The following is a 144179-nucleotide window of genomic DNA, read 5'->3' as shown; positions in this document are numbered from 1 at the left end:
TAATAATCCTGCCACATCAGCGCCCACAAAACAGTGTGCTGGTAATCTGCCAAAGTGGGAAAAATGCCCCTTCCACCACCATGGAGCCTGCAAGGATATGCAATGTATAAGCTATAACAAGAAAGGGCAAATTGACTGATACTACAGAACCCCAATGCATCAGACCAACCAACCTACTAATGTTGGAGTGAGTCAAGCATGTTATGGGTGTGGAGAAACGGGTCACTACAAAAGAAACTGCCCAAAGGCCAACAACAAGAAAACAAGTGGGACGGGAAGAGTCCTAGAAATAGGACATGAGGAGGCAGTGAAGGATCCTGCAGTGGTTACTGGTATGTTTCTCCTTAGCAACACTTATGCATGCATTTTATTTGATAGTGGGACAGAAAGAAACTTTGTGAGTAATAAGTTTAAACCCCTGCTCAACCAAAATACTCAAACATTATACGAAGCATTTACTGTTGAAATGGCTAATGAGAAAATAGAAACAACAAACGGCGTATTCATAGAGTGCACGTTAACCTTAAATAACCACTCCTTTCAAATCGATTTAATGCTAGTTACCATCAGGAGTTTTGAGGTGATCATTGGCAAGGATTGGTTAAGCGCACATGTGTTGATATTATGTGATACGAGAAGTCTGTTCGCCTTCACTTACCCAACAATGGAACCCTGGTTATATATGTCGACAAACCCGGTGCAAACCTTCGCCTCATCTCATGTATCAAGGAACAAAAGTGTTTAAAAAATAAGAATTGCGCCTTCTTAGCTCATATGGTTGATAAGAAGAAAGAGGAAAAGAACATCAAGGACATCCCGGAAGTGTGCAATTTTCCCGACGTGTTTCTTGAAGACCTTTTGGGGACACATCCTGAACGAAATGCTGAATTTAGAATCGACTTGATACCCTTAGCCACACCAATTGACAAGTCACCGTATAGATTAGTGCCTGCGGAGATGTAAGAGCTTTCTAGTCAATTGCTTGAATTACTGGACAAGGGCTTTATAAGGCGAAGCTTCTCTCCTTGGGAAGCTTCGGTCTTATTCGTAAAGAAGAAAGATGGGTCATTTTGCATGTGTATTGATTGCCACGAACTCAACAAGCTCACCATGAAGAATCAATACCCTTTTCCATGGATCGATGATCTATTTGACCAGTTACAAGGAGCAAGTTACTTCTTAAAGATAGATTTAAGGTTCGGGTACCACCAACTATGGAACCGAGAAGAAGATATCCCTAAGACAACCTTCCGAACCCGCTACGTTCATCATTAGTTCGTAGTAATGCCCTTTGGTTTATGAAATGCGCTCGCGACATTTATGGACCTGATGAACCGAGTCTATCGACCCTATCTTGACAAATTTGTGATTGTTTTTATCCATGATATACTCGTCTATTCACGAAGTAAAGAAGAACACAGTCAACATTTGCGACAGGTTCTATAAACATTAAAGGCGGAGAAGTTGTATGCAATGTTCTCCAGATGCGAGTTTTGGATTTGAAGGGTGGATTTTTTGGGTCATGTGGTTAGTGAAGAGGGAATACACATGGACCCCTCCAAGGTCAAAGCAATTGAGGGTTAGGCAACTCAAATAACTCCAATATAGATCAGACAATTCTTAGGCCTAGCTGGGTACTACAGGGGGTTCATACATAATTTCTCTAAGATCACTAAGTTGCTCACCGACTTAACTCAGAAAGGTGTACCCTTCATCTGGGAGAAGAAACAAGAGGCTGCTTTCCAAACATTGTAACAAGCTCTATGCAGCGTCCCTATCTTGACTCTCCTAGAAGGAACATAAGACTTTGTGGTTTATTGTGACACATCTAATCAGGGATTTGGTTGTGTACTCATGCAGTGCGGAAAAGTTACAGCCTACGCGTCATTACATCTAAAGAACCACGAGGTGAACTATATCCCGTATGATTTGGAGCTGGCAGCAGTCATGTTCGCACTAAAAATCTAGAGGCACTACCTCTACGGTATAAAGTACACCATCTATGTGGATCATAAAAGCGTCGAGCACATTGTAAAGCATAAAGAACTAAATATAACGAAGCGATGATGGGTTGAGTTGTTGAACAATTATGAATGCGAGATCCGTTACCGTCCGGGAAAAGCCAACGTCGTGGCAGATTCTCTAAGCCAAAAAGAATACTCGAGTCACTGATTAAGAATGCTGACAATGACCATCCATTCCCATTTGTCTTCGCTAATCAAAGAGGCTCAACTAGAAGTCTTGAAGCTAGAAAACATTGCAAATGAAGCCATGGGTGGGATAGACAAGAACCTTACGATAAAAAACGATGGAGCCTACTACCTCATGCAACAGATCTAGATGGGTTCAGAGAAATGTCATGAATGAAGAAAACAAAACAAGGTACTCCATCCATCCAGGTTCGAATAAAATGTACCTGGATGTCAAACAACATTATTGGTGGCCAAATATGAAACCTGAAATTGATACCTACGTAAGCAAGTGCCTGACTTGCTCCAAAGTTAAGGTAGAGTACCAGAAGCCCTAAGGTCTGCTACAACAACCAGAACTACCTGAGTGGAAGTGGGAATGTAGAACAATGAATTTCATAACGAAGTTGCCCAAGACAGCGGGCAGACATGACACTATTTGGGTAATCATCGACGAGTTGACCAAATCCACCCATTCCTGCCAATAAAGGAAACAGATAAAATGGAGAAGTTAACTAGGACCTATATAAAAGAGACCGTGAGATTACATGGTGTGTTGGTATCTATTATCTCTGATAGGGATAGAAGATTAACCTCTCGATTTTGGTAGTCACTTCAGAGGTCGTTGGGAACTCAGCTTGATATGAGTACTGCTTACCATCCCTAAACAGATAGACAGAGTGAGATGTCACACCCCCGAACCATCAGAACGGATGATGGAAACGTCCGGGGGTGGGTGACGTCATGTGTAGTATCACTATAATCGTATCATAGCAATCAAGGTAAACACAACCATTACATTACAATATGAAAATTTACATCTATTTGAAAACATAGTTTGTACATAACAATATATAATAAAAGTAAAAGATGCCACTCTATCATGCTACGTCTTCTCCAAAAGCTGGCGAAGGTACCTGTCTATTGTTTCCCTGAGAATACAAGTGGTTTTGAAAACGTATCAGCATAAAGCTGGTGAGTTCAAAAGCATGTCTTTGTATTGGAAACTAGTCACTGAATTTGTACAAATTATTTCTTTTCATTATAAGTAAATATCGTTTATATTGAAACCCTGGTCAATCACTAGTAAGTAAGATGTGTTACGCTTGAAAACCCTAGCTACCACTAGTAAGTGATATATGTTCTGTTCGAAAACCTTGGCTTCCTCCAGTATGAAAACATGCTTTGTTTGAAAATGTTGGCTATCACCCGTATTTAAGGTAGTTTTATTCGAAAACCCTGGCTACCGTCAGTAAGTAAGCTAGGTTCTGTTCAAAAACCCTAGCTACCGCCAGTAAGTAAGGTACGTTCTGTTTGAAAACCATGGCCACCACCAGTAAGTAAGGTAAGTTCTGTTCGAAAACCCTGGCCACCACCAGTAAGTAAAGTAGTTTTATTACTTAAAATAAAACCAAAGGTTGTGTCCTTGGAATACCCTCTAGTAAGAAGTAGGTAGTTTTATTAATTAAAATAAAACTATTGAAGAAGGAAAATTCCATAAACAAAGGTTAGTTGATACTATTGTGAGTCGTATAACCATACTAATATGACCGGTGACCTCCTTGACATTTCTTCAGGCGTCGTACGATTACAAAATTTGTCACCGCTGGCATATTTTCCTACCTGTAGCTAACAGTTCAAGTGTGGGATTGTCAGTCCAGAATAGATCTATTCACAAATTTCACGCTCTCCCTCCGGGAGACTCTGGTTATACTAAAGGTGATGATTTACTGGTACCTCGAAGGGCATAACGAAGAGAGGTTTCACAATCATGTATTAACTAGTTTGCGCGTTCTTCTATTGTTCTCTTGTTCGAAATCATTTGTATACGGTGTAGAGTATAAATAATTATACGCAAAATAATTATTTAGTAAGATACTCTTGTTATCTGAATGTAATATGGATAAACTAAATCTATCATAGTTTATATGTTTGACTTTGTATGTAGTTTGGATCTGTAAAAACGATAATGAAATCCCCAAACTATACCTATTATAGTTGGACTAGTTTGTTATGTTCATATATTGTTTTGAAAACTATGAAATTATGTTTAGAAAGCGTCCCTTATGCTCCACATATTACAAAAGGAATAAATTATCTAAAAGTTTGATGTAAAACCGTGGTAATTGCATGAGTTTTTTTTTTTTTTTTAATTTGTGAAAACCTTTATGTTTGGCTTGTATCCCCCCTGAAAACATTATAAAAACTTATAAAAGTGTAGGGATATGAACTCACAGTTTGTTGGTAGCGAAGAATTGAACCAAAAGATCCTTGAGTCGACGCACGTGGCACCAAACAGAATCCTAATATCAATAACCACATATACCTATCTAAATTAGCGATTTCGTTAGATAGAGTGTTAGATAAACACTTGGTTTCGGTTAAGGAATGTTACCAGGACTTGGTTGAATCGGGGAAAACAAGCTTTTCCCCACGAAAGAGCTGTTTACGGTCGTGAATGGAGTTTACGGCCGAGAATAGGGTTTACGACCGTAAACAGGGTTTACGGCTGTGAACTAGGTTTGCGGCTTTTGAATATATGGGGAATTACAGTCGTAAACTCAAGAATAAGGTTTCTTGTTTTTGACGAAAAAGTTTTCCAGATGTTCCCAAACAGCCCCAAATGACGATTTCCAGTGTTTCTCAGGTGAAAGAAGGGATATATGGTGTTTACGGTCGAGAGGTTTAAAGAGAGAGAAAGTGGGTGTCTCAAGCCAAGAAGGTAAAATCAGGGTAGGGGTCCTATATTTATAGGCCAGGGGTATGGTTGGTGGTGGGGTCCACTTGACACCGACCTTAAATAGGTTTGCGGTTGTACACGAGTTTACGGCCATATACTCGTCTTGGCCGTGAACTAGTTGATTTTTTAGTAATTGAAGGTTTTTAACGTGATTTTTGGTTTTCCGACTCGTATGTAATTATAACTATAACCTTAGTTAATTTACTTAACCCAAGAAGTTGACGGAAAATTCAAATAAAAAATAAATTTTATTAACTGAGGTGAGTCAAAATAACGAGAGAAATTTCGGGTTGTCACATCATCCCTTGTTAGAGGGAATTTCGTCCCGAAAGTCGAGCATAGAATACAAATCACGGATTTGGAACGAGATACGGATACTTCTGTTTCATATGATCTTTGTGCTTCCAAGTGAATTTGGGTCCCCGCTTGGCATTCCAACGAACCTTCGCTATCGGGATGTGACTTTGTTTCATTCGTTAGATCTCCCTATCCATGATTTCGACCGCTTCTTCCATGAAGTTCAGGCTCTCGTTGATTTCAATCTCATCGAGAGGGATCATAAGGGTTTCATCGGATAAACACTTTTTAAGATTTTAGACGTGGAAGACTGGATGGATGTTGCTAAGCCCTTGTAGACGAAGTTTGTACACTACATGACCGATCCTAGCGAGGATCTCGAAGGGTCCTATGTATCTTGGGTTTAGCTTTCCATGCTTTCCAAAGCATATCATGCCCTTCCAGGGTGAGACCTTCAATAAAAAACGGTCTCCAATCGTTCTCTGATTCGTATGATCTTTTCTGTGGTTTTACGAATGATTTCTAGGTGAGTGAGAGTGCTATCAGGGACTTGTCCCTTGGCTAGTTGCGTGCCACCCACTTCAGCCCAACACAGAGGTGAAGTATACTTACGGCCATAGAGGGCTTCAAAAGGTGCAACCTTGATGCTAGTATGATAATTGTTGTTGTAAGAGAATTCAACCAAGGGAAAATGGGTGTCCCCAACTTACCGAAGTCGATGACACATGCTATCAACATGTCTTCCAAGGTCTAGATGGTTCTCTCACTCTACCCATCTGTCTGAGGATGGTAAGTTGTACTCATCTACAGCTTAGTTCCAAGAGATTTTTGTAGGGACTGCGAAACACTCAAGGTGAACCTACTATCTCGATCTGAGATAATGGATACAGGCACACCATGTAGTCGAACTATTTATTGGATGTAGATTCATGTAAGTCTTTCCATTTTAAAAGTTTCTTTGATTGGTAAGAAGTGAGCGGATTTTAACAGTCGATCGACTATTACCCAGATGGTGTCATACCCACTCGGAGATTTGAGTAATTTGGTGATAAAATCCATAGTAATCCTCTCCCACTTCCACTAAGGTATTTCTGGCTACTACAACAAACTTGAGGGCTTCTGATGTTCAACCTTCACCTTGGCGCAATTTAGGCACTTGCCCACGAAGGTAGCGATCTTTGCTTTCATGTTTGGCCACCAATACAGTTTCTTGAGATCAAGGTACATCTTATCCGAACCTGGGTGAATGGAGTATCTAGTCTTGTGAGCTTCGTTCATGACAACCTCTCTGCAACCACCAAACTTTCGGTTCCAGATCCGATCCATAAAATAATAGACTCATTCTCCCTTGATCTCTAGGTTCTTTTCTATTCCTCTCAAGGTTTCACCGGGCACATTTTGTGGTTTTAAGGCTTCTAGCTGAGCCTCTCTAATTTTTACGGATAATTGGGAATGGATGGTCATTGTTAGTGCCTTCACTCTACGACCTGAGCATTCTTTTCGGGTAATGGCATCCGCCACCACATTGGCCTTGACGGGATGGTAGCATATTTCACACTCATAATCATTGTGTAGCTCTACCCATCGCCGTTGTCTCATGTTCAACTCCTTCTGGTCGAAGATGTGGTGCAGGCTTTTATTGTCAGTGAAGATTGTGCACTTGGTTCCGTAGAGATAATGTCTCCATATCTTCAATGCAAAGACCACTGCTCCTAACTCTAGGTTGTGAGTTGTATAATTAACTTCGTGTGCTTTCCACTATCCTGAGGCATAAGCAACAACTCTTCCTCGTTGCATGAGCATACAGCCTAAGCCCTGATTAGATGCATCACAAGAGACAACGAAGTCCTCCATTCCTTTGGGCAGAGATAGGATAGGTGAGCTACATGGGCCCGCATCAATGTTTGGAATGCAGTGCCTTGCTTTTCACTCCAACAAACGGGTACTCCTTTCTGAGTTAGAGTGGATAAAGGTTTGGCAATTCTGGATAAATCTGTGATAATAGCCCGCGAGACCCAAGAATTAATGGATTTCTGTGGGCGTCTTTGGTGCGGACCAGATCTGTATCGCTTTAATTTTGGAAGGGTCCACGTGTATGCCTTCCTCGCTTACCATGTGACTTAGAAAGGTTACTTTCGAATCCAGAATTCGCAGTTGGAAAATTTCACATATATTTTCTCCACCCTTAGAGTCTCCAACACTAACCTCAAGTGTTGTCTGTGTTCTTCCTCACTTCTGGAATAGACAAGTATATCATCGATGAACGTGATTATGAACTTGTCTAGGAAAGAACAGCACACCCGATTCATCAGGTCCATGAATACCGTCGGTGTGTTACTTAGACCGAAGGGCATTACTACGAACTCGTAGTGACCATATCGAGTCCAAAATGCTGTCTTAGGAACATCACTCTCGTGGAATCGTAGCTGACGGTACCCTGACCTTAGGTCTATTTTCGAGAAGTAGCTGGCTCCTTGAAGTTGATCGAAGAGGTCGTCGATTTGAGGAAGAGGGTAACGGTTTTTAACAGTGAGTTTGTTTAGTTCGCGGTAGTCAATGCACATCCGAAAAGATTCATTCATCTTTTTCACAAATAAGACCGGGGCTCCCCAGGGTGAGGATCTTGGTCTGATAAATCCTTTCCTGAGCAGCTCATTGAGCTCACTGGATAACTCCTAGATTTCTATTGGCACTAAGCGGTATGGGGATTTAGCTACGAGGGTAGCTCCGGGGATTAAGTCGATGAAAAACTCGAGTTGGCGCTCGGTAGGTGTTTCAGGAAGCTCTTCTATAAAGACATCATGAAAGTTGTAGACTTTTGGGATGCTCTCGAGGTCCTTAACTTCTCGTTTCTCATTAATAACATGGGCTAGGAATGCGTGACACTCCTTTCGTAGAAGTTTCTGGGCTTTGATGTACGAAATAACATGGAGGTTTGAACTGAGTTTATCACCATAAATCATAAGGGCTTCGCCAGAGGGAAGATTGAGACATATAGCTTTTTTGTAACAAAGGAAATCAATGCAATTGGGGCTCAACTAATCCATACCGATGATGACATCGAAACTCTTTATGGAGACCGACATAAGATTGAATGGAAAAGAATAATCGTTTAGGGTAAGGGTACAACCGATCAATATGTTGTTAATGCTCTCTTTCTCACCGTTAGCCATCTCAATGGTAAATGTTTCGATTAAAGGTTGGGGTTCATGTTTGAGAAGATGCTTGAATGCATGACTAACAAAACTTCTCTATGCACTAGAATCGAAAACAATGCATGCATAATAGTTGTCGAGGAGGAATGTACCCGTAACAACGGTAGGGTCAGCAACTGCCACCTATTTCTCCATCGTTAGTACACTCCACGTGTTGCCAGTTGTTGTTGCCTTGGGGCAGTTTCTCCTGTAATGCCCGACTTCCCTACAGCCTTAAAAGGCTTGTCCAACACCTACTGCAGAGCCCTGATTGGTTGGTTGGATTGCTGTTCTGCAGCCTCGAGCCATGTGACCCTTCTTGCCACAGTTGCTGCAGAGCATTTCATGACATGGTCTGGGGATGCGGTGATGGTAACTGCACTTGTTGCACCAAGGGAGGGTACCAGTATATCAACTGGTAGGTGCTTGAGTTGTAGGAGCAGTGGTAGGAGTAGTAGCAGCAGGAACTACCGTTGTTTATTGTTTCTTGGAGGGCTCTTGCAGAGACTGGCCCTTTCGCTGCTTCCAGAACTTTCTCTTGTTGCCACTTACCTTAGCTGGTTCAGGAGCGGATGTCGCTTTATCAAGATCAACTCCGTGATCTATAAGAGTCTGCGCCAGGCACTTTCCGCTGTCAAAACTGATTGACCTAGCAGCCAAGACATTTCCTTGAGTTAGGGGAATCAATCCCCAAATGTATCTCTCTATCATCTTGCTTTACGGGTTGACCGTTCCTAGGAAAAGAAGTGCTAGGTCTTCAAACCTAGAAGTGTAGGCAACAATGTTGGAACACTTCATCTTTAAGTTCCATAGCTCGTGTTCCTATTTCTGCATCTTGCCCCATAGGCAGTACTCAACAAGCATAAGCTCCTTCAAGCTCTCCCAACCCATAGCATTCGGTACTAGCAAGGTTAGGGATTTGACCCCACTATTCCACCAGGTTAGTGCTCTGTCTGTGATGGTGCAAGCAACGAACTTCACCTTGTTGGTTTCAAAACATGCACAGATCTCGAAGACAGATTCAATCTTCTCGATCCATCGAGTTAAGGCAATGATACCTCCATTGCCATCAAAGGATCTGGGCTTGGTGTTCATAAAGTCCTTGTAGTAACACTCCTTCGGGTGTCCCTGACCACCTTCCAGATTAAGAGGATGTGCACAATTTACCAACCCACTAGAGACACCAGAATTGATATGTGAGATTGCGGCAGCCACAACGGTAGTAACAGCTGCCTGAAACATGGCGGGATCGAACTGAGGAGGTGGTGGAGCCGGATCTGTCGGAGGATTGTTGTTCTTTTCGTTGGGTCTTTTCTTCGGAGGCATCTTTTTCTATATCAGGAAGAAGAAGATAATAAGTCCCCTAGAATTTCGAATTGAGAGATATGAAAAAGGTATATCTCTATATGATAGATAAAGTGTGCTACTAAGTGAATAATAAGGAAAAATTACTAATACAAGTAAACTATCGCTAAGAAAGAATGTGTAGCAACACTTGGAAAATATCTTTACAATGTATTTGGCCCTGACTAAAATACTCTTATAGTATTTTAAGTTATCTATTTTGTTCTATTGATATCTTGTTGTAGGATTTATTGGTAAGTTTTAGGCCTGTTGCAACACCACAGTCACTCCCAAGCACATGTTGCTCCTGTCTCGAATGAATATAGTTGATCAGGCTATATTGACCCTAGAAATGATTACATCACTGCCCAGGTTTAACCGCAGCATCCAACATCCAAATACGTTTGTTTTGTTTTACTTACGACATTGTTTTTCTAGTATATAGGCATACTTGTATACTTCTTAAAAAAATACTTATCTTTTAAAAGTATACTTTTAGTTCAGAGAACTTCAACCCCTTAGTGTTTATAGTTGTATACCATGTAAGGTTCGGTATACCTTGTTCACTATAAACAATAGCTCTGATACCAATCTGTCACACCCCCAAACCATCAGAACGGATGGCGAAAACGTCTGGGGGCGGGTGACGTCATGTGTAGTATCAAAACAATCGTATCATAGTAATCAACGTAAACACAACCATTCCATTACAGTAGGAAAATTTACATTTGTTTGAAAACATAGTTTGTACATAACAATATATAACATAAGTAAAAGGAGCCACTCTATCGTGCTCTATCTTCTCTAAAAGTTGGCGAATGTATCTGTCTATCGTTGCCCTGAGAATACAAGCGGTTTTGAAAACATATCATCATAAAGCTGGTGAGTTCATAAGCATGTTTTTGTATTGGAAACTAGTCACTGGATTTGTACAAATGATTTCTTTTCATTATAAGTAAATATCATTTATATCAAAACCCTGGTGAATCACCAATAAGTAAGATGTGTTACGTTTGAAAACCCTGGCTACTGCCAGTAAGTGATGTATGTTCTGTTCGAAAACCATGGCCTCTGCTAGTATGAAAATATGTTCCGTTTGAAAATCTTGGCTACCGCCAGTATATAAAGTCGTTTTGTTCGAAAACCCTGGCTACAGTCAGTAAGTAAGGTACGTTCTATTCGAAAACCCTAGCTACCACTAGTAAGTAAGGTATGTTCTGTTCGAAAACCCTAGCCACCGCCGGTAAGTAAGGTACGTTCTGTTCGAAAACCATGGCCACCACTAGTAAGTAAAGTAGTTTTATTACATAAAATAAAACCCAAGGTTGTGTCCCTGGAATACCCTCCACTAAAAAGTAGGTAGTTTTATTAATTAAAATAAAACTATAGAAGAAGGAAAATCTCATAAACAATGGTTAGTTTATACTATTGTGAGTCATATAACCATACTAATATGACCGGTAACCTCCTTGACGTTTCTTTAGGCGTCGTACGATTACAAAATTTTTCACCCCAGGCATGTCAGCCTAACTGTAGCTAACAATTCAGGTGTAGGATTGTCGTTTCCGAATAGATCTATTCACAAATTTCATGCTCTCCCTCCAGGAGACTCTGGTTATACTAAAGGTGAGGATTTACTGGTACCCCGAAGGGCATAATGAAGAGAGGTCTCACAATCCTGTATTAGCTGGTTTACGAGTTGTTATGTTGTTCTCGAGTTTGAAATCATTTGTATACATTGTAGAGTATAAATAATTATACGCAAAATAATTATTTAGTAAGATACTCTTGTTATCTGAATATAATATGGATAAACTAAATCCGTCATAGTTTATATGTTTGACTTTGTACGTAGTTTGAATTGGTAAAACCGGTAATGAAAACCCTAAACTATACCTATTATAGTTGGACTGGTTTGTTACGTTCATGTATTGTTTTGAAAACTATGCAATTATGTTTAGAAAGCATCCCTTATGCTCCGTATATTACAATAGGGACAAGTTATCTAAAATTTTGATGTAAAACCGCTGTAACTGAATGAGTTTTTTTTTTTTTTTTTTTTAATTTGTGAAAACCTTTATGTTTGGCTTGTATCCCCCCCCCCCCCCCCCATGAAAACATTATAACAACTTATAAAAGCATAGGGATATGAACTCACAGTTTGTTGGTCGCGAAGAATTGAACCAAAAGATCCTTGAGTCAACACATGTGGCACTAAACGAAATCCTAATATCAATAAATACATATAAGTATCTAAATTAGCGATTTCGTTAAATAAAGTGTTAGATAAACACTTGGTTTCGGTTAAGAAATGTTACAGGGACTTGGTTGATTCGAGGAAAATAGGCTTTTCCCCACGAAAGAGCTGTTTACGGTCGTGAATGGAGTTTACGGCCGTGAACTAGGTTTACAGCTTTTGAAGATCTGGGGGATTACGGCCGTAAACTCAAGAACAAGGTTGCTTGTTTTTGACGAAAAAGTGTTCCAGATGTCCCCAAACACCCCCAAATGATGATTTGCGACGTTTTTCGGGTAACAAAAGGGCTTTTTGGTGTTTACGGTCAAGAGGTTTAGAGAGAGAAAGTGGGTGTTTTCGGCCAAGAAGGTTCAAATGACGGTAGGGGTCTTGTATTTATAGGCTGGGGGTATGGTCGGTGGTGGGGTCCAACTGACACCAATGGTAAACAGGTTTATGGTCATACACGAGTTTACAGCTGTAAATTCGTCTTGGCCGTGAACTCGTTGATTTTCAAGGAATTGAAGGTTTTTAGCGTGATTTTTGGTTTTTCGACTCGTATGTAATTATAACTATAGCCTTTCTTAATTTACTTAACCCAAGAAGTTTACAGAAAATTTAAATAAAAATTAAATTTTATTAACTGAGGTGAGTTAAAATGACAAGAGAAATGTCGGGTTGTCACATGACAGGACCATCCAAACACTGCAAGATATGCTAAGGGCCTATGTGATAGAATTTGGCAAGGCGTGGGATACCCACTTGCCACTGGTCGAATTCACATATAACAATAGCTATCACACAAGCATCAAGGTCGCTCCCTTTGAGGCTCTCTACAGACGTAAATGCATAGCACCTCTTAGTTAGTCTGATGTGGGGGATACACAACTGGAAAAAGGGCAGGTACCAAAAAGCACACTCACCGAGATCAAGATTATCGGGGAAACAACTGAGAATATCATTCAGATTTGGGGATGACTAAAGGCGTCCAGAGATCAGCAAAAGAGCTACGCAGATAGACGACGGAAGCCCCTGGAATTTCAAGTCTGTGACCGCGTATTGCTAAAGGTCTTTCCCTGGAAATGGATTATACGCTTTGGAAGGAGGGGAAAATTGAATACAAGATACATCAGACCATTCGATATCCTTGCCAGAATCGGTCCGGTGGATTACAAGCTGCATCTATCGCCTGCTCTTAACACTGTATACCCTATTTTCCATGTGTCTAATCGGAAGAAATGCCTATCTGATGAAACTCTAGTTGTCCCGCTTGATGAGATTGAGGTAAATGAAAATCTACATTTCTTCGAGGAACCCATAGAGATAATGGATAGGGAGATGAAACAAACAAAACAAAGCCGCATTCCAACTGTGAAGGATTGATGATGTGCCAAACTGGGACCTGAGTTCACCTGGGAACGCAAAGAACGAATGAAACAAAAGTATCCACATGTCTTTCCAAGTTCTTGAGGACCCACACTAGAACAAATTTCAAGAAGAATTTCCCTCTAACGGGGGGATGATTTCACAACTAGCAAAATTTTGGTCGAGAGTGTATTCATGTACAAAGAATCCCTCTATGTAATCTTGTTGCGTTAGATTATTGGAATTTAAAAATGACAATGCTATATGAATTTACATATGCGCCTAAACATAATAAAGACTTAGAAGACAAAAAAATAGAGCAAATGAATCATACAAGAATCGAATATGGATATTGACTTTAGAATTATCGGCCTAAATACCCCTTGATCGAAAACCCATATAAATGGATCATACTGAATCTGAAAACCCACACCACAAGGACCAAAAAGCCTAAGGATGGGTATTTTTGGCCACCCTAAAACCAAAAAACCCTCTCTTAAATTAAATAAATAGGTGTTGGGTGCTAAAACCAAGTGTTGACTAAGCAACTGCCACATCATTGCTTTACATTACATTACTCTCCACACTTCCACACCATGCATGCTTCTAACCAACAAGTATCCATGCATGGCACGCTAATAACCAACAACCCTCCACATATGACATTATATTGCCCACCAAACAACTATGAAGCATGACACCCTCTCCATTTAAGGGGTAATCGGCCGAGAGACACCCACACACACAAAAAAAACACTTCCACTCATTTTACTCTCCCATTTCTCTCATATATCCTCTACAAAAATGTGTGCATCTTCAAGGGATGTTTTACTTCAACAAAAAATTCTACTAAATTGGTAAGCATTTTGTGTGTTTCTTGTATTTATAAACATCTTCAAGTTAAAAACTCCACGTTTACACACACTTTCGTGGGTTATGTCCTTAAAGCACTTGCAATTTCAAGAATCTCTTTAACCTTGTGCAAGGCTACGATCGATATTACTTCACTTTCTTTCCTACCACACAAAAAATAACCGAGGAGAGCTTCATACCCCCATGTTTTTGTGTTTTTCATGCTTTTCGGGGGGGGGGGGGGGGGGAGGTGGAATACAAGTCAAGTTTTGTTTACCCAAAGGATATTTGCATGTACAAACTTGTTTATGGTATAATTTGTGCATATAATGTTGAAAGTGTCGTACATATACACATAAAAATCGTGTTTTATAAGGTCCTCATAAGCCTAGATGCGTTTGTCCATTGGACATTTGCAAGAACTATGATCATATGTTGAATAGGAAACAATTTCTTGTATAAAATGGTGGATATCATTTGTTAATCACATAAAAATCATGACATAAGTTATTATCAATAATTTTATTACACAAAAATCAAGCTTAAAAGTTGATATAGCCAAAGATAACAATAACACATATTTGTACAAGTCTAAATATGTATGATCTTTAGATAACTACATGGCTTACTTATATATATATATATATACATACATACATATATATATATATATATATATATATATATATATATATACACACACATATATATATATATATATACATATATATATATATATGTATATATATATATATATATATTAAAGATTTTAATATTATAAACAAAAGTTGTGGACATCATATGGTTTTATAAAACTCGTGATCCAATAAAGTTGACCAAATTAAACTATTTTGGTGTTACAAATTTTTAACCGGTAAAACATGAAAAGTGCAACTAAAAATTCTCGAATTTTTTTACTAAAAATAAACTTTTTATAGTAAAAATGGTCATAATTATCGTCGCCACTATATTTATGGAGTCAAACAGAATAATATTATGTTGTTCTTACATTATATGTTACCACTAGACATATTTACTTTTGTCTATTTATATAAACTATTATAAATAGTTTACACAAAATGGTATACAAAACAAATTGATGATAATATAGTTTGTGTGTCATAAGACACAAGTTATAAAATGTATGTCATGAAACTAATAAAACGCGTTTCATAAAATAATTATCATAAATTCTTAAATAGTGAAATTATTTCGTTATACAATAAATGTGAGTTGTAGTTCGTGTAAATCCGTTAATGCTCTAGTGAGACATACACTTCACCGTAACGAACTAGCGTACATTTTAAGTCCTGTATTATAAGCAGTGTCTCCTGAAACCAGAGTGAGGTAGCTGTGTATAGATCTATATGGGGATTGACAACTCCGCACCTAAGTTGTTCGCTACAGCTACACGGGGCCAGTCTAGGGTGACAAATATCTTACCTATTCTGATGCCTGAAAAACATTGTACAGGCATTACAGTCAGATCAAGCATGGTTATAATAACTCACTTAGGGATTAACAATACTATCTTGGTTACCAGGAAGCTTACACTTCACCGGTTTATATTAAATATTAAGCTGTATACTACACTTCAATACACGATCGCATACATTTTTGTGTCATAGGTTTAAGACTACAGTTTTCATACATCAGAAAATGTTGGATTTTCTGGTAACATACACTTTACATTTACAAATAAGAGAAACAAAGGACATGCATGCATATATTATCAGTTTTTGCTGTAAGACCTACAACTCATTTTTTTAGAAGATATAGGATATTCTAGAGAGATACAAACCTTTTTTAAAGAAGATACAAATCTTTTCATACTAATATGCTTATAAACATACCAACATTCAATTCTAACGTTTTTCAAAATCACTTGTATTCTTAGGGAACAAGTGACAGGTAATCAACTCTTTTGAGATCAAGTGATACAGCACCATGGAATTTACCTTTCTGTCGTTTTTTTTAACTTATGAATAAATACATTATGTAGACCATGTAAGTTTGTAATCTTAATGAATGCTGATTGGTTGCTATATTTCAGTTATATTCAATTGTTATGATACTGTACATTGATGTCATCTGCCCCTAGACATTTCCGCCTTCCTGGTTCGGGGCGTGACAAATGAATGTTAATGCAAGTTTAGATCCATTTGAATTACTTCATTTATGGACTATTGTAAGTTTAAAGTTCATATTAAACTCTTTAGTTCTTTAGATCTCTTCATTTGTGGTTTTTGGCACTTTTAGCCCATTTTACAGGTGATCTTGGAGTTGATTGGACTTCAATATCTTTTTATCAGTTTCGAATCCATTTTAGACCTCATAGATTAGGAAAGTTATGCTTTGTTTCCTTCCTTTTTAACCATGGAAGTTATATTGGTCCTTAAGGTCATTTTAGTATTCAAAGGGTGAGTTTTCAAGGTGGAATAGTTTTTGGCATCGGATAAGTGGTTAAAATTACCTTATAAATAAATCCATTCGAGAGAGGGAATCGTGTGGTAAGAAAAGTTTAAAGAAAGGATAGCTTCTAATTGTGTTTAGTTCTAAAAAATGAGTTAAAAAAGGGCTTAGGTTTTTCTAATTTCCAAAAATGAGAAAAGAAATAACTGAGGGTAAAAAAATAAAGCCTCGGAATTAGAAAAGTGAAAATGTGTAGGCTCAGATTGGATAAAGGGAAAATTAAGGCTAAGGAAAAGTGGTAGAATATGAGTGGGGTGAATAGGTAATCTCATAAATAAAGGGATTAGTGGCTAGCCAAAATTATAGGGCTACTTTGAATGCTTCTTGATTGCTAACATGAATTAGAACAGAGAAAGGAAAGGTTCTCGGGTGGCAGAACCTTGGGAAAGTAAAGGCAAGAAATTAAAAAGAGTGTGTATTCTTTTGAGATGGGACCTGGATAGAGATTTTCCAAATAGGATATGGAGCCGTGAAGTACATGCATAATGCAAAGGGTTGGTTCCAACTAGGTCTCTCCCAAACATATACAAGATTTCATGCCCAATTTGATGTAACGTCCCGTCTATGGTATGTTGTTTTTATATTATTTAATTAGAAGTTTGTAGAGGGACTCGGCGAGTCTATTGCCCGACTCGTCGAGTTGAGACGGGATCTTGAGCAGCATTTAGATCGGCGACTCGGCGAGTCCATATTCGGGACTCAGCGAGTCCGCCTGCCAGGTATAAACCCTAAATCCCCGGGTTTGCACCCTATTTAAACCATCTTATGAGCCCCAGACTCGTCTCCTTCACCCTCAGAGCATCATTTAGCAAACCCTAATCATTCCGTTGAGTAGTTGAGCATTTCTTGTGTGAATCTTGAAGTTTTGAAGAGAAGAAGGAGGCTAGATCCAAAGGAGAAGAAGAAGATCCAGGGTCTTGCACCCATTTTAGAGATTATTGAGGTAATAATCGGATTCCTTCTGTTTCTATGATTGATTCTCCTTTATAAGCATATTTATCCCATTTTATCCATTCCTTAGCTTGTTCATAGTAGAGAGATCACATTAGATTGATTAGCCTTCGGATCTAGCCATGTTTCAGTTCCAAAAACATAGATCTATCACCTTTATGGAGCCATTTTGCATGATAGCCCTAGATCTACTCTTCTAAGTGGCTTTTTAGCCTTTATATCCTTTTTCATGCATGTGTACACGTAAAGTTGGAAACTTTACGTGGTAAACCAGCCTTAGAAACTCAGATCTATAAATTGTACGCAGTGGTTTTGAGCAGAATCGAGTTTTTAGTAACTGTATGCATGTGACTCGGCGAGTGGTTCTTCGGACTCGGCGAGTCGAGTCGCGAGTCCCCGATCTTTCCCCTTTGAGTGATTCTGAGTGGGGACCAGTGAGTAGTAGAATGGACTCAGTGAGTCGGAGGTTAGACTCAGTAATGGAGGGACTCGACGAGTTGTTCATACAACTCGGCGAGTCTAAGACAATCTTCTTAGATTCAAGAACAACTCGTCGAGTTGTTCATACAACTCGGCGACTCGGATGCAGATAGCCTGAGTTTTAGAATCGAATGGGAACTCATCAAGTTTATGCCATACTCGACGAGTAGCAGTGAGCAGGGTTGAGAAATGAGAGTAGGGACTCGGCGAGTTGGCGACCCAACTCGGCGAGTCAGGTCAACTGTAAGTTGACTTTGACCAGGAGAGTTGACATTGACCAGGAGAGTTGACTTTAGCCAGGGGTAAAAGAGTCATTTTACCCCAATGCAGTTATTAGTATTTGATTGAGTGTATTTGTGGAATTGTAGCCGGGGAGATACCGGAGCAGCAGCAGATAGCTTCCAGAGCCATACACTCAGCACCCAGATCACGAGGTGAGCTTCCTTCCAGTAGGAACAGGTCTAAGGCCACAATGCCAGCCGGTTTAGTTAGTAGTAGTTTCCGGACTTCGGTCCGATATAGATTTTAGTATGTTTGATGCCTTCGTGGCTCAGACAGGATTTTATGTGTTATGTTTTCCGGGTTATAGCCCGATGCAGTATGTAGTTTACGTGTTTCTGCTAATTAATATGTTTATGTTATGCTATGTTCGGCAGTTCCAGACTTCGGTCTGATGCAGTTAGTTTCGGACTTCGGTCCGATGCAGTTAGTTCCGGACTTCGGTCCGATGCAGAGGGCAAGGCCCTGGTTAGTTCCGGACTTCGGTCCGATGCAGTGGGCAAGGCCCAGTATGTGTTTATATGTATTGTATGGTATGTGGTAGTTTGGGGGAACTCACTAAGCTTCGTGCTTACAGTTTCAGTTTTGGTTTCAGGTACTTCCACAAGCAAAGGGAAGAGCTCGGGTTGATGGCATCGCATACACCACAACTTCAATTGTCCTGGAAAATGTTTTTAGTTTTTCATAAATGTGATTTGATACAGTTTCTTCATAACACTTTGCTACTGTTTTGAGATATTGACGTACGAGTTTTATTTTATGATATTATCATAGTGTTTTTAATAATTGTTAAACAAAAATTTTTGGCTCGTATTTTGGGATGTTTCAAGTTGGTATCAGAGCCTTGGTTTGAGGGATTCGGATACACTTTCGGGTGTGTCTGAACTCAAACTAAGGAAACGGTAAAGATTTTCAAAAGAAAAATGTTTTTGAAAATGATTTTAAAAAAAAAGAACTTAGAAAGAAGAAGAGTTTTTATAAAAGGAAAATGGTGTGGCGTATGTGATCAACCGAGCTCAAGTAAGTACTCCCAAATTACCCATACAAGTTACGTTATGTTTGTCAGTTTTAGTTTCAGTAGAACAACATGCTAGAATAGGACTAAGGATCTAGGAGGATGCCTTATGTGCCTGCTTTATGTGTTTCAACTTTACAAGATTTGCATGCTAGTATTGAGTAGACAGTAGTAGGATAGCTTGTTTAGGTTATGCCTGATAGTATGAGCTTTGCATTGTATGCTAGTACAGTATCTCGTTATGAGAATAGATTTGCTTGAGTAATTTCCTGTATCCGAATGCTGCTTGCTTCGTGCTTTGAGGTACTCTGATTGATGAGAGTTAGCCATTAGGTGAATACGTCACATCACATGTGATCAGGGTTGAATAATCTCAGAGTGTTGGATTTGGCCCTATTGCGCAGCTCTTGTTTGAGTCTAACCATTGTAGGGACGAGTATTTTACTTGAAGGATTATATGAGCCTCATCACATGTGATGGTATTCAACTGATGATTAATTAGTATTACAAGGAGGCCTTCAGCAGCTGAGGACTGGTTTGAATGGAGTCAGAGATTTCCCTAGGGCAAGCCTAGGATGACAGTAGCAGAGATCAGTAGTAGTAGAAGTGACTTGGTGGAGTCAAGGCAGTTCTTGGGGAATGTACGGATAGATGTGGAAGGTAGTATGGGCCCGTACTACTGAAAGCAGAGGATCCGTACTCGAATCAAGGAAGGCTGAGACAAGACCAGGAAACTAGTATTGGTATCAATGATCTTTTGAGATATTTCAGTTTTCTGATGTTGCTATGATTTGTTTCAGAATGGTAGTTTTGCGTTTGAGGCCAGCAGTCGGCAGTTCAAGTGCCGGAGGGGGATCAGGATCAGGCCCGGAGGCCGGGCAGTTGGATGAGCAGACCAGAGAGTTTCTTTCTTCTGAGATTACTCGTATCATACTGGAGCAGACTCCTGTGATCTTCGGTTCGATCAAGGAGGGTATTCTAGAGCTGATGGATGAGAGATTGGGCACCTTCTATGCTGAGGTGGCGGCCATGATTGGGTCGCGCACACTTATGTTCAGGGAGTTCAGGGCATGTGAAGCTCCATATTACCAAGGGGCACGGGACCCCATAGTGAGTACTAGATTGTTGGCGGATGTGGCCAACGCTTTCCGCACGAGTAGGTGTCTCAAGGGGGACAAGGTTAGATTAGCGTCCTGTCTTCTGAAGGACAGGGCACAGGATTGGTGGGAAGAGGTCGAACATACCATTGGAGATGTTGCAGTGCTAGATGCCATGACCTGGGCTGATTTCTCCACCAGGTTCAGGGCGGAGTTTGCACCGGTTATTGAGGTGCAGCAGTTAGCCAGAGAGTTTCAGGACCTCACCCAGACTACAGAGACCGTGGCGGAGATCACCGCCAAATTTAGGGAGAGGGCTCTTTTCGTTCCTCAGTATGCACCCGATGAGGAAATGAAGAAGGCCCGTTATCATGAAATGCTGCGGAGCAATATCTGCCAGTTTGTGAACCGGTCCAGCTGTAAAACGTTGGATGACATGATTGCTAGGGCTCGGGAGAGGGACATTGACCTTCAGATGGAGAAGAAGAGGAAACTGAATCAAATAATACTGTCGCAAAAATAATACTGTCGCAAAAATAATACTCGGCGAGTCAGGTCAACTGTAAGTTGACTTTGACCAGGAGAGTTGACTTTGACCAGGAGAGTTGACTTTAGCCAGGGGTAAAATAGTCATTTTACCCCAATACAGTTATTAGTATTTGATTGAGTGTATTTTTGGAATTGTAGCTAGGGAGATACCGGAGCAGCAGCAGATAGCTTCCAGAGCCATACACTCAGCAGCCAGATCACGAGGTGAGTTTCCTTCCAGTAGGAACGTGTCTAAGGCCACAATGCCGACCCGTTTAGCTAGTAGTAGTTTCCGGACTTCAGTCCGATACATATTTTAGTATGTTTGATGCCTTCGTGGCTCAGACAGGATTTTATGTGTTATGTGTTCCAGGTTACAGCCCGATGCAGTATGCAGTTTACGTATTTCTGCTAATTGATATGTTTATGCTGTGCTATGTTCAGCAGTTCCAGACTTCGGTCCGATGCATTTAGTTCCGGACTTCGATCCGATGCAGTTAGTTCCGGACATCGGTCCGATGCAGGAGGCAAGGCTTCGGTAGTTTCGGACTTTGGTCCGATGTAGATGGCAAGTCCCTGGTTAGTTCCGGACTTTGGTCCGATGCAGTTTCCGGACTTTGGTCTGATGCAGTGGGCAAGGCCCAGTATGTGTTTATATGTATTGTATGGTATGTGGTAGTTTGGGGGAACTCACTAAGCTTCGTGCTTACTGTTTTAGTTTTGGTTTCAGGTACTTCCGCAAGCAAAGGGAAGAGCTCGGGTTGATGGCATCACATACACCACAGCTTCAGTTGTCCTGGGAAATGTTTTTAGTTTTTCATAAATGTGATTTGATACAGTTTTGATATAGTTTCTTCATAACACTTTGCTACTGTTTTGAGATATTGACGTACGAGTTTTATTTTATGATATTATCATAGTGTTTTTACTAATTGTTAAACAAAATTTTTTTGTCTCGTATTTTGGGATGTTTCATTTGATGTTTTCATGTCACCTTCACCATCATTTTTTGATACTTCTACCTGAATGTGCATACGAATAGATAAACGACATCCTCTCTTCGATATTAACCAATTGTAGAACCACCAATACCATTTTCACTCTCCTACATATTTTGATATATGCTCTAGTCACATGATCTCGTTATCCCATAAAAAATATTTGTGTCTTTTTAATACATTACAATCGGATTGGATAACAAAGACCAAACACACTCTTTTAAGAACAAGTTCATCTTCTTCACACCATAAATAAAATATTTTGATGAATTCAAGTAAACAACAAGTGTTGATGAACACTGATAACTTAATCTTTATTTTTGGTTTCAAGACATCCAATAATAATAATAATAACTCACCATAAAAAAACTTATAGAGCGAAATTGGTAAATTATTCAATAAACAAGAAAATATTCAAGATAATAAGCCCACCGGAATATTACCTTACATATTCATGAGTGATTCTCTAATATCAATTGATAAGATTGCCTAGTGTGAAATATGGATATACAAGAATATATACAGTAAAATTGATAAATATGTGAGTCGACTAATATTGTATGGGTAAAGAGACATAAAATATACATTAAAGAACTGTCATGGCTAGGGATAATATCTCATTCACACACTCTATAACTAATGTGTACATGGAGCACACATAAATAAATGGCCCACCTTCACTTTATATACAAGTAAAGGGAATATGCTCTGCAAACATGAGGATATTCCAACCTAACTATCACTCAACAATGTAGATAATTTCCTACTTCAACATGATATGTCCTCTAGATTCGTTATGTGAATATATGATTTTTACGGCACATCAAATACTGAATACCTATGTGAATTCATTTTTCCATCCCTCTGTTCTAGATCCTTTTTAACCATTTTACACTAAAAATCACTATTTATTCTAGATCATTTTTAACATGATAAATGTGAAAAAAAAAACAGTAGGGTTCCACTCCCGAAAGAGCGGGTGATGGTCAAAGGTTAGCATCATGGGCTAGTATCTTTATCAAAATTGACATCAAAAAGCTTCATAGGCTAGTTTTGTTAGAGTTTCTAGGCTTCACCTTAAAGAAAAAACTTTTTCTCTTTTATGATTAATAGTTATCCCTTGAATTTATGTAGCCTACTACACATGCAATTTGGCAATATCAATAAAATCTCTCTCTTCCCCTTTCTGTAACACCATGTTCTGAATCATTTCCTAATCAGGAGTCGTGACCCGAAGATCAGTTATCATAAGGCTTTAGGCCTTGGGGAGGGATAGATTTATGCCCATTTGGGTGTGGATAATGTAGAATGGGTGATCTGGGTGTTCAGTTTGCGTTTTGAAGCCCAATGGTATAACCATAAAATGTTAGTTTCGGTCTTTTATGAATTTTAGATTTAACTTCGGAATGTTTTAAGAAAAGACTGAGTTCATAAAAGTGTATAGCTTCTTATTACCTTCCAGTGGATATAAGGATCATCGAAATTGGACTTCTAATGAAGAAGTTATGGCCTTCGGAAGTTTGGTCATATCAGAGCTACGCTTAGTATGTTTGGCATACATAGGAGTATGATGGGCATACTTGCCAGATGGAGAACATATGCCCTCTTAAGTATGTTGGGCATGTCAGGAGTATGCAGGCATACTCCAGTCAGGTGCAAAATCTAATTTTGGGTCTTGGACCATATTTAATGGCCTTAGCACAACTCCAAACCCTCCTACCTTTAGCCTCCATCACATTAAACCCTAGATACGAAACCAAGGCCTCTATTGGTGTTATTTTTGATTTCTTGGGGTGATTTTCATGTGTTTTGGTGCTCATTTAAGAAGAAGGTTCTTCTTTAAGGAGTGTTGGATTGCATGAATCTTATGTATCTAGTCTTTGTGCATCTTGATCTATCTTCTGGAGGTATAAAGCTTCAAACTTTATGGTTCTTTAGTGTAGATCTTGTTATGGGAATGTTTATACGAATGTTTGGTCCCATGATTGTGGTTCTTATGAGTAGAAGCAACTCCAGGACCTTTGATCCTTATTTTTATCTTTGTTGAGGCTGTCAAGTCATAAAAATGTTATCTTGTGGGTTTGGATGGAGCATGATTTAATTGGGGATTACCTTATAGATATAGATGCATAAAAACAAGGATTGGGTCCCATTAAGTCATGCAAAGAAGTAAATTTGCCAGCTTTACGTGTTAAAACATCATTTAGGGTAAGGTCTAAGATTTGGACTTAGTAGCAAAGCTGTTTAACCACTTAATGGAAAGTTGGTCTTGCTGTGGAGTACGCTGGGTGTACCCAAATCGTACGTCGTGTGTACTGGCCAAAGATGGCTTATGGTGGACATATGTCTGGGTACGTCGGGCGTACTCAGAAGCTTTGACTATTGTTGACTTGTATGATTAGGTCCATATTTTGCCTATTATGGTTTAGGGCATTGTTGGGATAATAGTCTTTCTAACTTTTGGCTATTGTTAAGTTTTAGGCCTTCTTTGATTTTGGCCCATACTAGGATTTGGGCCTCATTTTGGAATTTGAGCCATATTGGACTTTTGAAGCCATTAGGTGGGGCAATGGTTATTAAGACAAGTGAGGAAATGGTGAAATGGTCTTTTACCCTTGGAGTTAAACAAATGAATCAGATTCCTAGTTATGGTTTATGGACCAATTATTATTTGGGGTTTTATTTGAATAATTAGCATAGGGATTATCTGGATTAGTAGTCTGAGCATTTATCTGATTTTTAGCAGTTTGAGGTGAGTTTCCTTAATTGTATTATTGGGTTGAAGGCACTAATGTTGTACCACTAGTTTATGTTTGTGGTATGATGATTTTCTTTGAGATAATTATATGTTATGCTTATGTTTGGTTGATGTCTCTATGACTCCCTTGTTATGATATTATATGGTAGTGGTAGCGGTTAAATAGACATGATACCAGTTAAAAGAGACTGAAGGGTTGAAATATACCACTTACCAGTTGAAAGAGACTAAAGGAGTTGAAATAAACTCATAACCATTTGAAAGAGATTGAATGGATTGAAATATACCTAGTACCGGTTAAAAGAGATTGTAGGGTTAAAAGTACCCAAATATGCTTGGCTGTTATGCATATATCGTATGGGGTATTTTGGGGAACTCACTAAGCTTTGTGCTTATGGTGTTTATGGTTATGATTTCAGTTACTTTTGGTTTGAAAACGAAAGGGCTCGGTTTGATCATAGTGCATCCACCTATTTTTCCGCAATATTATGATTTTGTTATTATACTCTAATAACTATTTTCACTATGACATGTTTTAATAAATGATAAGGAAAAATGGTTTTTGTATATTGAATTTAAACGAAATTTTTACCTTATGAATTTTGGCATGTTACAAGTTGGTATCATAGCCTTGGTTTGATGGATTCTGCCATACTCTATGGTGTGTCTGAACTAAACTGAGGGCTTCGTAGATTTTTATAAAATAAAAGGCTTTATGAATGGATTTTCTAATAAAAGAAAAAGGGTGTGATGTGTGTAATCAGCCGAGCTCAAGTAAGTGATTTCCATAATATCCATACATGTTTGTTATGCTATCTGTCTTGAGAATTACATGCTAGATTAAGGCTAAGGATCTGCTCAAGATTTCATGAGTCAGAGAGATGCCTTTATATGCCTTATTGTTTGAGCTTTTAGAGTTGCATGCTAGTATAAATTTTAGATGATTGGATGGATTGTCCTTATATGTATTGACTTGTAGCCTAGTTGGATTGGATATTATACTAGAATTCAAATCTCTCTTTGAAGGAAGTGAGCTTAAGATATCCTCTGTTTGGCTATGGCTTGGAGTGTTACTACACGAATGTTGATTTGTGCTTTTTGGGACTCTTGACGATGTGAGTAAGTATAAATTGAATTTGTTAAGTTACAGGTTGCATAGGTTAAATACTCTCAGTGTGAGGGATTTGATCCTACTACGCAACTCTCGTTTGAGTCTAATTATTGTATTGCTGAGTCCTTTACTTGAAGGATTATCTAAGCTTCGTTACATGTAATTGGATTCGGGATGATTCTCGAGGAAGGTATGGATAGCTGTGGAAGGTAGTATTGGGCCTGTACTACTGAAAGCATAGGATCAACACTCGAATCCAGGAGTTACGGAGAATCTAGGAAGCCTATGGATAAGGATTCTTTAGGTATGTTTTGATCATGTGTATGGTTGCTTTTCAGTATGGTGATGAGAACTCACGGAGGAGGATCTGATTCAGGATCAAGAGCTGGTGCTGAGCCAATGAATAAGTGGATACAGGAGTTCATCTCATCGAAGATCACCCGTGAAATTATAAAGCAGACTTCTGTGATGTTTGGTACCATCAAGAAAAGGATCACGGAACTATTGCGTGATCGTCTTGGGGTTTTAGGAGGAGATTGCAGTAGGATAGTAGGGGGATCATCGGGAGCTCAAGGCTTATGGAGCCCTAGAATCTTTTCGGGATGAGGATCCTATTGCTAGATCTTGTCATGAGGGATTGAAGGTGTATTATGCATCATCCCTTTCGTGGGATCGATCCCATTATTGGATTCCCACTGAGGTTTTGCTAGCGTTACAAGAGGAGTTACCCGGGATTATTGGTTGTGTCATGGGCCGACTAGTCTCTAGGTTTGAGAATCGGATCTCGGTCATTCAGGAATTTAGTGGGATGGTCGAGGTTACTTGGGAACATGAGCTTAGTTTGGAGAGGAAACTAAGGAAGAGGAAGCGAGCTCATGCTCCAAGTGTGCTTGAATCATCTGGGCAACTTGATGTTGGCATGCCTGGTGATAGAGATATGAGGGGCCATGACACTTGTGCTAAGGGTGGAGGAACCCATGAGCGTGTGCGCAGAAGCTCTAAATGTGGCAGGTATGGATGGAGTGGACACCTTTTCCAAGAATAAACCCTGGAAGTAGAAATGTGCCATCGTTGTCATCAGCATGGTTATATCATGGAAAATTATCCACGTTTAGTGGTTGGGGCGTCTCAGGTTCCATTGAAAGTGCTTATGCAGGAAAGTGGAGTAGGACCCTGAGACACTATGGGCATGTATCATATTCTTCTCTTTCACACTTTAATCTCAGTGACTGACTCGATTGATCTGAGTAAAGTGATTAACTACTCAATAATTTGAGTAATTCTAGAAACCTATTTAAGAAATTGACTTGAGTAAATTGAGTGTTTGATCTGAGTGATCTGAGTGGTTGTGAATATTTGAGTAAATTAATCACATTGTGTGTATCATCGAGATTAATGAGATTGAAATTGATTTGAGTCATTTGTGAATGAATGGTTATATTTGAAATATAATTTATAATAAGTTTTAATTGCAATGTGTCTAGTTTATATTTAATGATGATAATTGCTATGAGTATTTACACTTGTGACTTCAGGATGAGTCGTAAGTAAAGTGCCAAATGATTATTTAGGAAGACTAAGAGAAATTTTAGCTTGAGTTATGATAATGAGTTGAGATAAATATAAGATATGAGAAGAGTAATAGAGAAACAATTGAATATTAGTATTCAACAATTATGATTGATATGAGTTATTAATACTTATTGAGGAGATCGATTTTAATATTTGCGAAAAATAATAGTAATATGTATAAATTCGTAATTGTTCGGACGTTTTCCCCTAACAATTATAGTCGGTCACCATTGGGGAGTTACATGTAAGGAATATTAATTAAAGCTACACAAAGTGTGTGTGTGTGTGTCTATATATATATATATATGTATATATACATATATATATATATATATATATATATATATATATATATATATATATATATATATATATATATATATATATATATGAGAAAGTGTGTAAATTGTTTAAATTTACAAAAGACAAGAGGAAATGAGAGTTATATAATAATTCTATTTAGAGTCTGTAAAAGAGTAAAGAAACGAGATTCCTCAAATCAAGGAATTATTTTCAATTATTTGATATTGTGATATGTTTGAACAGCATGCTAGTGCTAGGCTAGGGATCTTCGGGAATTGCATGATAGAATTTCCTGATTATATGATGCCTGATAGCCTAGGGTTTCGTCTATATGTGATTGACATCATTGCTGCAGTTGTTTAGTGTATGCATCACAGTTAGACATAATTAAGATCGTATAGCCTGAGAATGTTCGATTTGGCCTTATGTTCTGTTCTTGTTTGATTGGGAGCTTAGGGTGGAATTGGATATTCGAAACACTATAGGGCACATCGTTATGTATGGCTAGCATACACTAGTGCTATAGGGTTGGTTGAGGTTTCATGGATGGGTGGGTTGTGTGAGGCCGGGAGGCCAGTTATGTGATATTTAGCATTCCTTAAGGAGTGAGGATTAAGCGCTCGCTATGATTATGTATATTGCTAGGGCGTTGTGATGATACTTGAGACAAATATGGGTAGGTGTGGAAGGTAGTATGGGCCCGTACTATTGAAAGGATAGGACCCATACATGTAGCAAGGAAGTCACAACCGCTAGTGTTGGGTTTGGAAGTTGGTTCCCTGTCATTATATGGATTATCATAGATCTTTATGGTGAATTACCAGAATAGTGGTTACGATACGTCCTGAGACGGATCCGGGTCAGGATCGAGAGTTGACAGCCAGGATAAGTCAAGCGTTGTCAGAGGCTCATGTCAGTGAGATCATCTGGGAGGAGGTGATCGAGATTGTTTGGGGATAGTTTCCGGAGATGTGTGGGTCTATCAAGATCGCGATGATTGAGTATTCCGACGAGCGCTATACAGTTAGTGCCGAGACAATTACCGTGGCAGCTATAGGAGTTGTAACGACGGCAGGGGAAGGAGCTGGTCGAGCTTTCTAGTACTGGGACTTGTTACTAGGACATATTATGATGAGCAGTGGGCAGCGAGTGACAGCCGGAGGCTGATAAACTTTCTTGTTCACTGCTGCGTGGCTGACGTTGCTACTGACCCGGTCATTCCCCTTCTTCTCCTTCCTCCTGATGCATAACCACCACCACTAATGAGCGCTGTTGCCATCTCCGTTCCGACTGTCACCGTCAACCTCCTTCAAGATCGACAAAGGGCTGCGGTGGGTGTTTTTGCAGGTATGTGTGTGCATGGTTCTGTGAATGTCGACGCATGTATGCATTTTTAGGCTGGCTAGAAAACAATTGGAACCACCATGGCAGCCAACCATGGTGGCTGTTGGCTGGATGTTACTTCTCTGCCACCATATACCACCATCGGCCACCACAAGGGTTGTTGTGTGTGTGTGTGTAATCTTATTGTTGCGTGTATGTAGGTTAGTGTGTGTGTGTGTGTGTGTTTTTGAGATTTCATTGTAAGTTGTAATAGTGTAGGAATAATGAAAAAAGAAAGTCTAAACCACCACCGTGAGGTGGTGCCTGCCACCTCTCTCCGCCACCGGCCGCCGTATCGGGTGGTGGTGTACCTCGTTTGCATTTTTGGACTCGTTTGGGGGATGCTTGGTCAAAGTGGGCCCAATGAAGCCCTAATTGGCCCAAAGAAACCCTAATTTACCTAATAAAACACTAATAGGCCCAATGTGACCTAAAAGCCCAACCAATGGACTAGTGAACTAGTATTAGGTTACAAAACCTAAGGGCACAAAACCCTAACTTGTGGAAATTGATCGGAACACGTACACGGTAATTATTTAGTAAACTTGAAATATTAAATAATAATCATTGGCAAAATTAACCTAAAAGCAATATTGGACTCAATGGATTAAGTCCTTGATAGAGTAAGTCCTTAATGGGTTAAGTAGGAACACTTAACCCTAATCATCATTTCATGTGAAAAACCCTAATTTTGGGATTTTGGGCTTGGACTTATCGGGACCCACATTTGGGCGAATGGAAAGGAAGTAAGTATTAAGCACGATTACATCATAATAATTATTTAGTAAAGTGAGGGACTAACTGGATTAAGTCCTTAATGGGTTGAGTGAGAAACACTTAACCCTAATTGTCATTTTCTGTGAAACCCTAATTTCACTTGGGTTTTGTGTTGGGCCTGTCCTTTGGGCTTTGGTAATTGGATTATTAATGGGCCATCCAAGATTAATCATATGGAATAGAATATGTTGATGAGCTTAGGGTAAGGCCCATATGAGGGTGTGGGCCCAATTTGGAAAATTGGGCCATATTGGGCTTTGGCCTATTATTTGACTTTTGGGCTTTTCTAGTGTGAATTGGACCTTGGGCTTGGAACCCAATTATTAATTGGGTATTGTTTGATGTGGATAGTTCAGGAATCTGTCAACCAGCAGCATGAGCTTCATCTGTCGGAATTCAGCAGTGACAGGTGAGTTATCCTCACTATACTAACGGGTCTAAGGCACCAAGGCTAGCCCATTGGATTTCATATCCTAGTAGTCATTGATATGTTGAGTTTAGTTAGCAATGTATGCCAGTTGATATGCTAGTCGGATAGATCTGTAGGACTGCCTGTGATACTGATTGATTACCTGTATGTGCATTTATATGCTATATATCAACATCTTATGGGGGATGGGTTAAGGTTGTACTGCTCCGTGCAGTAGCCAACAAACCCTAGAGTATTCCAGATATGAACTTAAGGCCCGATAGGCATTCCAGACTCATACTGAGGACTCGAGAGTATTCCAGATATGAGCTGAGAGTCCGGTAGGCATTCCAGAATCTTACTGAGGACTTGGGAGCATTCCAGATACAAGCTGAGGGCCCGGTAGGCATTCCAGGCTCGTACTAATGGCTTGATGGCATTCCAGATATGAGCTGAGGGCCCGGTAGGCATTCCAGACTCATACTAAGGGCTCGATGGCATTCCAGATACGAGCTGAGGGCCCGGTAGGCATTCCAGACTCGTATTGAGGGCCTAGGGGTGGTCTAGCTTGTAAAGCTGTGGACCCAGTGCATGTTGTTCTGTTTTGATTGATATGATATGTTAAAGTTGATATTGCTATGTGGACTGTATATGTATTTTTATTTTGGGGGTAACTCACTAAGTTTTCGGGCTTACAGTTTCAGTTTATTGTTTCAGGTGCATTAGAGGATCGTGGCAGAGAAAAGGCGTGATCGTACAACTCCTCACTTTTTGTGACTATGTTTCTGGGATACTCTGACATTCTACATTTTGAAAACAAATTTTTAATAACAAATGGTTTTTGGGTTGTTTAAAAAACTTTAAATTGGCTTGAATTTTTGGGTGTTACAAGTTGGTATCAGAGCCTTGGTTTGAGTGAATTGGAGGAACATTCGTGTGAATCCAGTCTCATATCAAGGAATTATTTTCAAAATGGTTTTCAAAATAAGTAAAGGAGGATGCAGGATGTACGATCAGCCGGAGCCAGTATGCAGACCCCAAAATACCATACAATTATTTGATATTGTGATATGTTAGAACAGCATGCTAGTGCTAGGCTAGGGATCTTCGGGAATTGCATGATAGGATTTCCTGATTATATGATGCCTGATAGCCTAGGGTTTCCTCTATATGAGATTGACATCATTGCTGCAGTTGTTTAGTGTATGCATCACAGTTATACATAATTAAGATCGTATAGCCTGAGAATGTTCGATTTGGCCTTATGTTCTGTTCTTGTTTGATTAGGAGCTTAGTGTGGAATTGGATATTCGAAACTCTATAGGGTACATCGTTATGTATGGCTAGCATACACTAGTGCTGCAGGGTTGGTGGAAGTTTCATGGATGGGTGGGTTGTGTGAGGCCGGGAGGCCAGTTATGTGATATTTAGCATTCCTTAAGGAGTGAGGACTAAGCGCTCGCTATGATTACGTATATTGCTAGGGCGTTGTGATGATACTTGAGACAAATATTGGTTGGTGTGGAAGGTAGTATGGGCCCGTACTATTCAAAGCATAGGACCCATACACGTAGCAAGGAAGTCACAGACCCTAGTGTTGGGTTTGGAAGTTGGTTCCCTGTCATTATATGGATTATCATAGATCTTTATGGTGAATTACCAGAATAGTGGTTACGATACGTCTTGAGACGGATCCGGGTCAGGATCAAGAGTTGACAGCCAGGATAAGCCAAGCGTTGTCAGAGGCTCATGTCAGTGAGATCATCCGGGAGGAGGTGATCGAGATTGTTTGGGGATAGTTTCTGGAGATGTGTGGGTCTATCAAGATTTCCATGATTGAGTATTCCGACGAGCGCTATACAGTTAGTACCGAGACGATTAGCGTGGCAGCTATAGGAGCTGTAACGACGGCAAGGGAAGGAGTTGGTCGAGCTTTCTAGTACCGGGACTTGTTACTGGGGCATATTCTGATGAGCAGAGGGCAGTAGCCATTTGTGATCAGGGAGATGTTATGTACTCATTACACTCAGCAGGTCGAGTAAGAGATGCTAGCACATGAGTTCTAGATGCTAGGCTTCGGGGGTTTTGCCTGAAGCCGAAATGTGAGTCGCGGGGACTCTGAAATGGATTGATAACTATGATCAGCTGGAGTTTTCCATATGGAAGAAGAATAGTTAATTGATAGATGGGAATGTTGTTTTATGAGGCAAGGATTTCGCCCTTTTAGTTTCTGAGCTCAAAGGAGTGAGCAGACTTAGGACCCCAGGATCAGGTTACGTTCCATCTCGGGATACTTAGTCGCATGGGTTGGCGACATTATTTCAGCGCTAGTAAGCACAGGTTGGTCGAGGTGGCATGGGAAATCTTATGAGGTGTGCGTGATTACAATTCCAACTTCTAGGAGTTAAGATTCGATTCACCTTGGATCTCTTGCATCGGACGGTAAGGATTGATTGTGCAATTCATTGCACTTCCGGGATTGGAGACTATGTCTTGGTAGTAGTTGTAGCCCGGTTTAGGACAGAGTTTGTTTCAGCTACTACAGTTCATTTGTGGGTGATCGAGCTGGTGAGTGAGTCAGGGTGTGAGACCCTGAATTATATGATTTCTAGAACCGAGAACGGGAAATTGTTAGAGCACTTTGGAAAGAAGGGTATTATATGGGAGGTCTACGGACAGGGTCCCACAGGATGATTATTTAAAATTGTCAGAATTCAGTGGTTTTAGTAACCGTTATTGATTGGCGGATGAAAGCGCGAAAGGAAGTAGCTCGTTGCTCAGGTATTAGTGAGAGTATTGGTCTTTTGGTCTTCAAGATTTGAGTCTGGGATCATTCAAGCATTAGGGATTGTTGGTTTCACGGGGGTTCAGAAAGTGTTCATCTAGTGGTTAGAAGCGTGTGATCATTTGAGGTTGGCTAGTAAAGGAGTACCAGTTGAAAAGGTCTGGTTGTCATCAGATCGATTGTTGGAAAGTGAAGGATCGGGAATTCTCGAATTTTCATGCAATGTGAAGGCTTAGTAAAATCTAACTGGGGGAGAGTTACCCCGGGATACAAAAGCGGGAGTGGTTTTGAAACTGGGATAAGTTTTTCCTCTTTGTCAGGAAGAAAAGCAGCCCAAGTGGTTGACGGTTTGAGAGCTATGTGAGTTGGGAGTTCGGTAAAACTCTCCATCATGTGTACCGCGTCTTCCTCATGCTTTTTAGGTCGAATGTGTATTCGACCGGTATGGAAAGTGTTGTAAGACTGCGGGGGTAGCCGTAGCATTCACTAACAACAGATAGTGCTAGAGTGATGTAAGTATGTGGGTGTAGCAATCACTTTTAGCGTTGGATTTGGTCACATCAGGATTTGACGCTTGGACCCGATCATTTAGATCCAGGAAAGGATTTCGTTCGGGAGTCGTGTAAGGCAACTATGTGGGAGTCCTTTAACTCCGCGACCAGGGCGGGACCCAGTATGTCAGATGTTTGGTGAACATATCGAGACAAGGGAGGTCTCGGTAGATTTTAGAAAGCATTCATGTGACAGCATACTGCTTCGGGCATATCAGTGTGCGGGTAGTTTCCGCTTTTGGGCAGTATTGGTAATTGTGTTGGGTTGCAAATACGGACAGAAAAATAGATTGCTTGGTTTAGGCTAAGTGACCTACCGTGATAATTGGGTATGTGATTTCAATTTTCACGTAAGGATCCCAAACCAGACAATATTGTTATACGTGTCAATGGGGGATGTTACAGATGATTCAGTATGAGAAGTCTGTCAGGAAGCCATATCATCTCGAGACTCCAGATTTCAGATTGATTAAATGTGATCATATTGTAAGGGATTCGTTTATCTCCAGGTTTTAGAGCCATGCAAGGGTTAGCTACGATTGCCTTGAAAAGGCTAGGGTTATGTTCATGACTGTAGCCAAGTAGTTCAAGTCGTTTGGTGTGTAAGGGATGATAAGAAACGATTTCGAGGACGAAATCAAATTTAAGTAGGGGAGAGTTGTAACATCCCGATTTTTAATGGAGTAATTAAATAGTAAAGTAGGAGTCCCGGGAAGTGATTTTATTATTATTGTATTTTATTATAGCCTAAAAATTGAACGATAATTGGAGGAGTGTTGGTTCGGGAAGCTAAATGTCAATATTTGGACCTCTGGGGGCTTAATATAAAATAAATATAGCAAGGAGGGACCATTTTTGTTGTTATGGGAAAGATTCAAAAGAATCCGGGTATAAAAACCATCGCTACTCTCTCTAAACCCTAACATTATTTCCAGCCGTCACCTTCCCCTTATACCTCCCTCTCATCTTCAATCGGCCACCATCTTCTATCTCTCAACTCCGGCGCCACCATCATGTCACTTGTCTAGTCCAACCGAGACCAACGAATCCAGCCGCCTTGATCGGAGAAGTTGAAGACCACCGGGGGAGGGGGCAGCGGGTGATCCTTCGTCGTTTTCGGCTTGCTTTTACCCCCAGTCGTCGCTGCACTTTCGTTGTTGGAGTCGGAGTTGCCAACGAGGACCGAGCATCGCTTCTTTGCCGCTGTTGGACTGTTCCGACGAGGTCAAGACCGCTCCAATCGCTCTTCTTCTATGTTGTTTAGATCTTGCTGATGCCCATTCATCTATCACTGGCACCGTCAACACCGTTGCCGCCTAGCCATGTTCTTCGTCGCCTCAGTGCTGCTACTGGAGTCGCCGTGGGCAGTGAGTGACCACCGGCGGTTGATGAACTTTCTTGTTCACTGCTGCGTGGCTGATGTTGCTGCTGACCCAACCATTCCCCTTCTTCTCCTTCCTGCCGATGCATAACCACTACCACTAATGATGTTGCTGATGTTTCCATCTCTGCTCCGACTGCCGTCGTCAACCTCCTTCAAGATCGACAAAGGGCTGCGGTGGGTGTTTTTGCATGTGTGTGTGTGCGTGGTTCTGTGAATGTCGACGTGTCTATGCATTTTTGGGCTGGCCGGAAAACAATTGGAACCACCATGGCAGCCAACCATGGTGGTTGTCGGCCGGATGTTACTTCTCTGCCACCATATACCACCATCAGCCATCACAAGGATGGCTGTGTGTGTAATCGTATTGTTGCGTGTGTATGTGTGTGTTTGAGATTTCATTGTAAGTTGTAATAGTGTAGGAATAATGAAAAAAGAATGTCTAAACCACCACCGTGAGGTGGTGGCTTCCACCACTCTCCACCACCGGCCGCCGTAAAGGGTGGCGGTGTGCCTCGTTTGCATTTTTGGACTCGTTTGGGGGATGCTTGGTCAAAGTGGGCCCAATGAAGCCCTAATGGGCCCAAAGAAACCCTAATTTACCTAATAAAACACTAATAGGCCCAATGTGACCTAAAAGCCCAACCAATGGACTAATGAACAAGTATTGGGTTAGAAAACCCTAAGGGCATAGAACCCTAACTTGTAGAAATTGACCGGAACACACAAATGGAAATTATTTAGTAAACTTGAAATATAAAATAATAATCATTGGAAAAATTAACCTAAAACCAATATTGGACTTAATGGATTAAGTCCTTGGTAGATTAAGTTCTTAATGGGTTAAGTAGGAACACTTAACCCTAATCATCATTTCATGTGAAAAACCCTAATTTTGGGATTTTGGGCATGGATTTATCGGGACCCACATTTGGGCCAATGGAATGGAAGTAAGTATTAAGCACAATTACATCATAAGACTTATTTATTAAAGTGAGGGACTAAATGGATTAAGTCCTTAATGGGTTAAGTGAGAAACACTTAACCCTAATTGTTATTTTATGTGAAATCCTAATTTCACTTAGGTTTTGTGTTGGGCCTTTCCTTTGGGCTTTGGTAATTGGATTATTAATGGACCATCCAAGAATAATCATATGGACTAGAATATGTTGATGAGCTTAGGGTAAGGCCCATATGAGGGTGTGGGCCCAATTTGGAAAATTGGGCCATATGTTGGGCTTTGGCCCATTACTAGACTTTTGGGCTTTTGTAGTGTGAGTTGGACCTTGGGCTTGGAACCCAATTATTAATTGGGTATTGTTTGATGTGGACAGTTCGGGAATCTGTTAACCAGCAGTAGGAGCTTCACTTGCGGGAATTCAGCAGTGACAGGTGAGTTATCCTCACTATACTAAGGGGTCTAAGGCACCAAGGCCAGACTATTAATATGCTAGTAATGTATGCCAGTTGTTATGCTAGTAGGGTAGATCTGTAGGACTACTTGTGATACTGATTGATTACCCTTATGTGCATTTATATGTTACATGTCGACATGTTATGTGGGATGGGTTGAGGTTGTACTACTCCGTGCGGTAGCGAACAAACCCTAGAGTATTCCATATATTAGCTGAGCGCCCGGTAGGTATTCCAGACTCATACTGAGGACTCAAGAGTGTTCCAGATATGATCTGAAGGCTTGGTAGGCATTCCAGACTCATACTGAGGACTCGGGAGCATACCAGATACGAGCTCAGGGCCCCGTAGGCATTCCAGACTCGTACTGAGGGCTCTATGGCATTCCAGATACGAGCTAAGCGCCCAATAGGCATTCCAGACTCGTACTGAGGGCCGAAGGGTGGTACAGCTTGTAAAGTTGTGGACCCAGTGCATGTTGTTCTGTTTTGATTGATATGTTATGTTAAACTTGATATTGCTATGTGGACTGTATATGTATTGGTATTTTGGGGGTAACTCACTAAGCTTTCGGGCTTACAATTTCAATTTATTTTTTCAGGTGCATCAGAGGATCGTGGCAGGCCAAGGGCGTGGTCGTACAACTCCTCACTTTTTATGACTATGTTTCTGGGATACTCCGATATTCTACATTTTGAAAACGAGTTTATAATAACTAATGGTTTTTGGGTTGTTTAAAAAGTTTTAAATTGGCTTGAATTTTTGGGTGTTACAAGTTGGTATCAAAGCCTTGGTTTGAGTGAATTGGAGGAACATTCGTGTGAATCCAGTCTCAAATCAAGGAAATATTTTCAAAATGGTTTTTAAATGGTTTTCAAAATAAGTAAAGGAGGATGCAGGGTGTACGATCAGCCGGAGCCAGTAAGTAGACCCCAAAATACCATATAGTTATTTGATATTGTGATATGTTTGAACAGCATGCTAGTGCTAGGCTAGGGATCTTCAGGAATTGCATGATAGAATTGCCTGATTATATGATGTCTGATAGCCTAGGGTTTCCTCTATATGAGATTGACATCATTGCTGCAGTTGTTTAGTGTATGCATCATAGTTGTACATAATTAAGATCGTATAGCCTGAGAATGTTCGATTTGGCCTTATGTTCTGTTCTTGTTTGATTGGGAGCTTAGGGTGGAATTGGATATTCGAAAGTCTATAGGGTACATCATTATGTAGATCTAGCATACACTAGTGCTGCAGGGTTGGTGGAAGTTTCATGGATGGGTGGGTTGTGTGAGGCCAGGAGGCCAGTTATGTGATATTTAGCATTCCTCAAGGAGTGAGGACTGAGCGCTCGCTATGATTACGTATATTGCTAGGCCGTTGTGATGACACTTGAGACAAATATGGGTAGGTGTGAAAGGTAGTATGGGCCCGTACTATTGAAAGCACAGGACCCATACACGTAGCAAGGAAGTTACAACCCCTAGTGTTGGGTTTGGCAGATGGTTCCCTGTCATTATATGGATTATCATAGATCATTATGGTGAATTACCAAAACGGTGGTTACAATACGAATTGAGACGGATCCGGGTCAGGATCGAGAGTTGACAGCCAGGATAGGCCAAGCATTGTCAGAGGTTCATGTCAGTGAGATCATCTGGGAGGAGGTGATCGAGATTGTTTGGGGACAGTTGCCAGAGATGTTTGGATCTATCAAGACCGCCATGATTGAGTATTCCGACGAGCGCTATACAGTTAGTGCCGAGATAATTGCTGTAGCAGCTATAGCAGCTGTAACGACGGCAGGGGAAGGAGCTGGTCGAGCTTTCTAGTACCGGGATTTGTTACTGGGACATATTCTGATGAGCAGAGGGCTGCATTTATTTGTGATCAGGGAGATGTTATGTACTCGTTACACTCAGCGTGTCGAGTCGGAGAGGCTAGCACATGAGTTCTAGATGTTAGGCTTCGGGGGTTTTGCCTGAGGCCGAAATGTGAGTAGAGGGGAGTCCGAAAAGGATTGATAATTATGATTAGCTGGAGTTTTGCATATGGAAGCAGAATAGTTTATTGATAGATGGGAATGTTGTTTTATGAGGCAAGTATTTCGCCCTTTTAGTTTCTGTGCTCAAAGGAGTGAGCAGACTTGGGACCCCAGGATCAGGTTACGTTCTATCTCGGGCTAGTTAGTCGCAGGGGTTAGCAACATTATTTTAGTGCTAGTAAGCGCAGGTGGGTCAATGTGGTATGGGAAATCTTATGAGGTGTGTGCGATTACCATTCCAACTTCTAGGAGTTAAGATCTGATTCACCTTGGATCTCTTGCATCGGACGGTAAGGATTGATTGTGCGATTCATTACACTTCCGGGATTGGAGACTATGTCTTGGTAGCAGTTGTAGCCCGGTTTACGGTAGAGGTAGTTTCAGCTACTGCAGTTCAGCTGTGGGCGATCGAGCTGGTGAGTGAGTCAGAGTGCGAGACCCTGAATGATATGATTTCTAGAACCGAGAACGGGAAATTGTTAGAGCACTTTGGAAAGAAGGGTATTATATGGGAGGTCTACAGACATGGTCCCACAGGATGATTATTCAAAATTGTCAGAATTCAATGGTTTTAGTAACCGTTATTGATTGGCGGATGAAAGCGCCAAAGGAAGTAGCTCGTTGCTCAGGTATTAGTGGGAGTATTGGTCTTTTGGTATTCAAGATTTGAGTGTGGGATCATTCAAGCATTAGGGGCTGTTGGTTTCACGGGGGTTCAGAAAGTGTTCATCTAGTGGTTAGAAGCGTGTGATCATTTGAGATTGGGTAGTAAAGGAGTACTAGTTGGAAAGGTCTGGTTGTCATCAGATCGATTGTTGGAAAGTGAAGGATCAGGAATTCTCGAATTTTTATGCAATGTGAAGGCTTAGTCAAATCTAAGTGGGGGAGAGTTACCCCAGGATACAGAACCGGGAGTGGTTTTGAAACTGGGATAAGTTCCGCCTCTTTGTCAGGAAGAAAGGCAGCCCAAGTGGTTGACGGTTTGAGAGGTGTGTGAGTTAGGAGTTCGGTAAAACTCTCCATCATGTGTACCGCGTCTTCCTCGTGCTTGATAGTAGAGCTTGGGGAATCAGGTTGGGATTCTAGCCATGAATTACGTTCAGTTATGTGTTAGGTCGAATGTGTATTCGACCGGTATGGAAAGTGTTGTAAGACTACGGGGGTAGCCGTAGCATTCACTAACAACAGATAGTTCTAAAGTGATGTAAGTCTGTGGTTGTAGCAATCACTTTTAGCGATGGATTTGGTGACGTCAGGATTTGACGCTTGGACCCGATCATTTAGATCAGAAGGTTATTAGAGACTGAGTGACATGATAACTACTGGCAACTAGTTCTAGGAAAGGGTTTCGTTCGGGAGTCATGTGAGGCAACTATGTGGGAGTCCTTTAACTCCGTGACCGGGCTGGGACCCAGTATGTTAGATGATTGGTGAACGTATCGAGACAAGGGAGGTCTCGGTAGATTTTAGAAAGCCTTCATGTGACAACATACTGCTTCAAGCATATCAGTGTGTGGGCAGTTTCCGCTTTTGGGCAGTATTGGTAATTATGTAGGGTTGCAAATACGGATGGAATAATAAATTGCTTAGGTTAGGCTAAGTGACCTACAGGGATAATTGGGTCTGTGATTTCAATTTTCACGTAGGGAGCCCGAACCGAACAATATTGTTATATGTGTCAGTGGGGGATGTTACAGATGATTCAGTATGAGTAGTCTGTCAGGAAGCCAGATCATCTCGAGACTCCAGATTTCAAATTGATTAAATGTGACCATATTGTAAGGGATTCGTTCATCTCCAGGTTTTAGAGCCATTCGAGGGTTAGCTACAATTGCCTTGAAAAGGCTAGGGTTATGTTCATGATTGTAGCCAAGTAGTTCAAGTTGTTTGGTGTGTAAGGGATGATAAGAAATGATTTCGAGGATGAAATCAAATTTAAGTGAGTGTAAGATCACGATGTGGCAAGGTGGAGATCATGACATACCGAGGTGGAGATCACAACACGATGTAGCGTTGAATATTTAGTAAATGATGTACTCTAAGTAGCGGTGACACAACGAGAGGTTCCCATGACATAGATTAAAAAATTAGTTACTATATGATGATTTATAATGGCGAATAATGAGGCGACGAGAAATTTATCATGAAGAGATATCTGATGAAGATGAGTTAAATTACTTTAAAATATATTTATAGAGTCAAGAGTGTATAGAAAAAGAGAGTATAAACCTAGAGTGATTCTATAGATTTTAATGTTGTAATGAAGAGTTCTGTATCAAAGATCTCAGTTTAAAAGAGATGATAGAGCATGAGATTAGATAGAGTATCATAGTGTGAGACAGAGTGATAGTATTACTCTTAAAACGAGATAATGTGATCAAGATTAATATTAAGAAAGAGATAAAGATGTAGAAAACTTTTGATAGAGATTTTCAGACTCATGGGAGAGAGGGATGTGAATGAGTTAGGATAGTGATAGAAAGAGGTGAAAAGAGAAGGAGAGAGAGAGAGAGACAGAGAGAGTGAGAGAGAGAGAAAGAGAGAGAGAGAGAAAGAAAGAAAGAGAGAGATAGAGAGAGATAGAAAGAGAGAGAGAGAGAGAGAGAGAGAGAGAGAGAGAAAGAGACAAAGAATATAGATGAAATAGGATTTGAGAAATGAAGACATTTACTCAAGATCATATGATTTACACTAAAATCTATGAGAGGTGATCAGATCTTACAAAATGATCATTTTGATTAAAATCATAGACATACATGATTATATCATGTACACGATTTGACATAGATGTAGATGATTTTACTTACATGTAGATGATATTTTATTATTGAGTCTTTGAGAGGTGACGAGGGCTAAACCTAATATGATATATATTATGATCGACTTGAGTTATTTATTTGAGTAAATGATATTGATCCAAGTAACTGATCCAAGTGGACAATATTAAATTGAGCGATTCAAGAAATTGATTTGAGTGAAAAATATAAATATGAGCGACTGATCCAAATAATTTGAGTGATTGATTTGATTAAACTAGGTGAGTGATCCTCGTGATTGATCAGAGAAACCAATGTTGATTAGAGTAGTTAATCAAAAGATTTGAGTGACTAATTTGAGAAATTAATTTTTGATGAGTGATTAATACCAATTAGAGTAATTAATATGAATGATCGATTTAAGCAATCTGAGTAATAAATTTGAATGATCAATTAATCGTTGACATAAGTAATATGAGGAAAAAATGGTTTGAACAATCTGAGTGATTAATTTGGATGAGTTTCTCATAATAAGATTCGAAGATATGAATTATAAAGTACCGATTTGCTAAGTGTCTAGTTTATATCCATTATGTGGAAGGCTTACTTGTCACACCCCCAAACTAAGTTGGCGGAAATGATCGGAGGTGGAGGACATCATGTGTAGTATCACAACAGTTGTATCATAGTAATCAAAGTATACACAACCATTAAAATATAATATGAATATTTACATATGTTTGTTTCAATGTTTATATACATCGAAAGTAGCAAAAATAAAAAGACGAGACTCCAAATGCTCCGTCTTGTTAAAAGCCGACGAGAGTACCTGTCTACTAATGCCCTGAGAATACAAGCAATTTTGCAAACATATTAGCATAAAGCTGGTGAGTTCATAAGAATGTTTTGTAGTGAAAAATTGTTAATGAATCTAAAAATGTATGCATGTTTCCCAAGAAAATCCAATATTTTCTAACATGTTTGTTTGTTACTATATGTATTGTAGGTTCTGTTTGAAAGCCCTGGTTATCACCAATATGTAGTGTATGTTCTGTTTGAAAACCCTGGTTACCACCACTATGTAGTGTATCTTTTGTTTGTAAACCCTGGTTACCACCAGTATGTATAGTAGTTTTATAACTTAAACTAAAAACCATGTATTGTATCCCTGGAAACCCTCCAGTCTCATGTGTAGTAGTTCTATTAATTAAAATAAAACTAGAAAATAATGAAATCCCATAAACAAAGGTTAGTTTATACTATTGTGAGTTCGTATAACCATGCTTGATATGACTGATGACATTAACGACATTTCTTCAGGCATCGTACGGTATGATATTTGTCACCCCGGATATGTTTGCCTAATTGTAGCTAACAGTTTAGGTGTGGGATTGTTAGTCCTGAATAGATCTATTTACAAATCTCACACTCTCCCTCCAGGAGACTCTGGCTATACTAAATGTTGAGGATTTAACCAGTACCCCAAAGGGTACAATGAAGAGATGTATCACAATCCTGTATTAACTAGTTTACGTGTTTGTTCTATATCGTGTTCTCGTAATTGAAACTGTTGTATACTTGGTAGAGTATTAATAATTATACTCAAATAATTATTTAGTGTTATACTCTTGTTATTTGAACGTAGTAATGAATACCATAAAACAAATCTATCATCGTTTATATGTTTGATCATGTAGGTAGTTCATATCGGTAAAACTGGTAATGAATTCCCCAAACTATACCTGTTATAGTTTGACTGAAATGTTATGTTCATGAATTGTTCTGTAACTATGCAATTATGTTTAGAAAATTTTCCTTATGCTCCGCATAATACAAAACGGATAAAATATCTATATATTTTACGAAAATCATTAGATTGTATCAATTGCATAAGTTTTAAACTGGTTGAAAACACTTATGTTTTAGTTCACAAAATTGTTTGAGTTTGGCTTGTATCCCCCCTGAAAACGTTTAAAAACCATAAAACCGTAGGGGTATGAACACACTATTAGTTAACGTCGACTGGAAACGAAGATCCTCGAGTTGTTGTACGTGGCAGTTAACGGAATCCTTATATCAAATAAATACATATATGTATTCAAATTAGCGATTTTGTTAGACAATGTGTTAGAAAAACACTTGCTTTTGGTTAAGGAATCTTACCGGGACTTGATTGAATCAAGGAAACGGGTTTTTCACCACCAAACAGGTGTGTACCACCGTAAAGTTTACGGTGGTGAACAAGGTTTACGGCCGTGAACTATCTTTCGAGGGGTTTACGGCCTTTGAAGGTTTTAAGTGTTAACTGTTGTAAACTCAAGAACAAGGGTTTTTTATTTCGAAAAAACGTGTTTCAGATGCTCCAAATAGACCCCAAATGTCGATTTTTGATGTTTTTCGGAAGATATAAGGTGTTTTTGGTGCTTACCGTCGGAAGTTCTAGAAAGAGAATGAGAGAGTTTTCGGCCTAGAAGTTTGAAATGAAGGTCGGGGTCCTATATTTATAGCTTGGGGTACTGTCGGCGATGGGGTCCACCTGACACCAACCATACAAGAGTTTACGGCCATAAACAGGTATATGGCCGTAAACAAGTGTACGGCCGAACACACACCTAGGCCGAAAACTGGTTTGTTTTCATGCGACTTTGGTTCCGAATCGTATATAATTTTAATTATATAAAGCATAATAATTCTTCCAAACTAAGGAGATTGAAGAAATTCCAATAAAATTCACATTTTATTAACAGAAATTGGTTATAGATAACGGAAAAAGTTTCGGGTTGTCACATCATCCCCCCGTTAGAGGGAATTTCGTCCTGAAATTTAGGAATGGAATACAATCATGGGCTCGGAAAGAGATGCGGATATTTCTGTTTCATCTGATCTTCGCGCTCCCAAGTGAATTCAGTTCCTCGCTTGGCATTCCAGCTAACCTTCACTATCGGTATGCGACTTTGTTTCGTTCGTTTGATCCCCCGATCCATGATTTCAACTGGTTCTTCCATGAAGTTAAGGTTCTCGTTAATTTCGATCTCGTCAAGGGGAATCACAAGGGTCTGGTCGAATAAACACTTTTTAAGGTTCGAGACGTGGAAGACGGGATTAATATTATTAAGTTATTGTGGTAAATGGAGTTTGTATGCTACGAGACCGATCCTAGCAAGGATCTCGAAGCACTACAAGAAAAATGACTTACAGTCACACCAAAAAAGTGTAACCATATGCGTATAGTAACATTTTATTTTTTCATTGAAAGTGTGACGGAAGGTGACGTCATCGTATGTGTCTTATGGTCACTTTAAAATGTAGTGGTCATATGACATGAAAACATGTGGCCGTATTATAAAAGCGTGGCAAATGTGTACGAAATTTTGTTCTTTAAATATCCAATATTGTAGCGTTAAATCGTCAACAGTCACATTTATTTAGTGTAGTTGTTTTCTTTTATATTGTCACACAGTTTAAATTTTATTAAGACTATTGTGTAAATTTTTTAAACATGTAATTACGGTGACTGTGACCGTGTTTGCTAAATGGCCACACGTAATTACTTCCATAAGTGGCAAAATGCTAATTATTAGTCACAAAAAACAATCAAATTGTGTGACTATAACTTATCGTATAGAGACACACAATTAAGTGAAATACAATATATGTATCATAAAGACACATATTTTGTTAAAATTAAGGACTATTCGGTATCGTATTAAGACTATTAGGTATATTTTAGACGCATATAATTACGGTGAACATGTCCATGTTCGGTAAATGGACACATATAATTAATGATGTAAGTGATGATTTGCTAGTGTTTAGTCTTAGCAACAATCAATTACGGTATTTATTTGCCACATAAATTCTTTTTCATGTTGTTATTTTTTAACTTAGTCACAAAAACTTTAGAATAAATATCATTTTAAATCACTTATAGTCTCATAATTCTTGGATATTATGGCTATAGGTAACCTTTTAGCGACACGTTAAAAAATGATGTAAAGTCACCATTGTATAATTTTAGAGACATTGAAAAACTATAAAACATGGCTAAATTATATTAAATCTACAACATGTTTTTTCTATATTTTAGACACATCAAAAGAATATAAATTAAAGTAACCAAAACCCGACAATATGAAACAATATCAAAATTCAGAATTCGATATTATTAATAATTGAAATGCAAATCCATACATTAAATTCGTAACTAAAATAACAAAAAAATAAAAATTGTATTAATTGCAAGTATTAAAATATGGAAAATAAAGCAAAAACATCATAAACAAAAAACTAGAAATAACTAGACATTCATCTTGGTCGTAATGCACTTTGTCTTCATGGTGTTGAGATGATATCATATTTAGTACCTATATCAACAACATTGAAACAAAAAATGAGTACATTAAAAACTTAGTAGAGTAGTTTATGAAGGAAGAAAAGTGTAAAACACAAAGTGTATTAGGAATTCCAGTTGCAGAATTAGTTTGAATTGTTATTTGGTTGTTTTTGCAATTGCCTATAAAGAGTGAACTCCCAAACAAAAAATCAGAAACTAGTAAAAAAAAAGATAACAACGAATTTGTGAAGTGATGACATACCGGTGTTAAGGATTCTTCTGTTGGTTCTTTGGTAGTTGAAATCATAACAACCCATGATGCGGTCTAATAGAACCAATGCAAATTTGTTGATAATAGCCTAAGAACCGTGTAAATCATCATAGCTCAAAACCTATAAATTCATTAGCTATTTTCACCAAGAACAAAGAAAACTGATATTTCAATATTTGTAGAGTACATACCCTTCATAGTATTTAAGTTTCATGGTAGAAACCCTTCATCGAAAGTAGATACATATTATAGGATTTGAGTTTCATAGTAGTTGGGCATACATGTCTTTCAATTAGTCTAGAGATAAGTACATATATCACATTGATAATTCCCATTTAAAATAATTAAAATATATATAATAAATGAACACAAATAGCTCATTCCATTAATGAATTTAAGAACAATTTAATAGCTCATGGTCCATTGTGCTTCCTTCCTGTTTGAAAAATCTTCCACTGGAAAACAGAAACAAAGATCAAAATATTTGTATACAACATATAAAACAGTGATTTAGTTCATTCAAGCATTGCTAATTAGTTTTGGCACATAAAAAAATAAACAAGGAATTATACTTGCCTAGTTCTATCACCTGTTGAAAAAAAATCTTGATAATTTACATACATAAGGTAAAAGTCAAAAGGCTAGCTTGGATTATCAAACAAATAAACATATGTATAAAGAATCTACATAAACAAATTAAGTAATTTATCACCCATAGCCAGTGAATTTGGTGGACCAAATATCAACAAAACATTTGATCCACAGAAATTTGGTAGAAATTTAATTTATTTTTATGTAGATACTTAATTTGGAGTGCCCATTGGCCAACGACTCACACAGACTAAAAATTGTATCTTCCTCCTCAATAGATATGTTTCCTCTTTTTGATTCCAACCCCACATAATCTGAGTGAAATCGTCCAAAAGCTGGTATGAAACTTGTAACAGTAAATAGATTGATATGGGAATTATGCTAATTCGTATAACCCAAACCTTATTCCCAAGTTCTTTAACAAAAAACAATGTTGTATTTATTCAATTATTGCATAGCATGCATCACAACTAGAATCAACATCGCTACCTGCATTTAACAGAAAACTTTCTTTAAATTAGGGCATACACATATCTACTTGCATTTAACAGAATAATTTCTTGAAAATAGGCATCTCTTGATATTACCTTCACCATCACACTCTTTTATAATCTAGGCTAGACAATATCAGTTCAGGCACCAAGTAAAACACGATTTTAGGAAGCAAAAAACTTACCGAAAGGGTGATGTCGGAAGAGTCGTGGTGGTGGCGGAGTGAAGGTGTTGGCCGCAGGAGGTTAAAGGAATGTCGATGGAAGCGGGAGACATTGCATTTTGTGTATGTCGATGGGTATTAGGGAAAATGGGGCAGGAGGGGTTTTTCATTAAGATACCGACTCAAGTGGTTGCACCGAAAGGATAATAGGAGTATATATACCTAGTGAGATCAACAAGGGGTTTTACTAAAATTTAGGTTTCAATAGGCGGGGAAAATCAAACTTTTCAAATTGATAATCAAAATATTTGAAAAAAATCAAACATTGGAAATTTTCAGTTAAACTGGAATTACTTTTCATCATACGCTTCACATACAATGCCATACGAAATTGTTATTTCATTTTCTTGCAAATACTATTATTTAATATGTGTTCAAATATTTGATTAATAGTACAAGTCATCAACGCACATGGAAAATACAAACTCACAGGTTAACCAAGGAGAACAATTATGCGAGCCCGCTAGACCCGCCTTGGACATAATGCTAACCCAATAGTATCATCCTAACCCATCGTTGATCACCGGCTTAATGACATAGTTCTCCCTTAAGGTGAATGGTGTAAGGGTGATATGTGATATGGGTAGGTTATGTGGGAATAAAGTGGGTAGGTAGTTCTCCCTTAGGGTGGATGGTGTAAATGTGATATGTGATATAGGTAGGTTATGTGGGCATAAAGTGGGTAGGTAGGATGGTGGTTGAAATTTAAAATTTATCTAAAACAATTAACATATTTAAAATATAAAAATAATTGATTAAACTCAAAATATATAAACTGAGAATTGGATTAAACTCAAAATAGACAACAACATGGGCTTATAGGAATATGGTTATAAGTATGGGTGTTTAGGGTATAGGTATGGGTATAAGTATAAAGGCGGGATAAGATCTAGTCAACTTTGTGAGTCAGGTGAGTCTTAATAAATAAGCCATAAGTGTTATTCTAGAATACATGTGCCTTAAATTATATACCCTACAACCCTAAACCTTAAGCCATATGTCATAAGTCGTAAGTCATAAGCCATAAGTTATAGCCTTGTAGTCATACATGCTAAACCATAAGCAATATGCCTTGAGCCCTAATCCGTAATGTTTTAACCATAACACATAATCCCTAAGCCCTAAGACCTAATCCCTAAGGTCTATTTCCTAAATCGTAAGCCATGTGTCATAAGCTCTAAGTAGTACACCATAATCCTTAAGCACACAAGCCTTAAGCAATAAGTCAAACATCATCTACTCAAACATGTACATACCTAAACTACACCTACACACCCAACAGTATGACAACCACCCTAATTGTAAAGTGACATCCATACCCTACATACCCCACCCACCCTCAACCTTACATCACCCATCCCTACTATCATAACTACCCATTTCTACGTAAAAACCCATATATATACCCTACCCTATCTAAAATCCATATATTCTCCCTTCCATACCTAAACCCACATCTACCTACATATACACCCACACCCACCTACCTATATACCATCTACATATACCGACCTAGGCATGTCCACCTAAACCTAAACCTACATCCATACACCCAACATACACCCCTATTTTATATACCATACACCATCCCTACCACCACAACCATCCAACCCCACCTACAAACATATACCAACACCCTACCATATCCCAAATCGCCCAATCCACCTACCTCATCCCACTCACACCCTACAATCTTACCCCCACATCCACCCTTATATCCATTATGACCCACCCTTACCCATACCTACAATCACCCACCTCATCACACTCCCACTTACGCCCTTACACCTATCAACACCTATAATTACACCTTCCATTAATGTTTTTATTAATTAGTTGCAAATTGTTGAAATCCAATACAAGTATTTTTTTTTTTGGTTAACTTTTTTATAATTACATATTTATATTTGTATATTTCGAGTCTTCCCTTCACGGTGTTGTATTTTGTTTAAAACCACAAAAGATCAAGTCATCCCTGTAACAATAAAATACTTATATTAACAAAAAATATTAAACGCAAAATAGAATTAAAGATTTATATCTTATTTTAGATTTTCTACTTATATCTTATTTATTTTTTTCAACATAATAACTTTATTTTTTTTTCACTTAGACTTCCAACCAATTTTTCACTAAAAACAAAAATTCCCAACAAATTTCCCCCCAAAAATCCAAACCCTCTCTGAGTGTGTCCCTCGTTCCCTCTCTCCTTCATCTCTTTCTTCATCGATCTACTCCATCACATTGTCTTTCGTCTGCCAATTAACACGATCGCCAGTAATCAGTTTCTGTATCACTCTACTCCATTGCATTTTGAAGATGATGCTTGGTACACAAATCGACGTCTCTACCTTCATGTATGTGTGTTCGTCTGCAATTTGATTCCACCGTCGTGTCTATGTTTGTTCATCTGCAATCGTTTTGTTTTTAGGGTTCAATTTAGCAAGGGTTTGGTGTTCTTGTTTACTCACATTACAACTAAAGATGAATCCTAGACAAAAGGTTAAAATCAAGGCTATTGATCAAGAAAAGTGAAAATTATTTTTTGTGAAGAGATGTGACTATTGAATTGAAGAGTGTGTTGATGATAAGAGGAACCATTCATTCGGTTGATCAATATCTCAATATCAAGAAAATTTCCCTTACATGGTACGATTCTCAATTTTTCATTATTTTTTTGTTTTTCGTTTTAGGTTGAGTCTTATAATGATCTTAGTAGGTTATGTAAAATTGGATCATTAGTGTTTCCTTCTAGTGCCTGGTGGTCAAAGACTCATAGATGATTTTAGATTTTGATTGAATATGATATGTAATAAACTTCATATCAACTACTTTGAGTTCGAATTAAGCACCTCAAGATCCATTATATTTAGTAAACATAAATACCATAGTAAGATCCATTATTAGTTTACCTTTCTAATTTCCTAAATTTTTATTATACTGTAGACTTTAGTCAGGAATTATTTCATTAAAGGATCAATGATAAGATATGTGCAGTTACCATCAGAGGGTATTGACATCGAGCCAATCCATGATGACACTAGATGAAAAGCTCATCTGGGTTAGAAATATCAAATACGTTGACAAATAAAAATGTGAGGTCACTACATTAATCTCTACTAGCAAGGGGCTGACGTATTTATTGTCTTATTTTGTGAAGAAGGCCAACACCCTTGTTAGTTGTCTTATAAGTTGTGATTACCTGTACCATTGGACGCCATCACCCTTTCTAAAGTATTAATAATTTTAATTTATTTTGATCTTGCTTTACCGTTTCAAGAGCATGATTGGATGTGGTTATGAAATTCTAAAGTGAGGAGTAAAATGGTTAAAATAAAATAAGTGATTATCTCAAATTAATAACAAGAGAAAACATGGAGTGGGGTCCACGCATATAAGGTGTTAGGACCTTTTGTAATCTGCGCAGTACAAGTCCAAATTAAGGTGTTAGGGCCTTTTTGGTCATTTTGACAATTTAAGGGTTTTTTGGCTTTTTGGTCTAAATCAACATTTCGGTCATTTCGACCTTTTTGGTCATTTTGACAAACTAAATTAGTATTTACGATATTTGACACTAGACATTATAGATACAAAGTTTAGCTTTTGGTTCCGTTTGATCATTTTGCTCATTTTGATCATGTTGGTCAAAATGACCAAATGGACAATTTGCCCATTTTAATCAGATTAATAAACAGATAGATTTTTGGTCATTTTAAACTTCGCAATATTGGTACAAAGTTTCCCATTGAGATTGGTTTTGTCATTTTGACCATTTAGGTAAATTTTTGGCATGTTATTGTCAGTAGGTTAATCAAAATTGTCAAAAAGTTTTTCATTTGAAACATTGCTTTATGGGTATGAAGTTTCGCAATTTGATCGTTTTGGTCATTTTGACCCTTTAGGTCTATACTTGGCATGCTAGTCAAAATGACCATTGTGGTCATTTTGCTTGGTTTGATTAGGTAAGCAGGGAAAAAAATCTCAGTTGCCATTTACCATTTCATGGTTTTTCTCATTTCTCATTTTGTCTTAAATTACTAATTTGCCCTTGACCTTTTACATGTTTTCAAATCCCTGACAATCTCATTCCACTCCTTTCAGCCACTCAAAGTTCATGCATTAAAACTCATAATTTTCATTTTGTGTTTAATGATTGGAAACCCAAAGTTAGTTGCCTAAAGGAGAAAAAAAGTTGCTTGGAAGTTTGCTCAGAATTGCAGGCTAGTAGCTTTCGGTTCTCCCTCAGAAAAATTGTCCATTGGTCGATGAAGGTCTTGACAGATGCATGCAATACTTTGTGTTTCACTCTTGAGTGTTCAAAAAAAGGACAGTTACTTCAATAAAAGTTAAGAATATGTTGCTTGGAATTTTGTTTGGAAGTTTGCATCAGTATGAATGCTAGTAACTACTCCGTATGGTGTTTCGGCCCCAAATTGACAATATTACCCTTATTATTTTTCTTAGTGTAAAAAAATGGTGTTTAGATATAATTATAAGATTTTAGTATATGTTAATATCCTTTTAACTGTATTGTTTCAACACAACGCTGCCAATTCATATTTAATACAATTTATCTACTTAGTCATTCAATTTTTCATTGTTTTTTTAATTAAGTGATCAAAAGTCGAAAAGGGGTATTTAAAGTTGAATGCTATTGTTGGTATTTTCTATATAGAGTTGTTTTGGGTTGGATTTTCAGCTCTACAATGAAATATAATAAGAAAAATTGGATTATTTTACTACAAAAGGGCAATATGGTCTTTTACATCTTTTAGGGTTCAAGATGTAGAAATTCGTACATACCGTAGTAACAATTTACATCCCCTTCAAGAGTGTATTTTGGTCGACTTAAAGGAGCCCTTCAGGTGTAACTTTAACCATTTATTTTGTACATGACATCACTCCAACTTTCATATGACCATAATAGATCAAAAAAGTCAAACTAATTTATAACCAAAATTCATTTGATGTAGATAATTCCAAGAGTCTTCAAATGAAAATTATTACATTTTTTTATTTTGCAAAAGTGTGTCCCCAAACTCTAATAATAAGTAATGTAGTTTGGGTTTGAATAAATGGCTCTATATACGTCACATGGTTGATTATTTAACAAATGGTATTTTGCTGAAGACTATTCTTTAAATTTATACACAAACTAGTACAGAACAAATGACCATTACATAATTATAGTCACGCATTCAATTACCATAGTATAATTATACTGATCAAACATTATATTTCTTCTAACTAGATTTACTTATAGATACACATAATAATTGTAAACATAACCAAATGCAACTTACACTCATAATATCAAAGATAAAAATGGTCAAATTTATGAGTCTTCCAAAAAGTCTAAAGTTATCATTTTTTGGATAATAACTTAACCAGGAAACAATTTCAGTTTTACAACAACAAATTTTCATTTTATAAAGACTATTCTTTAAACTTACAAATATAATAGTACAAACATAATGAACATTACATAATTATAGTAACATGTTCAATGAATGACCCCTAATTATACTGATAAGTCATTATTGTTATTTTATAACTATATTTACATATAGACACATATAATAGTTGTAATGATAACTAAATGCTACCTACACGCATAATATATGTTTCTTCTCAAAGCCAGTTCATCATATTTTGACACACATAATAAAAGGTACATGACCATAAATAACCAATACTAACTGGTTTTATTTTCTTGCGTTAACTAAGTACAACTAGTACAGAACCGCCCTACGGACACACAAATATTTAGTGTGACCATACGTATCACATTTTAGCTACTTTTTCTATTATGTGGATAAAATGGCATCTAGTTATAGGAACACATACAGTTGACTCATGTCACAATACGTTTATCTACTGTCTCTCATAAAAAAAACTATGACAATCTTAATCGATACATGTGGCTGATTGTGACCTATGGCCTCAGTGTTTGATTATGACTAATATTTGTCACATTTGGTATAATTAACTGTGGTTAAAATTTTTATATCTATATAATGGCCACACAAACTAATTTAAATGTATCCAAAAACAGTCTCTAATTTTTTTAGTGACCTTTGGCCACACTTTTTATTAAAAGTGTCACAGGCCGTTTTTCGGAAAGTGTGACCGTAGGTCTTTTTTTGTACTAGTGAAGGGTCTTATGTATCTCGGATTCAGCTTTCCACTCTTTCCAAAGCATATCATGCCTTTCCAGGGTGAGACCTTCAATAGAACATAGTCTCCAACCTCAAACTCCAAGGGTTTTTTTTCTCTTATCGGCGTAGCTCTTTTATCTATCTCTCAAAGCCGTTAGTCTTTCCCGGATTTGTACGATCTTTTGTGTGGTTTCACAGATGATTTTTGGACCTGTGAGAGTGCTATCGGGAAATTTCCCCTTGGCTAGTTGCATGTCGCCCACCTCAGCCCATCACAGAGGGGATCTGCACTTATGGCCATAAAGGACTTCAAACGGCGCAACCTTGATACTGGTGTGATAGCTATTATTGTAGGAGAACTCAACCAAGGGCAAATAGACATCCCACGACTTACCAAAATCAATTACACAATGTCATAATGGTCCTCTCACTCTGACCATCTGTCTAAAGATGGTAACTTGTGCTCATATTCAGCTTAGTTCCAAGAGCTTAATGCAGTGACTGCCAAAATCTCGAGATAAATCAGCTATCCTGATCGGAGATGATGGACATAGGCACTCAGTGCAGACGAACTATATCTTGGATGTAGATTTGTGTAAGTCTTTCCATCTTGAAAGTTTCTTTGATTGGAAGGAGGTGGGCGGATTTGGTCAATCGGTCGACAATTACCCATATGGTAACGTACCCACTCGAAGATTTGGGTAATTTAGTGATAAAATCCATAGTGATCCTCTCATACTTCCACTTAGGTATTTCCGGCTGCTGAAGCAAACCTAAGGGCTTTTGATACTCAACCTTCACCATGGCGCAAGTCAGACACTTGCCCACGAAGGTAGCAATCTCCGCTTTCATGTTTGGCCACCAATATAACTTCTTGAGATCTAGGTACATCTTATCTGAACCTGGGTGAACAGAGTATCTAGTCTTGTGAGCTTCGTTCATGGCAACCTGCCTGTAACCTCCAAACTTCGTGGTTCGGGTCCGGTCTATTAAATAATAGACTCCATCTCCCTTAATCTCTAAGTTCTTCTCCATACCTCTCAAGGCTTCATCTGACTTGCTCTCTGGTTTTAAGGCTTCCAACTAAGCCGCTTTGATTTGAGCGGATAAATGGGAATGGATAGTCATGGTCACTGCCTTCACCCTACGACCTGAGTACTCATTTTCGGCCGAGGGCATCTACTACCATATTGGCCTTGTCAGGATGGTAGTGTATTTCGCACTCATAATCACTGAGTAGTTCTACCTATCTCTGTTGCCTCTTGTTCAACTCTTTCTAGTCGAAAATGTGTTGTACGATCTTGTGATCAATAAACACAGTGCACTTGGTTTCGTAGAGATAATGTCTCCATATCTTCAATGCGAAGACCACTACTCCCAACTCCAAATCGTGAGTTATATAGTTGATTTCGTCTGCTTTTAGCAGCCTTGAGGCTTAAGAAATACCCTTTCTTCGCTGCATGAGCACAAAACCTAGGCTTTGATTGGATGCATCACAGTAGACAACAAAGTCCTCCATCCCTTTGGGGCAGAAAGAGGATCGTTGCGCTGCATAGGGCTTTCTTTAATGTTTCAAATGCAGTGTCTTACTTTCTCTCTCTCTCTCTCTCTCTCTCTCTCTCACCCCCCCCCCCCAACAAAAAGGTACACCTTTTTGGGTCTGGGTGGTTAGAGGCTTATCAATCCTAAAGAAATTCTGGATAAACCTACGATAGTAGCCAGTGAGGCCCAAGAATTAACGGATTTATGTGGGCGCCTTCGGTGCTGACCAATTCTCTATAGCTTTGATCTTGCAAGGGTCCACATCTATGCCTTCCTTTCTTACCACGTGACGAAGGAATGTTACTTTTCGAATCTAGAATTCGCACTTAGAGAATTTCGCATATAGCTTTTCCGCCCTTAGAGTCTCCAGCACTAGTCTCAAATGTTACCTATGATTTTCCATGCTTCAGGAGTAGACAAATATATCATCAATGAACACTATCACAAACTTGTCTAGGAAAGGGTGGCACACCCGATTCATCAAATCCACGAATACTGCTGGTGCGTTGGTTAGACCAAAGGGCATTACTAGAAACTCGTAGTGACCATATCGATTTTGAAAGACTGTCTTGGGGACGTCACCTTCATGGAATCGTAGTTGATGGTACCCTGATCTTAGGTCTATTTTCGAGAAGTTGCTGGCTCCTTGAAATTGATCGAATATGTCGTTGATTCGGGGAAGAGGATAACGATTTTTTACGGTAATCTTGTTCAATTCGCGATAATCAATGCACATCGGAAAAGATCCATCCTTGTTTTTCAAAAATAAGATTGGCGCTCCCTAAGGTGAGAAACTCGGTCTGATAAATCCTTTTTTGAGTAGCTCATTGAGCTGGCTGGAAAGCTCTTGCATTTCTACTGGCGCTAGGCGGTATGGGGATTTAGCTACGGGGATAGCACCAGGGATTAAGTCGATGTTGAACTCGACTTGGCGCTCAGGAGGAATTTTTGAATGCTCTTTGGGAAAGACATCAAGAAAGTTGCAGACTTCAGGGATCCTTTCAAGGTCTTTAACTTTAACGACATGGGCTAGGAATGCATGGCACTCCTTTCGCAGATACTTCTGGGCTTTGATGCATGAAATGATACGGAGGTTTGAGCTGAGTTTATCGCCATAAATCATGAGGACTTTTTCATAACAAAGGATATCAGCATGATTGGGGCTCAACTAATCCATGCCGACGATGACGTCGAAACTCTTTATGGAAACTGGCATAAGATCGATTGGAAAGGAATGGTCATTTAGGTAAATGATATAGGCGATGAAAACGTCGTTAGTGCTCTCTTTCTTAACGTTAGCCATTTCAACGGAGAATGTTTCGGTTAAGGGATGGGGTTTATGCTTGAGAATATGCTTGAATGCATGATTAACAAAACTCCTTTCCGAACCAGAATCGAAAAAAATGCATGCATAAGAGTTTCAAAGAAAGAACGTAGCTATAACAACAGTGAGATGAGCAACTGCCTCTTCCTAGCCCATTTCTAGCACTCTCCCCTTATTTGTAACAACCGGGTTTCTAGGTATATATTATTTTATTTAATTATTTTGAATTATGGGAAGGAACTCGGAGAGTTGATGTGTAGACTCGCCGAGTAGGGTCGCGACTATTCATCCTGATTTGCTTTGGACTCGACGAGTCCATGCTGTTTAATGAAACCCTAAATCCCCGGGTTTGGAGCCTATATAAGGGCACTTATAGCCACTCATTGCGGGTACCAATCCCTTGAGAAAACCCTAAGAGAGCCAAATTGTTCTAAGGAAGAAGAAGACACTTTTGATCCTTGTATCTTTGGTTTAGCAAGAAGGAAGTGCAAGAGCAAGACGGGAGGTGCGATTCTAGAAGTTCTAGGGATTCAGAGACTTCATTTTGGGGTAGTAGTTCGAACCTCCTTCAGTTTTTGTGTTGATCTATAGAGTTAGGGTTTTCTAACCCCTTTGGAGAGTGATTATGTGGAGCAAATGGTCCCTATTCGAGTTTGTGCCTTGGATCTGGACTCAAACAGGTCCAGAGACCTTAACCCTTGGAGCTTTATGGATAAGTTTGGGGTTATTGGACTTAGGTTTCTATTTTTGGGACTAAATTACCTTTTGATGCCTTGTTGTTGTTATACAAGCATCAAGTTTAGAGCTTTACGTGACATTCATGCTTGGGAAGGTCAGATCTTTGATTTAGGGAAACAGATCTGACCTCAGGAGGCCAGTAGACTTTGTACATGGTATGAACTCGCCGAGTTGTTCTTGAGACTCGACGAGTAGGGTTAGGGTTTCACGTAAATTGATCAGTTTGTAGACTTGCTGAGTTGGGGGATGACTGAGTGAGTCAGAAGGAAGTTGCGGACTGGAGTTCAAGGCGACACTCGCCGAGTTGTTCTTGAGACTCGGCGAGTTGAGTTGTGGTGGCCCCGCGATTCATGCCTAGTATGACTTGTCAAGCATACGGAGGGACTCGGCATGCCAATCAGGACAAAGTGTAAAGGACATGTGTGAACTCGCCGAGTCACCAGAGTGCACCCGGTGAGTAGGGTCAAAGTGTGACCATTGACTTTTAGGGTTTGGTCAATGGAGTACTTGTGTTGAGAAGAGGGTAAAATAGCCTTTTTCCCTCCTGAGAGTACCAAAGGCAGGTTGAGTCTAGTCTTGAGAATTATATTTATAAGAGTATTTATTTTATGTGAATAGGCGAAGCCTAGGCAGTATTCCTACCGAGTGACAGGTTTACCGAGATGCCTGAGGTGAGTTTTCTTAATATACTTTACCTAGTTGGTAACAGAGTTATGTGATAGAGCATTCTAGAGTTATGTGCCAGCGTAATTTCATGTTATTTGTGTGCTATGATTTATTGTGATATGTGTTATGTATGATTTAGAGTTACAGAGTTAGGACCTTTGGGTCCACAGAGTTAGGACTTTCGGGTCCACAGAGTTAGGGCCAGAGGGCCCATAGAGAGTTGGGGCTGGAGGGCCCCAATGAGACACATAGACCTGAGGGTGAACAGAGTTACAACCTTGAGTGGCTATTATGTGTTAGAGTGGTATTTTGGGGAACTCACTAAGCATTTCTGCTTACAGTGTTATGTGTTATGTGTTTCAGGTACCAGCGACGATCGTGGGAAGGCGCCGGCATGATCCGTACACACGCATACTGGAGTTTTATATATATATTTTGATCTTGGGTTTTGTATTGATACAATGTTGTTATAACGATTTGGTTATGTTTTCAAACGATATTTTATGGGTTACAAAAGTTAAAAAATGTTCAAATTTTTACGGTGTTATAAGTTGGTATCAGAGCCTTGGTTTGAGGCATTCAGATATATCTTCGAGCGTATCTGAACTCAAACTAGGGATTTGAGGAAACTTTTAATAGTAAAAATAAAAATAATATTTTTGAAAAAGAGTAAAAAGAGTTTTTGAGACAAACAGAGCAGAGCCGTGTGTACGATCAGCAAGCGCCCGAACGGTGATTTCCCAAAATACCCTCCTAATAAGTGATTATCAGATATGTTATGTATGCTATATGATGAGTAATGATATGCATGCTAGAGTAAACTAGGTATTCTTATTAGGACTAGAGTGGCCTGATATATGATGCCTTAGTCTAGGGGTTTTGCTGCTAGAGATGCTTAAGAGTGATTTAGATAGCAGCGAGGCGCTTATGAGAGAGTTTTGTTAGTGAGTAGAACATGATAAAAAGAGTAGAGTACTTGGGATTTGAGGCTCAAGGAGGAGGACTTGGGACGAATGCCAACGTGGTATGGATGGTAGTATTGGGCCCGTACTATTGAAGATACCGGGTTGGTACGCAGCCCAAGTAAGAACTCTTTGGGCACCAAGGAATGAGTAGGGTGGAGTTATCAAGTCTATTTATACTCAAAAAGGGTCTCTAATATTCTTTTGTTGTATTTCATAAGGAGACCATGGTTGGGATGCGCCACACACCAATGATCGGCAGTTCGAATGATGATGAGATCCGTAGGATCATTTAGGAGGAGGTGGCTGCGGCCATCAGGGCAGAGATACCAGAGATGTTTGGGTCTATCAGGACCACTCTAATGGAGACATTTGATGAGAGATACGCTGCTCTTTTTGAGGTTGCGGTTGCTGCAGCCACTGCAGCTATACTTGTGACTAGGCCGTAGGGTGGTGATGCGTTGCTATTCCGGGAGTTCAGCAACACAAAACCAATGGAGTTTGATGGGACCTAGGATCCGATCGGGGCGATGAGATGGATTTCTGAAATACAGGGGTGTTTCTTTACTTGCTTATCTACAGAGCATTTGAGAGTCCGATTCGCACTGAACCAGCTTCGCTTGGGAGCAACGGACTGGTGGAAGTTTGTGACTGCGCACTATACGCCTGCTGAGCTTGCTGCGGTGACATGGGACAGGTTCACCGCTATGTTTCGAGATGAGTACGTTCCCCAGGTGGAGAGGGAGCGTTTGGCCCAGGAGTTTCTGACCCTCAAGCAGTGTACTAAGTCAGTTACGATGATTACGAGGATGTTTCATGAGCGGGCAATGTTCTGCCCAGAGCACGTGTCCTCCAAGAAGGCACGCATGAGTCGATATTTAAGCATTCTGAGGAGGGATATATGTGAGTTTGTGGCGAACTCGACGTACCGGACATTTGCCGAGCTTTAGGCAAATGCCCGGAAGAGGGAGATAGAGTTGGAGACCCAAGCCAGGGAGGAGGCTGAGTCTCAAGGAAAGGATCGGCGGCCGGCTCAGTCTCAGCCAGCAGCCAAGCGGGTCAAATTCGCTGATTCGAGATCTGGGAACCAGAAGGGCCGCACTTGTGGCAAGTGCGGCAAGTGCCACGAGGGGATTTGCAGAGTAGGGTCTTGCTACAAGTGTGGCAAGGAGCGGTACATGGCCAAGGATTGCCCTAAGGGTTTTTCAGTCTATTTTCATTGCAACCAGACTGGACACCGGAAGGTAGAGTGTCCACAGTTACGGGGGTTAGCGCAGGGAGCATCTCCGAGATCAGCCCCTGCTGCGGTGAGAGCTTCCAAAGTTCAACCTTCGAAGGTTGAAGCACCGAAGGCACGTGGGAGAGCCTTCCAGTTGACTGCGGAGGAGGTCCACGCAGTGCCCGATGTCGTGGCCGGTATGTACTCTTTCATGTATTCTTTTACATTCTGTGATGATTGTGCTTATATTATGTTATGCGTATGTACCTTCCTTGTGAATTATGTACCTGCTTTAGTGTTATTTGACTCGGGTGCGAGTCGATCTTTTGTATCGTTGGCCTTTAGCCGACACATCAGTGCTAGTAGAGAGGCGATGAGTCGACCTCAGCTGAGAGTTTCCATAGCAGATGAGAGAGTGGTGTATGCCACCGAGGTGATACGTGGTTGTGTACTCGAGATTTTCGGGGTTGAGTTTCCGATAGATCTGGTCCCTATTGCAATAGGGGATGTCTGTGTCATCGTAGGCATGGATTGGTTGAGCAGATTTAGAGCAATCATCGACTGCGAGTGACAGCTGGTGACCATGCGAGACCCTAGTGGGGGAGTCCTTACGGTGTACTGCGAGGGTACACATTCCAACACAGCATTTTGCTCAGCCACCAGGGCGAGGTAGAGCCTTCAGCAGGGATGTAAGGGATTCATAGCATATGTTATGGATGCAAGGGCTGAGTCGGAGAGATCGAGGTCTGTGAGGGAGGTACCGATTGTGCGTGATTTTCCGGATGTATTTCCAGAGGAGATGTCCGACGTACCTCCTATGAGGCAGGTGGAGTTCAGTATCGATTTGGTCCCAGGGACCGCACCTATCGCCAAGGCGCCCTATCGCCTTGCGCCTCCAGAGATGCAGGAGCTATCCTCGCAGCTGCAGGAGCTGCTAAGGAAGGGATTTATTCGGCTGAGTAGTTCAACGTGGGGAGCTCCTATCCTTTTTGTCAAGAAAAAGGATGGTTCACACCGGATGTGCATTGACTACCGGGAGTTGAACAAATTAACAGTCAAGAACCGTTACCCGTTGCCGAGGATTGACGATTTGTTCGATCATTTGCAGGGAGCATCTTGGTTTTCCAAGATCAACTTGAGGTCTGGATATCATCAGGTGAGGGTGAGAGATGAGGATATTCAGAAGACAACATTTAGGACTCGTTACGGGCATTACGAGTTCGTGGTGATGCCTTTCGGGCTCACCAACGCACCAGTGGTATTCATGGACCTCATGAACAGGGTGTGCAGACCGATGCTGGATCGCTCGGTAATCGTATTCATCGACGACATTTTGGTGTATTCGAGATCTAGAGAGCAGCATGAGGAGCATCTGAGGGAGGTCCTAGGGGTTTTAAGATCGGAGAGGCTTTATGCCAAGTTCTCCAAGTGTGATTTCTGGTTACGAGAGGTCCAGTTCTTGGGACATCTCGTTAACCAGAAAGGGATTTTGGTCGACCCCGCCAAAATTGAGGCGGTGATGGGTTGGGAGGTGCCAAGGTCACCCACAGAGATCAGGAGTTTTCTAGGTCTGGCAGGTTATTATCGGAGATTCATCAGGGATTTTTCCAAGATCGCTGTGTCACTCACTAAGTTGACCTGGAAGGGTGTAGTTTTTGCTTGGGGCCTAGAGCAGCAGGCCTCCTTCGAGAGACTTCGCCCGAGATTATGCGAAGCCCCGGTGTTAGCCCTTCCGGAGGGAATGGAGGATTTTGTGGTATATTGTGACGCGTCGATATCGGGTTTGGGAGCAGTACTTATGCAGAGGGGTCATGTGATAGCATATGCATCGAGGCAGCTGAAGCCTCATGAGGCGAGGTACCCATGATTTGGAGTTGGGGGCAGTGGTGTTCGACCTCAAGATTTGGATTCACTATTTATATGGGGTTCGGTGTACCATATATACGGATCACAAGAGCCTGAAGTATTTGATGGATCAGCCCAACCTGAATATGCGGCAGAGGAGATGGCTGGATGTGGTAAAGGATTATGATTGCGAGATCCTGTACCACCCGGGAAAAGCCATCATGGTGGCCGATGCCCTAAGTCGTAGGGTGGAGAGTGTTCCGATGTGTGACATTTGTATGAGGTTGACGGTGATGACTCCGGTGTTGGACACCATTCGAGGAGATCAGGCCGAGGCTGTTAGGCCGCAAAACCAGAAGAGAGAACGGGTTATCGGGCAAGTATCAGAGTTCGTCACCGATGGTCAGGGGCTTATGACGTTTTAGGGGCGGATATGGGTATCGCATGTGGGCGGAACGCGTACCATTCTGATGGAAGAGGCTCATCAATCAAAGTTCTCGATCCATCCTGGGGCCACTAAGATGTATTTGGACCTGAAAAGGGAGTATTGGTGGCCCTGTATGAAGAGGGGTGTTGCATGGTTCGTGGAGAGGTGTCTAACATGTCGTAGGGTTAAGGCCGAGCATCAGAGACCACACGGCAAGTTGCAGCCGTTGGAGATTCTCGAGTGGAAGTGGGACCAGATCGCCATGGATTTTATCACCAAATTGCCAAGGACTACGAGGGGCGTCGATGCAATTTGGGTGATTGTAGATCGATTGACGAAGAGCGCTCATTTCCTCATTATTAGCGAGAGCTCTTCCGCGGAGAGGTTGGCGGAGATGTATGTGAGGGAGGTGGTAGCACGGCATGGAGTGCCGATCTCGATTGTCTCACACCGAGATGTGCATTTCACCTCTAGATTCTAGAAGAAATTCCATGAGGAATTGGGTACTAGACTACATTTCAGTACCACGTACCACCCCCAGACTGACGGACAGAGTGAGCGGATGATTCAAACGCTCGAGGATATGCTCCGGGCCTGTGTGTTGGATTTCGGTGGGAGTTGGGACATGAACTTACCCTTGGCGGAATTTTCCTACAACAACAGCCATCATTCGAGCATTGGTATGCCACCCTTTGAGTTGTTGTATGGGAGGAGGTGTCGGACCCCCATTTATTGGGGAGAAGTGAGGCAGCGTGTGATGGGTAGCACGGAGATAGTGTTGCAGACATCTGAGCAAATCCAGCAGGTCAGGCAGAGGCTGTTGACCGCTCAGAGTCGCTAGAAGAGTTATGCTAATAGGTGACAATCTGAGCTCGAATTTAAGGTCGGTGATTTGGTGCTCCTGAAAGTATCTCCTTAGAAAGGAGTGATCCGATTCAGAAAGAGGGGCATGCTGGGACCCCGGTATATTGGGCCGTTTAAAGTGATCGTGAGGGTGGGCAGGGTAGCGTATCGCTTGAAGCTACCTGCAAAATCGGGTCAGATTCATGACACTTTCCACGTATCGTAGTTGCGGAAGTGTATAGCAGATGGGTCGGCGGTGGTGCCATTGGAGGACATTCAGGTGGATGCGAGCCTGAATTATGCTGAGAGACCGGTGGCGATCAGGGATCGTAAGATCAAGGTATTGAGGAACAAGGAAGTGCCTCTGGTTTTGGTTCGGTGGCAACACCGGAAGGGGTCCGAGCTGACTTGGGAGCCGGAGCGTGAGATGCGCGAGCAACATCCAGAGTTATTTCCAGAGTGAGACTTTGAGGGCGAAGTCCGATTCTAGTGGGGGAGAATTGTAACAGCCTGGTTTCCAGGTATATATTATTTTATTTAATTATTTTGAATGATGGGAAGGAACTCGGCAAGTTGATGCGTAGACTCGTCGAGTAGGGTCACGACTATTCATCCAGATTTGATTTGGAATCGGCGAGTCCACACTGTTTAATGAAACCCTAAATCGCCGGGTTTGGAGGTTATATAAGGGCACTTATAGCCTCTCATTGCGGCTATCAGTCCCTTGAGAGAACCCTAAGAGAGCCAACTTGTTATAAGGAAGAAGAAGACACTTTTGATCCTTGTATCTTTGGTTTAGCAAGAAGGAAGTGCAAGACCAAGAGGGTAGGTGTGATTCTAGCAGTTCCAGGGATTCAGAGACTTCATTTTGAGGTAATAGTTCGAACCTCCTTCAGTTTTGGTGTTGATCTATAGAGTTAGGGTTTTCTAACCGCTTTGGAGAGTGATTATGTGGAGCAAATGGTCCCTCTTCGAGTTTGTGCCTTGGATCTGGACTCAAAGAAGTCCAGAGACCTTAACCCTTGGAGCTTTATGGATTAGTTTGGGGTTATTGGACTTAGGTTGCTATTTTTGGGACTAAATTACCTTTTGATGCCTTGTTGTTGTTATACAAGCATCAAGTTTAGAGATTTACATGACATTCATGCTTGGGAAGGTCAGATCTTTGATTTAGGGAAACAGATCTGACCTCAGGAGGCCAGTAGACTTTGTACATGGTATGAACTCTCCGAGTTGTTCTTGAGACTCGACGAGTAGGTTTAGGGTTTCACGTAAATTGATCAGTTTGTAGACTTGCTGAGTTGGGGGATGACTCAGTGAGTCAGAAGGAAGTTGCGGACTGGAGTTCAAGGCGACACTCGCCGAGTTGTTCTTGAGACTCGGCGAGTTGAGTTGTGGTGGCCCCGCGATTCATGTCTAATATGACTTGTCAAGCATAGGGAGGGACTCGGCATGCCAAGCAGGACAAAGTGTAAAGGACATGTGTGAACTCGCTGAGTCACCAGAGTGCACTCGGTGAGTAGGGTCAAAGTATGACCGTTGACTTTTAAGGTTTGGTCAATGGAGTACTTGTGTTGAGAGGAGGGTAAAATAGCCTTTTTCCCTCCTGAGAGTACCAAAGGCAGGTTGAGTCTAGTCTTGAGAATTATATTTATAAGAGTATTTATTTTATGTGAATATGCAAAGACTAGGCAGTATTCCTACCGAGTTAGAGGTTTACCGAGACGCCTGAGGTGAGTCTTCTCATTATACTTTACCTAGTGTGGTAATAGAGTTATGTGATAGAGCATTCTAGAGTTATGTGCTAGTGTAATTGCATGTTATTTGTATGCTATGATTTATTGTGATATATGCTATGTATGATTTAGAGTTACAGAGTTAGGACCTTCGGGTCCACAGAGTTAGGACTATCGGGTCGACAGAGTTAGGGCCATAGGGCCCATAGAGAGTTGGGGCTGGAGGGCCCCACTGAGACACATAGACCTGAGGGTGAACAAAGTTACAGCCTCGAGTGGCAATTATGTGTTAGAGTGGTATTTTGGGGAACTCACTAAGCATTTCTGCTTACAGTGTTATGTGTTACGTGTTTCAGGTACTAGTGACGATCGTGGGAAGGCGCCGGCATGATCCGTACACACGCATACTGGAGTTTTATATATATTTTGATCTTGGGTTTTGTATTGATACAATTTTGTTATTACGATTTGTTTATGTTTTCAAATGATATTTTATGGGTTACAAAAGTGAAATATTGTTCAAATTTTTACGGTGTTACATTATTGTTAGCTGGTTTTGCCTTGGGGCAATTTCTCTTGTAGTGCCTGACCTCCCCAGAGCCATAGCAGGCTTGACCAATGCCTGCTCCAGTAGCCTAATTGGTTGGTTGGACTGGTGTCTTGCAAAAATGAGTTGTGTGTGCCTTCTTCCCATATCTGCTGCACAACAACTCATGGCATGGCCCATGATTATGATGATAGTTACAATTGTCGCACCAAGGAAGGGTACCATCATATCCACTGGTAGGTGCTTGAGCTACAGGAACAGTGGTAGGAGTAGTAGCAGCATGAACTCCCACTACTTGTAGTTTCTTGGTGGGCTGCTACAAAGACGGTCCCTTACGCTTGTTCTAGAACTTTCTCTTCCCACCACTTGCCTTTGGTGGTTCGGGAGTGGCTGCCACCTCATCAAGATTAACCCCGTGATCTATTAGGGTATGCGCTAGGCACTTGGCGCTGTCAAAAATGGAAGGCTTAGCAGCTAAGACATTTCCTTGAGTTAGGGGCATCAATCCCCAAATGTACCTCTCTATTTTCTTACTCTCCGGGGTGACCATTCTCGGAAAGAGGAGATCCAGATCATAGAATCTAACTATATAGGTGGGAATATCGGAACCCTTCATCTATAGGTTCCAAAGTTCGTGCTCCAAGTTCTACATCTCTCCCCTTGGGCAATACTCTACGAGCATAAGCTCCTTTAAACTTTTCCAACCCATGACGTTTGCCACTGGCAGGGTTAGGGGCTTGACTCGACCATTCCACCAGTTCAATGCTCTATCAGTGAAGGTGCATGCGGCAAACATCACCTTGTTTGCTTCGGAGCATGCACAGATCTCGAAGACGGATTCGATCTTCTCAATCCATTGAATTAGGGTAATGACACCTCCATTGTCGTCGAAGGATTTGAGCTTTGCGTTCATGAAATCTATATAGAAACACTCTTTCTGGTGTCGTTGACCTCCATCAAGGTTAAGAGGATAGGTACCACTTCTAGACCCACTGGAACTGCCATAATTTATATGCAATATCGCAGCACCCACAACGGCCGTAACTACTGCCTAGAATTTGGTAGGATCAAACTGAGGAGGTGGTGTTGCCGGGTTTGTTGGGGGATTGTTGTTCTTTCTGTTGGGTCTCTTCTTCAGAGGCATCTTGTTCTAAAAATAATCAGGAAGAAGAGGATGGTAAGTCCCCTAGATTTTTGAATCAAGAGTATATATCTCAGTCTAATAGATAAAGTGTTCTATTAAGAGATAAACAAGGAAATTTTAATACTACAAGTAAACTATCGCTAAGAAGGAATGAGAAGCAACACTTGAAATGAATCTCCACACTGTATTCAACTCTAGCTGAAATACTCCTATAGTATTTTAAGTTGTACGTTTTGTTCCATTGATATCCTGTTGTATGCACTTGGTAAGTTTTAGGCATGTTGCAACACCGCAGTCACTCCCAAACACATGTTGGTCATGTCTCGAATAAATATAGCTGATCAAGCTATATTGACCCTAGACATGATTACATAACTACCCAGGTCTAACCACAGTGCCCAACATCCAAATACTTTTTTTTATTCTACTTATGATACTATTTCTGGAATGTATGTATACTTGTATACTTCTTATAAAATACTTACATTTTAAAAGTATACTTTTAGTTCAGCGCCCTTCGGCCCCTTAGCGTTTATAGTTGTATACCTTGTAAGGTTTGGTATACTAAGTTCACTATAAACAATAACTCTGGAACCCATCAGTCACACCCCCAAACCGAAATGGCGGAAACGTTCGGGGGTGGAGGACGTCATGTGTAGTATCACAACAATTGTATCATAGTAATCAAAGTATACACAACCATTACAATATAGTATGAATATTTACATCTATTTGTTTTAATGTTTATATACATCAAAAGTAGCAAAAATAAAAAGACAAGACTCCAAATGTTCCATCTTGTTAAAAGTCGGCGCGAGTACCTGTCTACTGATGTCCTAAGAATACAAGGAATTTTGAAAACATATCAGCATAAATCTGGTGAGTTCATAAGAATGTTTTGTAGTGAAAACCTGTTAATGAATCTAAAAATGTATGAATGTTTCCCAAGAAAATCCAATATTTTCTAACACGATTATTCGTTACTATATGCATTGTATGTTTTGTTTGAAAGCCTTGGTTACAACCATTATGTAGTGTATGTTCTGTTTCAAAACCCCAATTACCACCAGTACGTAGTGTATTTTTTGTTTGAAAACCCTAGTTACCACAAGTATGTATAGTAGTTTTGTTACTTCAACTAAAAACCATGTATTGTATCCCTGGAAAGCCTCCAGTGTCATGTGTAGTAGTTCTATTAATTAAAATAAAACCAATGAAGAATGAAATTCCATAAAAAAAGGTTAGTTTATACTATTATGAGTGCGTATAACCATGATTGATATGACTGATGACATCAGCGACATTTCTTTAGGCGTCGTACGGTATGATATTTGTCACCCCAGAAATGTTTGCCTAATTGTAGCTAGCAGTTTAGGTGTGGGATTGTAAATCTTGAATAGATTTATTCACAAATCTCACGCTCTCCCTCCAGGAGACTCTGGTTATACTAAATGTTGAGGATTTAACCAGTACCCCGAAGGGTACAACGAAGAGATGTCTCACAATCCTGTATTAACTAGTTTAAGTGTTGATCTGTATCATGTTCTCGTAATTGAAACCATTTGTATACTTGATAGAGTGTAAATAATTATACTTCAACAATTACTTAGTGTTATACTCTTTTTATTTCAGCGTAGTAATGATACCATAAACTAAATCTGTCATAGTTTATATGTTAATTTGATCAAGTAAGTAGTTCGTATCGGTAAAACAGGTAATGAATTCCCCAAACTATACTTGTTATAGTTTGACTGAAATGTTATGCTCGTGAATTGTTCTGAAAACTATGCAATTATGTTTAGAAAACATCCATTATGCTCCGCATAATACAAAAGGGATAAAATATCTATATATTTTATGGAAATCGTTGGATTGTATCAATTGCATGAGTTTAAAACTGGTTGAAAACCCTTCTGTTTTAGTTCTCAAAATCATTTGTGTTTGTCTTGTATTCCCCCTGAAAACGTTTAAAACCCATAAAATCATAGGGGTATAAACTCATTGTTAGTTGTGTGCAAACATCAACTAGAAACGAAGATTCTCGAGTTATTGTATGTGGCAGTTAACAGAATCCTAATATCAAATAAATACATATATGTATCTAAATTAGCGATTTCATTAGATAAAGTGTTAGAAAAACACTTGCTTTCGGTTAAGGAATCTTACCGGGACTTGATTGAATCAAGGAAACGGGTTTTTCACCACTAAAAAGGTGTGTACGGCCGTGAATGGGGGTTTACGGCCATGAACTATCTTTCGACGGGTTTACGGCCTTTGAAGGTTTGAAGTGTTTACGGCCGTAAACTCAAGAACAAGGGTGTTTGATTTCGAAGAAAACATGTTCCAGATGCTCCAAATTGACCCCAAATGTCAATTTTTGATGTTTTTCTGAAGAAATAAGGCGTTTTTGGTGGGGGTCCTGTATTTATAGGTTGGGGTATGGTCAGTGGTGGGTCCACCTGACACCAACCATACACGGGTTTACGGCCATAAACAGGTGTATGGCCATAAACAGGTGTACGACCGTACACCCACCTAGGCCGAAAACTGGTTTGTTTTTCAAGGACTTCGGGTTTTCGCACGACTTTTTGTTCCGAATCGTATATAATTTTAATTTTATAAAGCGTAATAATTCTTCCAAACGAAGGAGTTTAACAAAATTCCAATGAAATTCACATTTTATTAACAGAAATCAGTTAAAGATAACGGAATAAGTTTCGGGTTGTCACATTACTGATCATGACAATGATGATAATCATGGAATAAAAGTAGAATTCTTAATATTAATTATGTTAATTTAGAGAATAACAAGATAGAAATAAAATGAAGTATCAGAGTCTAATTTGGAGTAAAAATATAACTCCTGAAGTTGATATGAAGTGAGAAATTACAGTAAGAACTTTTGATCGAGATGAGAGATGATTAGATCAGATATGAGATTGATATTTCTTCAGGAATGATATTAAGATATGAGATTGATATTCCTTCAGGAATGAGATTGGGATTGTGCTATTTGTTGATCTGTCAAGGGCTTACACAGTTTTTATTTGTTGATGTGTTACGGGTTGAGACTGTTGTTATTTGTTGATTTGTCACAAGCTAACATTCTTATTCGATATTTATTGGAAAGTCACGTGCTGACATTATGATGTGATATTTGGTTAAATGTTACGAGTTGATAAACAACATGGTTTGATTACAAGGAAAAATAAGATATTATGATTGTGCCTTTATGCGTGTTTATGATGCATACAATTAGCAATTATAATAATTGATGAAAGTAACTCATCTGAGTGATTGACCTGAGTGATTGCTTAGAGTGAGTGATTTGGTTGATTGTATATTTTGAGTGTTTAAACTCTACAAAAATAAAAATAAAAAATAGAAGGAAGAAGAATCAGACAGAGCGGATGTGTAGTGAATAAGATATAATTATTTAAAGTTGGTTGTTCAAATATGTGAAATTTCTTAAATGTTCAAAACCTTCATGTTCACGGATGAATAATTTCAGTTTAGACATATTAGATGGAGCGGGATATACAAAATTTGTAGTACTCCTAACATGCTGGAAGGATTGAGAAAAACCATAAATTTTGCTAGGAGATTATCCTAAGTCGAGGGTAGTAAGGGTGATTGATGTAGGGAGTCATTCTAATTGATTTTAGTGATTTTAGTGATTAAATTGAATGATTGGTAATAATCTAAGAGATTACCCTAAACAATTAAGATTGATTCAAATGATTAAATTAATTAGAGTGATCGGTCAGTGATTGATTAGAGTAATCTGAATGATTGATATGAGAAATTGATGTTAATATAAGTCATTGATTTAATTGATTTGATTGATGTGAGTAAATGATCTGGTTAATCTGAGTAATCGATTGAGTTGAGTAATTGATTTAATTGATATGAATGATTGATTGATTGATCTATTGAGTGATTCATAATAATCTGAGAGATTACCCTAAACAATTAATCAGAGTGATCCGTGTGATTGATCCAGTTGATCTGAGTAATTGATCCAAGCAATTATAGCAATTGATTTCAATGGATAATAATGATCTAAGTGACTAATTTGATTGATCTAAGTAAAGTGATTATTTAATCAATAATTTGAGTAATTTGAGAAATTTATTTAAGAAATTGAGTTGAGTAAATTGAGTGGTTGATCAAAGTGATCTGAGTGGTTGTGAATATTTTAGTAAAATATGTGTATCATAGAGATTAATGAGATTAAAATTTATTTGAGTGATTTGTGAATAAATGGTCATATTCGAAATATAACTTATAATAAGATTGACTTGCGAAGTGTCTAATGTATATTTAATGATGATAATTGCTTTGAGTATTTAAACTTGTGACTTCAGGACGAGTTGTGAGTCATGTTCCAAATGATTATTGAGGAAGACTAAGAGATATGTTGGCTTGAGTTATGATAATGAGTTGAGATAAATATAAAATACAAGAAGAGTAATAGAGAAATATTTTAAATATTAGTATTCAACCATTATTATTCATATAAGTTATTAATAGTAATTGGGGGAGTGATTTAAATCTTTTTGAAAATTAATAATAATAAGTATCGATTTGTAATTTCTGGGACATTTTTCCCTTCCAATTAAAGTTGGTCACCATTGAGGCGTTAGATGAAACGAATATTAATTAAAGCTACATAAAATGTCTCTCTCTCTCTCTCTCTCTCTCTCTCTCTATATATATATATATATATATATATATATATATATATATATATATATAGGATCAAATGTGAATCATAAGTATTGTGTGAACGTGTGAGAATATTGTGGCCATTATATTTAAAAGAATGAATGAATGTGATCTTATGGTGTATTATGTTAATATAGACTAGCGTTTACTACATAATTATACTTAGTCAATTATAATGGAAAATATGACATTTCATTAAGAGATATAAATGATAATTACCTATATTTTTGGCAACTAAGTCAAATTAATTAATTAAATTCAAAATTCAAAATTTAAAATAAAATATAAGATTTTTTTAAATGCTTCCAGAATCCAATTTTTATTCTTGTCGTTCTTATTCTTAGAGAACAAATTTTCATTAGAAATTGCTTTGAACCTTTTAGGGATACATTTTTGCCATTCTCATTCTTAAAAAATGATTTTTCATTAGTGAATGTTTTGAACTTTTCAGGGATACAATTCAATTTTCATTATGATCATTTCTTGAAGAACGATTCATAAATTACAAGTTCACATACTATATTTTTTAAGAATAATAGTTACATTAATAAAAAAAATGACATTATCGAATAATAAAAATTAAATACAATTAGATAACGGGAGTTCTTGAATAATAATATAATATTCTTGAAAAAATAAAATATATTCTTAAAAAATATACATGTGCATTACATACAAGTATGTGTTCTTAAAGAATAATAATGTTCATTGTGCGAGAATAAGTGTATTACATAAAACATATGTTCCTTATATTATATTATATAAAAATGGTAAACAAATCATTGTTGAAATCCAACAATTTATGTAAGACCAACCCGCATTCTTCAGTTTAATTTAGCTTGACAAGAATATAGCTTGTTCTCATTTTGAGGAAATAGAATTGAATACAAAATGATACATCAAGCCTGCAACCAAGAGTAGAAAAAATGCAAAAAAATTTATTTGTGAAAATACAGTAAAGTAAGAAAAAGTAATATCTTAATATCCTAACAAAAAGTATCTAGTATAAAATTTGCTAAGGAATAGAAAATTAACCTATATTTAGTATTTTATACACAATGAGATGTTATATAGTATAACATAATCAGTACTCTAAGCCATAAATAAATTAAATTTGAAATATTGTTTTGAATTTGTAAATTAGATATAATCAGATATTATATAGTATACCATATTCTTTAAGAATGTGCAATAAATAGTATATTATTGGTATGTAGTATAACATATTCTTTAAGAATATGAAATAAATAGTCTATTATTGGTATGTATTATAACAATTAATAATTTAGTATAAACTACTAACAAGTATGATACATACTACTAAATAGATCTTCAAATGAAACACGATTTGAAAATGATAAGCGGTGACACATGTTCTTCAAAATTACACTATCCAAAAAATCAAAAAATTAAGAAAAATTTGACTTCGTTTTGGTGAATGCAACATATTACAGTAACAATTCAAAATAATTCTATTAAGTAATTAACTGAATTAGAAAATAAAAAACACTAACAATGAAAGTCCCAAATGATGATATTTATCATGTACACAAGTATTTAAAGTGAACAACAATGAAAAGCATACATTATAGGAAAACATTTACATGAATAACTAGAATCAGGGACTTGTAATAGTTTATTTACTAAATCAAATAACCAGCAACTCAAATTCAATAAAAAAAAAATAACAAACATTTTCCCCAACAATTGATGTTTGAACCGAAAACTAACTACAAAACTGTTACGATGACGAAATAACCACAATGCCTTAAAAACCTGAATATACATTGGCATCGGGGTGGAAGGGGATGCCAAAGGTGCCCTTTGTTGATAATGTTGTGCCGCGAAATTGCTGGAATGAGATGGTGATGCGCTTCGTCAGTGATGGTGGCAGAAACTATTTTACCCAAAATCTCGTCGGAGGTGGACTGCCGGAGGGTGGATGGAGTATAGTAGCTACTTTTCATTTTTTTTTTCTCTTGTGGCGGTACATTTATTTCTTCTACCCTACTATATACGTGGGTTTCTAAAATATATGTTATCTATATTTAGTTTTTCCTTAATTATAGTTTATATATTAGGTTATTAAATATCATTAACTAATATAGAAAGGCAAATTACAATCATGCCATTATCTGGAAATTTGAAATCAATGGACAAGATTAGGTCATACATTCACACAAAAGATATGGGTTATATATGAACCTAACTCTCTCTCTCTCTCTTTTTCTCTCTCTCTCTCTCTCTCTCTCTATATATATATATATATATATATATATATATATATATATATATATATATATATATATATATATATATATATATATACATATATATATAGGATCAAATGTGAATCATAAATATTGTGTGAATGTGTAACCAACTTATAGGTATTAGATTAAAAGAATGAAATGATATGATCTTAGGTATACACTATTAACATGAACTAGCATGTATTATATAATTATTATTATTAATTATAACGACATTTATTATATTTTATAAAGAGAGAGAAAATTTAAATTGTCTAAATTTTAGGATATTAAGTAAATTAATTAATAAAAATCAAATGAAATTTAATATTTTATTCAATGCATTTAAATTAAATCATATTTTTTAGAACACGTCTTAATTTAAACATGTATGAACATGTAATTTGCTTCTTTCATTCTTAATGAATACATATGTACATGTAATATGATTTTTTCATTCATATAGAATACGCATGAGTTCGTTTAATATATTTTTTTATTCTTTTCGTTCTTATGTAAGATTTTTTCTAAAATAAGATTCTTGAAGAATACGCATCATGTATTAGATAATAACATATTGAACATTACTTACGCCTTGAATCTTTAAGACTACGAGAATATAATCTAATCTATTCTTGACGAATATAATATTCATGGTTAAGAATCGTTTTTTTAAAATTAAATATTGTTATATATCATAAGAATAGTTCATAATCAACTATTTTTGTTTAAACTTGATGTTTGATAAAGAGAATAGTTAATTTTAATATTGTCATAAGACATTGGTGATAAATGTACATAACATTTTGATGAATATACATAACCTTTTATAACTGGTTTGTTTAAGAATGTTTGTAACATATATTAAATTCTTTATATAATATATATAGCAATCTTGAAGAATATACAAAAATAATGATGTATACTATATTTTTTAAAAATTTGTTTGTCTAAAGGCCAATATGCCATACAAAATTCTACATTGTTCTCCACCATTCATTGTTTTTACCACCTCCTTTTATCTTAGGCCGACCAACACTACCTGAAATGTTCTTAACCATAAATACACTTTTTACCACCCTTTCATTCTTAAAGAATATGTTGGTTCCAGTTTTTCATTCTGAACGACTACTTTTATCATATGTTTCTCTCAGTCTTTTATTCTTAAAGAATATGAAAATGTATATCATCATAAACCAATAAACTTAACCAGCAAATCAAATTTCTCATGCTTGTCACTATTCATATACACATATTGATATAATTTTATCATCATATTAAACAAAAACATAATACCAATCAAAATTCAATTAAATAAACAAAAATATAAACATAATACCAATCAAAATTCAAGAATAAGTTTACATATAATTATATTACGAATACTCTAAAAAAAATTATTATGGAAAACAAAATGAGTTAGTCATAAAAAAACAAATAAACTTGAAAAACATAATCCATAAATCTTTTGATTCTTTTTGTATAAATGGATATTTTAGCAAAATGAACATTTTAAGCTATTTATAAATTCTTTAAGAACATGATTCTTGCTGTATCATGGAACATAAATTACGATTGAATGTGTTTCTTGGGATTATAATTTGAAGATAACCTAAACAATATAACATGTAATGAAAACAAAACAAAAATCATACTTGTTTATAATGTTAGGCTTTTTTAACCGTTGAAGGCAAAATACACTACAAATGAGTAAACAAAGATCAATGAATATGAATGAGAAAAATATAAAGATCGATGATGATGATAAAATACGTATGGATTTTTATCAGGTCCTAATATATTGGAATTCCAACTTAATGATAATTATCAAGTTTCCTTAATTTTTAAATTTAATAAATGTCATTTTACTAATTAATATATATTAAAATTATTAAATGATTGGTCTAAAATTGGTCATACATTCACATAATATTTAGAGTTTATATATGAACCTAACTCTCTCTTTCTCTCTCTTTATATATATATATATATATATATAAATATATATATATATATATATATATATAGATAAATGTGTGTGTGTGTTTGTGTTTGTGTTTGTGTGTATGTGAGAAATTATGTAAATTTTTTAAACTTATAGAAGATATGAGGCAATGAGAGATATATAATAGTTCTATTTAGAATATGTGAAAGAGTAGAGAAATAAGATAACAAACTCATGAGCCTTGAATAATTATGAGATGAGATAAGAAAATCTGAGACTCGTATAAGAATAAAAGTATGAGATTAGATAATATAAGAGTAGAATAAGAGAATATAATGATATGTTATTTAGCTTACCCTAGATTACTAGCATGATAATTGAAGAGATTCTGAGGACAGAATCTTTTGAAGGTTTTTCGTAACAGGTGTTATTTCATGAAATATTGATATTATGAGTTGAGTAAATAAGATAAAGCCTTGAGTAGCTTTATTTTTAGAAATGATATATAGCAAAAGATAATTAAATAATGTGATAGAGCCAGTAGAGAGGATTTCGTGGATGTAAAGATCATAAAAAACGGAGTCCATATGAGGAAGTTATGATCGTTTGAAGATTTGATGAAACTATGTTGCTATATTAAAAAAGTCAACAAAATGAAGTCAATGATTAAACCTTTGATCTTCACGACGTGAGGGATGTTTCCTCACGACATCAACCATATGAATTGATGAAAGCATGTGTTGAAAGAGGAGGACACGTGGTAGAAACTGACCATCCCCAGAGTATAAATATGAGTGTTTTGAGTCTTTTCTAAGTATTTTGGCGTACGTAAGGAGAGATTCTACTCGGGAGCCATTCTCGGGAGTCTATTCTAGAGATGTTACGTAACATACATGTTTTGGAAATCGTGTTTTTTAAATTTAAAAGTGAATAATATTATATAATTATGAGTGTTGAGTACTACTAGATAGTTTTTTTACTAGAAATAAAGTAGACTATGTTTAGAATAACTTGGAAAATATTGGAAGTCTTATGAGATTCCAATCAAAAGGCGAATATTGAAATTTAATGAAAATATAAAATTTTAAATAAGTAACATATTATTATTGAAAATTGTAGAGAATCCCGTTAGAAACATTTAGGCAAAAATTTCATCGAAATCTGAGTTATAACGAAGAAGTTATGACTATTTGATGTTTCGCAACAGAACCGGCACGACGTTGTATGACGTAAAAAGTGATTTTTTTGATAAACTATTTTTTATCCTATATGATCTAAATGAAAGTTGTAGTATTCCTTAAACCGAAAATTTTCATATAAAGAACGTCAAAATCTGACTTCGTATGAGGAAATTATGATTTTTCTAAGTTTCATAATAGTAGTAGACAGCTAAAAACTCGAAATAAAGATCGAGTGAGTTTTAGCCGACACAACCTAAATGAGAATCAAAGATCTCGTCGATTGTAGTTCAATGGTAAGAAGATAGAAGAAAACCGATGTTGGATGAATAAGTTATGAATTTTTAACAGACTTTTCCTGTCCCGGCCCGTTAAAAATATAATATTAAAAATGACATCCAAGTTAGCCGACAGAGTCTTAACAAAAGTTATAGAGTATAATCTCACCTACGTGTGGATATAAAGAACATAAAAACGGAGCTCGTATGCAAAAGATACGAATTTTTGAAGTTTTTATATAAAAATAAATCCAAAATCCAAGGATTATCCGAAGGGTACGCCCAGCGTACTTTATACTTGCAGTGTCTCGGATCAGCCATGTCACCGGTCTTCACATGCGAGCCACGTATCATCCATGTTCGAGGCTGGGAACCGAGCAACTGCCATGTCGCGTACGCCGAGCGTACCGAAGTACGCCCAACGTACTCCGAGGCTTCGACCAACTATAAAAGGGATGCGAGGGTGCTGTGTTTTAGGATACAAATTCTCACTCTTTTTCACTCTCAAACCTCTCTAACACCCTTGAAGACCCGGTATCATACCCGACACCCGAAGCAAGTCCCGACACTCCGAAGTTCTCAAGAAAATTATATTTTAAAGTCGAAACTCTATCCAAGTAAGGCCGGTTTTCAACTAAAATCGCCGGTTTCATCACAGAAAGTCATATTTAGAGTCGAAGTACTGCCCAAATTATCATTTAATCCTTAGTTATTTCACGGTGACTTTCAACATATAGGAACAACTGTATGTTATGTGTTATATGTGCTATGCTTTTCTGTTGTTATTATTTCTGCTATTTATGATAGCAAAATTATACCTTTGATCATGTGATCAGTTAAAGGACTTAGATTCACGGTGGTACTGGTATGTAGCCTCTGGCCATGTACAGCATGTCTCGTAAGAGAATGACTTCTATTCTATGGCATTGGCAAAAGGTTAGACAGGGTTGAAAGCCTCAAAATCTGCCAAAATGTTTAAATCAGAAAGTGTATGTCTTCTGTGTAATTTGGGTTGAAGCTTTATTGATGTATATCATGTATGGAAATTGATATGTCTCATTGATTGTATTTCTTTGAATCAAAATCATTGAATTACATGGAAAGCTTGTCACATGATTAACATATGCCTTTGTTGTTCCTTGTTCCTCTTTGCTCTTGCCATATTGAAGTATATATATATATATGGCATAACATTATATTGTATCTATTATTGAACTCACTAAGCGTCACCGCTTACTCTCTTAATGTTTAACAATTGTAGGAGATAAGCATCCAGTATAATTATATACTAATAGAAGATTTTGAATAGTTTGAAACTATTGTATTTTGTACTCACGTATGTATAAAACTATAGTATCCTAGGTAGTTGTGTAATATATGACACTTTGTAATAGTCAGTTTGTATCCAATCATTCGTAATCACTTTATTAATATAAAATATTGTTTTTATGAATATGCATGTAGCAGGTTTTAGAGTACCAATATTGTGAAGTATGAAAGTTTTGGGTATTTCAGAAATATGATGTAGTTTTAGTAAGAATGGTGAATAGGCCTTTCAATCATGGTATCAAAGCAATAGTTTAAGTGAACTAAATATCAAGGATGGGTATTTACACTTAAACCGTTGGATGTTCAATATATGAAGGGATTCATTAGGAATATATGGATACAAAACATAGGAAAGATTTAAGTAAAGTATTAGGAAATAATAAATCCTAATATTCTAAATACTACGTTGCTTTAAAAAAAATTTAGAAGAATATGTGAACAGGAAGGTAGCCATACACCAAAGGTGGGTGGAGATCCTCGTCCTGATGAAGGAGTCACTCCAGTATCCCCTCGTGAGGTGCATATTATGGATAAACTTACTGGTGTTATTAGACAAAATTTTGAAGAACACAAAAAGAATGGTGATAAAGGAACAGAGAAAGTCACCGTAGAACCTTCAAAAGGAGAGACTAGACATCCTTCATTCAAAACTTTCAAGAGTAGTGGTGCTACAGAGTTTTTTGGTAGTCTTAATCCAATTATTGTTCTTACTTAGACTCAGAACACAGAGAAAGTGTTTCGTATTTCTCATATGGATAATGAAGACAAGGCTATTTATGCTTCTACAATGCTCGTCGGAGATGCCTTGGTCTAGTGGGAAGCAACATATGAAGCTCTCAATGGGTATGACCAAGAGAATATATCTTGGGAGATGATCAAAACTCGTTTGTTAGGAAAGTATTGTCCTCTAGATATGAGGAGGAGATTGGAGAAGGAATTCCTCGAGCTTAAACAAGGAGGAATGACTGTGAATGAGTATGAAACTCAGTTTATTCAAAGAGCAAGGTTTACTACAAAGTATATTCCGAAGGAAGACGAGAAAATTCAGTTATTCATGGAGGGACTACGACATGAAATCCACAATTTTGTAGCCAATCGAGATGTTTTGTCATTTGATAAAGTTGTTGAGTATGCTCGAAGGCAAGAGCATGACTTAGAAATACGTGGTGCCACTTTTACTGTCCCGAAGCATCGACGTACTGAAACAACTGTTCCTATTCCCTGTATTCCACCAGCTCAATCCGTTCGATCCAAACCTAACAAGCAAGTGCAATCTCAGGATGCTTTTGTGGTCTTGGTAGATCATTATCTTTTTCTATCGAATCGCCTTCATGTCGCGTTTGTGGAAGGAATCATCCTGGAAAATGCAAAATAGAAAAAGAGTATGTTGTCTGTTATGGCTGTGGAGAAATGGGTCTCATAAAGCCAGCTTGTCCAAGAAAGGATGTTACTTGCTATGCATGTGGTATTATTGGCCACAAGAATCGTTTTTACCCTACTGTTACTAGCCAAGTGATAGGAAGTCAAGTTTCTGTTCAACAACCAAAGAATACTCCAACTAACAAGGAGGAAGTGCCAAAAGCTAAGGGTTGTGCATTCCAGATTACCACGAAAGAGGCACGCGAGGACTCGAATGTTGTGATGGGTACATTTCTTGTCAACTCTAGACCTGCTAACATCTTATTTGATTCTAGTGCCTCAGATTATTTTGTGTCTCATGAATTTTGAGTATACTTTTCAAACTGCTTGCTATGCACTCGCGAAACCATTTCACATAGATACTGCAGGAAGCATATCGTTACTTGCTGATAAAATCTATAGGAATTGTGTAGTAGAAATTGAAGGCTATAATTTCCTTGCTAACCTGATTCCTATCTCCTTGCCCAAATTTTATATTATTCTCGGCATGGATTGGTTTTTAAAGAACCACGCAGAACTCTTGTGCTATGAAAAGATAGTACGCATTCCCATTGAAGGGGAGAATCCTATTTATGTCGACGGTGAACAAAGAAACTTAAAAATAATCTCTTTCCTAAAACCTCGTAAATTCATAGCGAAGGGGTGTTCTATCTATCTATCTTACACCGTCGATATCTTAAAAGTAGATTAGAAAGCAGTAGATGATGTCCCCGTTGTTAATGAATATCCTTATGTTTTTCACAAAGATTTGCTTGGACTTCCTCCTGACAAGCAAGTAGAATTCCGAATTGATCTTGTACCTGGTGCTACTCCAATTGCAAAGAGTCCTTATCGTCTTGCGCCAGCTGAAATGAAAGAAATGATGATCCAACTATAGGAATTACTCGATAAAGGCTCCATTCGACCAATTACCTCTCCATGGGGTGCTCCAGTATTGTTTGTCAAGAAAAAGGACGGATCGATGCGAATGTGCATTGATTACCATGAGCTAAATAAGGTGACTATCAAGAACAAGTATCCATTACCTCACATCGCCGATTTGTTCGATTAACTTCAGGGTGTTAGTTATTTCTCGAAGATTGATTTGAGATTTAGCTATCATCAGTTGAAAGTACGTGAGCAGGATGTACCGAAGACTGCCTTTCGTACTCGATATGGGAATTATGAATTCCTTGTCATTCCATTCGGTTTGAGAAATTCCCCTTCCGTATTCATGGATATGATGAATCGAGTATGCTGCCCAATGCTCGATAAATCCGTTATCGTATTCATTGATGATATTCTAATCTATTCTAAGTCTGAAGATGATGATGACATTCATATTTGAGTGGTATTAGAACTTCTTTGAAATGAGAAACTATATTCTAAATTCTCGAAATGTGAATTTTGGCTTCTTCAAGTTCAATTTCTCGACCAAGTGATCTCTAGTGATAGTGTATCCATAGATCCTACTAAAATCGAAATTCACAGTTTCTTAGGTCTCGCGGGTTATTACCGGAGGTTAATAAAAGACTTTTCTCATATAGATGTACCTCTCACTAGTCTTACATGTAAGGAAGCAAAGTTCGAATGGGGTGAAGCTCAAGAAAAAACTTTCTCAACTCTAAAAGATCTTTTGACTCATGTTCCAATCTTATCATTTGTAGAAGGTGATGATGATTTCTCTATGTGTAGCGATGCTTCAAGATTGGGACTTAGTTTTGTGTTGATGCAGCGTGGTAAAGTGATAGCATGTGCCTCAAGACAATTGAAAGAGTATGAAATGAATTATCCCACCCATTATCTCAAACTCGCTGCAGTGGTATTTGCCCTAAAACTGTAGAGACATTATCTGTTTGGTACAAAATGCCAATTGTTTACCGATCACAAAAGTCTCAAGTACATATTTAGTCAGCAAACTTTGAATATGAGACAAGAACGAGCCATGGAGCTAATCAAAGATTGTGACTGTGAAATCTTGTATCATCCTGGAAATGCCAATGTTGTTCTCGATGCACTTAGTAGGAAAGTTTATTGTAATAGTATGTGCTATACTATTACTCACACTACAGCGAAGTTCACTATTCTTGATGAACTAGATAAATGAAAAGAAGAGGCATTAAGGCCATAAAATGTGAAGAAAGAAGGGATGATACAATATGCTGATATTTTACTGGATGATCCATGAGGATTAAAGATATTTAAGAATCGGCTATGGATTCCAAAGATCGGCGGATTAAGAAAGAAATTTTAGATGAAACGCATAAGTCTAAACTGTCAATACATCCTGGTACAAGTAATATGTACTATTATGTAAGAGCTGATTATTGGTGGCTTGCTTAAAGAGAGATATTGAAAGATATGTGCAGGAATGCTTAGTATGCTTATAAGTCAAAGTAGAGCTCCAAAAGCCTAATGGAACCCCAGAAAATCTCTGTGTTCCTGTATGGAAATTGGAAGAACTGTCCATGGATTTTATTAGCAAATTCCAAAGGCTTCTAGACAACATGATAGCATTTAGATAATCATCGACCGCCTGACTAAGAGTGCACATTTTCTCACAATGCGTGAAACAGCTCCAATGGAGAAATACGCACAAGTGTACATGGATGAAATTGTTTCGAGACATGGTGTGCCATTAAAGATCATTTCTGATTGTGATACTCGCTTCACTTCTCACTTTTAGGTGAGTATGCAACGTGAATTGGGATCTCGAGTTGCTCTCAGCACAACCTATCATCCCAGACAGACGGTCAGACGAAGAGAACAATCCAAACAATAGACAATATGCTTCGTGCATGCGTCTTGGAGTTCGGTGGTAACTGGGACAAGTACTTACCTCTTGTCAAATTTTCATATAATAACAGTTAACATGCTTCAATCAAGATGCCACCATATGAAGCATTATATGGTTGTAAATGTTGTATGCCATTATGTTGGCATGATATAGGACAAAAAAAATCATTGGAGGCCCTGAAATGATTCAAGACACCACCGAAAAGATTCAAATCGTACGATAAAGAATGAAAGCGGCCCAGGATCGACCGAAATCCTATGCAGAAAAGAGGAGACGACCCATAGAATTCTCGGTGGTTGATTTCGTAATGCTAAAGGTATCCCCATAGAAAGGCCTTATGCGATTTGGGAAGGAAGGAAAGTTGAGTCCCAAATTTGTTAGACCTTTCAAGTTCACCTAGAGGATTGGTAAACTAGCATACCGCTTGGAATTACTAGAAGATTTGGCAGGTAATCATGATGTGTTTCATGTGAGTTATCTGCTTAAGTGTTTAAGAATATATGATGAAACTGGATAATAATTAACATATGTGGAAGAACCTGAAGAAATCATAAATGAAAGAACGACTAAGCTACGTAATAAAGAAGTGGAGTTGCTGCTTGTCAAATGGAAACACCATCAAGGCCCAAATTATACCTGGGAAAATAAGAATGAGATAAAAGAGAAATATCCCCATTTATTTTAATCGATGTAATTTCGGGGATGAAATCCTCAAAAGGAGGAGGTATTTGTAACATACATGTTTTGGAAATCGTGTTTTGTAAATTTAAAAGTGAATAATATTATATAATTATGAGTATTGATTTCTAACATATATTTATTTTACTGGAAATAAAGTAAAGCTATGTTTAGAATCACTCAGAAAATATTGGAAGTCTTATGAGATTCCAATCAAAAGGCGAATATTGAAATTTCACCGAAAATATAAAATCTGAAATAATTAAAATTTTGTTATTCAAAATTGTAGAGAATCCCGTTAGAAACATTTAGGCGAAAACCTCAACGAAATCTAGGTTATAACGAAGAAGCTATGACGTAAAAAGTGAGTTTTTGATAAACCACTTTTTAGCCAATATGATCTAAATGAAAGTTATAGTATTCATTAAACCGAGAATTTTCATAAGAAGAATGTCCAAATCTGACTTCGTATGAGTAAGTTATGATTTTTCTAAGTTTCAGAATAGGAATAGACAGCTAAAAACTCGAAATAAAGATCGAGTGAGTTTTAGCCGACACAACCGAAACGAGAATCAAAGATCTTGTCGATTGTAGTTCAACGGTAAAAAGACAGAAGAAAACGTACCTCAGATGAAGAAGTTATGAATTTTTAACGGATTTTTCTTGTCCCGCCTCGTTAAAAATATAATATTAAAAATGAAGTCAAAGTTAGCCAACGGAGTCTAAATGGAAGTTGTAGAGTATAATCTCATATGCATGGATATAAAGAACGTCAAAAAAGCAGCTTGTATGCAAAAGATATGAATTTTTGAAGTTTTTAAATAAAAATAAATAAATAAATCCAGGGATTATCCGAAGGGTACGCCTAGGGTACTTCGATGCGTACGCCCAACATACTTCGTACATGCAGGGTCTCGGATCAGCCACATCGCCATTCTTCATATGCAAGCCACGTATCAGCAACGCTCAAGCCTGGGAACCGAGCAACTGCCACGCCACATACGCCTAGCGTACTCCGAGGCTTTGGCCAACCATAAAAGGGATGTGAGGCTGTCGTGTTTTAGGTTACAAATTCTCACTCTCTTTCACCCTCTAGCCTCTCTCAAGCCCCTCTAACACCCCCAAAGACCCGGTATCATACCCAACACCTGAAGCAAGTTCCGGCAGTCCGAAGTTCCCAAGAAAATTATATTTTCAAGTCGAAACTCTACCCGAGTAATGACGGTTTTCAACTAAAATCCTCAGTTTCATCACAGAAAGTTATATTTAGAGTCGAAGTACTGCCCACATTATCATTTAATCTCCGGTTGTTTCACGGTGGTTTTCACTATATAGGAACAATTGTACGTTATGTGTTATATGTGCCATGTGCTTTTCCGTTATTATTTCTGCTATTTATGATAGCAATGTTATACCGTTGACCATGTGATCAGTGAAATGACTTAGATTCATGGTGGTACTGGTATCTAGCCTCTGGCAATGTAGAGTATGTCTCGTAAGAGAATGACTTCTATTCTATGTCATTGGCAGAAGGTTAGACAGGTCTTAAAGCCTGAAATCTACCAAAATGTATAAATCATAAAGTGTATGTCTTCTGTGCCATTTGGGCCGAAGCTTTATTTATGTATATCAAGTATGGAAATTGTTATGTCTCATTGATTGTATATCTTCGAATCAAAATCATTGTTTTATATGGAAAGCTTGTTACATGATTCACATATGCCTTTGTTGTTGCTTGTTTCTCTTTACTTCTGCCATATTGAATATATATATATATATATATATATATATATATATATATATATATATATATATATATATATATATATATATATATGGCATAATGTTATATTGTATCTATTATTGAACTCACTAAGCGTGACCACTTACTCTCTCAATGTTTAATAGTTGCAGGAGATAAGCATCCAGTATAGTCATATATTGATAGAAGATTTTAAATAGTTTGAAACTATTGTATTTTGTACTCATGTATGTATAAAACTATAGTATCCTGGTTAGTTGTGTAATATATAAAACTTTGTAATAGTTGGCTTGTATTCAATCTTTTGTAATCACTTTATTAATATAAAATATTGTTTTTATGAATATGCATGTAGCATGTAGCATGTTTTGGAGTAACAATATTGTGAAGCATGAAAGTTTGGGTCTTTCAGAAATATGATGTAGTTTTAGAAAGAATGGAGAATAGGTGTTTCATGTTATGATGGCGTACAGGTGATACAGAGTTGAGTTGCGGGATACAGTGAGGTTTCTTTTGCCCGATAAATTGTATTTATGATATTTGATTATTATTAGATATATTAGACCCATGTAAGGGTTACGAGTAGTCGTGATATAGAGTTGTTATGAACCTGTTGGTGCGATTAGTGAGAAAATCTTTTTATTAATATCGTGTTTGGTTGACAAGGGTTATAAACCCTATTGCCTGAGAAATACCCGATATGAGAGATTTAGCCATGGGCTTATGGGTTAAGCCTATAGGTGTTACTGTGTGACGAGTTGATAAATAGTGGAAGAATAGAATTGAGACTGGAATAAGCTGTCGACTTACCAGGTGAGTAACACTACTCTGATATTCATAGTTGTGATAATTGTGATGATTATTATATAATTGATTAATATTTAGAATATTAATTATTGATTGAGAGATCGAGGAAATGTTGAGAAATAGATTATAGATGAGAGAATGGATTATATTAATAGATTAATGTCTGATCGACAAATATATATTATAATTAGAAGATATAACACATTGGATGTATTGGTCATTCAGCATGAGATTTAAAATGAGTGAGATATTGATTATTGATTGGACAGGTATTTGATAGATAGATTATTAGTGAAGTAATGAATCCTTTGATGAAATGATTATATATGTGACAATTATGTGGAATACACATGATTTGCATTATTTGTATGATTTATGATTCATTTGATTATTTTTTAGTAGTTGGTATTCACTAAGCTATGAATCTTAAGTTTTTATGATGATCTGTTTTGTAGATAGATATATTGTGATGCACGGCTCGATCATGTGCTTGCTACTAACACGATCCTTGTGATAACTTCGTGTATGCCATACTTTCATTGTACACTAAAATTATTTGTAAAACTTTTAAATGATTTTTGATAAATTGGTTTGTACCTTGGTAGAAAAATATGGGTGTTTCAAGATATTGGGAATGATCATCCGGTCTTGGAACTTATTGATGGATTTTAAGCAAAACATACAATCCTATGTGTGCAGGTAACCCTAATTGAAGATCTACATTTTCTCTAATTAATCATAAAATAATGAAAAACAAAGTATAAACCCTAGATCTATGGATTATAATAAAAACTCACATAAGAAGGGTTATGATTCATATCATTAAGATTGTTATTGTAAACAATCTTGAATCCTTGCTTGAAAGACCTTTGGTAGCAAGCACCTTTAATGGTTCACAAACAAACTCGAGTAACCAAGGAAAAAATAGAGAGAGAGAGAGAGAGAGAGACAAAGAGAGAGAGTAATAAAAGCGAAATTTCGGCCCTTAGGCTCTTAGAGGACTCATCATCAAAATTCAACCCTAAGGAGGGTTTATATACATGTTAGGAAGGTATTGGATAAGACAGGTGTATCCAAGATAACCCTAATCCCTTAACTTCCTCCCTAAGGCATCCAAGGCACCATTAGAGCCCAAGGAAACCCTATAAATATTCTAGATTTCATTCCCCTACTTTAGGTAGGTTCTAGAATTGTCCAATGCTCAACTATTGAACATCGTCACCTTTAGTCGTCGCAGTTTTAATTAATTTCTTTAATCCTAAAATTAATTTTTGTTTAAATATTAATTGAATAATATGATTTCCAATTAATATATTGTATCCATGATACATTAATAAATCATTTATTTTGATTTCTAATTAATTTATTAATGAAGTAATAAATTAATAAATCAATACTTATCTCTCTAAAAGCTATCATATTTAATTGTCACGTTTGAAGGCAACCTAAAAGGACTATGCTACTATCTATTCAAGTTTATACCAATTATAGTTATGGGGTCACACACCTAATCCAATAGTCTCCCACTTGCATAATTCCAATAACTATAATTGTCAGTATAACTACCAAATTAACAAGCAAATTGTAGCTACCAAAAGTCACTGTCGAACTCTAACCTAGTCAGTAATGTGTCCTTAGATAAGTGAACATCTGTTCTACAAGATATCGTCTAGACATAAGACATCAATTATAATCAATCAATCTGTCCAAGATTTGTTTCCCGATTTTCGATTGATGGCGACTAGTATCAGACTACTAATTAAACACATATATTCAGTCCTGGCTCGGCCAAGAGCTTAACATGTCATCATAAAATCATCAAGTGGACCACAGATATCGCTTTTTATGTTAGGGAAAAAGGAACGGATAAACCTCAAATTATATGCTTACATTATTCACTTATCAAATCCTGCAAAACAATATATTTTATAACATCTAGTTACAAATGCATTTACGAATTATCAATGCACAACTGACTAGTAAACAACAACTCATATATCTCTGTTTCAAGAATATAAGACATTATCGTCTCAAAATTACTCGTGATAAAATCCATGAGTAATTCTCTGAGCGTGGGTTTATCCAATACTTAAATCCTCAATTTCAAAAGTACTCATTGTCACACCCCAAAACCGGAACGGCGGAAACGTTCTGGGGTGGATGACGTCATGTCAAGTATCACAACATATGCAGTATAGTAATCAAAGTACAACAACCATTGCATTAATAGTAATAGTTTTATATAGTTTACATTACAATACATCAAGGTAATACAGGTAATAATATAAAAGCCACTTGGTACTAAATTGTCTTCATCGAAAGCTCCGGGGAGGTACCTGTCTAATGCTGACCTGAGAATACAAGTTATTTGAAAAGCGAGTATCAGCATTTTTACAAATGCTGGTGAGTTCATAAGTATTTAATGTCATTTTATTCAAACAATTTTAATAAAAGTGGTAGTTTTTGAGTATCCATTAAATTAGTGTCTTTTCCAGAAAATCCTATATTTTCTTTAATAAAAGCAGTCTTCTACCAAGACTAGACGGAGTTATGTGGTAAAAAGTAGCTTTCCCTTAATCGCTATCATTATCAAAATACATAATTTGATTATTAAAGAAAGCAAGAGAAATCAAGGAAATTACATATGCCTCAGCAGTGAGGACTGTTGACTAAGGCAAAAGGAATCATAGACTCCAGGAGAGTATCGAACAAACGACACGCCTAGCTCAGTCAAACAAAAGGAGATACAGACCCCAAACGGTACCAAATGAAAGATACCACTAGTAAGGTCTAAAACCAAGAATACAGACCCCAGACCGTATCAAACGAAAGATACAACTAGTAAGGTCTAACACAGAGAATACAGACTACAGACAGTATCAAATGAAAGATACATCTTGCAAGGTCTAAAAACAGAAAATACAGACCGCAGACAATATCAAATGAAAGATACAGCTTGCAAGGTCTAAAAACAGTGTGACTCTGAGAATGGGTTTCCAGCATACATTGTAAGTTGCTGGTGAAATACCGTTACCTTAAGGCCATGAATTATAAGGCAACATGGGATACTCGTAACCATACTAACCGACACTAGAGTACCTGACGCCCTACAAGCATCTATAAAATATGACATTTGTCACCCCTTGGCTTGTTGGGTCGTGGACTGTAGCTAGCAGTTAGGGTGTGGGGGTGTCAATCCCATATAGATCTATACACACAATGTCTGCTCTCCCTACAGGAGACTCTGGTTACCAGCTAGACGACGGAGAAGGCCGCGTCCCGAAGATGCATCCCAAAGAGTGGGTAGTGGGTTTCATATATAAGTGTTGAACTAGAGGTAGAGACTCATAACTGAACTGACTAGAGTAAACCTTAATGTCTATCCTCATATACATAACATACAACTAATGAATCAAACGACCTTCGGACGGCCATCCGATCCCACCAGACCACATCTCAACGAAGAAAAGGAAATAGGGCGGACAAGCTTTCCTAAGTCCTTCAATCATTATTTATATGCACCTATACAAGTACAGACATACATCTAACTACGACTGAGTGTGTAACAAGTGGAAACGTATCGTGATGTATAACTGATTCGTGGTGTGTAAACGTACAGTGTGGAATAACCGAAACGTGATGTATAACATACAGTGTGGACTAACCAGATTGTGATGTATAACTTACAGTGTGGAATAACCGAATCATGATGTATAACGTACAGTGTGGAATATTTGAATCATAAAGTGTGAACGAATAGTGTGTAATAACCAAATCGTAAAGTGTAAACAAACAGTGTGGGATAATCAAATCGTGAAGTATAAGCGTTACCAAATATAAGTGTATCACAAGGTGGAAACGTTATCATGTAGGAATTTAAACTAAGTAAAAGCGAAGCAGCGGCATCTAACAAGCAAGAGTATACGACATGAAAGAGAACTTTGATGAAAACCTTGGAAAAACCTTTATACTTAAGAAAGTCACAACTTGGTATTCTTTGGTAAAATAAGTTTGAAAACCTTTAGAAATTCTTTGGAAACCTTTCATAAACCAGTTTAAAATGAACTTTGGTGAAACAGTATAAGTAAGAGTTATGAACAAGAGAAAACATTTTGGAAAACTATTTATAGTATCCTACTCGGTAAAACAGTTTATAGTGTGGTAAATTCTTGTGCATGCAGGTTATCAATCACATGTGATTGATATGATATCTGGCATGTTTAACTTGTATTCCCCCCCCCCTATAAAACATGTAAAAACATTTAAAAGGTTCATTCAGGGGTATGAACTCACAAGCTAAGATGTTTAGAATAAGCTAGGGTAAGGGGACTTACGATTTGGAAGCGTTTGGTTGCGGATTTGAGGCGAAATCGGGCTTGTATGAGAGAGTATAGAGAGAGTGAAAAAGGGTAAAATGAAGTTTACTTTCCCTTATATAGGGGTTGGAGTTGGGGCTCAGTGGAAATCTACCCGATACTACCGTTAAACGGGGCTTTTTGGTCGCACCCGGTTAAACGGTCAAATTTTGACATGGTTGTAACTAGACATTTTTAAGGGCATTTTGTGGGTGTTTCTAATTTGTTTCAACCCTTACCAAGTCATTATAAAAGCCCCATATAATTAACCTCTTCCAAAAGGTTAACGGACAGTTAAATAAAATGAAGCTTTTTAATGGAAAAAGGTTAAAACTTACGGAATAGATTTCGGGTTGTCACATCATCCCCCCGTTAGAGGGAATTCCGTCCCGAAATTCAGGTTTAGGCAAGGAACTAGGTATGAATGGCCGAGTAGAGGTGGGAGGGTACTTCTGTTGGATAAGGTGTCTAAGTCCATAACTTATTTGGTATATACTTGACCCGACCCGGCATGGTCCATTTGGGTTGCATTTCATCCAAACTATTTATGGATAATTTTATGAGAGTTATACACATATGATTATTAATATATTATAAGTTATAATATATTAATATGAATTCATGTTATTTAATTAGTCTTAGTCTTAAATTAATTATGAATTAATTTAGAGATTAAAAGGAAGACTAATTAGATTGTTAGCTATTGGTTTTATATGGTGTGGGCTAATACTCATTTGTTAATGGGCTAGGCTTGTATGGAAGTCCATGGATGATCCATGGAGCTTTTAACCCATGGATCCTTGGAAAAGGAAAGGTCATGGGTTATTAGGGTTTCACCCTAATCATGTACACTAGATAAGCATGCTTATGTTGCATGAAATAGCCACTAGTGAAACTACTGTCACTAGAGTATGTGTGTTTGTGTGTGGCCGATTTTATAGTGTGTATACACTCTCTCAAAGTTTTCCAAGAGTTTGTGGTGATTTGTGATTCCATTTGAGGCATTCACACTATTGGTGCTTGGCCCTCAAACTCCTTAGGAATCAAACTCATCATCAAAAGGTATGTAATCTCATCTAATTCTTTTATGTTTAAAAGTGCCCCATGCCATGTTAAATAGGTTATAAACCTTGGAAAAATTATTATATTGCATGTATTTAGACAAACGTAGATCCAAGGTTTATTAGGGTTGCATGCACACTTAGGAAGTGTTAGATTGCTCAAAACCCAACAGTGGTATCACAGCCTAGGATTGCTTGTTTGATACTTGATGCAAAATAGTGAAAAAAGTCGAAATTTTTGCTATCTGCATGATGGACTCGCCGAGTCCAAGGCAAAATTCATCCTACTCGCCGAGTAGGTTCATGCACTCGGCGAGTAGAAGGTTCAGAATGCAGATTTTCGACTTTTGCTGCTGGAAATGGACTAGAAACTTTACCCTAAACTGTTTTGATGTTTTAAAACTTATTTTAGTTGGTGTAATGGTTGTTCTAATCCATTTACAATAGCATATATCAAAATTTCATGCTTTGTATGTGTTCATATAATTCTTGAAACTTTGATAATCATGTTCATGTTCTTATGAATTTAGAAGATGATAGGAATTATTTGCTGAATAGTTTAGGATTAATTCTTGATCATTTATGTGTTTGAATGGAGTCCATAATTTGTCCTCAAGTTATGGATATCCAAAGGTCACTTTTTTTTAACACGCATTAAAAAACACATAAGTTACATAAAATGAAGAGTTTTCTTTTTATGAACCTTTAATTCATAAGTTATGAAATGAAAAGTTTTGAAGAGTTACAAAACTTGCCCTCAAGTTTTGGAATTTGGAAAAGTTTCACACATTTTAATAAACTTTAATTCCAACACTTAGAATTTTAAAAGTTAAAATTGAACACTTATACTATTTATAACATTAATGGTTATATATATATATATATATATATATATATATATATATATATATATATATATATATATATATATATATATAACAACAAGTCGTTTTACCGTTAGTAGGCCTCATTCATGAAGCCGGTCTATAAGGTGGGTATAAGGTTGTTGCCTATAAAATGGAGACTTAATGGGTGTATACTCTCACCCACCGCTTGCTTGATCGGTGGAGGGTCGTTAGCCGAACGGGTAGGACAATGACTTTAAATTCTCATTAAAAGTATAATGAATATTATAAAGTAACTAAATATTTTTTTATTTAATTCCCAATCTTAGTTATTTTAGGAAAAATGTGAATTTGGTGCTAGCCCATGGAATTCACACTTTGTACCTTACCAAGTCGTTGGTGGAGCGTGTGTGGTTAACCGGCACACTAACTTGAACTAGTAAGGATCACGAAGGGTGACTTAATGTTTGTCATAGATCAATGGAGCGTGTGTGGTTAACCGGCACATTGATTAGGTGATAATATTAAGGGTACCAAGTGAATTGGTATGGTTATTCACACCTTGTTTTGTGATCCTCGGCATCCCAGTCACAAAATTTGAGAGGGCACACTCGAGATTAAAACATGCCATTGAAAAGTTCAATGAATCTCAAAAGATCTAGGAATTTCAAATCCAATTAAAACCTAATAAATTATTTCGTTTTTCATGGTGGAAATTGGTGAATTGTCATTCTCCTACCTTCAAATATTTTATAGCTTGGATTACGGCATCCCTCTTCCAAATTATAAAATATTATGTTGGGTCCTAGCATTAATATTTCATATTGGGTGTTATATTAAGGACTTTGAATCAACTAACTTGATTTTCTCCCATTATAGATGTCTGGTTCAGACAACTATGATCTTCCCAAATCTCTTGAAGATGGTGTCCCTCAACATCATGCTTCACTTCCTCCACCTCCTCCAATTTTTCTCCCTCACCCACAAGTTCTTGAAAAGTTTAAAGTCACTCAATCCCTATTGGTAAGCATAGTCTATGTGTGCTCACATCTTGAAGATAAAGTCACATATTGACAAGCCGGGAGAGTTGGGTGTCAAAGTCTCGTGAAAGTTGGATGTTCAATCACTTTCTTAGTAACATAGTGAGTCTCTTTGGGACTGCTATGAGACAGACTATGACATGACCCTTACTGGTCTTATCTATTTGCTTGGTGTTGTGGAATCAGCAATGATTTGGAACACCAGTAAAGCAAATTTGATTAAAAGAACAACTTCCCAAGTCTTAAATGGACATTGACAATGGTAGCATTGGATATCTAGAAAAGCATTTCTCTTCCCAATGGAAAGGGATCGGCCATAGTCAACTCGGTTGACCAAATGGTAAAGAGAAAGGCTAAGTCTGAGATAGTCTCGTGTGCCATTACCAAATGGTCTATATGTTTTATTGCCAAAGGGAGGGACACTGATTGCGAAGCTGCTATATTTACCTGAAAGATCATAAGATTGATCAAGTCAAAAAGTTTGACTCTACTTCAGTTAAAGTCCACTGACTAACTCTATTAAGTTCCTATTTGGAGATTCTTATTACATAATGTGAATGGGTCACATGTTGATGTTTTTAAGAATCAAAGAAATGATAGGAAGCTTAAAGTAAGTATATGTTGATTCTGTTTGCGAAGGTGGGTTTCGATCGCATGGTTCGGTAATCAGAATTTTGAGTTGTTGCTTAAGAGTTATAATATATTGCTTATGAATAGATAACAACAAGGTTTTCATGTGGACTGTAAGGATAAGTTTTTCCGCAAAGTTTTAAAATAAAAGAAAAAAAGGGTTTTAATTTTATTTATTTTAAAAAATATCCTTACAATGGCATCTGTGGAAAATTGTTGCTTATATGTTTCCAGTAATAGCAATATTGGAAAGTGGATTTGATTCTTTCATTTGTGGTAGTGTCTGAATTTACCAAATGAAGAAAGTTTTTCATCACCCAAGTTTCAATTGGACAGAAACTTGGAATCATACAAGTTGTATTATATGATGAATGAGAATTTTCATCTTTGAAAATTAAGACTAATTCTTTGATCACATGTATATGTGAGTCAATTGAAGGACAGAGGAATTAGGTACACTGGGTGTGCGCTGGTCAAGGTCCACCACAAAGATTGATTTGTCATGATTTACTAAAGATTAGTAAATATGATTATACTTATAAGGTTAAGTAAAATTATGTAACATTGGAAAGGTTACAATGTATGACAAAACAAATGAGAAGAATCAAATTAGGCAGAAAGATAAAAGTTTCTCAAATCTGAAAGGATGGGAGAGTACTTTAGTATCATATTTCATGATCATCTTAATGATTATGAAACCATATCACAAATTCATACTCTAAGGACGTCTTAGTGCATTGTTATGGCTAAGAAGAGAGGTCATGAATTGTTGGATTGGTTAAAATCAAGTGGATGACTCACACTTCGTTCCAAAACAATTCTTAGAGTCATACTCCAAGATTGTAACCTTGAGTGACATAAAGAAAGATTTATTAACACTAGTCAAATGTAAGAGTAAAATGTTTTCTATTCTTGTACATTTGAGATTGGTAAGTTGTGATGTCTTGGATGAGACAAAGACCAACTAAGACCAATTGTGTGAAGTGTTAGTCTTGATAAGAATCCGCACTATCCCTTGAATATTTGTTTTTTTCAAGGAATGGTTCTTGACTGGGGAAACTTATATGTCAAGGGGACAGTGGGAGCCTTAAAGATCCTGAAAGAGTTTCAAGATTTAATCAAGAGTAAAACCTATAATTTATCACTAGCACACGACTTAAGGTTTGCAACCTATCGTGTTGACATAATTCTTATTTCTGTACCTACTTCAAATAAGTTGAATTTGCATGTGAGTTATCAGAGTTCAACTTGGAAGCATTGGTGGGCCTTGTGCTACCAAGGTGACAAGAAACTAAGATTAAACAAGTTTAATCCATGTAAGGCTGAATTTGTCACTAACCTTATCTTGTGATTATGGTTTTGACAAATTCACATGGATAAGAACTCATACACTATAAAATCTAAGTGTCATAAGGTTTCTCTCCGATTTATGAAAATGATGGTGAGGAAACGCTTTCACTAAGTAAGATTTTAAGTAGATAGCAATTGTGTTATTTGCATTTTCAAAAGTCGTTAGTGGAGCGCGTGTGGTTAACCGGCACACTAACATGGACTTGTGAGAAATGGAAAAGGTCTAAGGAATTGAGACTATGATTACGGCATCCCTTTTCATAGTTCTTGAAATTGTTTAGACACACATGTGAGCTATCTAAGAAAGGGTGTATGAATCTAAATTTCAGAAGTCCAACAAATTTCTGGAAATATGTCAGAGCTAGTGGGAGCATAAGTGTTATGCTAATAATCATCATGTTAGTGGAAGCATGATAATTATGATTAGTATTGCAACCTGGCAATGTTAATTATAGAAAAACAAAAGTTTCAATTCGTGAAGTTGCAGGGGTTGAAAAAGTCGTTTTGCTATAATTAAGGGAGAGGAAATTATACTTCATTTCAATTCTAGAAGCTTGGATTGAGATTTTAATCATCTTTAGTCAAGGACATAAATATGAATTTTATGTCTGAATGGTTCGACTTAAGGAAATTCTATATATATTGCGTTCTCAAAATTCAATTATGACTACGACATCCCTCTTCATAGTTAAATCTTGAAAACATGGCAAATAAAAAATATTGTAGCAAAAGACTGGTCTAGTATCATGTCTTTATGTGAGACATCATGAATCATGTCCCATATGCTTCGGATATAGGATCAATTTCATGTGCTATAATATTCATCCTATCTAAGTTTTCCAAATGCTCAGGGCATTTAGAAGGGAAAAGTCTAGAACTGTATATGACTAAAGTGATTAAGCAATTGTCGAGGACAATCTGAGGTTCGCCAAAGATTGGTTCCTCAGGGAAAGTTGGAAGTATAATGTAAGTTGTCGGAAAGGACCGTATTGACATGTTCTGAAAAGAAGTAACTCTTGTTCGGAAGTGATAGTCAAAATGTGACTATGGAAATGTCTCCATAGGTGGAAGTTATTCAATCTATGTAAGATTAGAAAATCTTAATGCAAGAAGGATGTTCAAAGCAATGTACTTTGAATATGAGACTTTCGTTCCATAGAGTTGATCTCCTTTGGAATCCACTGTAATGACTGATGACAAGGTTTTGAGAGGATCAATGCATATAAGTTTAAAGTCTAACAGATTTTTGGTAAATGGTAGAAATTAGAAATTCTCACCTTTACAATAAGAATTTGGGATTGTGAAATGAGTATCATTGGAATCGTGTTCAATTGATCTACATCACATTGTAAGGATCATAGACAAACATAGTGTGCATACTTGGAGTATGGCATAACTATTGTTTAGAAAACAAAGTGTACATGCTAGGAGCATGGGACGACGGTTGTTTTTATTCAAGTCTTAAGTTGATTGTTTGAAACATTATACAATGAATAATGTGTAATCAATATGGTGATAAATAAAAGGTGGTTCTATTTATATTCAAAAAGGTTCTGAACCCATATTGGATACGATTATTATTGTGTTTCACTTTGCATGTTTTGACTTCCAAAATAGCTAGGTTATTCTTTCCGAATGACTAAGTTATTCAAAAAGGTTCTGAACCCATATTGGAAGTAGGTATGAATCAAGACTGTCATGAATCGGGTTTGTAGATAGCTAAATGGGTTTAGTCATAGCAATGGTTGCTACAACACTCATGAGTGCTCATAAGTTATGAGTATTGGATTAAACCCACGCTCACTTGTATCACTTCATGGAATTTATCTCGAGTGATCGTGAGACAGTAATATCATATAAATCTTCAAACCTAGAGATATGAGTTGTTACCTATGAGTTGGTTGTGCATTGATTGCACGTAAACGCATCAGTAACTTGATGTTATAAAACATGACTTTGTGTACAATTCAACAAGTAGTAGAACAAGTATATGAGTCGAAGTTTATCTGTTCGTTCTAGAAATAGAAGCGATATCTGGGCCCCTCGATAATTTTGTTGTGACCTATGTATCGTCCGGTCAGAACTAAATTGATGTGTTCGATTAAGTTCTTTGTCAAACAAATCGAAAATCGGGAAACAAACTGCTGGACAATAAGTACGACGTTGCTCCATGTATTTGTCCGGCTGATATCATGAGAACAGAGGATTATACGATCACTTATCTAAAATGGCGCTTCATAGTTAAACAGAGTTTTCGAGAGCTACGATTGCTGGTTGGTTACTGAAGTAACACATGCAAATATAGTTATTAGACTTATCCAAGTGGGAGTCTGTTGGATAAGGTGTCTAAGTCCATAACTTATTTGGTATATACTTGACCCGACCCGGCATGGTCCATTTGGGTTGCATTTCATCCAAACTATTTATGGATAATTTTATGAGAGTTATACACATATGATTATTAATATATTATAAGTTATAATATATTAATATGAAGTCACGTTATTTAATTAGTCTTAGTCTTAAATTAATTATGAATTAATTTAGAGATTAAAAGGAAGACTAATTAGATTGTGGGCTATTGGTTTTATATGGTGTGGGCTAATACTCATTTGTTAATGGGCTAGGCTTGTATGGAAGTCCATGGATGATCCATGGAGCTTTTAACCCATGGATCCTTGGAAAAGGAATGGTCATGGGTTATTAGGGTTTCACCCTAATCATGTACACTATATAAGCATGCTTATGTTGCATGAAATAGCCACTAGTGAAACTAGTGTCACTAGAGTATGTGTGTTTGTGTGTGGCCGATTTTATAGTGTGTATACACTCTCTCAAAGTTTTCCAAGAGTTTGTGGTGATTTGTGATTCCATTTGAGGCATTCACACTATTGGTGCTTGGCCCTCAAACTCCTTAGGAATCAAACTCATCATCAAAAGGTATGTAATCTCATCTAATTCTTTTATGTTTAAAAGTACCCCATGCCATGTTAGATAGGTTATAAACCTTGGAAAAATTATTATATTGCATGTATTTAGACAAATGTAGATCCAAGGTTTATTAGGGTTGCATGCACAGTTAGGAAGTGTTAGATTGCTCAAAACCCAACAACTTCCTATTCTGTTTGTCCTCGTATTCCCAAGTGAACTCTGGTCTGTGTCTGTCATTCCAACAAACCTTCACCTATGGGATGCAGATTTTGTATCGTGCAGTTAGCGATTTTCTATAGGTATGTCTACGAAGTTAGGGTTCTCAATGGTTTCTATCAAGAAGAGTGGGTGACGTCATGTAAACACATATCAAGTCTAAGAAGTGGATCGATCTAGTATGAAACTTGTGGAATATCCAAAAGTAGTAGTGGTCTAATGATGGTTGGACCAATCTTCGTAAAGGATCTCGAATGGTCCTAAGCTCTCGGAAGGGTAGAGCTTTTCAGTACTTAGAACATTGTGTACTTCTATGGCAAGATCAACACTGGCGTGGTCGCCATTCCGAAGTTCCAAACATTCTCTCTCATACCGGTAGTGTAGTCCTTCAGGTTGGTTCTTAGGAGGCTCGGGTTATCCTTGGTTTCGCGTTTCCTGTCAATTGGCTTTTAGAGACTTTCTAGATCATCGGGTGGGTTGCGTGTCTACGAGTATCTGTTTGCTGCAGAGTGTCTATCACAAGCTCGTGCAAAATGAACCGACACTTCTGATGCTTGAGGTATTTCTAACAAAAACCCTCAGGGTCAGGGAGATAGCGTTTCACCAGATGAATGTTGGTCTATCTCAAGGTGATTCTACTATCTCTACGTGAGATAGTATTCATGGAACACCTGATAGTCCAATGAATCTTGTGAGACATGCCCAAATTTCCAAGGCGTTGGCTTATTTGAGTGCCGAAAGTGTGCTCTTGTATAACCCATCGACTAACACCTAAACTGGTGTCGAGTCTGTAATCTCTTTGGGATCTGGTTATAAGACTTAACGCAACTACTTTCGTACTTTGATCAGGTATTCTTGGCTACGAAGTTTATCATGTGGTTCTTGGTATTCTAGTGTTCGCTTTGGAGAATGAAGTCCATCGTCAACAGGGCGACGGCGATTTCCTCTATGCGAGAGGATGGAGGATCCTAGGCACTATTCGTCGATAAAGGGATGGACGAAGTGCCTGAGTAGTGCGAGCATCTACCGCAACTACTCTTCCAAAGGTTCTGAGTTTTCTCGTTCTAGGTCAAATCTAGTGGGTATAGGTTCCCATCACTCGGAACTTTAATCTCTTTACTAACTGAGGATGTTAGTTACTATGTGGGATTAACCGGTATGACAACAAATTTCGGATTTGTGGTCATTATAGTAGCTCAACCCGCAGTGGTTCTCTTGACTCTAGCTCCTATTTTATGGAATGGGATGAAGGGCTTTGCTATGAGGTTCGTGGTAGAGCTCATACTTGGCTTAACCACTAACACTTGGTGTATGCAAGCTGTATATAATTGAGGTCGGCAGGATGTTCAGTTGTGCGACTCCACCCCAGACCCACAACCCAACGAGGAACAGGGAGTAGGGAGGAAGCACACATCTTAAATCTTTTAATCTCAACTATATACCACCTTTATGCATATACATGGTTATAGTGGTCAGTCCCATGAGTTCTATCCTCTGGGTTCACGTACCTAATGTGCGAGGTGTGAAGGGTCTTTCTGGGGGATCTACGGAGTATGCTTCGGATTGGTTATCGTCTTCTGGAGTATCTTGCAGTGTCTTTCGCTTCGGTTTCTATCTGTCTAAGAGGGGTTGGTCAACAGCGTGCGGTACCCTTCTCGTGGGTACTTCAGAAGGTTTGATATAAGAGGGACGACTGACGGATCATATTAAGTTTCATTATTCTTATTTTGTTTAGGTTCGGAAGAACCTTTATTTGCCGAAAGGGCTATGTTGAAAGTTCTGTTTACACAGCACTAAGGATGTACACATGATCGCATGAAGTCAAACCATGATCGATAGAGGCGTCGAATTTGGCATACTTCAACATGACATAAAACAAGGATCGATAGAGTCATGCGCCGAACAGGCACACAAGTTATAGGCGTTTCAGGTTTCATCCTGTGTATCACTGCCGCGGATACTTGGACCGATAGAGTCGACACGGAACTATAGAGAGTCCTAAGTGTTTTCTGAATAGAGTACCTTTTTATGAATGGATTCTCACGACGCATTTCTATAATCGCCTCACAAATACTAGTCATGCATAATTAAGATGGGGACGACTGTTGACTGAGCGACTCCGTCTTAAATCCACAACCAAACGAGGAATAGGAAATGAGGCGGCCTTCACTCACTCTAGGTCTATCCACCTCAATTATACATGGCCATAACGTATATGTTTTGCCATTATAGTTTTACCTGATGAAATTTTAAATTTTATAACAGTGTTGCGACTTTCGCTTAAATGGGAATTAATTACACTTATAATTAGTCTTTTAATGTTTTCAGTTAGTTATCTGAGATCAAGAGATGTACAAAAATCTACCGGTTTCCTTGATGCTTCTCCATAATTATTATAGTTAGACTCCTTCTGTGTCCTTGTCCTTTTCTTCAGTTGGGAAGTCCTTCTTGAAGTGTCCAATTTCACCACATAGACGGAAAACTGGATTGGCCGTCACATTGGTGGTTGATGTAATAAACTCAACCGGGGTCCTGCAGACGCGAGCAGTATGCCCCAGCATGTGGCACCTAGCACAATAGAGTTCCCGGCATAAACCATGATGATGGTAGCTGCACTTGCTGCAGTGGGGAAGGTTTCCTAGGCATGGTCTTTTTGAAGTCGGGAGGGAAGGATTCACAGGGGTATTGACTGTCTCAGCTCGTTGCCCTTCAGAAGGTCCTTGAGCCGAGGTACTTCCCTCCTCGATCTTGATCTTTCTCTTCAGTGGGTTTGAGTGAGGTTCTTGGGTGGCTGGGTATGCAGAGGTTGGTTGTTGTTGTCCATTGCTAGGATCGGAAATCCCGATAGGGCCCTTGCTAACATTGGCGTTGTTAACATTCAGGTGGGCCATGACAGCTGCTACGGCTGCCGAAACTGCAGCTTGGAACGTAGCTTCGTCGAATAGGAGGGCAGGTTTCTTGCTTGCGAATTGGTTGCGCTTCTTCGGAGGCATGGTTTTTTTTCGTACATGGAAAGGAATGCAAGAAAATGAGAGACGATGGCTAACCTAGGACATATCTGTCCTAACTGTATTAGGCATAAATTTTTCCCATGCCTCGGGTACTGGTTGTTTGAGTGTCGACCTACATCCCTATGATGTAGTCCTGATATGCAAGGTAGGAGTATGAGTATCGGAAAAAGGCCATAAGGTAGGAGTCCTTCCTACTAAGTTACCTTTATACTGGGAAAGGTTTCACTCTCCGACCTGGAGAGATTTGAGGACAGTTCGGAACTAAACCGCTGAAAGAAAGGCTCATGAAGACTTATGGCCAAACAATCTCAACGGAGGTGTGGGGATCAGTTCTAAACGTGTTACTGGCAACGGGAAAAGATGACTTACCTAACACATAACGTGAGTAGTGTAGCCACTAACTCACTAAATTGTATTATTTTATGGGTGTATTAGCGTGACGAACACGAGGGAAAAGACTCTTCTCGGGTTCCATGTACTGGTTCCCTCTGTCTACATCGTGTCTTTGACTGGGACCGGCGTTGGTTTCCTTCGGGTAGTTACCAAGGGTTATTTTCTCCTACAGACATATTGAATTTCTACTCCGCCTTACTTCCGAATCCGACTCTGGGTGTCATCACTTCATGATGGATGACTGGAAATATCGGAAGTTTAAGCAAATCTCTCACCGATGTCCCTAAAAGATATAGGCACTTGGTGAATTCAATAGTCTCGACCTAGTTCATTCATTTCCGAGCTGAAAATCTTCTCAATGAACTTCTTCGTGGTCGGGATCGACTCTTCTGCCGAGTACTGAAATGGGTAGGGTTTTCTACAGCGTTCGTGCGAGAACGAAAATGTCTAAAGAATCCTAAGAGATTATTAACATTCCCCTGAGTGATCCATATCGAGTCCTGCTACGATTACACAGGGTATACAAATCATATATAGATTAGATCCGATAGGCCTTCGAATATGTGATACTACTCTATATCCACATCCATACAAGGAAAAGGAAATAGGGCGAAACCACACATTCTTAGCCTATGGGATCCTTATTATATATAACCTTGGGAGTATACTCTTTGTAACTGTAGGTATATCAATAAGGATCTTTTTAGTTCTTCACACAAGGTTAGTTATGGATCCTAAAATACCCCTATGGTATTTTAATTCTTGTTTGTTTCTTATCTTCTGATTATGATTCTAGGATTAATGTGAGTCTTTTAGTGTTCCAAAATACTCCTATAGTATTTTAACTTTATGTTTGGCTCTATCATCCCTAGTTGGTATGTTTCAGACCTGTTGTAACACCACTATCGCTCCCAAGCACACGTTCATCGCATCTCGAATAAATGTAGTTGATCAGGTTATATTTATTCCAACTTACGATTACATAACTGTTCGGGTTTGACAGAAATGCTCAACATCGGAAGACTTTTGTTCTTATTCTTCATGTGATACTTGTGTTCGAGTGTTTAGATTCTGGATGTTCTTATACTTTGGTAAAATATGGTTATATTTTAAAGTATAATTCTTAGTCAAAGTGTTTTATCCTTATGTATTTATAGGCTGTATATCTTTTATGAATTGATATACTTAGCTCACTATAAACAATGCTCTGATATCAATCTATCACACCCCAAAACCGGAACGGTGGAAACGTTCTGGGGTGGATGACGTCATGTTAAGTATCACAACATATGCAGTATAGTAATCAAAGTACAACAACCATTGCATTAATAGTAATAGTTTTACATAGTTTACATTACAATACATCAAGGTAATACATGTAATGATATAAAAGCCACTTGGTACTAAATTGTCTTCATCAAAAGCTCCAAGGAGGTACCTGTCTAATGCTGACCTGAGAATACAAGTTATTTGAAAAGCGAGTATCAGCATTTTTACAAATGCTGGTGAGTTCATAATTATTTAGTGTCATTTTATTCAAAAAATTTTAATAAAAGTGGTAGTTTTAGAGTATCCATTAGATTAGTGTCTTTTCTAGAAAATCCTATATTTTCTTTAATAAAAGTAGTCTTCTACCAAGACTGAACGGAGTTATGTGGTAAAAAGTAGCTTTCCCTTAATCTCTATCGTTATCAAAATACATAATTTAATTATTAAAGAAAGCAATAGAAATCAGGGAAATTACATATGCCTCAGCAGTGAGGACTGCTGACTAAGGCAAAAGGAATCATAGACTCCAGGAGAGTATGGAACAAACGACACACCTGGCTCAGTCTAACAAAAGGAGATACAGACCCCAGATGGTACCAAATGAAAGATACCGCTAGTAAGGTCTAAAACCAAGAATACAGACCCCAGACAGTATCAAACGAAAGATACAGCTAGTAAGGTCTAACATAGAGAATACAGACCGCAGACAGTATCAAATGAAAGATATAGCTTGCAAGGTCTAAAAACAGAGAATAGACACCGCAAACAATATCAAATGAAAGATACAGCTTGCAAGGTCTAAAAACAGTGTGACTTTGAGAATGGGTTTCTAGCATACAGTGTAAGTTGCTGGTGAAATACTGTTACCTTAAGGCCATGAATTATAAGGCAACCTGGGACACTCGTAACCATACTAACCGACACTAGAGTACCTGACGCCCTACAAGCATCTATAAAAATATGACATTTGTCACCCCTTGGCTTGGTGGGTCGTGGACCGTAGCTAGCAATTAGGGTGCGGGGGTGTCAATCCCGTATAGATCTATACACACAATGTCCGCTCTCCATACAGGAGACTCTGGTTACCAACTAGACGACGTAGAAGGCCGCGTCCCGAAGATGCATCCCAAAGAGTGGGTAGTGGGTTTCATATATAAGTGCTGAACGAGAGGTAAAGACTCATAACTGACCTGACTACAGTAAATCTATATGTCTATGCTCGTATACATAACATACAACTAATGAATCAAACGACCTTCGGATGGCCATCCGATCCCACCAGACCACATCTCAACGAAGAAAAGGAAATAGGGCAGACAAGCTTTCCTAAGTCCTTCAATCATTATTTATATGCACCTATACAAGTACAGACATACATCTAACTACGACTGAGTGTGTAACAAGTGGAAACGTATCATGATGTATAACTGAGTCGTGGTGTGTAAACGTACAGTGTGGAATAACCGAATCGTGATATATAACGTACAGTGTGGACTAACCGGATTGTGATGTATAACGTACAGTGTGGAATAACCAAATCATGATGTATAACGTACAGTGTGGAATAACTGAATCATAAAGTGTGAACAAATAGTGTGGAATAACCAAATCGTAAAGTGTAAACAAACAGTGTGGGATAATCAAATCGTGAAGTATAAGTGTTACCAAATATAAGTGTATCACAAGGTAGAAACGTTATCAAGTAGGAGTTTAAACTAAGTAAAAGCAAAGCAGCGACATCTAACAAGCAAGAGTATACGACATGAAAGAGAACTTTGATGAAAACCTTGGAAAAACCTTTATACTTAAGAAAGTCACAACTTGGTATTCTTTGGTAAAATAAGTTTGAAAACCTTTAGAAATTCTTTGGAAACCTTTCATAAACCAGTTTAAAATGTACTTTGGTGAAACAGTATAAGTAAGAGTTATGCACAAGAGAAAACATTTTGGAAAACCATTTATAGTATCCTACTCGGTAAAACAGTTTACAGTGTGGTAAATTCTTGTGCATGCGGGTTATCAATCACATGTGATTGATATTATAACTGACATGTTTAACTTGTATTCCCCCCTTATAAAACATGTAAAAACATTTAAAAGGTTCATTCAGGGGTATGAACTCACAAGCTAAGATGTTTAGAATAAGCTAGGGTAAAGGAATTACGATTTGGAAGCGTTTGGTTGCGGATTTGAGGGGAAATTAGGCTTGTACGAGAGAGAGTGAAAAAGGGTGAAATGAAGTTTACTTTCCCTTATATACGGGTTGGAGTTGAGGCTCAGTGGAAATCTACCCGATACTGCCGTTAAACGGGGCTTTTTGGTCGCACCCGATTAAACGGTCAAATTTTGACTTGGTTGTAACTAGACATTTTTAAGGGCATTTTGTGGGTGTTTCTAATTTTTTTCAACCCTTACCAATTCATTATAAAAGTCCCCATATAATTAACCTCTTCCAAAAGGTTAACGGACAGTTAAATAAAACGAAGCTTTTTAACGGTAAAAGGTTAAAACTGACAGAATAGATTTCGGGTTGTCACACTCATGAATAGTGCAGCAAACCATTGTTATGTCTAATCCCTTAGACAATGTACAATTTGATTCATGATAGTCTTAATTCACTACTTACTTTCAAAAGTACGATCGACTATGGATGTTTGAATAATCCAATTATTCAAGAAGTAAAACATGCGAAGTGAAACACAATAATAACCTAACTAACTATGGTATCAAAACTATTGAATATATATAAAGCACTTATTATTTAATCACCATAAAAATTAGTCTTTACTAATTGTATAATGTTTCGATTAATCAATTAAACACTTGAATTAATATCAGTGATGCCATGTTATAGACATTCCAAATCCTTATTAGAAGTGTATGAATTCCAAATTCATGTCAACACTAAATGTGTTAGAGTCTAATCTTGCACACAATATACTCTTTTGATGATGTGGCATCAAAGTCACCAAGACTTAGCCAACGATATCACATAATGCTTCATTGAAACTTTGTTACTAAAACAATTTGATGGTGATGAAGTATAAAATTCAAGGTAACTCCTTGAACACCTTCCTTGCGTTAAGGTTTCTAACTCACATGTAGATTCTAATTATTAAATCCCATTATGGAAACATTTCCATATTGTCATATGACAATCAATTCCGAACAAGAGTCACCTTCATTTAGAATGATGTCAATATGGTCCGTTCAAATTAATACTATACTTCCAATTGTCCACAAGCAATCAATCTTCAGTAAAACTTAGAGTATTCTTGATAGTTGTTTAACAACTTCAGTCACACCTTGTTCTAGTCCTTTTCCCTCTCAATGCCCTAGGCATTTAGAAAATTAGAATAAGTGAATATTATAGCATATTTGATCAATCCAATATGCAAGACATATGAGATTTGACACATAATGTATCACATAAAGACATGATACTTGATCAGTCTATTGCTATAATATTTCCATATATATTAAATTTCCTATGTTCAATCATTTCAAAAAGATATTCATGTATGCCCATTACCAAGTTATTTTAAATCCTTTCAATCCAAACTTTTATATTTGAAATGAAGTATAAGTGTCCTCTCCCCCAAAATCCTTTTGTAGCGAAACAATTCCCAAACTTTGCAATATGCAAATTTGAAAACATTGTTTCCTACGAATAGTATTGCCAACTTGCAACACTTAGCATAACAATTACGCTTCTACTAGCATAATAATTATACTTCTATCTACATAATAATTATGCTCCCACTAGCATTAACATGTACCCAAAAATCAAATGGACTTCTAGAAATCAATACTTTTTTACTTTCTTATTAAAGTGCGGATTTTTGATACATAATGCTTCCATAAGTCATCAAATAGACTTCACAAGATCATATGCTTCCATTAGATAGCATATGTGTGTGTTTAAACCATTTTAGAAATTATAGCTATAAGTCTTGAACGTAATCATAATGAGATTTATCAAATCTTTAAAATCTACTAGCTAAAGTGTTTCCTCATAATCATTTTCATGGATTAGAGCGAAACCTTTTTCCACCTAGATTTTATGGTGTATGCATTCTTATCCATGTGAATTTATCAATTCCAACCTACAATCATAAGATAAGGTTGAGGACAAAACTATAATCTATTTTAGGTTTTTCCTTTCATTGACTGAACTTGCTTGTTCTTAGTTTCTTGCCTTCTGGTAGCGTAAGGGCCTACCAATGTTTCCAAGTTGTTAATCAGTCCACCCATATTGATCAATGTATTTTCATTAACTAACATGCTCTGCCTTTTGCAGTCAACTGAGAATCATAGAACTCATAAGCATTGCCAACTCAACTGGAAGATGCACAGAAACAAGAATGTGTTAACTTAACACGACAGGTTATCAACCTTAATTCGTGTGCTAGTGATAACTAAAAAGTTTATTCTTGATTGACTCCAAAAATTCTTCAAGATCAATATGACTCCCACTGAATTCTTGATATATAAATTTTTCTCTCAAGGAACATTCCTTGACGAGCAAAAAACACATATTCAAAAGTTGTTGTGGATTCATGACAAGAAACACTTCATGGAATTGGCCTTAGTTCATCCTTTGGTTAAACCGAAACATCACAACTTCCAATTCCAAATTTTCTGGAGTAAGAGAATTTTCTACTCCACATTTCATGAGGTTTTAAAAACCTACTTAGTTTTAAGTAAGCTTCAAGATACGATTTGAAGTAACTAGAGTTGTGACAATTAGCTCCTCGAGACCAATCCTTGTTATATAATTATTGATTTTAGGGCTACTATTCGTTCATTAATTTATTTATTTATTTATTTATTAAATAAACAGGGTGTTACAGTTGGACCAGTAGTCTTTCTGAATTTGGGCCTTTCTTAGGATTTGGGCCTTCCATGATTTGGGTTCATAGTGGGCTTTGGGCCTCATTTAGGAATTTGGTCCATATTGGACTTTTGAAGCCATTAGGTTGGGCCATCGTTATTGGCCCAAGTGAGGAAAGAGTAAAATGATCTTTTACCCTAGGAGTTAAACAAATAAGATTCCTAGTTATGGTTTATGGCCGAATTATTGATTAGGGTTTTATTTGATTTATTAGTACGAGGATTATCCAAATCAACAGTCTGAGCGTGTATCTAATTTTTGGCCGTTTGAGATGAGTTTCATTCATTGTATTTGCTTGTCGAATGCAACACTGTAAGCCTACTAGTTTATGCTTGCACTATGATGATTGTCTTCTTGATACTTGTATGTTGTGCTTGTATTTGCTTGATGTCTCTGTGCCTCTCTTTTTATGATCTTATGTTGTAGTTGTAGGGGTGAAATAGAACTGATCCTAGTTAAAAGAGACCGAAGGGGTTGAAATATATATGGTGCCGATTGAAAGAGACGGACGGGGTTGAAATATACCTAGTAGTGGTTGAAAGAGACCAAAGGGGTTGAAATATACCTAGTATCGGTTGAAAGAGACCGAAGGGGTTGAAAGCACCCAGATACGCTTGACTATTATATATGTATAGTATGGGGTATTTTAGAGAACTCACTAAGCTTTGTGATTACAGTTTTTATGGTTATGATTTCAGGTTCTCCTGGTTCGAAAGGCAAGGGCCTAGTTTAATCGTATTGTATTCACCCATATTTCAACAATATTATGATTTTGGGATTATACTCTAATAACTATTGACATGTTTTTAAATGATTGATAAGGACAAATGGTGTTTATATGTTGAATTATAACAAAAATATTACCTTATGATTTTTGAGATGTTACATTCTCACACACATACTCTCTCTCTCTCTCTCTCTTGTGTATGTCAGTGGACATACACGATCATTCCTATTGTATGAACCAGATAAATATCGTGTTCTTAATGATTTTTTTACATCATTACTTTCTATGTGGAATCGTTGATATGTTGTTGAAGTGCTTAATCCCTAACACGATATAGTTGAAATTTCTCAAATTAGTGAATTGACTTCAAGATCAAGGTATATACCTTGATTCTTATTATTCAAGGAGGATCGGAAATAGTAGCAAAACGACATTTTAGGAGAACTAACGATCTAGGATACTCTCCTATAGCATAAATTCCTAATAATATTTTTGTTAGACCTTGATGCGGATGCAATGGTGTTGATTAGGTTGCCTTTAGTGACATATGCCTTGTGTTTGATTGTGTCGACAAACAAGTGTTGGAGCCAAATTATTGCAATGGGCAACCCTTCAAAGACATGATACACAAATTATTGTGTCGACAAACAAGTGTTGGAGCCAAATTATTGCAATGGGTAACCCTTCAAAAACATGATCCACAATATAGGATAAATGGTGTTGGGAGTTCGATAAGTCGAATAATTACTCAGTTGAGTCGACTATACATGTTACTGTTAAAAAAGAAACTCCGATTGTTGATGGGAACAAAAAAGATGGAACAAAAATATCTAATCAAAGTTAATGGTTTTATTTTAAAATCTAACTTAATAAAGTTACATTAAGTGTGAATTTTGACGAGATATAGATTGATGTGGATGCTTTTCTATGTGAGATTTGCAATGAGAATGAAAAAACAAATGTTGAGCATACTTTTCTACCGTGCCCGGTTTCGACAACCATATAAACCTAGATTTCTCACTACTGGAATTCGGATATGGTTGTTATAAACTATAACACTTGATTTTTTTTATGGTTGGATAATCTTAAGACCTTAACGTCTCAAAAAGAAAGCATTAATACATTTCTTACAACGAGATGTTGGATCATTTGGCAAATTTGTAAGGAATTGATTTTTTGGAGCGTTGAAGGAAAAGAAAACGTGTTTGTTTTGACTACATTGCATCTTGGTATTTTTTTGGATGTCTAATAAAAATTTCAAGTTATAACCAAACTGGATAAGTTACTTACTAAATCCTATGTTATTAGCTTGTTGTAAATTTAGCTAACGTCTTGTAGTGTTTTTCTTAATAAATGTCATTCATTCGAAAAAAGAGAGCATCTTCAACTAAAGCTAAAATTTTAATTCTCATTTTATTTTTTACTTCATATCAATCCAACGTGACTCCATTTTGGTGTAAGTAACTAATATTACTCCAAATATGAACTACATAAATAATTGAATTTCAGTTGTCAAGTTTAATCTTTCTCAATTTAGATTTATTATTTATACGTTAAATTAATTGATTTATGGATGTTAATTTAATTAATTTACAGTTTATAATTTAAATACAAAGACTAATATTTTTAACATCATTTAACTTATATTAAATGATATCAAGTAATCATAAAAACCAAGTTTAGTATTTAAGAGTTACATTCATATAAATTATAAATAACCAAAAAAAGTAATATACGTATAAATATCTTGTTATAATTTTATAACAAAATAATATTTCTAATAAAAAGATAAAATATATATTTATCAAAAATTCATTAATAAAACCACTGCCTTTAACATTATATATATATATATATATATATATATATATATATATATATATATATATATATATATATATATATATATATATATATAATATTTTTATTTAGGGAATAATGCAAAAACTAACTATTTTGAATTAAAAATAAAGATAAGTTAATTATCGACACTCTTAACTAAGTTTGGTACTAACGCTACTCCTTTTATAATAAAATTATTTGAGAATATCTTCCTGCCTTTTACCTTTTCTTACTATCAATCTTTCTATTCATTTTGATAATGCAAAAACCTTTTGTTACTATATCTTCTGCCTTTTACTTTTTACCTTTTGTTACTATTAATCTTTCTATTTATTTTGATATCATAGTTAAGAGAAATTAAATATCCTTTTACTTTTTATTTTTACTATCATTCGATCTATTTTAGATTGTAATAATAAAATTATTTGAGAAATCAAATATCTTTCTACATTTTACCTTTTGTTACTATTAATCTTTCTACTCATTTTGATATCATAATTAAGAAAAATTAAATATCCTTTGCTTTTTACCCTTACTATCATTCAATTTATTTTAGTCGGTGACAAGTGTTATCAAATAATATTTAAATTTAATTGGAATGTTAAATTTGTACACTTATCAAATAAAATGTAGGAGGATATTTAATTTCTCATTAATTAATTAATTAATTTGGTAACAAAATTTATTTAGATTATAATTAAACTTAAACTCTAGTTAAAATTCTAATTTTAGGTCAAATTTGATAGTTTCTGTTCGGAAAAATATTGTTTGGGAAAGTGCTGTATGAGAAAGTTTTTTAACTGACAAAGAAACAATTTTATTTGATTGTACATCTGATTGACTAAACTGAATTATGAAAAATAACAATATTATTCTACTGTTCTATACTATGATGAATGAAGTTGTTGAATAATTATAAAAACATACAAATTGTCATACAAAATCAAAATTGCACAATAATCATTTAGATATGTGATAACTCAAATTAAAATAAATATATAAATATAATATCTAAATGTATTATTATAATTATAATTAAGGATTTAATTATGAGTAAATAGAGTCGGAAAGAATCCGAGGAGAACTGGAAAGTTTATAGAATTTTTTGCATAATATATGATGACACATTTAATGAGGACATGGTGTATGTTAGCTGAGAACATAACGGGTGTGGTGTGACTGGCGGGATATAGGAAATTGAGACGTACTCATTTCCTTGGATATTTAAATGCTTGAGCACAACGGATGGGTCGTGCCAAGTGGGAAGGGAAGCGGACCATTGGTTCTTTCTCTGGATATATAAAATGCTCCCATAAACTGTGTTATCGGGTGAAATATATGTGATTGAATAGTTAGTTAAGTTGTATGTTGATAAGATGGTTCAATTATCTATTTTTTATAGGAACCTTGGTTTTATGTCATCACTTTGAAAGAACAATCTAACGGTAAATTAGTTTTATGGTAAAGTATGATATTTTATATCGTAGGAAGTGTACCTACTATGTACGGATGAGGTAGGAAGAAAAAGATAGCAACTGGTTAGATCCAAGCTCTTTCGACAAACTACCGAAAATCTAATATTTCGAGAAGAACCTGAAGGATGCATATGAATAACCAAAAGTTTAGGTGGTTAAACGTAGTTAGCCAATAGTGTTTCAGGTGGAGATAAAGTCATGTTGAACAGAATCTCATGGAAAGACATGGTGCGATTTTGTAAATGTAGGTTAAGTCTCCGACCTATTAGACATTCTTAAGGATCGAGTTGGATGGGTGGCTCATTGATTAGAGATACCAAGGGATCGAATGCAACATTAGAAAACAAACGAGATATGAACACCAAATATCCATATTTGTGTAAAGAATTCAAATTCCGATAACCGAATTTTTCAAAGGGGGGAAGTTTGTGATAACACAAATTAAAATAAATATATAAATATATTATGTAAATGTATTATTATAATAATGATTAAGGATTTAATTATGAGTAAATAGAGAAATTATGAAATTTTAATTCCAAAACCCTTCACTTTCATTAGAGTCATAAATTTGGACTTCTGGGTTAACTAGAAAGTTTATAAACTTAGGCATTATAAAAGGCACCAGAAGTAGAGTGGAATGCCCACAAAAATTGCAAAAAAGGTTGGAGAAACAAGATAGAAGTCGGGGTTTGAAGTTCATAAAGATTTTCGGAGTTGTTCTTAGGAAGTAAGGTATGCTCATTCGATTTATGCTTGATATAGTTGCTTATATAGGTTTATATACATGTTAAACGTATTTTGATTCAACCTAGTGTCTCAATTTCGTCCAACCAAAATCAATTTAACAAAAAATTTGAAGGAATGTTTTTTTAAAATAATTTGTCTAATTCACTGTGTTATGAAGTATGATTTTGAAAATTGTTTATGGATAATTGTTAGTATAAAGTGGAGATAGTTGATGACAGTTTTAGTTAAGCATTTAAAGTAGTTTTAGGAGCTTTATGGTTTTAAAAAAATGGCTGCAAATGGTTATTTTTCGGGTTAAGAAGATGAGAATTCGGATCGACAACTTTTAAACCAAAGTATAAATTGGGGTATGTTTCCTACTTTGTTTTCTTTTTCTTTTTCAAAGCCGCAGTTTCAAACGGTTAATTTTTTACTTGGAATTGAAATGATATTTACATAGGTGGTCCTTACATTTTGAATGACTTTAAAAACTTAACCCTAAGCCATGTAAAACAAACCCACCTAATTTTCGAAAGATTTGAGTTCAAAAGATTGCAACTTTAGTCCTCGGAGTTTTTATAACATGCTATTTCGTTAGAAATTACATTCTCATTTTCACACTTTTATATTTTGTTTATTTGGGAAAAGATTTTTACTAATTAACTAATTTTTATTTCAAAAAGTAAAATTATATTATTTTAACTCGTAAGTCAAAGATTATATATTTCGTTAAAAAAATTATATACCGGCAATGTGGTTATATAATGCGGTACATTTGAAATAAAATTGTTACAAAAATTGTGGATATGTTAATTAATAATTATTTGTTGGTTGAATAAGACATATGGATAGTTAAACCAAAATAAACATATAGGATACTTATCTAGTATTGCAATCTTAGAAAGATTTGTTGGCATAATATACGGTGCAGGTTAGCAACAAAGCTTCGGTTATGACTTATTGGTTACGAGGTAATTTTTTTTCGTGTTCTGTGGTTGCTCGCACATAAGTGTTTATCGTGTATTTATGATGTGGTTTTTATTTATTTATTGACAGTATGTTTTAAAATAAGTATGGATGTGTGCAAATGTTATTTTGGAATGATTGACTTCTGTGTGTGTGTTTGTTGGGTGACATGTTTAGTGGGAACGGGTGGGGTGTTTAATCGCCTTGAGCATGACGGATGTGTGTGATCGGCGGGGATGGGAATTGGGATTCATACTCATTTCCTTGGATATTTAAATACTTGACTACAATGGATAATGAGTTGTCTCAAGGAGAAGGAAAATGAACATTTGGTTCTTTCTCTGGACAATTAATCGTTCCTTAAATTATGTCATCGGATGATATATTTGTTGTATAATTTATTGAAAATATATGATAAAACTATTTGTTTTTTTTTAAGTGATGGACATGTATGTGCAACACGAACTCACTAGGACCTGGACTTACCCATTTAGAAACTTTAAATGCGCGCAACCCATGAAACTATTTAAAAAGTGGCAGTAAGAAGGCTAGGGAGGAGGATTGATCAACAAGACAACAAAGGAGTTCCGTAAAAACGTAACACCCGAATCTCTCTGTTAAAGACTATATTTTTATTTTATTTTATTTTGCTTCCACTGTAGTTTAGTCTATAAGTAAGTTTTTTATTGATCTTGGGAGATGTTGGAACGATTATTTGTTATATAATCTATATATGAAAATTGGGGTGTTACAAAATATCCAAATAGAATGTTGATTAAGTTGTTGTTTTTTTTTTCAGGTTGATGTTATATTGTTATTCTTTATAGCCATTTTAGTTGTTTTTTTTATTTATTTCTAATTTTTTTCTTATTTTTGTAACTCAATATCTGATTCTTGACCTAGTTTATGTTCGATAATAGTAGGATGGGTGATTTTTTTAAAAAATATATTAGGATGCTGATGGTGTTTTCCAAAAAAAAGAATCAAATAAAAATAAATTATCACAATGCCCTTCATAATTCGTTTTTCATGAAATTGAATTCTCAATCGATACAAATCTATCGACACAAATCGATTTCATCACTCCTTCATTTGCTTTTTCATTTGCGAATTGTCAACCAGTCTATACCAAGCGTTAAACCAACATCGACCCTCGACCCATTGATTCTTCAAAATCCAAGCAAAGACTTTTCAAAAACGAAATTAACTCTTAGAATATAAAATCGGTCAACCCAAAATATCGATTTCAACATATCCTTCATCAATCCATCGTCCATTCAACTATCAAACGATTAAACATCAAAGTTTCGTTCACTGAAACACCCACGAAAATCCGATTTTAACCTTTGTTCCTAAAGCTTTGACAATCGAAGCATCTATGACTATAGAATCATCTGTGACTATCTAATTAATTCCACAAGAATTCAAATCGAATAAAGTTGATCATGCCAACCAATTTTCTGATCAAATCGAATCTTCTTCATTTCCAATTGTCAAGAACAACAATTTTTAATTTTCATTGGACCTTTCGTTCAACTTTCTCGACTTGATATCACTTAATGCGAATCGACTATTTGATGCAAGGTTCAAAACTTCGTCATCCAATAATACAATTCATACACAATAATACGATTCCAAACTTATTCCAAACATCTCAAGATGTCGATTTGGACTCAAATGAGTGGATGCGAACTCAAAAACACCAAGGTTAAACTTTCTTTACTGATGCAAAAAAGAATGATACGAGATTAATGAATAGGTGATAAATGGATTTCAAAATGGGCTCAATCTGATGAACAGTAACTAGTTTTGAGTTTGGGCTCAAATTATGTATAGAAGAACAATATAGGATTGATCAAAATAGAAACTAGATTGAGATTTGGGTTGAATCAAATTGATTTAGTTTTAGGCTTGATCTAAAAAAATTGGATCAACAATGGGATTTGAAACAGATTAGATCCAATGTAGTAAATCAATCAAAAATGAAAAACGAAAATTACAAATCGAAATCATGATCTTTTTGGAACCCATTTGAGAATTTCATATACTTTTTGACGAATCAAGTTCCATTTTCAACGAACGAATCAAATTTAGAAGACCTTGGTTCTTTTGTTGGAACGAGAAAACCTCCAATTTGAACATTATACCACCCACGATGCGTGTTGTACAACTCATTTTCGTGTTCTTCGTGTTCTTCAACGATCCAAGAACATCTTCATAAGAACCATCGAGACTTTTGAGTTTTGACTTCAAATTCAATGCAACATTTGGAAATTGTTTCTTCGGAACCCAAATTTGCTTCACGGATTTTGACTTCACAATTTGATGATTTTTGTGAATAAACCTACTTGTTTGTGCGTTTATTTTCTTCTTTTTCTTTCTCATCTTTTGCATCTTGAAGATTTAATTTCATGAACAAACCTACTTTCCACAACTTCAACTTTGTGAGTTTGAATCAAATCTTTTGAAGTTTGATACGTGTGAATTTCTTGGATCAGCAGCTTTTGATAAGGAATCATTCATTCAAACGAATCACAAGAACACAAAATATCATTGTTTGAACTCCAATCAAGAAAAAAAAGTTCATCTTCATGAGAATCAACTTTAATCTTCTTATCATGAACTTCAAGAACATCAAGAACATCTTCAACAAACTTAAGAGCATGACGATCACTGGTGTTATTAATAAGAAAAGTGTATCACTTTTTAAAGAAATCTCTTTCTTCTCCTTCCTCTCGATTTTCACTATAAACTAACATGAGCATGGAAAGATCATACAAACATTCAATCTTCGAAACTGATTGGAAAAGCAATCTTCCATGATTATCCTCAAACCTCCATAAGAAACCATAGTACTCCATGAAATCAAACCGCTTAACAATAACCCATAAAATTGATATTCGTTGACTTTGTGTTTCAGATTTTTAATGATCACAACCCAAGAATTATACTCCAAGAGAACCATGATCACAAAAAATTGAAGATTTCTAGAGAGAGAAGTGATTTTGAATGTGTTTTATAGAGATAGAAAGTAAAAATCACTTGAATTCTAGTGAAGAAATCAAATTATGAAAAGAATCAAATATGAACTCGATTTCTAGAATCCAAACTCTCTTAAAAAATGAAGATCAAAGATCAAAAATCGGAATCACCAAATCTAGAAAGCCATCAAGGATCAATTCTTGATCCAATCAAGAACACCCACTCTGATATCAATTGTAGTGGTGTTGATTATAATGACATGTGTCGAATAAGAAAATATCTAGTGAATCATCATACTATCACACCCCCAAACCAAGGATGGCGGAAACGTCCGGGGGTGGAGGACTTCATGTATAGTATCATAACAACAATTACAATAGTGATTAAAGTAAGCACAACCAACATATATATAATTGAAAGAGTTACATCATTGTATGAATTACATGTTTCCAAATAAATTACATTATGTTGACAAAATGAAATGTTTGACGCCTTAACGTCCCATCCTCAAAAGCATTTGGTTATCTATTTAGTGATTTCCTGAGAATACAAGTTGTTTGAAAAAGTGTCAACATAGAGGTTGGTGAGTTCATAAGCTTTGGTATGAAGTTATGAAAACCTTTTCTTGTAAAAGTAGTGTTCGTTCCAGAAAATCCAATATTTTCTTTAATACGTAAAAATGTAGTCTTAAAAATCCAACACCAAAATGTATAAGTAATGTTCCTTACTTATGGTAAATAATGCGAGTTTAAATTGACATAAAATCATTTGATTTCAATGAAATCCCCATAAATCCTATGTTTGTTAATTCTTATTGTGAGTTATTATAACCATGCTATGACCTAGATGGTCTGAAACGACGTTCTTCAGGTGTTGGAAATGTTATGACATTTGTCACCCCAGACCTGCCGGTCTAGCTGTTTCATGCAGCTAAGGTGTGGGTTTGTCAAACCCAATATAGATCTATATACAAGTATCACGCTCTCCCACTAGGAGACTCTGGTTACAATGCAGGACTTGTTTGTAAAGCGAAGCGAATGTCTCACAAAAGTCATTAACGAATTTACGTGTAATGTAATGAAAACCCCTTTTGTATAAATGACCCCTTTCATAATGAGTTTGTTATGTAAATTTATCATAAACTATACCTATTATAGTTTGCCCAAAACGTTTGTAATGTAAAGGAATTCCATTTTATGTGAGTCGAATGTATAGCAAAAACATAACTATGTTTATCATGCCTTATCGTATATTATGTGTAATGAAAAAGGACTGTACACCCCTAAGTACACAACACAAAAAATAGGAGGTTATTCTATTTTCATCATACAATGATTATTTGATCCTTTTTCTTCTTTGTATCATAATTAAATCAACTGAGGTTATTCTAAGCTGTAACTTCAATCAAATAAGAATAGTTTCTTTCGTTTACAAATCAGTGAGTATTTCCTTTAATATAAATACTCCACAATAGAAAACATAGGTAAATTATGAATCCATCAAACATTATGTCACACCCCAAAACAATGAACGACGGAAACGTTCTGGGGCGGAGGACGTCATGTACAGTATCACAACAATGAAAAGTAGTAAACAAGCAACATCGCCATCAATTGCATTAATAATATAATTTTAATACAAGTGTGTTATGTCAAATTATAATAGACACTAAAGTGTAAACAAAATGAAAGATGAGTCTTGAACGAGCTCCATCTTCTCTAAACCTTGCATCAGTACCTGTCTATGGTTGACCTAGGATACACGTTATTCTGAAAGGGAGTATCAACTTTAAAGCTGATGAGATCATAAGTATTTAACTGTCTTAATTTGTATGTAAGTATTTGTAAGTATATGAACTGTAATTATTGAAAATGTATATGAACTGTAAGTATTGAAAATGTATATGAACTTTAAGTATAAAAATGTTTTGTAAAACAACTGTAAATGTTTGAAAAACCCTAGAAATCCCTATGATTCCTACTAGTATATAAGGGTGTCTTTTAACAAGACCTAACTGCTCTAAATGTAGCCTTCTACCAAGACTTAATTGTTCTAAATGTTCGTTTCTTGTAAAAGTGTGTAATTTTCCCAAGTGTAACTATCATTAACAAAATATAGTTTTTAGATTTAATGTTTAAGTGAAAAGATCACTAAGTATATGTAAAAGGAAAATTAATGTTGTACTGTAATGTAGTGCTATAAGGACTATTGTTGTACTAACTACCTTAAACCAGATTTATATTAAGGCATCATGTGATTAATTGTACCATACTATCGACTGGGTAACAACGACAAATGTAGGCCGTAAAAAGGTATGGCGTTTGGCACCCGCAGACCTGCAGGTCCGGCTGTAGCTAGCAGCAAGGTATAGGATAGTCAATCCATTATAGATCTATACGCAAACTCACACTCTCCCTCCAAAAGACTCTGGCTACAACTCTGGCCATGCCATTGAAGGCATGCTCCGATATAGTGGATCACAATTATGTCAACGTATTCATGTATATGTAATGTACTGAAATGTTCTACGTGTGCTAAGTCTAACGTGTGTTCTCTCTCTATCTAGCATGAATAGTAATGTACTGTAACGTTCTAGCTGTAATGTATGTTCTCTCTATCTAGCAAGTATTGACTCATGAATTAAGTGACTCATTGTATGATATCGCGTTCAAGTAATAGTTCTAGTATCTTCCTAAACTACCCCTATGGTAGTTTACTAGTAATCTAACTGGTACGTATTGACATGGATGTATTGATTGAACTGGAAGGGCCTTTATGACTATATATATGTACATATGATATATAACTAATATTTAAATGACCTTCGGACGGATACCCGATATCCCACCAGACCACATCTCAAACGCGAAAAAGGAAATAGGGTGGATAGCCTTCCTAAGTCTTTTTAACATTCCCCATATAACTATACATATATAGGCATGCAATTTATAATATAAAAGCATAAAGTAAGTTTTGTAAAACCTTTGAACATAATTAATATTTAAGAAAAGACCGACTTGATGTCAATCTATAAAACGGGTTGGAAACATGGGTTTGATAAAATAGTTTAAGTATAAGGAAACATTTGTTTGAAAAACAATTGTAAATCAGTTTGAAATCAAACATACAGAGTAATATGTATAGTGTAATAAGGAGTTTTAATCACGTAAAGTGCTTATGTAAAACATTTGAAGGAAACCGTTTGGTAAAACGGCTAATGAGTAGCCAATCATTTGAATGCTATTTACTAATCACATATGATTGATATAGTAACTAACATGATTCTACTTGTATCCCCCCATAAAATATTTAAAAACAGTTAAAACATTGACTAAGGGGTATGAACTCACATGTTGTCGGTGATACGGATGAACCGAAGAGGTAGGACCGCTAGGTGTCAAGTGAAGTCTTGAACACACTATATGATCCTAGTTAACATATAATATAACATATATGTAACAAAGTAGTCTATAAACAACTAATAAATAAGTCAAGACACCCTAGGACATGCTAAACACCTTTATTAATTGTTATTAGCCTCTAGGATTGCATCTAAGTGTTTGTAGGAAAAGCTATTGTGTGTAAGGATCAAGGGAAACTCCCTAATGGAGTACACGACCCTAATGTCACCAATTAATGAGTTTACAGTCGTAAACTCTTGATTTTACAGCCGTAAGCTCATACTTACTTGGCCAATTGATGTTTGAGGCTCTATAAGACCCTAAGAAGCAATTCTACTTAATGGCTTGGTCTTTGGAAGAGTTTAGGGCATTATATAACTCCTTTTGGGAGTTCATGGCCCTGGGACCAAATCCCATGGAGATTACGGCCGTAATCTCCCTTGGATGGGTGTTTTTGGTGTTTTCAAGTCCCTAATTTAACTAGGAACTAAACTAGGCTAGTGTACAAGGCTTTAGAAGAGTTTATAGCACCATTTGGCACTATTATTTGGAGTTCACAGCCCTGGAACTTCTTGGGCCATGAACACCTTACTCTTGGTGTTCTAATGGTGTTTGCTAGTCCTAAACTCATTTAGGTACATGTGTAAATTAGTCTCTTGGCTTAAGGAAGGTTTTTAGGGCATTTTGACACCCTAATATGGAGTTCACGGCCCAAGAACTTCCTTGGCCATGAACTCACTTTCAACCCTTGATTCTTAATGTTTTGGATGTCTAAACAAGCTATGGGTAGTCTCAAGGTTCATTTCCAAGGTTTGGAGGGTCATTGGGCACACTTTGGCCCTTATAAAAGAGTTTACTCTCCAAGTGTTCTTGGGCGGTAAACTCTCAAATCTTGGGGTTTTGATCCAATTTTGATGTTATTAGGAACAATCGAAGCTATATATTACAACTAGATAGAAGTACTCACGATTTGGGATGAAAACCCGAAGATCCGTGAGAGAGAATTTGGCTTTTCTCTAGTTGGAATTGCAACTAATGACTGAATATGGTTCAGATTTCTATATATAGTCCTGGGATTTTTGGCACAAAATATTTTATTCCCATAATGAACTCTAATATCACAGAGTTTTGGAATAACCGTGTTGCACAAAACTCTAGTGCATCCACTCTCTTGATATCTCCTTAAGTGTAAATCCTGAAGAACTATCAAACTTATACTCAAGAGTCTGGAACTTAACTGTAACTGTTCTAACTTCTATTGACTTGATATGGTTTGTACATAATGGAAATTTCGGGTTGTCACATCATCCCCCTATTAAAGGGAATTTCGTCCCAAAATTAGAATTTAGGTATGGAAGTAGGTAAGAATGATCGAGTCATGAGGAGGAAACTTCCTAATCGTTTGGTTCTAGCGCTCCTAAGTGAAATCAGGTCCTCGGTTGGTATCCCAACGAACCTTCACTAATGGGCGACGACCTTGCTTCGTCCGCTTGACCTCTTGGTTGAGGGTCACTACGGTTCTAATACGAAGGCGAGGATCTCGTTAATCTCGATCTCTTCGAGTGGGATTATGAGAGTCCTGATGGAAAGGTACAGTTTCAAGATCAAGATACGAAGGGAAAAATGTACGTTACTGAGTTCTCGGAGTAGATCTAGTCTGCGAGGTACAGGACCGATTCTGGTAAGAATCTTGGAGGTCCTGACTATCTTGAATTTAGCTTTCCGCGCGTTGAGAGGCGCATTAAGCATTCCCAGAGTGAGTTTTCCTAAAGACTTGGTCACTCACTTGGAATCTACAAGGTTTTTTTTTTCTTGTTTAACTTCCCAGTCAAGGGCCACTCCTTGCTAGGTCAGAGTCGTAAAGGTTTCTGTGATTTGCGAGGAGTTCTGGGTGAACTATGACAATAGGTTTGTAAGACCTAGAATTTGGCGAATTTCTGTCGGCGTCTCTGGTGTCGACAAATTCTCAACGGTTTTGACAAATTGTAAGAGTACTCAAAATTTCTCACATCACTAATAGTGTGTCATAGAAATTTGACTCTTTAATTTCAAAACTCGTGCTTAGAGAACTTCGTGAAAGTTCCTCTGAGAGTAATGTTTCCATGGGTTCCTCCTTACTACGAGGGTAGATAAGTAAGTCATTTCAGGGAGAAATGACGAACTGATCCAAGTAACAAAGGCGTACCCTACTCATTTAGCTCATGAATACCATGGGTGTATTGGTCCTATCCGAAGGGTATCACTACGGACTCGAAGTGTCCGCATCGAGTTTGGAAGATAGTCTTCTGGACATCCTTCCCTAACACTCGAACTGGTGATATTCGGATCTTAGATCCATTTTTGAAAGTAATTATTTCCTTGCGTTTGCTCAACCGCTTCATCTATGCGAGGCAGAGACAACGATTTGTACTGGAAAAATCTTGACGTAGTCCTCGATATCTGAGGTAAATACGATGCAATCCGTCGATCTCTAGAAGAATAAGACCAAGCCTAGTCTTCTAATTCTATTCATGTGTAGTTCGCTAAGTTGTCCGGGCTATTCTTGTATCTTCATAGATGTTTAGACTGTAGGGTGATCGGTTTACAGGAGTCGTACTGGGTTCTAAGTTTCTTCACATGCCGATGCGATTACTCGTAGTCTTGGGCAGTTCTCCATCCTGAAATTCATTTTAGAATCCATACTTGGTTCAACGATCACCATCTTAGGTATACAAGTCGTATATAATTAAGATTGAAAAGATAGTCGAATAACTAATTCTTCTTTAAGCTCAAATCCTATCGAGGAAAAGAAGTTAAAGCGGAATCATCAATTCTAAACCTGTAGAACCTTGATTATATATCGCCCCTATGTATACATTCTTCAGCGACAGATCAACCGTATGGATCTTTGGATTGAACTTGACATACTGTACGAGTGGTACTTCAGGGATTTCTTCGGAAAAGAGAAGCACTAAGAGGTACACCACTCATGGGTACTTCGGTGTTCTGATATGACGACTTCACTGGAAAGGCGATTTCGAAGAAAGAGGTGTACGTATGAAGCTGGTATGGTGTGGATCAAATTGAATATGGTTGTATGATAATGTAAGAATCATACGGAAACTTAAAGACATTATTGAACATAAGACGTTTACAGACAAAACACGACCGTGCAACCATGAACAGAGTTACAGTACTTTAGATTTACTACAAGACTATTGCTGCGAATAGGGTATACTACAAAAGACAATTATACGCAGCACGAGCATCCCTATACAGACAGGATCTCGCAAAAGGTAAGACTCTAGTTGCACTAGTTCTGGATAGTTTATAAGTCTGTTACAACGAAACGCCTAAATTACATTAACGTGGGTCCGGGGTATTCTCTCCTGCGGCGGTGGTCGGTAGCATACTTCCGTCTGTGCCAGTATTTGCTGCCTCTGGGTAGTTCCTTTTGTAGTGACCCACCTTGCCACAACCGTAGCAAGCCTGGTTCACATCGGTGTTGGGCACCTGGTTGATTGACCTTACTAGTTTCATGCAGTAACGTATGGTGTGCCCCTTTTTGTTGCAGTTTGAGCATTGTATCTCTCGACATGGTCCATGGTGGTGATAATTGCATTTGATGCATTTTGGGAGATTCCCAACATATTGTCTGGCTGGGTTAGGGACAACTGGTATACCCGAAGGGATGGTAGTAGGAGGTGCTGATGTCGTGGCTGTGAGGGTTGTTACTGGCAGTTGTTTCTTTTTTGCCCCTTGAAGCGATTTGACCTTCTTTTTGGCCCAAAACTTCTGTTTGTTACTCTTGGTCTCGGAACTCAGGGTGTCGAGGTAGTTTGTTGTTCGTTGAGGTGTTTGATTGTTACCTGGGTTGGAATTGTTGTTAACAATCCCGCTAACGTTTGCGTTGTTAGCGTTAAGGTGAGTCAGAATAGCAGACACGGTAGCTGAGACTGCAGCTTGAAAGGTAGCCACATCAATCTGAAGGGTCGGTGCTTGGTTGATGGGTTGATCGTTTTTCTTTGGCAACATGATTCTGTTCCACGGAAAGAAAATGAACTTGTGAGCTAGCATGGTTGAACCTAGATGTAGTTCGAATGTTTTGTAAAAGAAGTATGTTTTCGTGAGTTTGACCTACATCCATATGATGCAGTCCTAATACGGATTGGAAGTGTGTTCGTGAAGATTTGAACTACATCCCTATGATGCAGTCCTAGAAATGAGTAGAAGTAAGTTCGTAGAATGGTCTCAAGACGTTTGTCGTTCAAGCCGAGGTATCGATGGTTGGTGAATAATAGGATCCAACCACTAAAAGAGACTTGGAAATGTCTCCGGATCTAACATGCTATAGTCCAATGACTTGACTAAAGCTTGTTTCAGATAGACTCCAATGAGAGTATGATAGGAGTACTTGAATAAAAAACGACACAGAAGTTAGCCGACTGTCAATATCTTTGATATTCATGACGTAAAAGTTCGGGAAAATGACCTTGTAAAAGGTCTTACATCATATCCAGAGAAGATAGTCATTGACAGCATAAAGACTTAACCAAAAGTACTTATAGTACAAGATAGTTTCATAGGAAATGCCACATCGGGCATACACAGGAAAACAATTCATTTTTTACAAGGAAAAATAAAATAAAGCATCTACTACTGACGACGGTCATCCCTCTGGTGAACTCTCAGTTCAGCCAGTTGACGTTCCATATCAAGTAGGTATCTTTCGTATACCCTCTAATGTACTTGGAGCTCAATGACTTCGGCTCGGGTTTCAGCTAGTGCTTGCAACAGGGTTTCGTGGTCTCTCTCAGATCTCTCACGAGCATGTACAAGGCTGTTTGTGCGAAGGATATGCATCCCTCCCTTGGTGTCAACTTCCTTGATACGATGTAGAGCTATCCTGCCCTGAATTTCGTTTCGGGCAACTTTACGGGTCAGGATTGGTAGAACCCTATCTGCTGTGCTCCTTTCATTTACGTTGTATAAGCTTCGGTCTCCATTAAACGGCATAGGTTGATCTTGATCTTCGCTCCATGCTTCCAAACATTCAAGCCATGGAGGCGTTGGGCCATGAAAAGCCGGACGAGGGTTAGGAATTGGAGCGGGGGCTGCTTGGGGTAGGTTCTCAACCTCGGGTTCGGAGTTAGCACCATCCGAAAGTTCTTCATCATGGTGATCATTCAAAGGAATCGGATGATCATTCTCTGGTTCTTCTCCAAACCATCCAGCAATGACTTCGTTCGAAAGGTACTGGTTGCCATGGGGATGGAGTCCAGTCATGTTATCTACGCGAGAATTGGGGTAAGAAAATAATTATTAAACGAAACTATCTAGATAATTATTTAGAAAATCTTCATTAGTTACATCGCTGTTTGTGAAGTGCATACCAGTTATATGTAATCGAAACAGGATAGGCCTTCGAATAAGTGACATTAACTCCAAATTCACACAGAATAGGGGTAAAGTAAAATATTTCATAGATTCTAAGTCTATAACATCCTAATTACATATAGCCTTAGTCTATCCACTTAGAAACTATCAACTTAGTAATGAACATCCTGTTTTAGTTCTCAAGTATTTAAGTAATTATAGTAACACCAAATACTCCTATAGTATTTTAAGTTTAATGTTATGTTCTATTGTTCTCATTGTGGTAGGGTTGGTAAGATTTTAGACTTGTTGCAACCACACAACTACACTTAGGCACATGCTAGTTAACCCTCGGATAATATAGGTGATCAGGTTAAAACTTCCCATTTTTGACTATATGTCTCTAAGTCCACCTGTGTTGCCCAACAATCGTAATTCTTTTGTACTGTCCTAGTGACACTGATTTTAGTATGAATGTAGGTACGTATACTTAATTAAATATTTTATTATTTAAAGTATAAACTCTTGGCCAGAGTATTTTTAATCCCATTGTATTTATAGTTAGTATATCTTTTATGGGTTAATATACTTAATTCACTATAAACAATACTCTGATACCAATCTGTCACACCCCAAAACCATGAACGGCGGAAACGTTCTGGGGCGGAGGACATCATGTACAGTATCACAACAATGAAAAGTAGTAAACAAGCAACATCATCATACATTGCATTAATAATATAATTTTAATACAAGTGCGTCCTGTCAAATTATAATAGACACTAAAGTATAAACAAAATGAAAGATGAGTCTTGAACGAGCTCCATCTTCTCTAAACCTTGCATCAGTACCTTCCTATGGTTGACCTGAGGATACAAGTTATTTTGAAATAGAGTATCAGCTTTAAAGCTGATGAGATCATAAGTATTTTAGTGTCTTAATTTGTATGTAAGTATTTGTATGTATATGAACTCTAAGTATTGAAAATGTATATGAACTGTAAGTATTGAAAATGTATATGAACTTTAAGTATAAAAATGTTTTGTAAAACAACTGTAAATGTTTGAAAAACCCTAGAAATCCCTATGATTCCTACTAGTATATAATGGTGTCTTCTACCAAGACCTAACTGCTCTGAATGTAGCCTTCTACGAAGACTTAACTGTTCTAAATGTTCGTTTCTTGTAAAAGTGTGTAATTTTCCCAAGTGTAACTATGATTAACAAAATATAGTTTTTACATTTAATGTTTAAGTGAAAAGATCACTAAGTATATGTAAAAGGAAAATTAATGTAGTACTGTAACGTAGTGCTATAAGGACTACTGTTGTACTAACTACCTTAAACCGGATTTATATTAAGGCATCATGTGATTAATTGTACCATACTATCGACTAGGTAACAACGACAAATGTAGGTCGTAAAAAGGTATGACGTTTGGGACCCGCAGACCTGCAGGTATGGCTGTAGCTAGCAACAAGGTGTAGGATAGTCAATCTAGTATAGATCTATACGCAAACTCACACTCTCACTCCAAGAGACTTTGGTTACAACTCGGGCCATGCCATTGAAGGCATGCTCCGATACAGTGGATCACAATTATGTCAACTTATTCATGTATATGTAATGTACTGAAATGTTCTACGTGTGCTAGCTGTAACGTGTGTTCTCTCTCTATCTAGCATGAATAGTAATGTACTGTAATGTATGTTCTCTCTATCTAGCAAGTATTGACTCATGAATGAACTGACTCATTGTATGATATCGCGTTCAAGTAATAGTTCTAGTATCTTCCTAAACTACCCCTATGGTAGTTTACTAGTAATCTAACTGGTACGTATGGACATGGATGTATACCTTTGATACCCAAGGGCATTGATTGAAGTGGAAGGGCCTTTATGACTATATATGTACATATGATATATAACTAATATTTAAACGACCTTCGTACGGATACCAAATATCCCACCAGACCACATCTCAAGCGCGAAAAGGAAATAAGGTGGATAGCCTTCCTAAGTCTTTTAAACATTCCTCATATAACTATACATATATAGGCATGCAATTTATAATATAAAAGCATAAAGTAAGTTTTGTAAAACCTTTGAACATAATTAATATTTAAGAAAAGATCAACTTGATGTCAATATATAAAACGGGTTGGAAACATGGGTTTGATAAAACAATTTAAGTATAAGGAAACATTTGTTTGAAACACAATTGTAAATGAGTTTGAAATGAAACATACAGAGTAATATGTATAGTGCAATAAGGAGTTTTAAACACATAAAGTGCTTATGAAAAACATTTGAATGAAACTGTTTGGTAGAACGGCTAATGAGTAGCCAATAATTTGAATGCTATTTACTAATCACATGTGATTGATATAGTAACTAACATGATTCTACTTGTATCCCCCCATAAAACATTTAAAAACAGTTAAAACATTGATTAAGGGGTATGAACTCACCTGTTGTGGGTGATACGGATGAACCAAAGAGGTAGGACTGCTAGGTGTCAAGTGAAGTCTTGAACACACTCTATGATCCTAGTTAACATATAATATCACATATATGTAACAAATTAGTCTATAAACAACTAATAAACAAGTCAAGATAGCCTAGGACATGCTAAACATAGAAATAAAAAACAAAATTATTTAAAATAAATTAATATTCTAATAAAATAATATTAATTAACAAATAAATATTATATATTAAAAACAGCATTTATTAATATATAATAATCTAATAAAAAATTTTAAAAATTGGTAAAAAGAAATTAATAATTAAAAAAAAATTAATAATCAAATATATGATTTTAGAGCTTACTAAGGCTATGTTTGGCGTAGTAGCTGAAAAGCTTGCTGTTAGTTGAAAATGTAGCTGATAGCTGAAAAGCTAGTTGTTAAATAAAAAGTTAACTGATAGCTGAAAAGCTAGCTGATAAAAAATAACGTTTGGTAAAACTAGCTGAAATATATAAAATTACATAAAAGGACATGTAAGAATATGTGTTTCTATGATTAATTAAAGGGTGTATTTGGAAAATTTTAAAAAAGCTCCTAAAAAGCTTGTTCAAGTAGCTTTTAAATAAGTCATCTTATAAGCTACTTCTTAGCTTACTAAACACGACAATATAAAAAAGCTCAAAAAATAAGCTAACTTATCAGCTAGCTGTGGCGCGCCAAACATAGCCTAAGAAGGATATATCTTATCCAAAAAGTTTTTTTATTTTTTTTTTATTTATTTTTTATTTATTTTTTTGTTAGATATCAAACATTTTTTTTCCCCAAAACTATTATTTGAATCTAAAAAGTCTTCTATTGAAGGGAGTCTTAAGATTCAATTTAAAGATATGATAGTTATGAGATCAAATATGATGAATGTCACCAAATTGAAACATACGTCACGGATTTTGACATTTGTACTGGCCATTTTCTGTGATTTTTTATATATACTCTAATGATTTGTTGAACGTATTGAAAACATTTTAAATATCTAACTCATATGATTCACATTTTTGTTACTAAACTATATAATTAAATAATGTTAAGCAAGAAAAAATTTGCCTTTTTTTCCGATATTTTAGTTTCTTTTTGGAAACGATGAAATTTAATATTTGATTTAAAACGTTTTTAGGTAACTTAGATTATCTATGTATTATAAGGTAAGTGAAAGAACTTTGTTGTAAAACAAATCTGAACATGCTCTTCTCTTGACTCAATGATAACAAATTAAATTTGCACTTCATTGGATAAATTGACGGACTTTTGATGGATGCGGACCAAAATATCATTTCAAAAAAATAAATGTTTTTTTTTTTTTTTGTCCCTCTATAATTCAATTTGTTAAATGTTATTTTTGGTTATTTTAAACTCGTTTATTACCGGTGGGAATTATGGTTACAAAATTAATTAAATTTTAATAGTAAAAACTCAAAAATTATTAATCAATTAATTTATATAAATTTTTAAATAAATTATTCATTAAGAGATATTTTTATTAGTTATGTAAAATTATAATTGTTAATTCAAATAAATATGTGAAATTAATTTTCAATATATAGTAGATATTTTTTATTCGTGAACTAATGAAAACAATAATTTATAATTTATAATTTAAAATGGAGAATAAATAGATTGATAAGTAGCATCACATTAATTAGTATGTTTAATAATTTTAAAATAGAAAATTAATAGATTGACAAGTGGCATCATATTAATTAGGAGGTCTAATATTGTGACACATAACCAAAGAACTATTATTTTATTAATATAGGAAGATTAATTTTTATTTTTCCATGTATTATTTTATGAATTATTCTATTTTATTAAATTTCACATAATATTTTAATGTAACAATTGCAATAAATATAGTAAAAATGAATATCAATTTCATTAATAAACTTATTTTTAATTTCAAAATTTCTAAAGTTCATTAGTTTCTTTTTTCTATATTTAGATTATTTGTTTAAATTTAAAAGATAAAAAATAATTTCATTACAATAATTCATTTATTTTCTTATTTTATTTATTTATTATTATTTTTTTTTATAAATTATGAGTTTACAGATTTTTTGGCAATTATATTAATTTTTTTAAAAAAATTAACTCATTTAATACATGGGCTCACAGCTAGTTTACAATATATAACAATTTATAAAACAAATTTGCGCTTCATAGGAAAGCTAGTGATTTTATCTTTTCATGGACTTGTTCTCTTAATGGCGGTCCTAGTTTGTCCCGTTTATTTTATACAGGACATCCTTTTCTTGGGTGAATGGAGTTTTGCCACTAGTGGTTTGCATACTTCATTGTCAATTGTCCTCCCTCTCATTTTTGTATCCGGGCCCTTTTGTGGGTGCGAACACGTTATTGAGTAAAAACTAGAAGTTGGTAATTGAAAATTTCAAATTTGGAATGTGAAAACTAATCATTTTTTTTGTTTTTAAAAAATCGTCCATATTGCAGGTTTGGAATGACACAGATCCCTAAATACGTTATCGTTAGTGCCCTTCTTTTAAGAACCTATGAAAGGTCTAAAATCCTCTTTATTTTATCTATTAGAATTATTGATTTTATTTGACTAATTTGTTAGTGCATCTCACATTGGTGCTATACGATCTCTTATGTCTTTATATATGATAGAGTCTTCTCTTCCTCTACTAGGATTCTTTTCGAGAGATAATATTGGGCTCCACATATACTTACAAGGTATCAGAATCAACTTCCTATACCCTCGTGAATCAAGACATCAATGTGTATCCTCATCGAACCTCCGACTCTAAGGGGAGTGTTAGTGTATCACACAATCATGTGACACGGTCATTTATGTCTCTATATACGTTGGAGTCACATCTTTCCTTATAAGGGATGTTTTCAAGAGAGAATACTGGGCCCCACATATTTTTACATAATTAATGGGCCCCACACCTTAAATATCACCACCACCAACATTGTATATGACCATCACCACCATATATCATCATTCCAACCATCACAAGCATCACTCTTTGATGTAGAAGTATTGATCACCACCATCACTCCTTGATTATAGAAAATTAATGATTCTTTTCTAGCTAGTTAAGATTCTATAAATCTTGATCCTTGAATTTCACTTTGCTTCAACTTGATGCTTGTTTTATCTCTTCCTTTTTCTGATGCATACCGCGGTACAGAGGCTCTGATATTGTTGGAAAACATCACCGGTTTTAGTACTTATTCCAAATATGAAGGTTTTTAATTTTAGTATTGTTACATAATCGTCTGAATTCTATCCAAAGTTCATAAATATGTGATAAAAAGGTTGCAACCTGGTACCTACTCTATGGACCTATGTGAACTACAACCACCATCTAGTTATATGCCGATTACTAAAGGGAGAAAATGGTGGTTCGATTACAACTTTTGACGATTTTATCACATCCCCAACTGAGGCGCTGGTATATGTTGGGCTTTGCGACTTAGTTCATGGATCACAAGCAAATTGAATATACATCACAAGTTACAACAATAACAACATAACAGTTACATTCTACTTTAAATACAAGGTTCATACAAATAGTCATAATAAGTTAATGAATTTGACTTAATAAGTAGGGCAATACAACAAAAACTAGATAAAACTAGTTTGCCTGAAATCCATGAACATCCATTCTGCTAAAAGTTGGTTTATGATCTCTTGAGAATACAAGTACTTTAAAGGTCAACATAAAGGTTGGTGAGAGTTACAGGTTTTCTACTAACCGTAGTAATCATAGTTTTAAAAAGTCTGAAAAGTATTTCCCTTGTAGTTAAAACCATGTTTGATAAAGAGATAAATATGTAAATCCATAGTTGAAATGTTTGACCAAGAAAGAAATCATAAGTAATCCTATACTTAAAATGTTTGATAAAGAGATAATTCATAAGTAAATCCTTACTTAAAATGTTTGACAAAGAGATAAATCATAAGTAAATCCACACTTAAAATGTTTGATAAAGAGAAAATCATAAATAAATCCGTTCTTAAAATGTTTGATAAGGAGAAAAATTAAATTCGTGGTTTCTTGATAAATGAATCATTTAATGCTTATATTGACTCTTATAACCAGGGTATGTGTGTAGTTGTTATGATTTGAGAAGATGAAATGAAATCGGAGTATGGATTGATTCTGGAACACAAAAGTAAATATAATTTGGTTGTTTCGATTAAAACTTATGTGAGATACAAGAGAAAGTTTAGAGTAAGAATATCAAAGCTTGAAACCTACTCTAACTCTAGCACCTATCCCTATTTATTTGAGTGACAGAAGTTTACAAAAAATACACAAGGTCTAAAACAATAACACTTCAACATCAAGAAGTGCCCTGATGCAATACATGCATCAATGACTTCAACACTAGTAAATAACTAAGGACACTTTGACACCTCACAACTAATTTTAACCTCTACATTATCCCCCTTTGTGAGAAGTGTCGAATTCTAAGTCATTAGCATCATGGTCGATTGATGAAGAACTCTTCTAACTTCCATATACCAAACAATCGACCTTAGAACCTCAGCTTTATCACCTTCAGTATTCTTCTTGCAATTATTAATACAAACATGTAAATTCGTATACTGAGCATTCATGTATCTTTCCACATCTTCAACTATGAATATATATTGGTATTCTTGTTTTGTTAATTCTTCCTCACAAAAACAATTCCTAATGGTTTTAGGCAAATTTCACCATCATCAAAATTCTTCAAGTTCCCAACACCTTTCAACAAGGACTGTGGAATACTGATTTGTTTTCCCACCACTAAGGCCAGCTCCACATCTGTTAATGCAAGACAATTGTAATAACTGTCAATGAAATTCTTGATATGTGCATACTCAAGTATGAAATCTTCTTTGCTTGTAACCTGAAGTTTAGAAGCATCAACCTCACTTAAAATTTTTGTAACAAAGATGAGATCATTTAGATTCATCAAAGGAAAATTGGCAATAGTGAAATCACAAGCCACATTATTTGCATGAACAACGTGATAACGAAAGTTCTACAATAACCCTTTGAATAGCTGATCCTTGGTTATACCCAAAACTTTGACAATCTTCACTAGTAACCAAACCTCTACTTATTTGTTTCTGAGTACTGCATGAAACCTCATTTTCATCTTCTTAAACTCTTCTTTGTCTTCGAATTTGTCTATTAATTGATACTGAGCTGAAATGAATGTCATATGATTGATATAGAAATCTTGTTGATTAACGTGTGAATTTTCTATATCATATCTTTTCTTTGGGACCTTGAGAGAATCATGCATGTTACCAAGAGAAACTATATGTTCGATGGTTTCCTAACAATAAGACTTCGTTGGATCACCTTTCCTCAAGACTAGGTGGGTCTCCTTGCCTTTATCAAAGAATACTATGAATTTGCCTTTTTCGTTCACTTCTAAGGCAGTTTTCTTCTCTTTTTTTGTTGGATCATTATTGGTTCCATTTCCTTTTACTTTCATCTCTTCTGTTGATGGAGGAAGCTTCAAACGAGATCCACTAACAGACAAAACAATAACCATACCTTTGTTAAAGGCTTCGATGTCACAATAGTCACAGTTGTTGATAAAGTAGAATTAGGTAACAAAGTAGGAAGATGTGTACTCATTACCTTCCCAACAACCTTCCCTCCATCTGAATCTTTTGATGAACCAACTGTTGGAATAGTATCCAAGGTCGTTAACAATTTGTAATATTTATAATAATAGAAGGGTCCTTCTGGGTTGTCCTCAAGACCCAAATTAAGTAGAATAAATTGGTTTATTAATTATTATGATTAATAATTAATTAGAAACTAATTGAAAACATATTTTAGAAATATATTTTAGGAATTAATTAACAATTTAACTAATTAAAGGTTGAATGTTCATTAAACGATAGTTGGTTAATTAGGAATGTTCCAGAACCCTTATGGTATTAGGGTTGGATGAAAATCACTCTATCCGATATGGGAACGGAGTGAAATTTCGTGGTTATGCCTCCATCCAACATGGGAAAGAGTACTAAACCCAGGGAGGCATCCAAGGCTATAAATAGGGCCTTAGGGATTTCATTCCTACTTGCACCTTGGCTTGAAGTTTCGCCAACCTTTATTCCTTCCCCTATTAGGAACGATTTATAACCCCTTTGGGTTTGGGGAATTGAACCTTATCCTAGTTATTTTTATTCCACTATTTGGTGTCATTGGGTGTGATACCATTAGAGGGATTTTGGTTTGTGTCCTCTTATCTAAGAAACTTCATGGAGGATGAAGATCTCAAACATGGAGATCAAGGGCTACATATGAGGGTATTTTATTTTTATTTTGTTATTTTTTTAATGTTTTATAGGGTTGATTTAATTAGCATGAAGCCATAGATCCATAGGATGCATGTACACTTAGGTATATCGTAGTTTCGATTCTTCCACTGCCTAGTTTAGAGTGTATTTGATGCATAGAAAACCCAACAATGGTATCAGAGCCATTGGTTCATGGTTACATTCACCTTAGGTCCATATTTTCTGTAAAAACTTGTTTGAATCTGAATGGTAGAAGAACAATTGAAAAATCCGTAATTGATAAAACCCTAGTCGCAGCTCATGACGTGAGAGCTAGGAGCTCACGATGTGAGCTCGACAGAAATTAGGGTTTCAGATTTTACCATTTTTCGAATATGAAGCTTTATCAAATATGGATAATTACCAAATTTAAGATGGTTTAAATCTGGAAAGTTGAGAAATATTATTTAAATAAGATTATTTGGATTTGGATATTTATCTATTATTTAAATAGGGAATTTAATATTTTAATATTATTTATAATAGAGATTTATAAATTTAAATATTACCCCCCATGATTTATTAATTATTACATTGCGTTCTCGTAATTAATTAGAATTAATAATAGGCAACTAAATTTAATGAGCCTTAAATTTACCCCTTGTATTTGTATATATTAGAATTGTGTTTATTATATTTATAAGAAAGTTATAACATGCGCCCTCGTATGTTTTAAATATTCACATTGTCAGTCTTACCATGACTAGGATCACCCATTCAAATGTAGGGGTTTAAGGAGGTCTCTATGATTCCTACTGGGTTCGGTTTTTAGTATGCTTCACGCTTACCACCTTGACCGCCCTATTGCATTTTTAGAATGAAGTTACCGCAAGGGTTTGTTACTAATAATGGTCAATCTATATGTATTCTAAGTACACGTATAAAAAAATCCGGTTTTATTAATACAATGTGAGTTTATATTATCCATGAAAATTGCACCTTCTCTTTATATTCTGTTGGTGGAGCTCGTGTGGTTAACTGAAACATCAATCTATAGTATAGTTGAGAATGATATGGAACTCGCGAATCTCAAGCGTAAATTGAGTCGGGGACCATGCGATTTTGCAAGGTTAATTCTCAATCTATTCAATGTGAATATTATGTTATCCATAAAAGTCGCACATTCTCTTTATAACTTGTTGATGGAGCTCGCGTGGTTAATCGACACGTCAATTTGAGAGTATAGGTAGAAAATGATGTGGAGCTCACGAATCTCAAGCGTAACTTGAGCCAGGGACCACGCTATTTTGTATGGTCTATTCACCATCTATTCAGTGATCTGCGGCGACCCCGCCATTGAACTTGAGATGAACGTAATTCGAGGTTAACATGTCATTGATAGTAAATGAATCTCAAAGATGTAGGAATTTCCTAGTGATCGAAATTGGCAAAGGGTTTGCCTACCTAAATAACTTTATGGTGTGTTTATGAAATCCCTTTACATATCATGGAGCCAAATATTGATCCTATCCTTCTAAAATAATTTAGGGTTATTATTTTTTAAGGATAAGTAAAACAAACAATAATGGAATTTGTTATTGAATGATGTCTATAACCTTATCCACTAAAATCTACTGCTATAAAGCCTTTGAAAGGATTAGCTATGAGGATGATCAATCTTGTGAATTTTGTAGTTTGGGAATACTTCTCATAAATGAAAGGAAAGATCATTCATTTATTAAAGCTCTTCGTAGGTTACTTTAAACATTGCATTCTAAATTATTAGAAAGAGAAATTATCAAATGTATGTAGGAAATTGACATATTGAAGTAAAATGGAATTTCCTTAAGTTACATGTCGACTAGGGTTAGTTAACTAGCTGACATGTACATATAATCAATTCATTTTGATTTTGATATGAACAACATGGAATGACCAGGAAGGAGTTGTGTAGCATGTTGAGGTTTCCTTTTGGAACTACCATGGCCAATCATACAAACTCATACTTCAAAATACTCCCATATTTTAGAAGTGTCAAGAAGAAGAAAGCCAATTGCTAATGGTTTAAAAGGCGATTAGTGTTGGTATACCTAATCTAGGCCATAATACCTATGACAAAGGAAGGCTTTTTCTAACATTTGTTATGATAGTTGCTCGTTTCCATAACAAGAAAAGGACTAAGAAATCAAGCTTGCCCAAATGTATATTTGAGGTGAAAGGACTACAACATGAAGAAGTTAAATTTGATCATGGATCACGAGCCCGTGCTACTTTCAATGGGATCACAAGATAACTAGTTCATCCATGTTTGGTAGTCAATCAAATACATGGATTTATAATGCCATCAAAACATTACTTCTAAACAGTGAGTATTTTACTAAGGATTAAGAACTGAAAATTTCAAGAATGTGCAGTTGCTAAAATGTAGTAAGAAGACTAAAACATGGAGAAGATAATTTGATCACGAATTACAAGCCCTTGCTACATTCATAGGATCAAAGGATAATTCTCTACAAATGTATAGTGTATGGTATTATAATTGAAATTGTTTATACTGTGATTCATGAGATAGTTATGAATTATTAAAATATAGAGCATTCTAACATGTTAAAAGAAAGTCATGAAATCTATGAAGCTAGTATAGAAACACTAGTTCAAAATTTATTAAAATATTTGAATAAGGTGTATTATTGTGAATATCAGTTGATGTTAGTTTAACTAATGGATCGTTTAGATTGACCATAATAAGTACTTACTCAAATGCATCCAAACATTTGGGTGAAATGTATTTGTAGAATCATAGTCTTGGATACATAAATGAGAAATGCATTACCCAGTATCTAGTTAGATCAGATTTTGGATATCAGTTGACCTCGAGTCTTATGATAAATTCAAATCTTGTTTATCAAGATAGATAATGAATGCGTCTGTTGGAATTAGTTCATACTAAGGGACCTTTCATATTAACCACAATACATGGTGAGACCAACTTCATATAAATGTGAGTCTAGAACCTTTCAGGTGTTCAGAGCACTCATAAAGCAAAGTGAAGAATCAATTGAGCAATATCATGAGACACTCATAGTGAGAATCTTTGTCCAAATTTTCTCGATCATCTAAGTAGTTGTGAAAGAGTCTCATGATCTGTATCCACCCAAAAACACTACCACTAGGAAGTGTTAGTTGGACAGAGAAACAAATCGTTCATTGATTTTGTACTAGATGAGTCGAATTATGCATACTAACAATTCATGGATTGTACCATGAATAGTGTTACGAGAAGTCCTTTGGTCTTGTACCAACTAAGTAGGTTCATGAAAATTCATGAAAAACTCTATGGTATGTGATGTGATTTAGTCCTCACTACCACATATGCAAGTCTACAATTATGAGATTTACGCTCTTCGTGAAGTGCACGACAATCTAGGACTTTGATTGGAGATGTGTTATCTCATTGGAGAACCCATCAAGCATTTTGGATAATTTTTTAACAATCCTTCTGAGAACAAAGTGTATGTTGCTCGAGGAGCAGTCTTCTAAGAGAGGGAGCTGGTTTCCAAAAGGGCTAGTGGGAGCCGTATTGCTCTTCATAAGATTCGAGAGTCATCCAATGAAGGGCCTAAAGTTCGACATAGTATTCAATTTGGAATTAAAAGAGATATTAAGGAAACTAACATATTCCCATCTTTCCCTTATAGATCTGATAGATGGAATCATATACTGGTTATATAATAGTTTATATTACTAAGGTATGAGTCACTGGTATATATCAATCAAAGTTTAGCAGCTATTGGAAGCTATGGTAGGCCCTAAAGGCTACAACGTGGAAAGAGGACATGGAAAGTGAGATTTAGTCTGTGTATTTGAAAACTTGGTAGATCAAGCACCTGACATTAACCCTTAGGTGCAAGTGGATCCTCAAGTAGAGACAATCATGGATAGGATCAAACACATAATCAAACCAAGATAGGTTATGAAGGATGTGTAAGCTTAACAAGTTCATTTATGGACCGAAATAAGCATCTCGCAAGATGGATCATTATTTAAATGAGAAAGTTCAAAGAGTTTGAATTTCGCGAAATAAAGATAATCCATATATATGTCAAAGTAAGTGCGAGTAATTAGAAGCTTTGTTTCAATGAGAAAGTTCAAGGAGTTTGAGTTTCTAGAAACGTAGATAAACAATATATATGTCCCTGCTAGTGGGAGCACTATAGTCACCCTTGTATTGTACATAGATAATGTACGATTCATAGGAAACTATATTCTAACTTAGAAAGTGTAAAATATTGGCTTGGTATAGGAGTTGATTCAGTATGACATGGGAGATACAACACACATATATAATAAGGATCTATGAAGATATATATAAGTGATTTGTTGGATTGAGTCAAAGTACATGATATGTTGATGAAAGTTGACAAGAAGAACTTGGAAAGGTTCATGATTAATATGGCCTGACATTGAGTAATGCTAATGTCCTATTTCTACTAGAGGTTATCGTGTCCTACATGCTTCTGCTATGGGATCGATCATATATGCCATGACATGTACCGAATCTGATGACACGTATGCCTTGTGCATGACAAGTTGTATTAGATCAATTTGGTGAGAATCAATGAATCAAGATCAATAACATTCTTAAGTGTCCATAAGGATAGAAAAGATGATCTTGATAGTATAGAATAGATCATTGTAATAGTTACATTGATTCTATGTTCCATATTGATAAAGGCAATTCTGGTCGCTGTTAGAATTCGTGCTTTTACTGAATGGTGATATAGTAGCTTGGAAGAGTACCTGATAATATACTATATTGGATTTAACATATTTAGAGTATATTGCAATTGGTTAAATTGTAATGTGGACAATATGATTGAAAGAGATTCATTAGTGACATCTTTGTTGAAATTAAATCATTTATGGTCCTTATGAAGGTTCTTATGACTTTATGGGTGAACTTACCTAGAGTATGGATCCTAAATCACACAAGCTCACAAGACACATACTCAGTAAGTACCAACACATTTGATAGTGGCTCAAATGAGAAGACATCATTATTAATTTCATATCGAAATACAACCTTGTCGATCCATTCCATAAGCCAATGTCATTGACCAAGTCTGACAGTCAGACAAAGTCAAGAGGCATTATATTTGCAAATAATTTGGCTTGAAAACTTTTAGTTTGGTTTGTTTTAAACATGAGAACTTAAATTAGTATAAGTGTTAATTCGATTTGGTGATTATTAAGTGTAGATCTTAATATATGATGAAAATCAGTCATTTCAATTAGCTTATTATTGTGTTCTCCTTTTGCATGTTTGGAACCCACTTCCTAAGTATTAATTGTAGCACCTAGTTCCTGGTATGTAAATCTTATTTGAGTATTTTCCATTTTTAGCTTTGGACTCGGCGAGTCATAGATCCGACTCGCTGAGTAGGGACACGACCCGGGACACGTTTAAGTTGGCGACTCGGCGAGTCCATATCCTTGACTCGGCGAGTCACTGCTGTTGGATGAAACCCTAAATTTCAAGGGTTTGCACCCTATTTAAACCCTCATTTCGCCCCAAGCTCGCCCCCATTCACCCTCAGAGCCCCCAACATCATTTATACCCTTATTCCTTGTGCGATTAAAGTGTTTTGGTGTGTTCTTGAAGATTTTGAGGAGAAAGAAGAGTAGATCAAGAAGAGGAGAAGGAGGCCAGGCATCTTTGTGTCATCTCAACATTTTCCTTGAGGTATAGCTCGTTTCCCCTTTGTTTTCAAGCTTGTAGTCTCTTTTAGCTTCATGAAAGTCCTTTGTGAGCCATTCCCCAAGCTTGTTTGTGAATTGTGGGTTGTAATAAGTTGTTAGCCTCTAGATCTAGGCATGATTTAGTCCTTGGAGCTTGGATCTAATGCCTTTATGGGGTCATATTGCATGAAAGCCCTATATCTACCTCTTTTGGTGCACTTTGAGCCCTAAAACCTTCATTGGTGATTATCTACATGTACAGTTGGAAACTTTACGTGTAATCCATGCCCTAGAAACCCAGATCTGTGAATGGTATGGACTGGAATAGAGCAAATCTGTGTATTTTGTAGGTGCATGGCAACGACTCGGCGAGTCGTTCATGTGACTCGGCGAGTCTGCTCGCGAGTCTCTGAATTTGTCCCCTTTTCGTAGTGTCGAGTGTGCAGTGAGTCACGGGGTGTGACTCAGTCAGTTGGAAGCTGAACTCATCTATGGAGGAACTCGGCGAGTTGATTCCCAGACTTGGCGAGTTCAAGGCAATCTCCTTAGATCAAGAACAGACTCGGCGAGTTGTTCATACAACTCGGCGAGTCTCCGCATAAGTGTTCATCGGATGAAGATGAACTCAACGAGTTGTTCATACAACTCGATGGGTAGGATGAAGGACTTGAATGTCAGTTTAGAAGAAGAACTCGTCGAGATTTAAAATGGTCATTTTACCCAAAGGACAGTTAGCAGTGTTTGATTGAGTATGTTGTGGGAATTGCAGCCGGAGGATTTCCGGAGCAGCAGCAGCAGTCAGTCAGTTCCCGATCAGTTCAACAGCTACTTTGAGGTGAGTTACCTTCCAGTAGCGGTGGGTCTACGACCACAATGCCGGCCCACCAGTAGGAGTCGTATGTTAGATGATTGTCTTTGTGATATCATCTTGGTTGCTACTACCTGTTATGTTATATGTTAGCATGATATGTTATATGTGATAATAGTAGAGTTCGGTTGTTAGGACTGAAAGGTAGTCAGACACCCCAGAAATGTCTGACAGTATGTGATGATACGTTTGTATGTTGGTCTGTTATGTTATGCGATAGAGGTAGTAGGAGGGGACCAGTACCCGAGGATCGGTTGTGAGGACCGATGGGTAGTCAGCACCCCAGAATGGCTTGACATGGGTAGTCAGCACCCCAGAACGGCTTGACACGGGTAGGACGGCACCCCAGAATGGCCGTATGGGTAGGTCAACACCCTAGAATGGTCGTACTGGGTAGTCAGGCACCCCAGAATAGCCTGGAAGTATGTATGTTATGTGTTTGTATGGTATGTGGTACGATGGGAGAACTCACTAAGCTTTGTGCTTACGTTTTACACTTTTGGTTTCAGGTACCTCTTCTTCGAAGGGGAAGGAGTTGGCGCATTAGCGGCACATCATGCACACACTCTGGTTTCTGAATTTACGAGATTCACTGGGATTTGTACTCTGATATTTTGGTAGGTTGTATGGTTTGGCTTTTAGACATGTTTTACGTTGTGTTATGGTTTGATCAAACAATGTTTTTAATTGTTAATGTTTTCTAAATTAATGTTTTCAAAACGAAATTTTCGGACGTGAAAATTGTGTCGTTACATTAATTTACTTAAACGTCCAAAATTTGTCATAATCTTGGAAGTAAGTAGTGATTCAAGACTGTTATGACAATTAGTGGATTGTCCATTATGATTGGACATATCATAGAGATTGCACTAAAACTCATGAGTGCTTAATAGAGATTTAAGTATCGAACCAACCCACGCTTAGAGATTACTTCATGGATCCAGTCATGAGTAATTCTAAGATGATAATATATTCTATTCTTCAAACCTAGATACATGTGGGGTTTTGCTCTATGATTTTGTTATGCATTGGTCTACTCCATTGTTATCCATAACTGGTAGTTACAAAGGGTATGTCCATTTATGACATGATGAAATAGAAAAAAACTATGTAATCACAGTTTATTTGTTCCTTCTACCTTAATAGGAGAAGCGATATGTATGGGCCCCTCAATGATTTGATTTTTCCATCTAAAGTGCTTAGCCGAGCCTTGATTGGAATTGATGTGTTCAATTTAGTAGTCAGATGCAGTCATCACAAATATGTATTGGGAAACATAATCTTGAATTCTTGAGATTGACCATAATTCATGTCTCGAATTCATACATATATCATAGAATGAAGGAATAGTTAATCACTTATCTAAGGGATGAATCTTGATTAGATCAAGAGTTTTGTAGTTGCAATGGATGGCTAACTCTCTATTGATTATTGGAGAAATATTGGTCCATGTAAAGTTGAGGACTTGTCCAAGTGGTAGACTGTTGGAATAGTGTCCAAGGTCATTAACTATTGGTAATATTTCTAATAATAATAGGGACCTTTGGGTTTCCCTCAAGACCTAAATTGAGTAGAATAAATAAATGAGAAATTGGTTTATTAATTATTATGGTTAATAATTAATTAGAAACTAATTGGAAATAAATTTTAGAAATAAGTTTTAGGAATTATTTAATAGTTTAATTAGTGAAAGGGTTGAATGTTCGTTAATCAACATGTTGTTAATCAGGTATGTTCAAAAACCCTTATGGGATTAGGTTTGGATGAAAATCACTCCATCCCACATGGGAAAGGAGTGAAATTTTGTGGTTATGCCTCCACCTCACATGGGAAGGTGTACTAAACTAGGGAGGCATCCAAGGCTATAAATGGGGCATTAGCGATTTCATTCCTCCTTGCACATTGGCTTGAAGTTTCGCCAACCCTTCTTCTTTCCCCTCTTAGGGACGATTTATAACCCCTTTGGGTTTGGGAAATTGACCCTTCTCCAAGTTATTTTTATTCCACTCTCACATGGGAAGGAGTACTAAACCTAGGGAGGCATCCATGGCTATAAATAGGGCCTTAGGGATTTCATTCCTCCTTGCACCTTGGCTTGAAGTTTCACCAACCCTTCTTGCTTCCCATCTTATGGATGATTTCTAACCACTTTATGTTTGGGAAATTGACCCTTCTCCTAGTTATTTTTATTCCACTCTTTGGTGTCATTGGGTGTGATACCATTTGAGGGATTCAACTTTGGGTCCTCTCATCCAAGCAAATTCATGGAGGATCAAGATCTCAAGCATGGAGATCAAGGGCAACATAAGAGGTATGTTTTCTTCTTTGTTTATATGTTTTTTAGGGTTGATGTAATTAGCATGAAGCCATAGATCCATAAGATGCATGTACACTTAGGTATATCGTAGTTTCAATTCTTCCTCTCCCTAGATTAGAGTGTAGTTGATGCATATGAAACCCATCAGTAACACCCTTCGCTTCCCCTTTCACGCTTGTATGAATAGATAGGGCATTAGTTAGCATCAAATTAATAAGCTTCATAAGTAGAGCTAACTCATATTTGAGATTGGAATCGAGTGATGAAAACTTCTGAGAAAAGAAATTAGGAGAAACCGAAGATTATTGAGAATACCCAAGCTTCAAAAGTAAATCTTTTAAATCGCCCAACAACTTTTCCAATTTGGCAAAGCTCAGGGAATTAGACGTCGACTTTGCTTCAAACTTGGTTGAAAGAGAATTTCGAAGTTTAACCACTTTCGTAAAAGCAACAGGAACAATATCAACTTTCATATTGAGAGTTGAATAATTGTGATCAAGATTAACAACCTCCTTCACCATTTCAGAACGAATTTCTTCGATTTTCAAATTGACATCCTCCTTTACTTGTTTCACTTCATCAATGAAAAGAATATGTCTTTATTTTGCAATGGCTCAAAAATCCTATACCTCATGAACACACAAATCAGACTGCTGCTTCAAACATTTCTTAGTCTTCGAAAATATTTGTTCCATCAAAGATTTCAGACAAAGTTCTTGGGATTTAAGCATAACATTGAATTCAATCTCAGACCCACTATGAAAAATCCCAACATCAGCTTGACGTTGTAACAAAGACTTGAGCGTTCTGTTGAGAATCTTGAACTGCTTCGCAAACATAAGCATGTGATCGGGAATGTTCTCCTCCTCCTGATGAAATTTTATATTCGCAAACGTAATGATAATATCATCCTCTTCGGTGTTATCATTAGGAACTGATTTTGGTCCTTCAGTGGATTGAGAAGGAAATAGAGATGTAATAGGTTGATCCATAATATTCGAATATGTAGGTGATATGGTAGAAGCATGTAAGGATGTGGGAATGGTTGAATCAAATGGTGGTAGTGAAGTAAAATTATCAATAGCACTGGTTTCGAACATAGATGAAATAGTAAAGGAAACTGGAATGGTAGTAGTAAAGACATTCGAAAAACCGTGGGCTGAATTCGACACCGCTGTTGGAATAGTGTCTAAGGCTGCAACTATATTAAGCAAATATTTGACCCGATTGAGCATGGTCCTTTTGGGTTGCCTTCACCATAGCAACTTGATAGGATGATTTACAATGAGAGTTGAAATATTATAAGGAATAATATTACTATTTGATTAATATAAGTCATAAATTAATTAGGAATTAATTTGGTGACTTAAAGAGATTAATTAAGTAAAAGGACTTAAACTGTCAAACGTGTGATAGTTATACTTTAGGCTGTAATCCGTTATGGATAATATGGTGGACAATTTTAGAGATTAGGATAATCCTAAAATCTGTCCAAAGGGTTATCA

At 36.7% G+C, this 144179-nt stretch overlaps 1 long non-coding RNA gene across 1 annotated transcript; it reads left to right on the top strand.

Moving 5' to 3' along the window:
- Positions 1-112193: 112193 nt before the first annotated feature.
- On the top strand, positions 112194-114144 carry LOC145038895 (uncharacterized). The gene is made up of 3 exons (XR_013679621.1): positions 112194-112270; positions 113196-113235; positions 113408-114144. It is a non-coding gene; the product is annotated as an uncharacterized LOC145038895 (long non-coding RNA).
- The last annotated feature ends 30035 nt before the right edge of the window (positions 114145-144179 follow it).

This window comes from Lactuca saligna, chromosome 4 (assembly GCF_052625555.1).
Source record: "Lactuca saligna cultivar CGN05327 chromosome 4, ASM5262555v1, whole genome shotgun sequence".
NCBI lineage: Eukaryota > Viridiplantae > Streptophyta > Magnoliopsida > Asterales > Asteraceae > Lactuca > Lactuca saligna.
The sequence above is the reverse complement of the archived record's forward strand: the minus strand, read 5'-3'. Positions and strand labels throughout refer to the sequence as shown.